Raw genomic sequence first — 104,095 nt, forward strand, 5'->3', positions numbered from 1 at the left:
CAAGTTATCTAGCTAGCTAACAACACGTAGTCCTAAATGTAATGTCAATTAATCATTTCTGGCATCCATGGCGTAAAGCCAAGTGATAGTTATTAATGGCTTCAAACGACGAACAAATTGATAATTTTGTGAGCCTCATCACACGCTCGAAGACCATCTCCGACACCGTCGATTACCGAAATCTAAAATTTGCAAATGTCATGTGATGTGGCATGAACTGTTATTCCCAGAGTGCATAGCGATATTTTGAAGTGCCCATGTGCGCATGTGGGCCTTGTTTTCATCTCTAGTTGGTCTTCCGAAACTATCAATTATATCTTCAAATACATTTTCATATCTAAGAAAATCAGCTTTTTGATGTAGAAATAACTGCAATTACATAGCTTTTATCGATAGTTTCTGACTTATATACACGTGTTGTTACATTGCAGAGATACAAGAACGGAGGTATAAGAACGGACACAAGGCTCGGATTGGACCACAAGATTTTCCAACGTTGCGTTTACAGAAGTAGCTCCTCCCATCTTTAGTAGGACAACGAAATTACAGTTTGTGTGTCAACAAGTTATTATTAATAAATACATGTAAAGAACATAGCTAGCAACAACATATTTTCTACATATGTATGTTGCAATATTCAACAAGTCAGTCTGAAAGTAACGTGTTCTATTGATAACCATCGAGCTTGCCACAGGAAACTAACGTTTGCTGCGTTAATAGCTAGTTAGCTACTTACAATAGCTAGCAGTAACGTTAGCAGCTAACGCGTTAGCTAGCTAGCTTGTTTAGATGTTTAGCCCAGTTGGATGGAACGTAAACAACAGTTGAAGGGTGTGCTGGAATAGCAAGTTTCCCCATATATTCCATCTGCTTCTGTGGGGAAACAGATCACCATGAACTGCCGTTCGGAGGCTCTGGAAGTGTCGGTGGAGGGAAGACAGGTCGACGAGGCCATGTTGGCTCTGTTACACACTATCTTACTGCATCGCAGCACTGGGAAATTTCATTACAAGAAAGAGGGCACCTACTCCATTGGCACTGTTGGCACACAGGACATTGACTGCGACTTCATTGATTTCAGTTTTGTTCGTGTTTCTTCAGATGAGCTTGACAGGGTCATCAGGAAAGCAGTAGGAGAATTCAAGGTAGGCTTATCTGATGACTGATTGTTGAAATTGATAGATATAATACACTAAAACATATAGCTAGATAACATATGAGTTATGTTCTGTATAACAATAATTGTTATTTATTGGCATCCATTGACCTCTGGATCTATATTGTGCTTTACAGGATGCCATGGGAAATGGGACAGATGGAATGGGACAAATCTCACTGGAGTTCTACCAGAAAAAAAAGTCCCGGTGGCCTTTCTCCGATGAGTGTATTCCCTGGGAGGTCTGGAGCATTAAGGTCAATGTCGTCAACCTGGCCAACGAGCAGGAGAGACAGATCTGCCGGGAGAAAGTGGGCGAGAAGCTGGGTGAGAAGGTGATCAACATCGTGGAGGTGATCAACCGGCACGAGTACCTACCCAAGATGCCCACCCAGTCGGAAGTGGACAATGTGTTCGACACCAGCCTCAAAGACGTCCAGCCTTACCTGTACAAAATCACTTTTCAGATCACTGATACGCTGGGCACCTCAGTGAGCACCACCATGAGAAGGCTAATAAAAGACACCTTAGCACTGTGAGGGCACCTCAAGATGATGTGCATCTTAAAACATGGCTGTGGGTAGCCTGGTTCCAAATCGTTTTGTGCTGTCTTGTCAACTCTTATGGTTGTGACCATTGGATGACTATAGAAGTTGGCAAGACAACACAAACAGATCTGAGACCAGGCTAAATTGTGGGCTTTATTGACTAGGGGATGTAATTGCTTAATTGACATGGGCATTTGCAGGCCTGTGGGTGTCTTAACTATTAGTTAGAAGCACTGATAGTACGCTAGAAGTACAACCACCCAATGTCTAATCAGAAAGTAAAATCAGTTTTATTCACATTTGTAAGCAGTCATTTTAGGATCCTAGTTATCTCTATTCTTTCTCCAAATGCCTTTGTCAACACTGAAACATGACCTTTCACATCCGATAGTACAGAGTATAACATTGTCAAGTATCATTTTTGCTTTTATGTTTTTTGTATGAACAAAGTGCTGCAAGGAGCATGTCTGTCTGAAACAGGTTTTCATTTAATAACTGCTTTATGGAAGTTTTATATTTTCAAGTAATTGTAAAGTCATTTTCTTATTTATGTTTGACATTTGCTTTAAGAAAATGATGTGCAGAAAGATGTTTCACTTTTGAAAATAAAATGATCACCTGAATTAATTTCACATCCCAAATTGTTATTTTAGCAAACCACCTGCTACTGTGCTTACTGATGTTAAGTACAAGACAGACCAACACGAACGTTGGTCGTGCGCGGTGGGGTTGCCGTCCTATTGCCTCTGACCACAGTACATTAAAAAAAAAACATTTTAGTCATTTAGCAGACGCTCTAATCCAGAGCGATTTACAGTTAGTGAGTGCATACATTATTTTTTATACTGGCCCCCCCCCGTGGGAATCAAACCCACAACCCTGGCGTTGCAAACGCCATGCTCTACCAACTGAGCTACATTCCTGCCGGCCATTCCCTCCCCTACCCTGGACGACGCTGGGCCAATTGTGCGCCGCCCCATGGGTCTCCCGGTCGACTACGACAGAGCCTGGATTCGAACCAGGATCTCTAGTGGCACAGCTAGCACTGCGATGCAGTGCCTCAGACCACTGCGCCACTCGTTAATCATTTCACAGAACATCGTTAATCATTTTATGTTAATTTCCTGACTACACATTGAATCGCCACACTTTGTCGACACCCAGCAGGTGATTTACTGCAGACGCCCAACGTTCTTGTTGGCCTGTCTTGTCCTTTACAGGTTCAGATTTGTGCAGTATACTGCATACCAAACATGCATCATCAGACAGGTCAACTTGCAAAGATGTGGAGGAAATCTTCAAATAAAGAATTAGTAACTAAACAGTTAGGGGATTTTTTAGGTTGAGAGGCCAGATGCTTTATTCAAAAGCATTCTTTGCCATTCAGCTGTATGGATGTTTTTCATAATCTGTTGCAAAGGTTTCCTCTCCAATCATATCTTTTTCATTCAGAGGATGACCTTGTACTATAATGACTCCATATCCTCAATGTCCACATCAGTGCAGACCACAAATTCACTTCCTGATTCACAGCCAAAAAATGTGTCACCACTGTCCAAGTGGCTATATAGCTTGAAAAACATCTCTGTGACCCATGGCAGTGACCATCTGTCCAAGGAATAACATTGCCACCTTTTCTCTTTATCACATTAGTTAGCGGTTTTCCATCTGTAACAGCTATTTTATCTGTAACAGCTCTGGACATGCCTTAATAATGTTGCAACTAGCGCAAACATGTTAAAAAAATATGTTTTCAACCAGATTGCAGTTTCAACAGTTCCATAGTGGAAGCCAAAGCCAGGTACAGAGGCACTACTCATTTAAACACATACCAACTTCTCCTGAAAACCATAACATGATTCAAGGGTGTTAGTTTCTTATTAATGCAATCCAAACAGTATACACACTCAATACCAAGGCAGCTACCGCAATATCACTCTTTATTACAGAAATAATTCACGCACAAAAACTGTAGAAAAAACACAAAACAGCTGCCGTTCATGTAAAGCAACAATAATGCAACCCATACAAATACGCATGATTGCAGAAATAGCAGAGTAATACTAAAGATATGTATTTTCATAAACAAACTAATTATAGGTACAAAATTAAAAGTTATACAAACGCTGCCATTTACACAAAATTATATTCAATTTCTTTTAACTCAAATTTTTTTTTTTGAGCTTCCACACAAATTCAGAGCACAAATTTAAATACATATTTTGTTAGAACCTAACCACAGAATTTAAACATCAAAAAGTTACATCTTTCAAATCTGAATATCAATATCTGTGGTTACTGCGGTCTCAATAAATGTACAAATGTAATCTGAGGTTACAGTTATCATAAAACGAACAAATCATTGATAAAAAAATGTAATCTTATTTTCAATCCTCTTTTCCAGATGTACTGTAATTAACAAGCCATCACAACCACAGCAACCCCAAATCATCTGACTGTTGTATAGGAACTATTTTCCAAATCCGACTTTTCCCCCTAGGGCAACAGTCTTGCTTTCACATGTTCTTAATTTTTGTAACCCTTTATTGGATCTTGGTTGTAAATCCTTCAAAATATCCAAGTAAAAAAAGTAGTTACTCTGCAACGATTTATTGTGCTTCATTTTAACAGAACATTTGTCAAATTGTCTCAGGATGCATATGCTAAGACCATGCTATCAATTCATACGATTACTTGTGTAAATTATCATACAAACTATTTCAGACACAGAGCAGTGATACAATACTCATGTCTTTGGCCATTCAAATTCATTCCTGTGTATGTATTACTATACAAGTTGCTTGTGTGCTTTTGTACCAAATTAATCATTTTAAAAAACTACAACTAAATCTACCCAGTAGGCAGAAGGTAAACAAAACTCATTTCCCAATAAAGTACATATTTTACTTATTCTTTACACAATAATCCACTCATGATGATCTGTAATTTAATGTGAAATATCTAAAATTAAACAAGAAATGAAGATTATTTATTTTCTCAGAATCTACAAAAAGTGTCAGTTAAAATACTGCATGTGTTTCCAGTTCTTATCCCCTTGCTAATCTAACTCCTCTTTGGTTTTGTTTACTTGTATAATCTACATGAACTATCACTAAGGCAATGACAAAATCTGAATTATGAAGAATTAATATGAATAGTCAATATGAAAACCATAATGTTATGGTACAAAACAGATTACAGCTGAAATGTTAATGGGACGCAGAGGATCCAAAATAAAGATTAATATAACAGCAATTAATCAATGTAATTTGACCAATATACGCAATGTTAATAGCGAACAGAATTGCAAAGTGCATATCAATAAACATGATGCCGGAGGCCACTAATATCATATTCATAATCGTCACGCATCAATCAAAAAAATTCACAATTTAAGCAAAAGCATTTAACTGATCTTGAATTGTACAGTACAGCAATTCCTAAATAAAGCACTTTCTTGAATCAAAAGAGTTTTATAGGTAAAGACGAGTCAAAGGGGGTTATCTGAAATAGATTTATGCAGTACTAACAATGTCAAAGGCAAAGTAACCATTGTAAGGAGCTGATGATGAGGCAAACAGCAATTAATTGCACTAATTTGTTTTCACACCAACACACATGGCCACTGGAAAATATAACATGAAGGAAAGCCAACTACCAACAGCAATAGATACATTCAAAATCTTTCTTGTGTAGACAGAGTTGTATTTTATATTTTACCATGCTGTGAGCATAAAGTATCATATCAGGCTCAAAAACAGAGCACAGGTGTTCGAGTGAGACATTTAATTGTGGCTCTGCTCATGGCTCCAAAGACTAAAGGCAGTCTTGAATGTCCTGTGGCAGAGCTTACACATGTACTGCCTCTTAAACGTGAGGGCAGAGAGAGTGGGGGCATGGTAAAAAAAGGTTTCTGATTCCTGAGGGGTGAGAGGATTATCCACACTATCCGTCTTGGGTAGGGGGCTACTGTATGATCTGTCCATCTCTGGCCTCTTGGTCCTGGGCATTGATGACGAGCTTCCAGGCTTCTCCTCCTCCTTCGCTACCACAGATTTAGCTACCACTGGCTCTGCCTCCATTGGTTTAGGTGGAGAAACTTGTGGGGCAGGACGTCCAGTTGCTTGTGTGACCGGCGGTGGTGGTGAGGGGGAGGGAGACGAAGGGCGCCTGTCATCGATCTCTCTCACTCCATGTTCGTCGGAGGTGGACATGTGGGACTGGAAGTGGCTCCAAAGGCGGAAGTTGGTCCTGAAGGCCTTATTGCAGATGTGACAGATGAAGGGTTTGATGTGGCACAGCAGCTCCTGGTGGCGCTCCAGATCTTTGTGGCCACCGAAGAGCTTGCCACATTTTTCGCATGGCCAAACACCTGGCTCCTCGGGCTCGATGGAGGCCCCAGACGTCATATCCTCCCTCTCGCTCACGGCCTCCTCAATGGGCTCCTCCTTGACTGTCAGCTCGCCGTGATGGTCGTTCTTATGCTGGCTAACACTCAAGTCCTCGGGCACGAATGATGAAGAATCCTCTGAGTCGAACATAGGCGGACCTGAGGAGTCACTGTAGATGATGTCCTCTCTGGAGCTCAGCGCTCCCACAGATTCCTGGGTATGGAGCGGCCTTCCGAGGTGGTCAAATGCTTCTCCATTGATGTCCTGATGGCTCAGCTGCTCCTTAACAGTCATAATGTTGTGGTTGTGAACCTCCACCTGGTGTCTCCATATGCTAAAGGAGGACTTGAAGGTCCGCATGCACTCCAGGCAGGTCAGTTTCTTGTACTTGCAGTGTGCTTCGTGCTCTTTTTTAACCGCTGGGCTGGAGAATCGGAGGCCACAGTACGGGCACACGGTTGCGTGTCGACAGCCCCTCTCGTGGTCTCCCTGCTCAAAGTGAGAGGACAGCTTCTCATTGCAGAGCCTGCAGGAGTAAACCTCTGTGTCTGTGTTCTCTCTTTGATCGGGCTGGTCCTGGTCCTTTTGGCAGAGACTGCCCTCTCTCTCAGTCTCTTGGTTGGCTCTCTCCATAGGGTGTGTCTTCAAATGCTGCTTGAACTGAGACAGAAACAAAAACGTTTTCCCACAGTAAGGGCATATCAAATTTGACCTTGATCTCAGGCCACCTTTTTTGGCAAACACCTGAGACTGCGAACCCTGCTTATTCCTCCTCAGCTTCATGAGCAAAGCTTTCTTTATTTCTCTCTCTCGCACAATATCAATCAGCTTCCTCTGAAACTTTTCATCCAGCTGGAACGAACTGGAGGATGAAGCAGGGTTTTGTACCACTCCGTGCTGGGTTTGGCAGTGGGTCCAGACTTTGAAGTTGGTGTGGAAGCGTTTGTGGCAGATGTCACAAGCATATGGCTTATCTGGGTTGTGATACATGTTAACATGGCGGTGCAGTCCAGCTTTGGATCTGAACACTTTCAAACAGTTCCAGCATTTAAACATCTTGCTCTGCCTGGGCTCATCAGTCCAGTCTCCATCATTGTCGTCCATGTTGGAGTTGTGAGGTACAGATTCTGACATGTCGTCGTCATCATCTTCACGTGGTAAATCATGTTTGTTCACCCCTTTGGACTTTTTGAATGGGTACCTTCTGTTCTCTTTTCTCACCTTTCTCTTTCCAGGGAGATTATAAAATGGCTTAGTAGGGCCTTGGTCGAAATTCATTTCAATGTCTTTTAGGTTGACTGGTAGAGAATCCCCCACTGTGATTCTAATGATCTCTGAGGGGTCAGACAGTGGGCTGCTAGGCTCTGTCTTCACATTGAACTCCTCTCCCTGAGTTTCTTCTTCATCATCATACCTACTGTGGTGCCTTGACCTGAGAAGAAGTGGCGGAACCACTTTCACACTGTGTTTGTGCTCTGTCTCAGTCCCTTCCTCTGTCTTTGCCACCATCTTAACAACCGACTGTACTCGGCCTTGCAGCTTATTGAGCTCCAGTGTGGGGGAGAAGACTGGGACGGGACTGTCCATGGATAATGATCTGCGCAGCAGGCTTTTTATGAGTGGGCCACTCCTGTCAATGGTCTGGCTAGGCTCCCCTGCCTGGCCCTGAAATGTTGGTTTGGGTCTGTAGAGCCTCTGCTCCTCCTCCTCTTCTTTAGTGCTTAGATCAGACTCAGTCTGTAACATGACTGTTGGAGATTCACTGAAGGAGACTGAGGAGGTGAGCTGTGGCCTTACTGATGACCCTGTGCGTGATAATGTCTTCCCCTTTAAGATGGAGGCATATGAACAGATGGGCTTGCTATCAGAACCCTCACCAATTGCTTCAGCTGATTTTCTGGGATTGGATGCAGTGTTCCTGGCTGATTCGTTTGGTTTCCTGTGTCCTGAGGGCTCTCCTTGATAATTTGAACCGTAGCGACTGGGGCCGGGAGCATCACCACCTCGGTTCTGGCGCATAATGACACTCCTCGGCTGGCTGTCATTGTCAACTTCCTCTGAGAAGGACAAAATTTTTCTGGAAACGCAGTAGGACACATGCGGCCTTGTTGACATGATGTTGGTTAGAAAGGGGATCCCTAGACTGTAGCCCATCTCCTGGATGGCTGCCAGGCTGCCTCTGTCCACGAAGAGGGAGGATGAGTATATGTAATTCAGCACTACCTCAAAGGCGTCAGGCTCACAGAAGTCCAACTGTATCACTTTGTGGGTCTCAGACAGCCTCCGTGTGAACAGGGATTGGAAATACTCACTGCTGGCGGCAAGCACACTCCTGTGGGCCTGGTACCTCTGATCCCCCACAACCAAGACTGTGTCACAGAGCTGCCCCCTCAGGCGCTGCTCGTTGAGCACCCCCAGCACAGAGAGGCCGTGGGAGGGATTACTATAGTGCACCAGACTCTCCATTCTGACTGAAAGGCAAGAACAAAAAGGAGAGGATTTTAATTTCAAGACACCTATTTTGACTAAATTTTTCAATAAAATAAAGTAAGGAAAGAGTTACCTAAACATTTAGGAAACACATAAAATCAAACAAACTATGTGTCAAATAAATCTACCTAAATAAATAAATAACAGCAAAACTATAAGAATCTAATAACATTATGTCAAATTCATATATGACATACAGGTGTGACAATGTTTCAACTTCCCCAAGTTTGTGGTAAATTTGCTGCAAACTAAATAGTGTGCCACAAAATGTTGCCAGAAGTTTGCAAATGTTTGCCACTATTGGTGAATCTGCAGCATACCTTTGGCAGCAATAATATTTATTGCCACTAGTGGCAAAGAGTGCGCCAGAGATTTTTTTCTGGCAGACAATTCTCTCAAGATTCAATTTGAATCCATGGCAAACCTGTGGCAAAAAGTTCCAAGACCAGTAACTGTTGATTACCAATCAGGGGGATTAGAAACATCTGTTGGAAAATGGAAACCAAGCTATCTAGCTAGCTACCAAAGTTGTCCGGTGATTGTCTAACTTATTAATTAAACGTCCTAGCTAATAAACTTTAACATTTTATTTGCTAAATTATGTCTAGTTAGCATAGTAATGTTTTATGGGATAGAGTGAAACACATTTTGTTGATACCAGTTTCAATCTGTCAGTGCCACTGACTGGCTTGTGCTTAGCTAGCTAACGTTGGCTATCATATTTTTGCACATTAATGTGATAGGTAGCTAAGCTAGCTAACTAATGATTTTCCTAAACATTTATATTTTTGGGTGAATACGTTGCTGTCTTAATACCATGTCAATATGCTAGTGTCACAGTTCAGTAGCATGTTAGCTAGCACAACAGCTAAGGTAGCAACAATATGAGTTGATTTGACATTAATGCAACATTTTATTTTGCAGATGGATACCCTTCCCCTACCCGTGGTGTTGGAACAGGCAGAGAGGATGCATCAACACCCTGGAAATATGTTTGTGGTGCAATCCCTCATAACACTCTTTTTGAGTGATAAATGAGTGTATTGTCTTCAAGATTGATAAGGTATGCAAATGCATGTTTTTCAAATGTAGCCCATACATTGATTATTTGTAACAATTAGATCTTTCATTGCTTTAAACTAGTAGTAACTAACTCATCTTGATCATGTTGTTCCTTCTCTTGTTCTAGAAACAATCAGTTACAAGGCAAAAATACAGATTGAGGCCTTCAATCAAACTGAGGACAGGGAAATGTGTGTGGACCAGACAGGCCAAGGCTTCTTGCATGCATGGCTTTGAGATGTAAGTTACACTTTACAAAACGTTGGGTTGTTTGGATGACCCAATTGCTGGGTTGCAGGCATTGGGTCAATAGTTGGGTTGTTTTCTGTAAAAACAGCAAGGTTGGGTCGTTTGTGCTGGGTTATTAAGGTTCGGTTACGGACGATTTTAGCATGTCAATCTTGGTGGGGCAAACAAAAAAATGTTTTAGATGCATGGATATTTGACCCAGCCAGTGGGATAAGTCCACCTTAACGTGAGCAAGTGTCAAGACGTGGAATCCAGGCTCTGTCGTAGCCGGCCGCGACCGGGAGACCCATGGGGCGGCGCGCACAATTGGCCCAGCGTCGTCCAGGGCTGGGGAGGGATTTGGCCGGCAGGGGATGTAGCTCATTTGGTAGAGCATGGCGTTTGCAACGCCAGGGTTGTGTGTTCGATAAAATAATGTAAGCACTAACTGTAAGTTGCTCTGGATAAGAGCGTCTGCTAAATGACTAAAATGTAAATGTAAAATGTGGAAACTTACAAGTCTTCTATTGCGACTTAGTGACTGACTGGAAAACGGCTAACACCATTTTGACAAACTAAGAGTGTTTTGGCAGACTGAAAACCATGAAAACAGTAAGTAACAAATGTTACAAATTATGAATTTGATGGTCATTCAGGTTAAATAGGTTGTCCTATCATAATTAGGTAGCTAGCTAACGTTAGCTTGAGTGTTAGCTAACGACCGTTAGCTAGCTAGCCATTTTCTGTGCTAATATCTCTGGCTGTGGTAACGTTTACTAGCTAGCTAATGTTAGCCTCGCGACCATGCTCGCGACGCTAACTTACTGGAGCGTTGTCGCGGAATATAGCTAAATGTACGTTCATTGAATCAGATTGCTCATTCATCAAAAAAACCTCTGAAAATGCCAACTACTTTAATGATTCATGATTATGTTTGTTTTGTGTTTTCTGATTGTTTCAGTGCATGCATTCAACAAGCTTTGGACAAAGGACTCTCCGCCATCTCCAAAGTTCACTCAAAAAGGCAATAGTTCTGAACTGGGTTTGATTTAGTTTAGTTTGAATTATTTACATTTTGTTATTTATCTTTTAAACTTCCATTGGTTGAAATCTATTGCTCAGTTATCACTTGGCTCATGTAAATAATTCTGTAGTTGCCCCTTTAAACATCCTAAGGTCAACATCCCCACCCATAGTGTTCACATTTCTCTCATGTAAATGTTGTAGCTACATAAAAATATTAAATAAACAATTTATTTGGGAAATATCTAGTCTTTGCTCTTTTTACCATGCTGATTATTTCAAGTTGTATTGGATTTATTTTTATATGTTAAGACATTTAATACATGTTTAGTATATTTACTACATTTAATGTTTTAGTTTTTTTCTCTGAGAAGTATGTAAGTTAACACAGTGACCAAAAACCTGATTTAATTTGCATATTCATACTGAGTTTGCAGCAAACAGAATGTTTTGCCACAAGTTTCCCAGAATTGTTTGCCAGAAGTTCAGTCTGCTACAAAACGAATATGCATGTGAAAATATGATATTACCCAAATTTGCGACAAATTGGCCAAAGGTTTGCCAGAAGCCTGTTTTTTCGGTAAGGGGTATTTTGCTATGCAGTCTGTGCCAACAATTTATTACTGAAAATGTGCATGATTATTAAATCCTTCATTTTCAATTTTAGAATATCAAAACACATTCTGTAAACCATGAAGAGTACTGCATTAGACTATACAACATTTTTTAGATCAGCAACTAGTAGGATGCTACTGTATCTATCTGTGCTATGAGCGCAAATAACGACGCATGCGCATTTATAGGTTCTATTTCGATTACATCATGTCTTTAATCAGAAGACATGGCGAGGGGGCATATTTAGTAGGGACGCAGACAGCGTTCATTCCGTTACACACATAACTGTGGACACGGCTATCAATTCCACATGATTACACAAACATGTCTAGTACATTCCATTTCAGAAAAGTTTTGAACGCTGCGCCCATTGAATGTGTCTGAGGAGAAGTCAGGAGAACAAGTATTAGATAATCCGCGAGACGTGGCTAAAATTCCTGAAGACACAAATTCAGCAGAAACTGGTTTTAGAAGTCTGGCAAGTATTCTCCCCGTTATGGACTAAATAGGTTAATTAAATTTGAAACAATGACGCGGTGCATGGTCTGTTTGTTACCGTTGCTGGCGGTGAAATCACGTAATCACCTTGTGTTAATGTTTCCGAAAGAGAAATGTCAAAGAAACAGAATAAAAACACAGTGCTCGAGAAACTAGTGTGTGGTCACTGCGTGTGCGCACACACCCACTACTGTATTTTCTCCCTGGTTAGTTAAAGCGCAGACGCAGCATCTACAGGAGCAGACACAGAGCAGTTGCTCGTGGGGTTTAGAAAAGACGAAGAAACCACCTCCGAGTTACGTCAGGAAAAAAAGAAGCTTTTCTCCAAACAAGAGTCCAATGTAAAGCACTAGCGCCAGATAATCTCAACCAAAGTAGTTTTGTGGCTTTCTAAACTTACCCCTATGCATTCGTTCTGTTTCCACGGAGCACACTAAAGACTTTATATCAGAATTCTGGTGAGTGTGTGGTAGTCGTGATTCCATCCATCTTGAATTTGACGTCATCCCACTCCAGGGATGAGGTCATCACATAGAACGCTCGTCACGTGCGCTGTGAGCTGATAGGCTGCTTTATACCATGTAGGCGGGAGGGTAGGATATGACAGGCAGATTAAACCATCTTAAAGTGACAGGTCATATTTTCGTTCTTTGATATGTAAACATACCCTTGGGAAACAATACCAATTCACATTCAATAAAAAAGCAATCATATTGCTGTCAGGTCAACATTGCTGTCTCAGTTGCAAAGTATCAATATTCTGTTCTTTAAAACCATAGATGGATACTGCTAAATTATGTGGAATTACAGAATTAAATGCAGAATGTATTTTGCTATTATTATTGTTAATGTTATTTTTGTTGTTGTATCTAATGACGACAATCAAAGCACGGGGTAAGATCTGCATTTGACATTGGTGGATGAATGCGTTTCTCTGTAACCAGATCCACTGTCCCACTGAAACTAATTAAAGAGATGTGATTAAAAATTTCATTATGGCACCTCTGCTCTCTCTCATTACAGATACCCAGAGGACGCCTGTTGCTCTGTTTATCCGGCCACATCCTGGAAAGTCTTCATGTAGTACCGTACCTCACAAGCGGATGATCCAAGGAAGATGCGGCACTGCTATTGCCTCATTACATTTTACATTTTAGTCATTTAGCAGACGCTCTTATCCAGAGCGACTTACAGTTAGTGCATACATTATTTTATCGAACCCACAACCCTGGCGTTGCAAACGCCATGCTCTACCAACTGAGCTACATCCCCTGCCGGCCATTCCCTCCCCTACCCTGGACGACGCTGGGCCAATTGTGCGCGCTGCCCCATGGGTCTCCCTCTTACATGTATGTACAATCTGTGTGTATATGCGAAGACTTCATGGTATTTAAATAAACTGGATACAACAAGCTGAAACTGAGGGTGGGACACTGTGATTGTGGTTCTGCATTTAGGGCCAATCCTATAATCTGTGGAACTAAGTGATGTGATGACACCTGTTAATGGTTGTTGTGTCACTCAGGTTGAGCCACCCCTCTTCTCTGAGAGCACCCCCCTCCCTCCATCCCTCCAGAACAGCCTGCATGAAAAGCAGAGTTTCTGGGTGAAATTGGATCTGCTATATTCCTGTGAAATTTGAGTTGCATGGTTGTGGGTGGGAATTTCCCAATACTAGTGTGCAAACTACTGTAGACATCCGCGCATCCCAGAATACTTGCGTGATACAGGAATTTCTGGGATAGTATTTCCCAATTATGCATTAGTACGTTTCTGGAAATATAACTTTATATATAAGTCACTGAGAACAAGATGGCGTCTCAGATGATTTTTTTATGTCTGTTGGAACGTTTGTACAAATGAACAACACTAATGACGTATGTTAGAAGTTTATTTTGTATGAAATTTGTATCTAACGGTTGCATGCTAACCACTAACATTAGCTAGCTCAGCGCTAGGCTAGCTACATTTAATACACAGGCCTCTTCTATAGCTCAATTGGTAGAGCATGGCACTTGTAACGCCAGGGTAGTGGGTTCGATCCCCGGGACCACCCATACGTAAAAATGTATGCACACATGACTGTAAGTCGCTTTGGATAAAAGTGTCTGCTAAATGGCATATTATATTATTATATTATATAATTTGTTTGTACTGTTCTACAAACTGTTGTTGTCCATACAATGCATGGGTACAGTGGGGGAAAAAAGTATTTAGTCAGCCACCAATTGTGCAAGTTCTCCCACTTAAAAAGATGAGAGAGGCCTGTAATTTTCATCACAGGTACACGTCAACTATGACAGACAAAATGAGAAAAAAATATCCAGAAAATCCCATTGTAGGATTTTTAATGAATTTATTTGCAAATTATGGTGGAAAATAAGTATTTGGTCAATTACAAAAGTTTCTGAATACTTTGTTATATACCTTTTGTTGGCAATGACACAGGTCAAACGTTTTCTGTAAGTCTTCACAAGGTTTTCACACACTGTTGCTGGTATTTTGGCCCATTCCTCCATGCAGATCTCCTCTAGAGCAGTGATGTTTTGGGGCTGTCGCTGGGCAACACGGACTTTCAACTCCCTCCAAAGATTTTCTATGGGGTTGAGATCTGGAGACTGGCTAGGCCACTCCAGGACCTTGAAATGCTTCTTACGAAGCCACTCCTTCGTTGCCCGGGCGGTGTGTTTGGGATCATTGTCATGCTGAAAGACCCAGCCACGTTTCATCTTCAATGCCTTTGCTGATGGAAGGAGGTTTTCACTCAAAATTTCACGATATATGGCCCCATTCATTCTTTCCTTTACACGGATCAGTCGTCCTGGTCCCTTTGCAGAAAAACAGCCCCAAAGCATGATGTTTCCACCCCCATGCTTCACAGTAGGTATGGTGTTCTTTGGATGCAACTCAGCATTCTTTGTCCTCCAAACACGACGAGTTGAGTTTTTACCAAAAAGTTCTATTTTGGTTTCATCTGACCATATGACATTCTCCCAATCCTCTTCTGGATCATCCAAATGCACTCTAGCAAACTTCAGACGGGCCTGGACATGTACTGGCTTAAGCAGGGGGACACGTCTGGCGCTGCAAGATTTGAGTCCCTGGCGGCGTAGTGTGTTACTGATGGTAGGCTTTGTTACTTTGGTCCCAGCTCTCTGCAGGTCATTCACTAGGTCCCCCCGTGTGGTTCTGGGATTTTTGCTCACCGTTCTTGTGATCATTTTGACCCCACGGGGTGAGATCTTGCGTGGAGCCCCAGATCGAGGGAGATTATCAGTGGTCTTGTATGTCTTCCATTTCCTAATAATTGCTCCAAACCAAGCTGCTTACCTATTGCAGATTCAGTCTTCCCAGCCTGGTGCAGGTCTACAATTTTGTTTCTGGTGTCCTTTGACAGCTCTTTGGTCTTGGCCATAGTGGAGTTTGGAGTGTGACTGTTTGAGGTTTTGGACAGGTGTCTTTTATACTGATAACAAGTTCAAACAGGTGCCATTAATACAGGTAACGAGTGGAGGACAGAGGAGCCTCTTAAAGAAGAAGTTACAGGTCTGTGAGAGCCAGAAATCTTGCTTGTTTGTAGGTGACCAAATACTTATTTTCCACCATAATTTGCAAATAAATTCATTAAAAATTCTACAATGTGATTTTCTGGAATTTTTTCTCTCAATTGGTCTGTCATAGTTGACGTGTACCTATGATGAAAATTACAGGCCTCTCTCATCTTTTTAAGTGGGAGAACTTGCACAATTGGTGGCTGACTAAATACTTTTTTTCCCCACTGTATATATTTAGTGATTTTGCACACCACCATCTTTAGTGATAAACTAGCTAACACTAGCTAGGTAACTAGCTAGCTAAATAACCAGGTTCAACCCTGGTGTGTCATACATGCACACCTAGTAAGACATACATTTTTGCAAAGGCAATTAGCTAGTGAAGTAGATTATTCTAGAGATTGTTGAGTTGAGTTGTAACATTTACACAAATGTAACACGTTTGCATTCTCTCTGACACAGATTTACTTCCCAGTACAACGTGTCTGTGCGATGTCAAAGAGCACAAACACGTCCCTGGATGTTAAGGTTGCACTCAATTTTCTTTGTTAATTCAAACACTGAAAAAGAGTGATACTTTAAAAGGTATGCTTAATGCTCTTTTTACAAACAATAGCAAGGCTCTGCAGCGGTGAGCTGGCCACCAAAACAACATCAAATTAACCTTGTGCTTATATCCATTTCAGGTTCTTGTGCCACCTATATTACGAGACTGTGAGGCAGGCGTATCTCTCAGGTTTACCTGAGAACATAGGGGACACAATCTTGGAGAACCATGCAAATAAGTAGTTTTTGCAAAAGTAGTTTCTGTGTAACACTAGGTTTATTACTATTGTATTACTCCTGGTCCTTGGAATACAAAGTGCATATATGGTCCTATTACATGTTTCAAGTTATATAGTTGAGTCTAGAAAAGTAGAATGAAAACAGACATTGAATTCCACCCACGTGGTCTAGAGTGGCTGCTATAGCTCCCGTAGTACCATTCATCACCGATTTATGTACTTTGTTGGAACACTAATTGCCTCTGTATCAGAACTGTATTGACTGTTTTACTGAAAATAACAGTAATCATGAGCTTGGTACATGTTTTGGCAAAGATTCTGTTTCTACTCTAGTCCACATGCCAGTAGCTCTGTGCACTGACAGTATCACATGCAAAACTTATATCTTGTTTGATTATAATTACCTTTGGGTAGGTGTTTGTGGGTGATACATTGAGTGCATGTAGCCAAAGGCATGTGGAGCCCCTTTCAACCAAGTGGATGAAATTCAATTATTGTTATCACAATAGTCCAATAATACCAATAATCTCAGTTAAATTCAAAAGATATCAAAAACTGTGTGAGGGAACTACAATGAAGCTAAGTGATATATGTCAAAGGTTGGAATTCCCCTTCACTAACTCTCAATTTGGGGTTGGTGGGGTAAAATTTAGATTTTATATGAATTATATGAATATGCATGACTTGAGACTGATGCATTTGTTTACTGTGTTCTATTGGTTCTAGATGCATGGTCGAGAGTGCTTGTAGAGGATGAGAGAGACATTTGGAGAAGAGTTAATGTGAACCTGATGAGGAGGATGGCCTGCAAAACAGAAAACCAGTGTGGTTCGTCAAGCCCCCCCTACTTGCGGAGTGAGGTGCTCACTGCCCTTAATCAAGAACTACAGAGCCGCTTGGAGAGGGACCAGAGCTACTTGACGAGCTACAGCACACGGATCATGTCTGGGGAGTTTTCATCAAGGCAACCTACAGTGCATTCGGAAAGTATTCAGACCTCTTCCCTTTTTCCACATTTTGTTACGTTACAGCCTTACTCTAAAATGGATTGAATTAAATGTTTTCCTCATCAATCTACACAAAATACCCCATAATGACAAAGCGAAAACAGGTTTTTAGACATTTTTGCAAATTTCTTACAAATAAAAAAGAGAAATACCTTATTTACATAATTATTCAGACGCTTTGCTATGAGACTCGAAATTGAGCTCAGGTGCATCCTGTTTCCATTGATCATCCTTGAGATGTTTCTACAACTTGACCTGTGGTAAATTCAATTGATTGGACATGATTTGTAAAGGCACACACCTGTCTATATAAGGTCCTACAGTTGACAGTGCATGTCAGAGCAAAAACCAAGCCATGAGGTCGAAGGAATTGTCCGTAGAGCTTCGAGACAGGATTGTGTCAAGGCACAGATCTGGGGAAGGGTACCAAAACATTTCTGCAGCATTGAAGGTCCCCAAGAACACAGTGGCCTCCATCATTCTTAAGTGGAAGAAGTTTGGAACCACCAAGACTCTTCCTAGAGCTGGCCGCCTGGCCAAACTGAGCAATCGGGGGAGAAGGGCCTTGGTCAGGGAGGTGACCAAGAACCCAATGGTCACTATGACAGAGCTCCAGAGTTCCTCTGTGGAGATGGGATTACCTTCCAGAAGGATAACCATCTCTGCAGCACTCCACCAATCAGGCCTTTATGTTAGAGTGGCCAGACTGAAGCCACTCCTCAGTAAAAGGCACATGACAGCCCACTTGGAGTTTGCCAAAAGGAACCTAAAGGACTCTGACCATGAGAAACAAGATTCTCTGGTCTGATGAAACCATGATTGAACTCTTTGGCTTGAATGCCAAGCGTCACATCTGGAGGAAACCTGGCACCATCCCTATTGTGAAGCATGGTGGTGGCAGCATCATGCTATGAGGATATTCTTCAGCGGCAGGTACTGGGAGATTAGTCAGGGTCGAGGGAAAGATGACCGGAGCAAGTACAGAGAGATCCTTGATGAAAACCTGCTCCAGAGCGCTCAGGATCTCAGACTGGGGTGAAGGTTCACCTTCCAACCGGACAATGACCCTAAGCACACAGTCAAGACAACACAGGAGTGGCTTCAGGACAAGTCTCTTAATGTCCTTGAGTGGCCCAGCCAGAGCCCGGACTTGAACTCAATCTAACATCTCTGGAGAGACCTGAAAATAGCTGTAAAGCGACACTCCCCATCCAACCTGACAGAGCTTGAGAGGCTCTGCAGAGAAGAATGGGAGAAACTCCCCAAATACAGGTGTGCCAAGCTAGTAGCGTCATACCCAAGAAGACTCGAGGCTGTAATTGCTGACAAAGGTGCTTCAACAAAGTACTGAGTAAAGTGTCTGAAAACTTATGTATATGTGATATTTCATTTTTTATAAATGTGCAAAAAAATCTAAAAAAAACGTTTTTGTTTTGTCATTTGGGGGTATTGTGTGTAGATTGATTAGGGGGAAAAACAATTTAATCCATTTTAGAATAAGGCTGTAATGTAAGAAAATGTGAAAAAAGTCAAGGGGTCTGAATACTTTCCCGAAATGCAGATGCTATTACCCACTTTCTCCTGCTCTAATGCAATTAATTGTCATCCTTCAAGAAGTGTATTTGTGAGTTTTATTCAAGGAACTAAGAGTTGTTTTAGTATAGCGATGTCGTGAGGTGCTGGAAAAACCTTGATAGTGGTGCTTGAATATTTATTTCTGAAAAGGTGTAGAAACCTTGATTTGTGATATTAATAATAATACAAATAATTCAGTCATTTATTCATTAATTCATTCCTAATTCACTAAGTCATTCATTTAATAATGTTTTTATTATACCAGTGACAGCCACTAAGGCAAGCTATCAATGACTAGCATTAGCATTCAGTGGGGCGAATAAGTATGTGCAACCTTGAGCAAGTGCACAACCATTTACTGACATTTATGGGAGAGACGTGGGCGGACGTGGAAGGAGATGTATTGCAACTGACGTCAAAGGCGTGCACTGGAATTTCAAGATGTATCCTGGTAAGTGGGTGGACGTGTGTGGTAGTTTCTGGGGCTTTACTGAACCATTTCCGGACATACTGTATACACGTCCGTGCATGTCTGCGCACAAAAGTGGTCCGTTATCTGAGATTTACAGGACGTGTGCAGGGCCAAACACTGCTGGACATGTGCCCCGCAAATTTCCAGAAACTCGACCTTTTCGGACTTGTGCACTGGAGTGTTCGACCTATAAATGTGCCTTTTCATGTAGTGATGTGCCTCAGAATATCATCATTGATTCAGTCCTATTACTGATGCTAGGTTTAATTGCTTCATATGTTTAATAGTTCATTTTCACAACACATTAGAATTACAAGATGTATAACATCCCCAAGCCTTGTGTGGAAGGACGGTAATGAATGTGTTGTGATGATTGAACCTTTTAAATTCCAGAGAATATAGAGATCTTTTTATGAATAGGTGGAAAATATATTTTTTATTACGGTCTTTGGGGGAAAAGTGACACAATTTCTAGAAAAGTAACTAATTTTCCTAGAGAGCTTAGTTAGCATTACAACCAGCAGAAGATATTCATATTTCATGAATAGTCTGTTGCCATAGGCAAGACTAGTGAAATGCTAGGTAGCACACAGTGGTGTAAAGTACTTAAGTAAAAATACTTTAAAGTACTACTTAAGTCGTTTTTTTGGGGTATCTGGACTTTACTTTACTATTTATATTTTTGCCAACTTTTACTTCACTACATTCCTAAAGAAAATAATGTACTTTTTACTCCATACATTTTCCCTGACACCCAAAAGTACTCGTTACATTTTGACAGGAAAATGGTCAAATTCACACACTTATCAAGAGAACACCCCTGGTCATCCCTACAGCCTCTGATCTGGCGGACTCACTAAACACAAATGCTTAGTTTGTAAATTATGTCTGAATGTTGGAGTGTGCACCTGGCTATCCGTCAATTTTTTTTTTTTTTAATGGTGCCGTCTGGTTTGCTTAATATATGGAATTTGAAATGATTTATACTTTTACTTTTGATACTTAAGTACATTTTAGCAATTCCATTTACGTTTGATACTTAAGTATATTTAAAACCAAATACTTTTAGACTTTTACTCAAGTAGTATTTTACTGGGTGACTTTCACTTTTACTTGAGTCATTTTCTATTCAGGTATCTTTACTTTTACTCAAGTATGACAATTGAGTACATTTCCACCACTGGTAGCACAGTATTTTAGTGACTGCATTTTTATATCACCTCTCCTGATTCTCCTGCCTGCCTGCTGGAGGCTGTGGGTGAGGAGATGAGAGCAAACACTGCCATGGTTACTTGAGTGGAAACCAAGTCACCTGGGACAGTCACTGCTGCTCTCTTCTCAAAGCCACCATCTCTTCCCCTCTAGCATCACAAACATGTTGTTTGCTTGCATTGACAGTGCCATGGCAGGTCATAACATACACTATATATAGAAAAGTATGTGGACACCCCTTCAAATGAGTAGATTCGGCTATTTCAGCCACACGTGTTGCTGACAGGTGTATAAAATTGAGCACACAGCCATGCAATCTCCTTAGACAAACATTGGCAGTAAAATGGCCTTACTGAGGAGTTCAGTAACTTTCAACATGGCACCGTCGTAGGATGCCACCTTTCCAACAAGTCAGTTCGTCAAATTTCTGCCCTACTAGAGCTGCCCCGGTCAACTGTAAGTGCTGTTATTGTGAAGCGGAATTGTCTAGGAGCAACAACGGCTCAGCCGCAAAGTCGATAGGCCTCACAAGCTCACAGAATGGACTGCCGAGTGCTGAAGTGTGTAGCGCGTAAACATAGTCTGTCCTCGGTTGCAACACTCACTGTCAAGTTCCAAGCTGCCTCTGGAAGCTACGTCAGCACATGAACTGTTCGTCAGGAGCTTCATAAAATGGGTTTCCGTGGCCGAGCAGCCGCACACAAGCCTAAGATCACCATGCGCAATGCCAAGCGTCGGCTGGAGTGGTGTAAAGCTCGCCACCACTGGACTCTGGAGCAGTGGAAACACATTATCTGGAGTGATGAATCACGCTTCACCATCTGGCAGTCCGATGTACGAATTTGGGGTTGGCGGATGCCAGGAGAACGCTTCCTGCCCGAATGCATAGTGCCAACTGTAAAGTTTGGTGGAGGAGGAATAATGGTCTGGGGCTGTTTTTCATGGTTCGGGCTAGGCCCCTTACTTCCAGTGGAGGGAAATCTTAACGCTACAGCATACTAGATTATTCTGTGCTTCCAACTTTGTGGCAACAGTTTGGGGAAGGCCTTTTGCTGTTTCAGCATGACAATGCCAACGTGCACAAAGCGAGGTCCATACAGAAATGGTTTGTCGAGATCAGTGTGGAAGAACTTGACTGGCCTGCACAGGTCCCTGACGTCAAACCCATCGAACACCTTTGGGATGAATTGGAACGCCAACTTTGAGCCAGGCCTAATCGCCCAACATCAGTGCCCGACCTCACTAATGCTCTTGTGGCTGAATGGAAGCAAGTCCCTGCAGCAATGTTCCAACATCTAGTGGAAAGCCTTCCCAGAAGAGTGGAGGCTGTTATAGCAGCAAAGGGGGGACCAACTCCATATTAATGCCCATGATTTTGGAATGAGATGTTCGACAAGCAGGTGTCCACATACTTTTGGTGATGTAGTGTATGTTTAAAGCCTTATGGTTTTCCTGGCCACACATTGAAGGCTCTTATTATAACTGCTTGGGATGATAAGCACACACTCAACAGTTAGGAATGAACAGTAATTTTAAATACAGGAAACATACAGGAACATAGGAATATACAAAGGGATCAATTTGATTGCAGAAATGTCACTTCAACCAAATGTGAATGAATACACCCTCTCCATGTGGCTGAATTCACTCTCCATCTAGATATTGCCATGCAGTATGTTACACTGGGGACTGTGGGAGCAAGGGAGGAGGATATCAGGGGGTGTGGATGATGAGGGAAAAGAAACACAGAACAGTTACCAAAAGCTCAGCTCTGAAGATGGTAGTGCAGCATGGTCCTTGAATACGTGTCGTATTTCATTTGTTCAAGATGAGTTGGATGTTCTCTCTCAGTCTGGCCGTGGCTCTTCTGGAACTCTGTAGGGGACACAACACTTTGTTTAAAGGTAGGACAATAAGTTATGACACAATCAATAATATGATAATGTGTATGCATTACTGTTTATTACCGTGTTCCATGATATCTTTGTTAATATGTTTTCTTTGTACTGGTTGAGACAGGTGGCCTATATCTGCTAATCAGTTTTGATTCCGTTTTTAAAACCAGGTGCCTTATGCAAATGTTAAAATGTCTTATACTGTAAGTGTGTTGATATTGTGGGCACTCCTTGGTCCTATATGAATGCTGGCTGTTGTGGAAATTAAAACCTTTAGTTATGTGTTCGTGTTCATATTTCCTGTTATTTATGCTACATTGATCTGCAAATACTTATTTTCCAATATTATGTATTCGTAACTGTTGTTTGGAATTCCCTGCCCATTTGTCTTACATTCTGCAAACATAAAAAACAGCATTGTCTCCATTAGATATATAACGTAACTATTTCTTTATTTCAGGATATGTCCTGTCTATGTCCAGCTACCACCTGTGTACTGGACATGAGAGCAGGGTGGTGAGTAAAGTGTGGTTCTATAAGACCTCCTACAAGGACAGGAGGTCCTGTGGCAGCTGGCTACCCTGGAAGACGTGTGCGGTCACTCTTTACAAAACGGCCTATCGAACAGAGTACATGAATGTCACCGAGGAGGTTATGAGGTGCTGTGAGGGCTATGAACAAGTGGGCAGCTACTGTGCTTTACGTGAGTATTCTAGCTTATATTTTAGGACTTGTTCATCATGAAAACAAAGTATATTTAGGAGCACACAGAAGTATCTATGTGTAAAGAACATATTTAACAGTTTTCTCATTTTCACAATTTACATCAGCACCCAAGCCCCTACAACAATCAGGACCTGTAGTCACGGAGACCCCTTTTTATGAAGTATCTAACAAAGATCACTAGATGGGGCTGTCAACCAAGAATACAGTTTGTAGTTTCCTATTTACTTTGTAAACATTTAATATGATGCTCTCTCTCTATTTCTCTCTCTCTCATTGATTAAGCTATGAACAGAAGTGGAGAGTTCACTGCCAAACCAGGCTCCTGCCCTGAGGGTGTAGTGGAGGCCCCCAGGAATACAGGGTGTGAATGGGACTCAGACTGCCCAGGGTGGCAAAAGTGCTGCCAGAGAGAGGGCCTATCTTTTTGCACTGACCCTCAACATACAGGTGAGTACAGACCCCAGATAAACTTTATTGTTAAAGTGATTCAAGATATATGTTTAAGTTGCATAATAACTACCATTGTGTAAACATCACGACACAGAAAATCATATTGCAAACCGTTATACATTATTATTTCACTCAGGCAATAGAGGCTGTTGCTTCAACGTCACTGTGACCGTGAAGACAGATTACCAGCAGCTGATATCCATGGACGGGGGAATCCTGAACCACACAAGGCTGTTGCACTCTGTGGTAGGCTACTGTATCTCTCCCTACGTTCTTCTCAATGATGGTCCGTTATATACAGTGCCTTGCAAAAGTATTCATCCTCCTTGGCATTTTTCCTATTTTGTTGCATTACAATCTGTAATTTCAATGGATCTTTATTTGGATTTCATGTAATGGACATACACAAAATAGTCCAAATTGGTGAAGTGAAATGAAAAACATAACTTGTTTCAAAAAATTCAAAAAAATAAATAACGGAAAAGTGGTGCGTGCATATGTATTCACCCCCTTTGCTATGAAGCCCCTAAATAAGATCTGGTGCAACCAATTACCTTCAGAAGTCACATAATTAGTTAAATAAAGTCCACCTGTGTGCAATCTAAGTGTCACATGATCTCAGTATATATCCACCTGTTCTGAAAGGCACCAGAGTCTGCAACATCACTAAGCAAGGGGCACCACCAAGCAAGACCAAGGAGCTCTCCAAACAGGTCAGGGACAAAGTTGTGGAGAAGTACAGATCAGGGTTGGGTTATAAAAAAATATCAGAAACTTTGAACATCCCACGGAGCACCATTAAATCCATTATAAAAAAATTGAAAGAATATGGCACCACAACAAACCTGCCAAGAGAGGTCCGCCCACCAAAACTCACGGACCAGGCAAGGAGGGCATTAATCAGAGCGGCAACAAAGAGACAAAAGATAACCCTGAAGGAGCTGCAAAGCTCCACAGCGGAAATTGGAGTATCTGTCCATAGGACCACTTTAAGCCGTACACTCCACAGAGCTGGGCTTTACAGAAGAGTGGCCAGAAAAAAAGCAAACACGTTTGGTGTTCGCCAAAAGGCATGTGGGAGACTCCCCAAACAAATGGAAGAAGGTACTCTGGTCAGATGAGACGAAAATTGATCTTTTTGGCCATCAAGGAAAACGCTATGTCTGGCGCAAACCCAACACCTCTCATCACCCCGAGAACACCACCCCCACAGTGAAGCATGGTGGTGGCAGCATCATGCTGTGGGGATGTTTTTCATCGGCAGGGACTGGGAAACTGATCAGAATTGAAGGAATGATGGATGGCGCTAAATACAGGGAAATTCTTGAGGGAAACCTGTTTCAGTCTTCCAGAGATTTGAGACTGGGACGGAGGTTCAACTTCCAGCAGGACAATGACCCTAAGCATACTGCTAAAGCAACACTCGAGTGGTTTAAGGGGAAACATTTAATGTCTTGGAATGGCCTAGTCAAAGCCCAGACCTAAATCCAATTGAGAATCTGTGGTATGACTTAAAGATTGCTGTACACCAGCGGAACCCATCCAACTTGAAGGAGCTGGAGCAGTTTTGCTTTGAAGAATGGGCAAAAATCCCAGTGGCTACACGTGCCAAGCTTATAAAGACATACCCCAAGAGACTTGCAGCTGCGATTGCTGCAAAAGGTGTCTCTACAAAGTATTGACTTTGGGGGGGTGAATAGTTATGCACACTCAAGTTTTCCGTTTTCCGTTTATTTTGCATCTTCAAAGTGTTGTGTAAATCAAATAATACAAACCTCCAAAAAATCCATTTTAATTCCAGGTTATAAGGCAACAAAATAGGTCAAATGTCAAGGGGGGTGAATACTTTCGCAAGCCACTGTATATTTCTCACTGTGTGTACCTAGTACAGGCCTTGCCCATTCTGTATTGGCTTACAGGTGACTGGAGCCCTGGACTCCTCTGACGTCTCTGTATACTACATCAGCTCCTGGCCTATAGGGCCATTCAGAACCGCTTCATCTATGCTGATTGGTTCCCTTGAAACTCTGTCCTTGTCCAACACTACCGCAAAGCTGCAACTTCTTCTCAAACACATTGAAGAAGTCACCTCGGTGTCTGTTGAAGGTAAGAGGATACTGTACTTCACTGTGGGGTGTAAATACACAGGCTTTTGTGGGGGTGTAACACCCAGGGCCAAATACATCTCTAGATACTGTAAGTGAGCGCCATATACACTACCAGTCAAAAGTTTGGACACATACTCATTCAAGGGTTTTTCTTTATTTTTACTATTTTTGACATTGTAGAATAATAGTGAAGACATCAAAACTATGAAACAACACATATGGAATCATGTAGTAACCAAAGAAGTGTGAAACAAATCAAAATATATACAGAAGGTAGCCCTATTCGGTAAAAAACCAAGTCCATATCATGGCAAGAACAGCTCAAATAAGCAAAGAGAAATGACAGTCCCATCATTACTTTAAGATATGAAGGTCAGTCAAAATTTCAAGAACTTTGAAAGTTTCTTCAAGTGCAGTCGCAAAAACCATCAAACGCTATGATGAAACTGGCTCTCATGAGGACCACCACAGGAATGGAAGACCCAGAGTTACCTCTGCTGCAGAGGATAAGTTCATTAGAGGTACCAGCCTCAGAAATTGCAGCCCAAATAAATTATTCACAGAGTTCAAGTCACAAACACATCAACATCAACTGTTCAGAGGGGACTGTGTGAATCAGGCCTTCATGGTCGAATTGCTGCAAAGAAACCACTACTAAAGGGCACCAATAAGAAGAAGAGACCTGCTTGGGCCAAGAAACATGAGCAATGAACATTAGACTGGTGGAAATTTGTCCTTTGATCTGGGGTCCAAATTTGAGATTTTTGGTACTAACTGCTGTGTCTTTGTGAGACGCAGTGTGGGTGAACGGATGATCTCAGCATGTGTAGTTGCCGCTGTAAAGCATGGAGGAGGAGGTGTTATGGTGTGGGGGTGCTTTGCTGGTGACACTGTCTGTAATTTAACCAGCATGGCTACCACAGCATTCTGCAGCGATACACCATCCCATCTGGTTTGGGCTTAGTGGGACTATCATGGAATTTCCAACAGGACAATGACCCAACACACCTATAGGCTGTGTAAGGGCTATTTTACCAAGAAGGAGAGTGATGGAGTGCTGCATCAGATGACCTGGCCTCCACAATCCCCTGACATCCATTCAACTGAGATGGTTTGGGATGAGTCGGACAGCAGAGTGAAGGAAAAGCAGCCAACAAGTGCTCAGCATATGTGGGAACTCCTTCAAGACTGTTGGAAAAGCATTCCAGGTGAAGCTGGTTGAGAGAATGCAAAGCGTGTGCAAAGCTGTCATCAAGGCAAAGGGTGGCTAGTTGAAGAATCTCAAATATAAAATATATTTTGATTTGTTTAACACTTTTTTGGTTACTACATGATTCCATATGTGTTATTTCATAGTTTTGATGTCTTCACTATTATTCTACAATGTGGTAAATAAAGAAAAACCCTTGAATGAGTAGGTGTGTCCAAACTTTTGACTGGTACTGTACATTATCTCTGGTAACATCTATCTGTCAACTTTGTTGGGTTTTATGGTGGCTATGATGTTGCTGAGAACACTGTGCTGACTCAGTAACACCACGTTGTCCCACTCTGCTTCCATTTCCTCTTCACACTCATCTGTCACGTTTCCTCTGGATTTTTTTTTTTTTAGTAATTGACACACTCACAAAAACACACACCACACCAGTGCAAACACACAATCATACACTCACAATAATACACACAGATGTGCTCACAAGCATGCATACTCACACACATGAACACACACATGCATGCATGCAATCATGCACACACACACACACACACACACACACACACACACACACACACACACACACACACACACATTCATTCAAGGGCATATATTATATATCCTGTAGGTATATATAGTGTCTACATATAAAACACATTATGTTGCTGTCCTTTCAGATATAGATGAGTGTACCCATGCCACTCTCAGCAGCTGCTCACGTCAGGCAGACTGTGCCAACACAGAGGGCTCCTACAGCTGCACCTGCCATCCTGGATTCACTGATCTGAACTCCAACAACACAGGGGAACACTGCCAAGGTAAGAACAGGGAGGGGTGTACACTAACTCTGGGTTATATTAAATTAATGTCAAAATTAAAATGTTTGTAACTCACACTCTCAACCTATTTGTTCTCCTTACAGCTGCTGACCTTGTGACCTCAGCCATGCCCAGTAATGCCACTCATATGTTCTGGTGGGCCAATGCAACAGAGCTGCCACCCAACAGCAGCTATCAGTCCTGGGTCTCCAGCTTTACTGATAACCCAACAGCTGTAGCTACAACCACAGACAGGGGCATGATGCTGAGCTCCACCCAAATACCTGCTACCACACATGACCTAGCTACAGCCAGTTCCAACAGGTCTGAGACCAGTACAGGTCTCACATCCTGGAGTAGTCCCATTTCATTGCAGCATACCACTAACACCAACACTCTTACCCTGCCCCTCTCCACCTCTATGCCCCAAACCAGCGTGGGACCTACTGTGGAGGACATGTACCTAAGTGTGTCCTCACTATCACCATCCACATGCCGTATGTAAATTAATAACTCTCTGCTTATACAGTGTATAACAGTGCCAATTTTAAGCATGTGGACTTATTTTTTCTTCAATATCAGTTTCCCCCAATGACTCCCCTGCTGTTTCTAGGAGCCCTGAGGCTGTTTGGATAATATTTTCCTAAGTGCTCCACTTTAATCTAATTGTTTTAAGAAATGGAACACTTAACAAAATCACTAATTTCAAAACAGCTCAGATGCTGTGATATTTCATAGAAGGTGAGATTGACTACTGATTCCCTTCTCCCTTCTCCCCTCTCCCCCAGACCCAACCCCCACCACCAACTTGCAGGCCTCCAACATTAATGGCTTCTCTTTCTGCCTGTCCTGGACTGGCCAATCCCAGAGCGGGCTCAGCTTCCTGGTGGTGTTGAGGGAGGGGTCAGAGGTCAAGGGACGCTGGGAGACAGAGCTGTCAGTCTTGGAGGTGACAGGGCTGCAGCCTGGGGTTCTCTACAACGTCACTGTCACTCCCTGTGCCTGTGGGAGCCAGGGGGCCAGCCTGCTGCTGCTGGTTAAGACTGGTTAGTACCATGTGCAGGATTTTCGATAGATCAACTTTCTGCAATGTGTGCATACTTTAATTGTTATGAGGGTTGTGTTCTCCTAACTGATGCAGTGTACTTTATTCATTACACACTGACACAGCTATATGACTTGGTTGTACTTACCACAACACTTTCATGTTATGCTGACTCCTATAGCAGATATTAAAGTTTTCTACAGTGGTGGAAAAAGTACCTAATTGTCATACTTGAGTAAAAGTAAAGATACCTTAATAGAAAATGACTCAAGTAAATGTGAAAGTCCCCCAGTAAAATACTACTTGAGTAAGAGTCTAAAAGTATTTGGTTTTAAATATACTTAAGTTTCAAAAGTACATGTAATTGCTAAAATATACTTAAGTATCAAAAGTAAAAGTATAAATTATTTCAAATTCCTTATAATAAGCAAGACGGCAGCATATTTTATTTTTATTTTTTTACGGATAGCCAGGGGCACACTCCAACACTCAGACATCCTTTACAAATGAAGCATTTGTGTTTAGTGAGTCCGCCATGTTCTCTTGATAAGTGTGTGAATTGGACCATTTTCCTGTCCTGCTAAGCATTCAAAATGTAACGAGTACTTTTGGGTGTCAGTAAGAAGTACTATTATTTTATTATTTTCTTTAGGAATGTAGTGAAGTAAAAGTAAAAGTAAAAATGGTAATAGTAAAGTAAAGGACAGATACCCCCAAAAACTACTTATGTAGTACTTTAAAGTATTTTTACTTAAGTACTTTACACCACTGCTTTTCTAATTACTGCATTGCATTGACTGGATGAGTGTATCCCATTCACAGCTGCACAGACACTTCGAGCAACAGTTCGCCTGACCAACGTGCAGTTCACTGATGCCCTGCTGTACCCCACTAGCCAGGAGTATCAGAATCTCAGTCGTGGTATTGTGGAAGAGGTACAAGGCTAAATTATAAATGTTTTTTGAATGTTTGAATGTTGTCATTGTCCTCACTTATAGTGAAAACATGGAATAAATTAATGATGTAAAAGAAAAGCCTAATAAAGACACCTACACATGTTTTGTAGTTCCTACATGTTGTAGTTATAGTTCATACATGTTGTAATGTTGTAGTTTCTATCAAACAACACTGTCCCACAGATCCTCCAGTCTCTCCCTCCTGATATCCTGGCCCTGGTGAACTCAGGAGATGTGAGGGTTCAGATCACAGGCCTGACCCCTGGTAGTGTAGTAGTGAACTTCACCATCATCTTCACACCCAGTCAGTCCCAGGACATCTTGAAGGTGTCCTCTGCTCTGGTACAGGCCCTACAGAACAGCTCCAGATACACTGTTGACAGCAACAACACCAGTATAGATGGTAATGCTGTCTTAACCTTTTACAGTTGTAAGAATACTTTGATTTTGATAAAAGGAATGTGCACAAGATAATGTGCCAGGTCTCCAATTGGCCTTCTTGAAAACTATTATTTGTATCAATGGGACTTCCTGATTAAATATACTGTAGGTTAAATATGAAAGAAGATAACTCTCTGTGAGCATTAGATAGAGGGCACATTTTGTGATACCAATCTGCACAAACTGTTAACCTGATTTTCAATGCCAGATTTATTTTCGTTTTTGTCTCGAACAGATGTTGATGAGTGCAGTACAGGGGACATGGACTGCTCCCCATGGGCCCAGTGCAGTAACAACTGGGGCTCCTACAGCTGTCTCTGTCTGGACGGATTCACTGACTCCAACCCCTCCAGGCCGGGACGGGCCTGTTCAGGTAGACAATAGAGAATCCTTTCTTTCACTTTAGTTTGATAGTCTTAATTCATATGTATTTGGAGATACTAGAGTACTTCAGGCTTCATTGCCTAATCAGTTCACTACAGTTCAACCTGTAATTTTCATGTTTTTGCATTGCAGCACATTTGACCACAACCACACCTACAATGCCCATCACAACACCTGTCCAGACGACCACAGCTCCAGCTCCAGCTACAACCACAACCACAACCAACTCTCTGGTTACAACCGACAATACAGTTTCAACCACTACAACCTACAATACAACCTCAATCACATCCAACAATAAAACTACAACTACAATCAACACACCAGTTACAACCAACAATGCCGTTAGAATCAACAACACTGTTTCAACCGCTACTCCAATCCCACTGACAACCATGACCCCAGTTCCAACCACAACCACCACTGATGTTCCTACAACAATGACCACCAATGTGACCAGCGGTCTCATCACAACGAGTCTGCAGCCTATGACTCCTACATCTCCGGCTATTCTGGTTTCTGATACGAGGGGCATCTCTGTGGAGTGCAGGGCCAGCTATATCACAGTGACAGTTGTAAGGGACTTCCTGGGGGCGAGGCACATTGGGGACTCTTCCCTCTACCTGGGGAGACAGGAGTGTGGCATGAACGGAGGGAACAGCAGCCATGTCCAGCTGACAGTGGCTTGGGACCAGTGTAACACACAGCTCTTATATGTGAGTCAGTAAACTTGTGAGTCAGTGGCTAGAGGATGCTACCTACTGCCCCCTTGTGTCACAATAAGCATAGTCTCTGGTGTGTTTTGGGTAAATAAAAGGTTATTCTATAATGTACAGTTCATAACAGACCTGGATTTTACAGGTTAAAATGTCCTTATTTAGTAAAAACATGTAACAACAAAAAAATATACTAAAAAACATGCAGCCTGTGAACATTGTTTCTTGTAGGTTCAGGTGTTGGATGACCAAACTAGATTGAACTGTCCTCATGGTCTGTTAGAAAGTAAAATAACTTTCCCATACCCCTGTTAACTTTTGTATTTCAGAATAGCACTCATTTCACTGCTCAGACGACTCTGTTCAATTCCATGGGTCCCCAGAGCCTGCCCGACAGCGAAACGAGGGTGCCTACAGTACGGCTGGAGGTCCCCATCATGTGTACCTTTGGGAAAAGCATCCTCATCTCTGCGGGTTATGACCCCACAGGGTATGCTCTGCCAGGCACCATGGTTACCTTATCTACCGTCACTATGGTCACATCCCCCTCCACACTTTTACTCCCACAAATCACTGCTCAGCTAGACTGAAACTGAATACACATAACTTTACTCAATAAAGGCTTGACATTTCTCTCTAATTGACAAACAGTATATTTTAATGCAGTATCTATGAACTAGACATATTCAGCATGTTGTTACAAAATATCTTATTCAGGCATATTTTGTTGACAGGTATGACATGATCAAAGATGTCGTCATGGGCTCAGGGACTTTCCATGTGACGGTTCAGCTCCTGAATGGAATGTCCCTTCTCCCTCAGAACTACAGCCTGTCTCCCGAGGAGGACGTTGTGGTCGAGGTCAGCGTCAACTCCACAGTTGACCAGATCAAAGTGGTCATCAACAAGTGCTGGGCCACCCAGAGCAGCAACCCCTTGGAACCAACAATTTACTTGTTCCTAGAAAACAGGTATGTTCTACAATTTATTTTGATGTTGCCCTGTCATAGTTAGCTTAAATGCTAGGTTTTCATTCAGTGGCATGGAATATAATATAATATAATTTAAATGTATTGTCCATTTTCCTGAAGGTTCAGATGTGATTAGGTACTTTCTAAGCTTTTTGCCAGTAATCTGTCTCTCTCTGTCTCTCTTTTCTCATCAGCTGTCCCCTCCCAAACACATACACCACAGTCTTGGAGAACGGCAACTCCAGCAATTCTCGCCTGTCCCTTCGCATCTTCTCCTACGTCAACCTCAATGTCATCTACTTGCACTGCCAGATTCATATCTGTATCAAGAGTGGCTCGACCACCTGCCAGCCTGTGAGTATTTGTCCATCTTTATTCATACTGTACTACTCAAGTAAACAGTATGTACTTTGATGTCTAGATTTACTGTTCAACCAGAGGTTAAATTGGGAATTCGGAGGTGGGGAAGTCCTGGCGGGTTGAATATAAGGCTAGGGTTATGACAAATTTGTTATAATTAGGTTTAGGGTTACTACTGTGAGTACAATGTATTACTATTCTAGGGTTAGGGGTTTGGGTTAGGATGAATACTTTATCCTACTTTTTATCCTACTATTTTTTGGACCCGTAAGGTGCTGGAGCTCGGCTCTGCCTTGCTCTCCCTTTACCTCAAGGTGCTGGAGCTTGGCTCTGCCTGGCTCCCCCTTTAACTCAAGGTGCTGGAGCTTGGCTCTGCCTGGCTCTCCCTTTAACCCAAGGTGCTGTAGCTTGGCTCTGCCTTGCTCTCCCTTTAACCCAAGGTGCTGGAGCTCGGCTCTGCCTTGCTCTCCCTTTAACCCAAGGTGCTGGAGCTTGGCTCTGCCTGGCTCTCCCTTTAACCCAAGGTGCTGGAGCTTGGCTCTGCCTGGCTCTCCCTTTAACTCAAGGTGCTGGAGCTTGGCTCTGCCTGGCTCTCCCTTTAACCCAAGGTGCTGGAGCTTGGCTCTGCCTGGCTCTCCCTTTAACCCAAGGTGCTGGAGCTTGGCTCTGCCTGGCTCTCCCTTTAACCCAAGGTGCAGGGGCTCTGGGTATTTCCGGTTTAATTTAGCCACTGTGTTCAACCATTTTGATATGACTACCATAGAGGCTTTTGAAAACTTCTCTACTAGGAGAAGAAGTTTAACTAGTTCAATGCTGTTCTCTTTCCATAATATTTTATTTTGTTAGGATTGTATTGAGCGGACAGAAAGATTGTCCAATCTAATCGGAACGGCAAAAGCATCCTGTGGACCATTCTTTCGATCACACGAAGGTAAATGCTCTTCAAAGTGTTACTGCATCAAAATAAGCTATACTGTGACAACATGATGACTAGGCTACTGATAATATCCAAAATATCCAGAATGTCCTACTTATATATATATAGCCCATGATATACAGTATATGATGATGATCAGCTGTACATATTGGGGAGTTAATGTATTCTGACATGTTTTCTGTCAGTGTCCGTCAAAGAGAGCTCTGTTACTCTTCGTCCAGTGGACTACAGCTTACTGGGAATAGGACTGTTCCTCCTTTTCATCGGGAGTCTCTCTTCCTTGTTCTTCTACCACAGGAAGCGAATTGGAACCTACAGCTTCAGTCTCAAACCCAAGCAAGAGAACTTTACCTATCATGTTTTTGATGCTTAGCAGTGGAACGCTTTTAGGCTAGTCTTAGGGAACTCAAAGAGATATTAAAGTTGGGATTTAAGTTTTTCAAGCTGCAATGCCTGTTGCCTAGTAGTCAGTGTAATGAAAAGGTCAATAGAGATAGTTTAATTGAAATGAAGGCATATTATTAGAAAAGTGTATCAAAGTCCACAACTCATTATTCATTCGAATAACATCAAGGTCTCTTCAATTATTTCAACATTGATACATTTAAATACGTACATACTGTATACAAGGCACCATTTGCCAGTTTTGTAACAGTCTAGTTAAGATCAGATTTGCATAGGGAATTGTATTTATAAAATATCATTATACAGTACTAGTCAAAGGTTTGGACACACCTACTCATTCCAGGGTTTTTCTTTATTTTTACTATTTTCTACGTTGTAGAATAATAGTGAAGACATCAAAACTATGAAATAACAGACATGGAATCATATAGTAACCAAAAAAGTGTTAAACAAATCAGAATATATGTTATATCTGAGATTCTTAAAAGTAGCCACCCTTTGCCTTGATGACAGCTTTGCACACTCTTGGCATTCTCTCAACCAAAGGTAGGAGTGGTATACAGAAGATAACCCTATTTGGTAAAAGACCAAGTCCATATTATGGCAAGAACAGCTCAAATAAGCAAAGAGAAACGACAGTCCATCATTACTTTAAGACATTAAGGTCAGTCAATCCGTAAAATTTCAAGAACTTTGAAAGTTTCTTCAAGTTCAGTCGCAAAAACCATCAAGCGCTATGAAGAAACTGTCTCTCATGAGGACCGCCACAGGAAAGGAAGACCCAGAGTTACCTTAGAGATACCAGCCTCAGAAATTGCAGCCCAAATAAATGCTTCATAGAGTTCAAGTAACAGACACATCTCAACATCAACTGTTCAGAGACTGTGAATCAGGCCTTCATGGTAGAATTGCTGCAAAGACACCACTACTAAAGGACACCAATAAGAAGAAGAGACTTGCTTGGGCCAAAAACACGAGCAATGGACATTAGACCGGTGGAAATCCAAATTTGAGATTTATGGTTCCAACCGCTGTGTCTTTGTGAGACACAGAGTAGGTGAACGGATGATCTCCGCATGTGTGGTTCCCACCGTGAAGCATGGAGGAGGAGGTGTGATGGTGCTTTGCTGGTGACACTGTCAGTGATTTATTTAGAATTCAAGGCACACTTAACCAGCACGGCTACCACATCATTCTGCAACGATACGCCATCCCATCTGGTTTATGCTTAGTGGGACTATCATTTGTTTTTCAACAGGACAATGACCCAAAACACACCTCCAGTCGGTGTAAGGGCTATTTTTACCAAGAAGGAGAGTGATGGAGTGCTGCATCAGGTGACCTGGCCTCCACAATCACCCAACATCAACCCAATTGAGATGGTTTGGGATGAGTTGGACTGCAGAGTGAAGGAAAGGCAGCCAACAAGTGCTCAGCATATGTGGGAACTCCTTCAAGACTGTTGGAAAAGCATTCCAGGTGAAATTGGTTGAGAGAATGCCAAGAGTGGGCAAAGCTGTCATCAAGGCAAAGGGTGTCTACTTTGAAGAATCTAAAATCAAAAATATATTTTTATTTATTTAACACTTTTTTGGTTACTACATGATTCCATATGTGTTATTTCATAGTTTTGATGTCTTCACGGTTATTCTACAATGTAGAAAATAGTAAAAATAAAGAAAAACCATTGAATGAGTATGTGTGTCCAAACTTTTGACTGGTACAGTATATACTGCAATCACTTTATTTCATTTTAAACATGTTTTTCTATAACCGTTTTTAATTATGGAAATTGCATTTATTTTATCAGCATATCCTGAAGTCTTCTTAAGTCAATAGCTAACGCGTCCTGAAATATTGACCTGCTGATATGTGAAATATGTTAATAAAAACCATAGAAATAAAAAGGAATGTTTTGTATATTGGATTGATTGTAGCAGAGGAAGAGAATATGCCCCCATAGTCTCTATTAATGAGGTGAAATACAGTACGCACCTATGTTGAATTTGTGATCCAATCTTAGAAGTACTGTAATGATCCATACACAAGAGGACACTGTTGGCTCATTGCATGAAACCACTGTAAAAAAACAACAACAAAAAACATGGCCTCTTCACATGTAGGTAGGACAACAGATGTGATTTCACAGTATTATGATAACATTAATTACATATGGTTACATTCATAAACCTTTTGGGTGATTTACATTAAGCTATAGCACATTTATCAAATGTATCAAAGACTTGGTGGTCTATATGTCTGCGTTGCGTGCAAGTGTAAATGTGCAGGCCGGGCCCATCGTGTATGATGACTTCACACCACCACTTCACAGTATCAAATCCCTTCCAGTTCAGTTCAAACCGCAGAGCCTTCTGCTAATGAGGGCTGATAATCCTGGTAGGTGAGTCCTTTGTGACACACATCTTCCTCTCTCTGAGAGGCGAGCCCTGGATACCTGGGGGGTGGGTGGGGGGTTAACATCTGTGTTGAGGTGGGCTCATATAAACCCCACCCCCAATTAACCCTTACAGCCCCCCGCCTGCCCTTACTGGCAACCCGTTTCCATGGAAACAATTGTGGCGCAGCCTCAGTGTGCACTGGGGGGTTGTTACAGTTATACCCACATTGTAAGCTGAGTGAACTGTAGATTCAGTACCCACCAGAATAACATCCTCCTTCAATCAAATTCATTGAATGATTTTAAGCTCCATAGGTTTGATTCCCAATGATCCACCTCTGCAATTTTGTTGTATGCATTCTTCCCCCCGATCTAATGACCTAATTAGAGATTCATTTAGCAATTAATCTGGCTTTAAACACATTCAATTACCTTGTTAGGGATATCAGGACTTTCATGGATCCCCCCGGTACTGCTGCTCATTCCGTTCACCAGCTCCGGAGGTCTACGTCACCGGCCTTCTAGGCGTCACTGACCTGGTTCATTACCACCAACCCCGGACTGTCTTGTCTCATTACGCACACCTGGTTCCCATTCCCCCTGATTAGTATGTGTATATTTGTGCCCTCTGTTCCCCATTGTCCTTGTCGATTATTGTCCCATGTCCGTTGGTCTCGTGAGTACCGTGTATTGTGTTCTTGTTATTACGGGTTTCGTCCCGTGTATTGTTTAGAGGTTACACTTCGCTCTTTTGTTTGGGTTACATCCTTTTGTTATATATATATATATATATATATATATATATATATATATATATACGTGTTTGTTTTGGGCTTCGTCCCCGTCGTTTTTCAAAAAACCCTAATACGTATTCCTGCGCCTGTCTTCAAATCATTATATCATGGTGGGCAGATGTGTTGGTTCATCCATAACATTCACAGAGTGAATAAGAAGACCCAGCAAGCTGCACTGAATTTCCAAAGAACCCCCATTGTTAAGTACCACTATGAGTGTCTGTGGTGTCCTTTCCATAAATATGACATGGACCTTGGGGATTAGGCGGGCCGCGGAAGAGTAATGTATTTATTTTTAACATCCAATAAACAGCATTCTAGGAGGCAGCTGAGCCACACATCCATGGAAAGGCTGCAATTTGATCCTTCTGTCCCCCCCCCCCCCCCTTCCATCCCCAGTCCATTTATCTGAGTCTGTCTGTCTCTGTGACAGATAGGACAGGCACAGACAACATTTATTGCCCTAACAGTCGGTCTGTCTGTGTTCAGTCATCTCCCTGGGCTTTCAGACCAGTCCCTTCTCAGTGCTCAGAATTCACACAGGTCATTACTAATTAATCTTCTTTCTTCCTCTTACTTTTAGCCCATTGTCCATTTATGTACCATTATCAGCCAGGGCTTGGTCTAAGCACCTCATCTACATAATTACCGCTGAAGGTGAGGACATTCACTACTTTAAGAGGTCTTATTACTGCATGGTCCTGTATGGCTCAGTTGGTCGAGCAAAGCGCTTGCACTGCCAGGGTTGTGGGATTGATTCCTGGGGCCACCCATATGTAAAATGCATGCACGCATGACTGTGTCGCTTTGGATAGAAGGGTCTGCTAAATGGCATATACAGTATATACTGAGTGTACAAAACATCCTAATGTTGAGTTGCACCCCCCTCTTTTGCCCTCAGAACAGCCTCAATTCGTCGGGGCGTGGACTCTACAAGGTGTAATTTGTAAGTCGCTCTGGATAAGAGCGTCTGCTAAATGATGTAAATGTGTCAAAAGCGTTCCACAGGGATGCTGGCCCATGTTGACTCCAATGCTTCCCACAGTTGTGTCAAGTTGACTTAATGTCCTTTGGGTGGTGGACCATTCTTGATACACACAGGAAACTATTGGGCATGAACAACCCAGCAGCATTGCAGTTCTTTGACACACTCAACCTTGTGCGCCTGGCACTTACTACCATGCCCTGTTCAAAGGCACTTACATCTTTTGTCTTGCCCATTCACCCTCTGAATGGCACACATACACAATCCATGTCTCAATTGTCTCAAGGCTTATAAATCCTTCTTTAACCTGTCTCCTCCCCTTCATTTACACTGATTGAAGTGGATTTAACAAGTGACATCAATAAGGGATCATAGCTTTCACCTGGATTCACCTGGTCAGTCTATGTCATGGAAAGAGCAAGTGTTCTTAATGTTTTGTACAGTCAGTGCCTTCAGAAAGTATTCACACCCTTTTACTTTTTCCATATTTTGTTGTGTTGTGCCTGAATTTAAAATTGATTGAATTTAGATGTTTTTGTCACTGGCCTACACACAATACCCCATAATGTCAAAGTGGAATTATGTTTTTCCGAATTGTTATATACAAATTATTGACTCAGGGGTGTGAATAGTATTGGAGATATTTTTTATTTTTTTTTGCGAACATTTCTAAAAACATGTTTTCACTTTGTCATTGTGGGTTATTGTGTGTAGGTGGGTGAGAAAAAAAATCTCTGTCCCTGTCATAGACAACAGCTTTATATAGACAATTACTGAAATATCTTCTAATCATTATAACTGACAATAACTGTACAAAAAGATTCTAGTTGGACGGTTTGTTGGCTATGATTTCCTATTCATTGCTTTTGAACATTGTATTAACTAGATGTTTACTGGTAGTAGGAGGAGACTTGTGTGTGATGAGATACGAGTCCTCCAATCCTGATGAGCAACTCAAGTCCTTGTGGCATCATGTGAAGATGTGAAGGCTTCACATCAAAGTCTTGTGTGCATGCGTGTGTTTACTCCTCTGGGGTAGGCACATTGAGGAGGAGGCTGCAGAGCACATCTGTACAGGCAGATGTCTCGGTGTCTACACTGACTATCCTTATTATTTAATACTAACTCTTTCCTCATCTTTTACTGCCCAATCAAATAAACGAGAGAGGGGTATTTAATGAAGAGTAATATGAGGAGTGACAGAGAAACAGCTGCTCCAGCCAAGACCTCAAACCTCCTTCACACTGCTGCTCCAGCCAAGCACTCGCACATAAATATTCACTTGACTAGAATGGAACTCATTTAGTAAATGAAAAATGAATGTGTCCTAAAGCATTTCTGCTTTACAAAAGGGTGGCCTGAGAACCTTGATATTGTTATGTGAGTGTGTTTCACATGTTGAATTGTGTTTATTGTAAGCTTCACACACCAATAACAATACAATACAGATTAGTAAATCCATTAGTTATCTATATTTATTTGCATTTGAATGTATCAATATACAGTACAGTACCGTTTAATTTTTTCAATAAGCACTTTATGATTTGGCATTTCTAACATCATTACCAATAAAACACATTATTTTCAAACAAGAGCATGTAACGGAAATTCTATTTATAGCACCTTTTGCATTTGCAATTGCTCAAACAGCTATGACCGCACTGCCATTAAGCTGTTTCAAACCCGCTACGTGCATCCTATATGGGTTTAACTTCACTCAGAGGAGTTCTTAATGGGGTATTTCTCTTTTTTAATAGAACTCAGTTGAAAATACTAGATATTTACAGTACAGAACAGATCAGGACATTAGTCCATCTCTGTATTCAATAGGCCTACAGTACAATATGTCCCTACAGTGCAGATCAAGTGGATCTACTTCTACTTTACATCCGGGGAAAAGCGCACGACTCCGCCGCTCCTCCGTGGTTCGGGTCTTTCCAGCAGTGGTTCTGGTTCTCCTCCAACGGCACCCTGGGAATGATGATCACTGGGTCGGAGAACCTCACCATTAGGCTCTCTAGGAGGTGAGGCAGCACATAGTTAAAATATAAAGAAAAAGACAAAAACAAAGAGACACAAGATGAGGTGTTTCTTAGAGGACAATCACAAATGGTTCTGCTGAGTTGAGCACCCTGTGACTGCTCATATCAGTGGACAACATCAGACTGATACTGTGGGGTCATGAAGCTCAGTCTCAGACAAAGCTACTCTCTTGGTTTCTTGTCACTAAACCTAAAGATGCTCAAAAAGACTGTGTTGGTGGACTTAAACAATGAATATTTTTTTCCATAATCATCATTCTGGAACAGAATGTTGCCATTTACAAAGAAGACACATACAGTACCTTCCTCAAATCCGAACAAAAGTTGGCATTGTTCTTCAATCAGTGAGGATTTGATTATTTTTCTGTCGAGGGATTTTGTGTAACTATGTTCAGATCAATAAATAGCCACTGCTCCTCGAGTTTGAATCGAATCTCTCAGCTTAAACCTTCTCAGACTAAAAGCTAAAGCACACTAATTGCAATAATGAGAGTCTAATGAGAGGCTCAGGGTGTTCAAGGATAAACAGCCATAGGACATTCAGGAATAATCTAACCTAAAATGAGCTAGAAACTTAAGGAGATTAAAACATGCACTTACAATCTTCTCTAGTAGCAGAATTGTCTCTCTTTCCAGCTAGAGTTTCAGTACACCCACCCTATTCAAACCCACCCCAATACACATTGAATAAACATTTAAGAAAATAAATTATGTTATATTTAGTATCACATTTGGTACTACGATATAACATTTGGATTACCGGTCTCACTCAAACAACATAACATCATTACATCAAATTATCAACAATGATACAACAAAAAAGTTAAGATGGATAACTATGTGTTAATATAAACATCTATCTGTAGGTGTGTTATCCAACATGTTTATTAATCATTTCTATATAATCATACTGGTAACATGCAGGTAATTACAATATCACTTTGCTATAATATAAAATAATGTTATATCAAATAATACAGTGATTGCATGGTATGGCTAATCCAGTTGCTCTAAAAATAGAAAAGGATAGGCGATCTCTAGTCATCTGTGTGAATAATTTAACAGTCACATTTTACTACACAGCCATGCAATTTGTTTAGCCTTGACCTATTTTTTATCTAACCACGAGCAATGAATGCATCTAGCATCTTCCAGTAGCTCATAGAGGGCTCCAAAGTTGGTTGATTGATTGCAATTTGATTGATAGGATGTGACAGCCAACTTGCAAGCACTCACTCACACAGCCAGCCAGACAGACCCACTCACTCACACACACACACACACACACACACACACACACACACACACACACACACACACACACACACACACACACACACACACACACACACACACACACACACACACAGACACACAGACACACAGACAGACAGACAAAAAAGACAGACAGACATAACCACTCACTCACTCACTCACTCACTCACTCACTCACTCACTCACTCACTCACTCACTCACTCACTCACTCACTCACTCACTCCCCTACTCTAGTTTCCATATGGAAGAGAAATAAAGGAGAGATCTGGCCTGGTGGGAACTGTATCCTAGTACAGAGAGATTCATGGTGGGTCACAAAACAAAACTGTGCCACTATCAAATATCGAAGAAATCATGACTTTGAATTACATTTTATGAGCACATACAGTGAGGGAAAAAAGTATTTGATCCCCTGCTGATTTTGTACGTTAGCCCACTGACAAAGAAATTATCAGTTTATAATTTTAATGGTAGGTTTCTTTGAACAGTGAGAGACAGAATAACAACAACAAAATCCAGAAAAACGCATGTCAGAAATGTTATAAATTGATTTGCATTTTAATGAGGGAAATAAGTATTTGACCCCCTCTCAATCAAAAAGATTTCTGGCTCCCAGGTGTCTTTTATACAGGTAACGAGCTGAGATTAGGAGCACACTCTTAAAGGGAGTGCTCCTAATCTCAGTTTGTTACCTGTATAAAAGACACCTGTCCACAGAAGCAATCAATCAATCAGATTCCAAACTCTGGCCAAGACCAAAGAGCTCTCCAAAGATGTCAGGGACAAGATTGTAGACCTACACAAGGCTGGAATGGGCTACAAGACCATCGCCAAGCAGCTTGGTGAGAAGGTGACAACAGTTGGTGCGATTATTCGCAAATGGAAGAAACACAAAATAACTGTCAATCTCCCTCGGCCTGGGGCTCCATGCAAGATCTCACCTCGTGGAGTTGCAATGATCATGAGAACGGTGAGGAATCAGCCCAGAACTACACGGGAGGATCTTGTCAATGATCTCAAGGCAGCTGGGACCATAGTCACCAAGAAAACAATTGGTAACACACTACGCCGTGAAGGACTGAAATCCTGCAGCGCCCGCAAGGTCCCCCTGCTCAAGAAAGCACATATACAGGCCCGTCTGAAGTTTACCAATGAACATCTGAATGATTCAGAGGAGAACTGGGTGAAAGTGTTGTGGTCAGATGAGACCAAAATTGAGCTCTTTGGCATCAACTCAATTCGCCGTGTTTGGAGGAGGAGGAATGCTGCCTATGACCCCAAGAACACCATCCCCACCATCAACCATGGAGGTGGAAACATTATGCTTTGGGGGTGTTTTTCTGCTAAGGGGACAGGACAACTTCACCGCATCAAAGGGACGATGGACGGGGCCATGTACCGTCAAATCTTGGGTGAGAACCTCCTTCCCTCAGCCAGGCATTGAAAATGGGTCGTGGATGGGTATTCCAGCATGACAATGACCCAAAACACACGGCCAAGGCAACAAAGGAGTGGCTCAAGAAGAAGCACATTAAGGTCCTGGAGTGGTCTAGCCAGTCTCCAGACCTTAATCCCATAGAAAATCTGTGGAGGGAGCTGAAGGTTCGAGTTGCCAAACGTCAGGCTCGAAACCTTAATGACTTGGAGAAGATCTGCAAAGAGGAATGGGACAAAATCCCTCCTGAGATGTGTGTAAACCTGGTGGCCAACTACAAGAAACGTCTGACCTCTGTGATTGCCAACAAGGGTTTTGCCACCAAGTACTAAGTCATGTTTTGCAGAGGGGTCAAATACTTATTTCCCTCATTAAAATGCAAATCAATTTATAACATTTTTGACATGCATTTTTTTCCGGATTTTTTTGTTGTTATTCTGTCTCTCACTGTTCAAATAGACCTACCATTAAAATTTTAGACTGATCATGTCTTTGTCAGTGGGCAAACATACAAAATCAGCAGGGGATCAAATACTTTTTTTCCTCACTGTACAAATGATAATGACAGATTTGTGGCTTGTGGCGGCTGGATGTGTTTTTAGGTTACCTTGGAATGGGTAGTGCACAGCCCCACAGGTGTTGCTTTAGCGTCTGCACCCAGCCTGTATCACGGATTGGCTGACAGAGCTGTATGTAGTGGTACTGTTTTAGCACAACCCTTCAAATGAATCAGAATGTCACTCATTAGGTTTTCTAGATGTAGGATTTCACATCCTCAAAAAGCTAATCACGATACCAGATAAAGCTGAAAAATATAGTAATTACATGATTCAAATGGTTTCAGAAAATATATCCAAATGTCTCACATTCTCACAGCCAAAAAATGACATTTCATAAATCATTACATTGTGTACATTTGTACAGTTTGTTGGCCCAGTGTATTTACATGACATCTAATTCTGTAATAATGTTCTACCCATCCTTGACTTGCACATTGCTGTATAATTTAGGCGAGGTCTTGGAATATATTGGGACACATGATGCAAAATAATATATTCCTCAGCTCTAACATACTGTAGCAGCAATATTCAAGCTCTTGAAAGGATGTCAGAACTCACGCCAGAATGTCTTTGATGAGCTTTGATAAGCGCTAAAGAAAATCTGAAGGCAAAATTCTCTTCCATGTGGATTCACGCTCTAAAAGTCATCTCATGTCTCACAAAGACAAAGACACAAAAACATTTAAACAAATACCTGCAACCACTGTTTTTTCCCCCTACTCCATACGTTTCAACACAAAGAACCAAGAGGACACTGCTTTTTCCGCTTTTGCATTTATTCATATTTCAGTAAATAGGAGCAAGCAGAGAGAAACACAAGCACGTCACAGTATATTTTTTTGGCCCAATACATAACTTCTTTGTACCATTATTACTTTATATTTTTTGTTTGTTTCTAATGCTTGGATTCAAAATCGATGTGTTGTGTGTCAGCACTTTACATGTACGACCCCGACCCCCCGACCCCCCCTTCATGTGTTACGAGAGAAAGCATCCCCTCTTCCCCAACCAAAGGCTGCAAAATGCTAATAAGATGGCCCTCGCCCTCCGCTCCCTGGGCGCATGCTCAGTCTGAGTGGAATACGGTGTGGTGATTCATTGTGATTTACTAACCAAGACACCACCATGGCAAATGGAGAGACAAGACACTCCAGTACTCAAAACTGAGGGGAGGGAGGGAGTCAGGGGACACTGACTAGCACAACAGATGACAACAGCACAAGAAAGAGACTGGGGAGTGTGGGGAGTGTGGGGAGGTGGGGGTTGGCCCATGACAAGACAAGTCCTGCACAATGCACTGCTCTATTGAGGCCTATCCCATCCCAGGAGTTTGAGATGCTGTTCTGGTCTTTACTACTGTCTGCTAAGACATACTATTACTTACAGCAAATATAGCACTACTGGCACTATACAGCCAATACAAAGGGGACTAGTCTAACTTGATTATTTTTGACATAATTAGGTTTTCGTTTGTAATACAGATAATTTTCCTTGCTCACTCATTATATCCCATTCAAGAAACTGCAAACATTTGCAGAAGTATGATACAAATGTAAACCAAATATAGAATTGAGTTTCGCTGCTTGTCCTAATTCAATGAAATCACAGGGGACAAATATCAAGTTGTTCTACATTGTTATGCCTACAATATTTAGATTGCCATGGAAGGCAGCAGAGAGAGATTGATTTGAAGTTGAATGCGTTGAATATAATCTTGACATCTACACATAAACTTGCCAACCTAATCAAATCCACACACTTAAACACACACCTGGTTCAGGGAAGAGGCCAGTTGTCTGAGGCCTGTGTTAGACAGACACATACAGATAATAATTTGAGAAAAATAAGCATTCCAAACTACCAGAATTAAACTTATCATCACATCACAGACTCATTATTATTCAATAAAGAGAGGTATTAGCAGAGGTGGTATTCAGTGTTTTATACCCAAATAAATAGATGAATAAATAAAACATAATATATGACGTATAATTATAAAACCATGAATCTGCTCCTACTAGTGTGGACTAATATCACATCCAGCCAGACACCTCTTTAGACCTCTGGGATGTGAATAGCGTTGCTGGGATCCCATCTGCTAGTTCCATGGGGGCCTAATCACGTTGGTTACAGTCAACCATGACTGTGTGTGTGTGTGTGTGTGCGTGTGTTTGTGTGTGTGTGTGTGTGTGTGTGTGTGTGTGTGTGTGTGTGTGTGTGTGTGTGTGTGTGTCTGAGAGGCAGGGAGGGGCTGTAGGCGGGGGCATGTGAGGTTATAGGTTAGGCTGCTCTATGTAGGATTAAAAAGCGATCCTGCCACTCCACTGAGCTATATCTACATAGAGTCTGCATGGCCTGGGTGAAAGCATAGCTAAAGACCACAGAGCCACAATATCAATTTCCTATCGTGACTCAGTGACATGTAATGTAGTTATTCAAATGGCTAATGTAATTATAATTGCATAATAGTAACATTTAATTCAGTGGAAATTCTCATCTGCTGTGCAAATGACTGCTCTAGTAATGCATAATCATGTTACAGTAACCCAGATGGCTCCTAGTTTGGCAACAAGGTTGATGAAACAAGCCTTGTCTGACCTTTAAAATAACTTGATGAACAAATTTTCCTGCGAATAGAGAGAACAATTTGAATGAGACGGTATGAGGTTTTAAAAGTTATCCTGACAATTCTTTGTTGAAAACCATTCTCACATCATCCACAATCAACAGTTATTAGGTTTAAAAAATAAGATTGCATTCAAGAATGATGGCAAAGTTTAACAAAGCATCTTAGTAATGGCAATCTGATTACAGACAGACTTGGAGGCCGTGTGCACAGGAAGACAGCATTCAGGACCTACAGAACAGGCACAAACTCAGCCATGGATCGATACACTCTAGAAAACCCAAGCTGCACATTTATCAAAGATTTTCAGACCATTTTTCTAGATGAGTGTCTATCTTTGGATAAATTTAGCAAGTTACTGCTATAAATATCAAGTCCATTCAGTGAGCCAATTTACATGGTATTCTCTTTCCCAAAAATCCTTGATAAACTCAACAAAGCAATCTGTTCAGTTGGAAGATGGAAGCCAACCACACAGGATTGCTAGTCGGTGAGCTCATGCAACAATAGCACACGCCGTTCATTGGTAGCCATGGCAACCTTGAGATGGAGACGGAGAGAGGGGGGTGGTCAGTGGCATCGGGAAGTAGAGGAAGCGGATGCACACATCCCCTCATTACTACGGTGATCTAATGTAATGTGAGGCAAGGAAGAAACGTCATGTCATGTCCCAACCCTGACATTTACTGTAAATGTCAGGGTATGGACATGCCAAGAGGCAGAGAGAAGAGAGTGAAAGAGAGAGAGAGCAGAGAAAGGATATATATATATATATATATATATATATATATAAAGAGAGAGAGAGAGAGAGAGAGAGAGAGAGAGAGAGAGAGAGAGAGAGAGAGAGAGAGAGAGAGAGAGAGAGAAAAGAGAGACAAAACATAAAAGGGGATGAGAACCTCTAATTAATTTTGCAGCCTTCGTGTTCTTTCCCTCAAAGAAGAATACAAGGTAGAAGTAGTGCTAAATTATTTTTACTCTTTTGCCTCAGCCAGTTTGTTGTTCATCTCTTTACTTTTCTCCTTGTCCCCCTCCGCAGGCCTGGAATCAGTGGGCTGGTTCTCCGAGGTCTTCTTCTTTGTGCCCTGCAGTGCTGTGCTGCCCTGCTGCTTCTGCTCTTCAGCCTTCTTCACAGATTTTCCCCCCTGGCTCGCTAACCTGGTGCCCGCCTTTTTGGGTTTGGATCGGGGAGCACTGTTAGACCTCTCAACCTAGGCACAGGTGATGGGGGAAGATGGGGATTCTTTAAATATTCTATCATCCAAGACATTAGCAACAGGAGTAAATTTCTGTGAAAAAAGCTGCAACTGTCCTTGGTCTGATACTGTGTTTGTTTCATTATGACTATTAGATGTGTTTTGCCATCACAACATACACAGTAAACAGAACAGCAAGAGAAAGATTCTGTCATTCACAAGGACTGTGGGTTTGAAAATGAACTCTAGGAGGCTGTGGTTCTGAATAGGAGAAGATCTCCCTAGTCAAAAAATCCTATAGGATTAGTGATTTTTCCAATAGAATCCTAGAGGATTCTCACAATCCTATGGGATTTTGTGTCACCTCTATCAGAATCCTATTGGACTACTTTTTTCCTATTGGAAATAAAAAGTAATCATATTGGATCCAATAAGATTCTCACAGTCCTATAGGATGTTGTGTCACCTGTTTCAGAATCCTATTGGAATTATATTGGACTATTTTTTCCTATTGGACCGTATTTGATTCTCACAATCCTATCAGAATCCTATTGGAATCCTATTGGACTACTTTTTTTCTTATTGGTAAGTAATCAGATTGGATCCTATAGGTTTTTGATAAGCCTTGATGATTTTGTCACCCCAATCCGAATCCTATTAGAACTTTTTTTCTTAATTGAACCCATTAAATTATAGTTTGTTGTCAAACGGACTATCCTACCGATCCTTGACTTCGGCGATGTCATTTACAAAATAGCCTCCAACACTCTACTCAGCAAATTGGATGTAGTCTATCACAGTGCCATCCGTTTTGTCACCAAAGCCCCATATACTACCCACCATTGTGACCTGTACGCTCTCGTTGGCTGGCCCTCACTACATATTCGTCGCCAAACCCACTGGCTCCAGGTCATCTATAAATCACTGCTAGGCAAATCCCCGCCTAATCTTAGCTCATTGGTCACCATAGCAACACCCACCCGTAGTATGCGCTCCGGCAGGTATATCTCACTGGTCATCTCCAAAGCCAACACCTCCTTTGGTCGCCATTCCTTCCAGTTCTCTGCTGCCAATGACTGGAACGAACTGCAAAAATCTCTGAAGCTGGAGACTCTTATCTCCCTCACTAACTTTAAGCATCAGTTGTCAGAGCAGCTTACCAATCACTGCATCTGTACACAGCCCATCTGTAATTAGCCCACCCAACTACCTCATCCCCATATTGTTATTTATTTTGCTCATTTGCACCCCAGTATCTCTATTTGCACATCATCTTCTGCACATCTATCATTCCAGTGTTAATACTAAATTGTAATTATTTTGCACTATGGCCTATTTATTTATTGCCTTACCTCCATAATGTAATACATTTGCACACACTGTATATAGATTTTCTATTGTGTTATTGACTGTACGTTTTGTTTATCCCATATGTAACTCTGTGTTGTTGTTGTTTTTATCGCACTGCTTTGCTTTACCTTGGCCAGGTCGCAGTTGTAAATGAGAACTTGATCTCAACTGGCTTACCTGGTTAAATAAAGGTTAAATAAAAATAAATAAAAAATTAATTCCAGTAGAATACAACAACTTTAATAACAAAACAAAAAATGTTGAACGGAAACAACAGTTCTATATTAATTTCTGTTTTATTCACCTGTAAGAAAGCCTGTCCCTTTAAGACTGACTGATGACAGCACAGCTATAACGAGCTCCCAGTGTTAATTAGCCTAACTCCCAAGTTCAGCTCGCCACCTGTGGCTGTGCAGAGAATCTCTGGTTTTCTAACACTATTATTCTATCTGTTTTATCCTTCACTGTGCGTGAATGCAAGATCTGTGAGTACAGTATTTGTTTCCTTATGTTTCCTGGTGAAGTTGTCAATGTTTTAGTAATATTTTCGTCATTGTATAGTATTTTATGCACTTGTTTCTTGCTAGCTAAGAAACTACTGTTAGCCACATTTTGCCTGTCAACTGACTAGCTAGCTAGATAGCTATGTTGTAGCCATTTGTATGTTGTTTTTGAGTCACTGTATTGTTTTATAGCAGATGAGAAATGTTTTTTCTTGTTTGTTATTGCTAAATATACACTACTGGTCAAAAGTTTTAGAACACCTACTCATTCAAGGGTTTTTCTTTATTTTTACTATTTTCTACATTGTAGAATAATAGTGAAGACCTCAAAACTATGAAATAACACATGAAATCATGTAGTAACCAAAAAAACAAATCAAAATATTTCAAATAGCCACCCTTTGCCTTGATGACAGCTTCGCACACTCTTGGCATTCTCTCAACAACTTCATGAGGTAGTCACCTGGAATGAACAGGTGTGCCTTGTTAAATGTTCATTTGTGGAATTTCTTTCCTTCTTAACGCGTTTCAGCCTATCAGTTGTGTTGTGACAAGGTGGTGGGGTATACAGAAGATAGCCCTACTTGGTAAAATACCAAGTCCATATTATGGCAAGAACAGCTCAAATAAGCAAAGAGAAACGACAGTCCATCATTACTTTAAGGCATGAAGGTCAGTCAATACGGAACATTTCAAGAACTTTGAAAGTTTCTTCAAGTGCAGTCACAAAAACCATCAAGCGCTATGATGAAACTGGCTCTCATGAGGACCGCCACAGGAATGGAAGACCCAGAGTTACCTCTGCTGCAGAGGATAAGTTCATTAGAGTTACCAGCCTCAGAAATTGCAGCCCAAATAAATGCTTCACAGAGTTCAAGTAACAGACACATCTCAACATCAACTGTTCAGAGGAGACTGTGTAAATCAGGCCTTCATGGTCGAATTGCTGCAAAGAAACCACTACTAAAGGACACCAAAAGAAGAAGACTTGCTTGGACCAAGAACATGAGCAATGGACATTAGACTGGTGGAAATTTGTCCTTTGGTCTGGAGTCCAAATTTGAGATTTTTGGTTCCAACTGCCGTGTCTTTGTGAGACGCGGTGTGAGTGAACGGATGATCTCTGCATGTGTATTTCCCACCATAAAGCATGGAGGAGGAGGTGTTATGGTGTGGGGGTGCTTTGCTGGTAACATTGTCTGTGATTTAATTAGAATTAAAGGCACACTTAACCAGCATGGCTACCACAGCATTCTGCAGCGATACGCCATCCCATCTGGTTTGGGCGTAGTGGGACTATCATCTGTTTTTCAACAGGACAATGACCCATCACACCTCCAGGCTGTGTAAGGGCTATTTTACCAAGAAGGAGAGTAATGGAGTGCTGCATCAGATTACCTTTCCTCCACAATCCCCCGACCTCAACCAAATTGAGATGGTTTGGGATGAGTCGGACCGCAGAGTGAAGGAAAAGCAGCCAACAAGTGCTCAGCATATGTGGGAACTCCTTTGACTGTTGGAAAAGCATTCAAGGTGAAGCTGGTTGAGAGAATGCCAAGAGTGTGCAAAGCTGTCATCAAGGCAAATGGTGGCTATTTGAAGAATCTCAAACATATTTTTTATTTGTTTAACACTTTTTTTGGTTACTACATGATTCCATATGTGTTATTTCAAAGCTTTGATGTCTTCACTATTATTCTACAATGTAGAAAATAGTACAAATAAAGAAACCCTTGAATGAGTAGGTGTTCTAAAACGTTTGACCGGTAGTGTATGTGCCTTTTATTATAGGCAAGTCAACTCCGTTTTCATGTTTTCTGGTAGATCATCAAAATATATCAATCCCATCACGTTTTTGGACTCACTCAGTAGTTTTTACCTAATTAAGTAGAATACTATTGAAAATTTATTTTGAAACTTCCATTTATATTCCTAAAACATACGTTGAAAATGATGCTGTTGCTGCTTCCCATTGACAATAACTTTTGATAAATAGCCCAATGTCAAAACACTGTTTTGAAGTGTCCAAATCAATAAACAGTTTGTGATATATTGAAAACCGAAACATAAAATGTACTACCTACACATACATGTGCCAAAATAGTGATCATATTGCTTGTATTTTATTTTACGAGCACCTTATAAACTGCATATGCACCAAAAACCCTGTTTTGACAAGTGGCAATTGATCACTCATATTGATTAGGGGAGAAATCAGGTTGTACAGTGGGGAGAACAAGTATTTGATACACTGCCGATTTTGCAGGTTTTCCTACTTACAAAGCATGTAGAGGTCTGTAATTTTTATCATAGGTACACTTCAACTGTGAGAGACGGAATCTAAAACAAAAATCCAGAAAATCACATTGTATGATGTTTAAGTAATTAATTTGCATTTTATTGCATGACATAAGTATTTGATACATCAGAAAAGCAGAACTTAATATCTGGTACAGAAACCTTTGTTTGCAATTACAGAGATCATATGTTTCATGTAGGTCTTGACCAGGTTTGCACACACTGCAGCAGGGATTTTGGCCCACTCCTCCATACAGACCTTCTCCAGATCCTTCAGGTTTCGGGGCTGTCGCTGGGCAATACGGACTTTCAGCTCCCTCCAAAGATTTTCTATTGGGTTCAGGTCTGGAGACTGGCTAGACCACTCCAGGACCTTGAGATGCTTCTTATGGAGCCACTCCTTAGTTGCCCTGGCTGTGTGTTTCGGGTCATAGTCATGCTGGAAGACCCAGCCACGACCCATCTTCAATGCTCTTACTGAGGGAAGGAGGTTGTTGGCCAAGATCTCGCGATACATGGCCCCATCCATCCTCCCCTCAATACGGTGCAGTCGTCCTGTCCCCTTTGCAGAAAAGCATCCCCAAAGAATGATGTTTCCACCTCCATGCTTCACAGTTGGGATGGTGTTATTGGGGTTGTACTCATCCTTCTTCTTCCTCCAAACACGGCGAGTGGAGTTTAGACCAAAAAGCTATATTTGTCTCATCAGACCACATGACCTTCTCCCATTCCTCCTCTGGATCATCCAGATGGTCATTGGCAAACTTCAGACGGGCCTGGACATGCGCTGGCTTGAGCAGGGGGACCTTGCGTGCGCTGCAGGATTTTAATCCATGACGGCGTTGTGTGTTACTAATGGTTTTCTTTGAGACTGTGGTCCCAGCTCTCTTCAGGTCATTGACCAGGTCCTGCCGTGTAGTTCTGGGCTGATCCCTCACCTTCCTCATGATCATTGATGCCCCACGAGGTGAGATCTTGCATGGAGCCCCAGACCGAGTGTGATTGACCGTCATCTTGAACTTCTTCCATTTTCTAATAATTGCGCCAACAGTTGTTGCCTTCTCACCAAGCTGCTTGCCTATTGTCCTGTAGCCCATCAGAGCCTTGTGCAGGTCTACAATTTTATCCCTGATGTCCTTACACAGCTCTCTGGTCTTGGCCATTGTGGAGAGGTTGGAGTCTGTTTGATTGAGTGTGTGGACAGGTGTCTTTTATACAGGTAACGAGTTCAAACAGGTGCAGTTAATACAGGCAATGAGTGGAGAACAGGAGGGCTTCTTAAAGAAAAATGAATAGGTCTGTGAGAGCCGGAATTCTTACTGGTTGGTAGGTGATCAAATACTTAGGTCATGCAATAAAATGCAAATTAATTACTTAAAAATCATACAATGTGATTTTCTGGATTTTTGTTTTAGATTCCGTCTCTCACAGTTGAAGTGTACCTGTGCTTTGTAAGTAGGAAAACCTGCAAAATCGGCAGTGTATCAAATACTTGTTCTCCCCACTGTATGTGCTGTTGAAACTAACACAACTCAAAAAACCACATGGAAACTGGAAATATTGTTTGCATCACTCGTTAGAGGACCACCTGCTGAAGACAACCAGCTACATTTTGGAGTGATGCATTTCGATTTGGGGGTCGCCAAAACGGAAAGAGAAATGCAACACTTATTTGTCAATCACTCATTGATATCACGTTGAGAGTGGGGAGTCGGGTTACGTGTCCTCTTCAAACTAACCTTACTAAAAAACAACAAGGCACGGGCTCCCGAGTGGCGCAGCAGTCTAAGGCACTGCATTGCAGTGCTTGAGGCGTCACTACAGACCCGGGTTCGATCTCAGGCTGTGTCACAGCCGACCGTGACCAGGAGACCCATGAGGCAGCGCACAGTTGGCCCAGCGTCGTCCGGGTTAGGGGAGGGTTTGGCCGGCCGGGATGTCCTTGTCCCATCGCGCTCTAGCGACTCCTTGTGGCAGGCCGGGCGCCTGCAAGCTGACTGCGGTCACCAGCTGGACAGTGTTTCCTCTGACACATTGGTGCGGCTGGCTTCCGGGTTAAGGGAGCAGTGTGTCAAGAAGCAGTGCGGCTTGGCAGGGTCGTGTTTCGGAGGATGCATGGCTCTCGACTTTCGCATCTCCCGAGTCCGTAGGGGAGTTGCAGCGATGGGACAAGACTGTAACTACCAAATTGGATATCACGAAATTGGGGAGAAAAAAGGGGTAAATGTACAAAAAACTAAAAAACTACATGGAATATGGGAATAATATGTATATCACTCATTAAAGGACAACATGTAGAAGACATCAAGCTACAGTTTGGATTGTTGTATTTTGTTTCAAGTGGGTCACTAATGCGGAAAGGTAAACGCAACACTGCATTGTTAAACACTCATATCAATTTGAAATCAATAGAGTGGGGGAAAATGTTTGGTGTGTATGCACTGTTTAAACTAACACTAGTCAAAGGCCACACTGAATCTGAGAATAATTTTCATATCACTGGTTAGAAGAGAATTTGCTGAAGACTAGTCATCTAAATTCTAGAATGTCGGATGGACGTTTTGGGAGGCTGCCGAAACGGGTAAGGAAACAAATCAGTTGCTTTGTTATTTAACTTCAACGAATCACAACCCGCCATAGGATATCAACAGTGACAATGGTTAGCTCTTATTTGAGTGACAGTTTGACTCTCAAATCCATGTATACATATGAGGCCAGCGACTTTTATACAGAGAGCGCCCCGCCAGCGCGTATGACAAAATCAACAATACAAAACTAATGATATTGATCTATTTTAAACAATTGATTTCGCGTTATTGTGATTACTATGAATGTTTATACTAACATCACTAATGTGAGGTAAAAAATATGTCCAATTACCCTCAATTCGATGTGGTCAAAACGTGAGGTTGTGTAATGTAGTAACTAACACATACTGTCCACGTACAGGAAATTAGCACAATATAAAATAATTGAGTATATAAAAATAAATCAACATTTCAATTTAGGCTGATAGTGTACACATATATTTCTCACTAGTTTAACCATTTACAGAGTAAAAAAATGCTCTTCTGCACGATTTAACCAGCCGCTCTAGAAAGAGCTCCCATAGTGACTGTGCAGCAGCCTGTTCATTCGCACTGCCTAATTATTATAACCTGTCAAGCCATAATATTGATATTATTCTATTCATTGTTTTTTCAAACCACATTATAAGGACACTACAATTAGTAGTAAAGTACAGCTTTATTGGACAATATGGGTGGCAGTAACCGAAAGGTCGCTGGTTCGAATCCCCGAGACGACTAGATGAAAAGAGTGTCTACTAAAATGTAACTCTCACAAATAAATATGGCACAGAAACCTGAACATTTATGTTAACCTGCAATCAAGATTAAAGACCAGTAAACTGAGGAACAGTCTATCTCCCGTGTCTCTGGAGCACAATCTCCATATCTTTGCCTATTCACACCAGTGAAAATTCCCTGAGCTTCTCAACCTCTTCAACACACCATCACAATATGGGAGGGATTCAAGGCTGCAAGTTCATTTGCAGTATGACCGATATGGAAGCACTCCTATTGGACTCCTATTTTTGGGTATCCTATAGGATTATTTTTACTAGGGCTGCATTATGGCTGTACCATTGGTGTAGTGAATAGGACATGTTTTAAAGGAGCTTAAACATTCTCACCTTGGTCTCTTGTAGCCCTTTGTAGGGCTCATTGTACAGGCTGCGTATCCTCCTCCTGTCCACAACCTTGTTGTCGTTGGGCTGCTGCTTGGCCTGCTCTCCCCTGTAGGTGGCGCTATAGCTGGTCTCCAGGCTGGTCTTCTCATCATGGGGAAGGAACTGGGACTTGGCTCGGATCAGCTTCACTGGCTTCACATCCCTGTGGGCCTTGAACTCAGTCCTACGAGAAGAATCAGTATCAAATACAGTCGCGGAAGAAACTGGGATACAGTAGTGTGATGAAAATAGCTCTTCACATTTAATCTACAATCTATTTAGAGACAGTAAAGACGACTAGATCTGTATTGTCCCAAAGGGCAATTTGTGTTGCAGCATGTAGGCATTTAAATATTCATGAAATATGCAGCGGTCACATACCAACAAGTACATTGACAGGCAGTGGTACTCAAGGTAGCCTACTGTTTGGATATAGAAATATATTTAGTGGAATGACTTGGTCTCTCCCCTAGTATGAATGAGTGGGTGGGTGTATTGGAGCAGTGACTACACCAGGTAGCTAGCGGCTCAGGTGTTTCATATAGTCCAAACACAGCAGTTCTTCAGAAGGTCTGCTCCATGGAGTTCACACAGAACAGCCTGACCTCCAGTCTCATAGAGGGGTTCTGTACAGGACAAGCCAACCTCCAGATAAGCATCAAAGTGAGATCTGTTCACTATCAACTCTTTAGCAGGTCTATAAATGAACATGTTGCTAATCATTTGAGTTTTAGATTGAACTGCCCATCATAGATCAAGTTGATTTCAAGAGTTGTAATGGATTTTGAACTCATAAAAGCAGACCTAATTTTCCAGAAATGACTACATGATAGTCTTCTCACTGATGAGCAACTTGAGGCTGGGACATGGCATATTAACTCTAGTATTGGGAGGTCCGGTGGAAACATATTCACTCATTCATTCATTATCCATAACTTCCATATCCCTTTTCACTGCTCCTTCATACTATCTAACCAATTCATTCAACACCTAACTTTTTCTGCCGATTTGAATTTGCTTTTCACAGTGTATTTCCTTCCTTGCAAATTCCATTGTTCATGCGACTAACGTGGCAAACAGCAAATGAAAACAGACAACTCCCTCCCTGGTCCCTGGACAAGAACAAACTACCTGCCAAGGCTCCCCAGTGACCCCACTCTGTGCAGCAGCAGACCTCAACCCCCAACCCCCCACACAACAGCACATTGCACACACCTTCCCTTACAGCCACACTGAAAAACACTGCATAGACCTGACATAGAGGAAAAACTCAATGTTCCCGCTGTGCACTACAGCAGTGAAGGGAAGGAGGGAGGGAGTGTATATTGATTAGCCAACACTATTACTAGCCTGGATAGAGGAGGAAGCAGGCAGGCTCAAGTACTACCGGCCCACTATAACAATTAGGCTGCTGCTGAAGATCACTTAGAAAGACATGACATCAATCACACTATAGCTCAACCCATGGAAACCAATTCAACTACTTTAGCTTGGCCATGGATGGATGATGAGAAGGCTTAAGTAACTGACAGTCATTAGTGGTCCTCTGTAGCTCAGCTGGTAGAGCACGGCGCTTGTAACACCAAGGTAGTGTGTTCGATCCCCGCGACCACCCATACACAAAAAAATGTGTGCACGCATGACTGTAAGTCGCTTTGGATAAAAGCGTCTGCTAAATGGCATATTATTATATTAGGTAATACACTGTCCTATTTGTGGTACAAATGTGGCCTTCATTTGAATGAAATACAAGAGTTGGTAACACTTTTTATTTGGATAGTCCCAAGTAGATGGTTTGTAGATGTTCAGTAGATGTTCAATAACTGTCAACAACATTTCAACTAACTATCCACTAACCCCGGCCCTAACCTTAATCCTTATCCTAACCCTAAACCTAACCCTAGCTCTTATCCTCACCTTAACCCGTATTCTACACATAACCCTAACCTTAACTATAACCTTAGCAAGCAGTTTCTTATCAACATATAATTTGTTGATAGTATGACTATCTGTAGATCATCTACAGGTAACTGCTAAAATAATGGAAACACTTGAGTAAATTAGGGATACAAAGTATATTGAAAGCAGGTGCTTCTACACAGGTGTGATTCCTCAGTTAATTAAGCAATTAACATCCAATCATGCTTAGGGTCATGTACTGTATAAAAATGCTGGGCAGGCCATTATTTTGGCTACCATGGCTATGCCCCCATAGGATGGCAATGCCCCCATCCACAGGGTATGAGTGGTCACTGAATGGTTTGATGAGCATGAAAACGGTATAAACAAAATGCCATGGCCTTCTCATTCACCAGATCTCAACCCAATTGAACACTTATGGGAGATTATGGGGTGGCACCTGATTTAGCGTTTTCCACCACAATCAACAAAACATAAATTGATGGAATTTCATGTAGGAAGAATGGTGTTGTATCCCTCCAATAGAGTTAGACACTTGTAGAATCTATGCCAAGGTGCATGAAGCTGTTCTGGCTCGTGGTGGCCCAACGCCCTATTAAGACACTTTATGTTGGTGTTTCCTTTATTTAGGCAGTTACCTGTATATGGGACTATCCAAATAAAGTGTGGCCCAATAGTTTCAGAATGTCAGACTGAAGATAAATCGGACTGTATCTGTAGCTGGCACTTTTCTAACTCAATCACAGTTTGAAACAGAGCAGGATTTGTATCTCAAAGATCCTCTTGTAATAGGTTGTCATGGGATAGTATGTGGCTGGCGAGAAACATAGAATGTGTGGTGATGAGGAGAATCCCTCAAAGAGAAAATTATCTGCATTCTCTGATTCTCACACCAATGGAACACAATCTGTTGTTAGCTCCAACACAACATCCAAGCTTCTATCCTATACAGTATCTACAGAGTAATGCTACCTTTTGTATGACATGTTTTTATGTCAAGTGTATGATGAAGCTTGCCTTAAACTCATCTAAAAGGCAGAGTGAACCGCTATCTCTGTGAGCCCCCAATCTTATTGATGTAGACTAGCGTAACACACTTCAGAAAACGTTTTTGCTATCAAAGTAGTTAATATATTTAATTTAATCTTTATTGGCATTAAATAATAATATCTTATCAGGTGGCATTTAGAAAATATCTAATGTATTACCACACTGCAGCTATACATCAGTTCACATTTATCAATACAACTTAATTACCTATCAACTGCTAAAGTTTAACCAATTTGTCTGCTACGTAGCAATGTAGCCATGAAATGCTTTGAAAGGCTGGTCATGGCTCACATCAACAACGTCATCCCAGATACCCTGGACCCACTCCAATTTGCATACTTCCCCAACAGATCCACAGATGATGCTATCTCTATTGCACTCCACACTGCCCTCTCCCGGATAAGAGAAACACCTATGTGAGAATGCTGTTCATTGACTACAGCTCAGCGTTCAACACCATAGTGCCCTCCAAGCTCATCACTAAGCTCAGGACCCTGGGACTGAACCTCTCCCTCTGCAACTATGATCCTGGACTTCCTGACGGGCCACCCCCAGGTGGTGAGAGTAGGCAACAACACATCCGCCACGCTGACCCTCAACACGGGGCCCCTCAGGGATGCGTGCTTAGTCCTCTCCTGTACTCTTTGTTCACCCACGACTGCGTGGCCCTCGCACGACTCCAACACCATTAAGTTTACTGATGACACGACAGTGGTAAGCCGGATCACTGACAACGATGAGACACTCTTTAGGGAGGAGGTCAGTGATCTGGTAGTGTGGTGCAAAGACAACAACCTATCCCTCAACGTCAGCATGACAAAAGAGCTGATCGTGGATTACAGGAAACGGAGGACCGACCACGCCCCCATCCACATCAACAGGGCTGTAGTGGAGCGGGTCGAGAGCTTCAAGTTTCTCTGTGTACACATCACTAAGGAATTAACATGGTCCACACACACCAACACAGTCGTGAAAAAGGCACGACAACGCCTCTTCCTCCTCAGGAGGCTGAAAATTTGGCATGGGTCTTCAAATCCTCAAAAGGTTATACAGCTGCACAATTGAGAGCATCTTCACTGGCTGCATCACTGCTTGGTATGGCAACTGCTTGGCATCCGGCCACAAGGCGCTACAGAGGGTGGTGCGGAGGGCCCAGTACATCACTGGGGCCGAGCTCCCTGCCATCCAGGACCTCTATACCAGGTGGTGTCAATGGAAGGCCCAGAAAATTGTCAAAGACCCCAGCCACCTAAGCGATAGACTGTTCATTCTGCTACCACACGGCAAGTGGTACCGGAGCGCCAAGTCTGGGACCAAAAGGCTCCTGAACAGCTTCTACCCCCACGCCATAAGACTGCTGAACAGTTAATCAAATGGCTACACTGACTATTTGCATTTAACTTTTTTTGCACTGACTCGCTTGCACTGACTCTATGCACACTCACTGGACTCTACCCACACACTCACACATACTTACAATGACACTCCAACACACACATTGACACCACACGCACACTTTTTCATACTTTTTCACATATGCTGCTGCTACTCTGTTTATTATCTATCCTGATTGCCTACTCACTTTTACCCCTACCTACATGTACATATTACCTTTGCACACAGTACTCCTTGTATAGCCTCGTTATAGTTATCTATTGTGTTACTATTTTTATTTGCTAATTTTTGTACTTTTTAACTCGTAAGTAAGCATTTTTTTTTACATTTTAGTCATTTAGCAGACGCTCTTATCCAGAGCGACTTACAGTTAGAGTGCATAAATTTTTCATACTGGCCCCCCGTGGGAATCGAACCCACAACCCTGGCGTTGCAAGTGCCATGCTCTACCAACCGAGCTACAGGAGGCCATTTCATGGTAAAGTCTACACCTGTTGTATTTGACACATACATTTTGATTTAAATTGACCCACAGAATTTAATTTTCTCATAAAGTAAACTGTCCATGATCTCTATGACGTGACAGTAGAGTGGTGGTTAAAATAAATACAAAGTAGATTATAGAAAGACACATTATACAATGTCCAAGCCAAGGGCACAGAATGCTACCCGCAACAGGGCACTAGTGACGGAGGGTAGTGGTAGGACTGGCAGAGAGTCAAAAAACAAGTCTATACTGTACATAACTAGCTGGACGACGTCATGCTCATATGACTGGTAACAATCAAGCTAGTGTCTTCCAGGTCAGTGTGCGCTTGGTACCTACTCTCCTTCCAGCTGATCAATGTGACATTTCTTTTAAAACAGGTCTTTGTCAAAGATAAGTATCAAAATGTTTGACGTATGACGGGATTTGGGAAATGTCTTGAACATTCTTGCTCACCTGTTACACACACTTCTAATAACTCTAATAACTAAACATGTCTAATTTCCCTTTACTCCCGCTATTATGTGGTGCTACAAATGAAACTTCCCTCCCCAAAAACAAGCTGTTATTTGATGAGGTCATGTAGAAAAGCAGGTCTAGCCAAGTTAACAGACTGGTCTTCCCTTCTTCCTGGAGCCGACCCTGCTGACCCTGCAGGAGAGATGGGATGTCTTGTGAAAAGCTCTGTCACTATGACGATATGACACTGGCAGGGGGAGGCAGGGAACAACACTGCTGAGATACACACTCCCACACTTCTCTAATATGGCACGTCCGGCAGTGAAGGAACATTCTGGCACTCCTCTCTTAGAGACTTAGAAAGGGCAGCGAACAGGGCAAAAAGGCCATCAACATGACACTTACAGTGCATTCGGAAAGTATACAGACCCCTTGACTTTTTCCACATTTTGTTACGTTACAGCCTTATTCTAAAATTGATTTTGTTTTTTTCCCCTCATTAATCTACAATGACAAAGTAAAAACTGGTTTTTAGACATTTTTGCAAATGTATAAAAAAATTAAATTAAAAGGTGTTTCAAATGTATAAAAAACCGGAAATATCACATTTACATAAGTATTCAGACCCTTTCCTCAGTACTTTGTTGAAGCACTTTTGGCAGCGACTACAGCCTAGAGTCTTCTTGGGTATGACGCTACAAGCTTGGCACACCTGTATTTGGGGAGTTTCTCCCATTCTTCTCTGCAGATCCTTTCAAGCTCTGTCAGGTTGGATGCAGAGCGTCGCTGCACAGCTATTTGCAGGTCTCTCCAGAGATGTTCGACCGGGTTCAATTCCGGACTCTGGCTGGGCCACTCAAGGACATTCAGAGACTTGTCCCGAAGCCACTCCTGCGTTGTCTTGGCTGTGTGCTTAGGGTTGTTGTCCTGTTGGAAGGTGAACCTTCGCCCCAGTCTGAGGTCCTGAGCGCTCTGGAGCAGGTTTTCATCAAGGAGCTCTGTTTATTTTTATTTTATTTTATTTATTTCACCTTTATTTAACCAGGTAAGCCAGTTGAGAACAAGTTCTCATTTACAACTGCGACCTGGCCAAGATAAAGCAAAGCAGTGCGGAAAAAACCAACAACAACACAGTTACATATGGAATAAACAAAACGTACAGTCAATAACACAATAGAAAATCTATATACAGTGTGTGCAAATGTAGTAAGTTATGGAGGTAAGGCAATAAATAGGCTATAGTGCAAAATAATTATAATTTAGTATTAACACTGGAGTGATAGATGTGCAGAAGATGATGTGCAAATAGAAATACTGGGGTGCAAATGAGCAAAATAAATAACAATGTAAATACCAATATGGGGATGAGGTAGATGGGTGGGCTAATTACAGATGGGCTGTGTACAGGTGCAGTGATGCTTAAAGATAGTGAGGGAGATAAGTGTCTCCAGCTTCAGAGATTTTTGCAGTTCGTTCCAGTCATTTGCAGCAGAGAACTGGAAGGAATGGCGACCAAAGGAGGTGTTGGCTTTGGGGATGACCAGTGAGATATACCTGCTGGAACGCATACTACGGGTGGGTGTTGCTATGGTGACCAATGAGCTAAGATAAGGCGGGGATTTGCCTAGAAGGGATTTATAAATGGCCTGGAGCCAGTGGGTTTGGCGACGAATATGTAGTGAGGGCCAGCCAACGAGAGCATACAGGTCACAATTGTGGGTAGTATATGGGGCTTTAGTGACAAAACGGATGGCACTGTGATAGACTACATCCAATTTGCTGAGTAGAGTGTTGGAGGCTATTTTGTAAATGACATCACCGAAGTCAAGGATCGGTAGGATAGTCAGTTTTACGAGGGCATGTTTAGCAGCATGAGTGAAGGAGGCTTTGTTGCGAAATAGGAAGCCAATTCTAGATTTAACTTTGGATTGGAGATGCTTAATGTGAGTCTAGAAGGAGAGTTTACAGTCTAACCAGACACCTAGGTATTTGTAGTTGTCCACATTCTAAGTCAGAGCCGCCGAGAGTAGTGATTCTAGTCGGGCAGGCGGGTGCAAGCAGCGTTCGATTGAAGAGCATGCATTTAGTTTTACTAGTGTTTAAGAGCAGTTGGAGGCCACGGAAGGAGTGTTGTATGGCATTGAAGCTCGTTTGGAGGTTTGATAACACAGTGTCCAATGAAGGGCCAGATGTATACAAAATGGTGTCGTCTGCGTAGAGGTGGATCTGAGAGTCACCAGCAGCAAGAGCGACATCATTGATATACACAGTGAATAGAGTAGGCCCGAGAATTGAACCCTGTGGCACCCCCATAGAGACTGCCAGAGGTCCAGACAACAGGCCCTCCGATTTGACACATTGAACTCTATCTGAGAAGTAGTTGGTGAACCAGGCGAGGCAGTCATTTGAGAAACCAAGGCTATTTAGTCTGCCAATAAGAATGCTGTGATTGACAGAGTCAAAAGCAAGTTGCAGCGGAGGGTGCAGAGCTGGTGGCCGGGGTAGGGGTAGCCAGGTGGAAAGCATGGCCAGCCATCGCAAAATGCTTGTTGACATTTTCGATTATCGTAGATTTATCGGTAGTGATAGTGTTTCCTAGCCTCAGTGCAGTGGGCAGCTGGGAGGAGGTGCTCTTATTCTCCATGGACTTTACAGTGTCCCAAAACGTTTTGGCGTTAGTGCTACAGGATGCAAATTTCTGTTGAAAAAGTTAGCCTTTGCTTTCCTAACTGATTGTGTATATTGGTTCCTGACTTCCCTGAAAAGTTGCATATCGCGGGGCTGTTCGATGCTAATGCCGTACGCCACAGGATGGTTTTGTGCTGGTGAAGGGCAGTCAAGTCTGGGGTGAATCAGGGGCTATATCTGTCCTTAGTTCTGAATTTTTTGGATGGGGCATGCTTATTTAAGATGGAGAGGAAAGCACTTTTAAAGAACAACCAGGCATCCTCTACTGACGGAATGAGGTCAATATCCATCCAGGATACCCGGGCCAGGTCAATTAAAGGCCTGCTCGCTGAAGTGTTTTAGGGAGCGTTTGACAGTGATGAGGGGTGGTCGTTTGACCGCGGACCCATTACGGACGCAGGCAGTGATCGCTGAGATCCTGGTTGAAGACAGCGCAGGTGTATTTAGAGGGTAAATTAGTCAGGATGATTTCTATGAGGGTGCCCATGTTAACGGATTTAGGGTTATACCTGGTAGGTTCCTTGACAATTTGTGTGAGATTGAGGGCATCTAGTTTAGATTGTAGGACGGCCGGGGTGTTAAGCATATCCCAGTTTAGGTCACCAAGCAATACGAACTCTGAGGATAGATGGGGGGGCAATCAATTCACATATGGTGTTCAGGGCACAGTTGGGGGCTGAGGGGGGTCTGTAGCAAGTGGCAACAGTGAGAGACTTATTTCTGGAAAGGTGGATTTTTAGAAGTAGAAGCTCAAACTGTTTGGGCACAGACCTGGATAGTATGATCGAGCACTGCAGGCTATCTCTACAGTAGATTGCAACTCCGCCCCCTTTGGCAGTTCTATCTAGATGGAAAATGTTGTAGTTGGGAATGGAAATGTCAGAATCTTTGGTGGCCTTCCTAATCCAGGATTCAGACACTGCTAGAACATCAGTGTTGGCTCAGTGTGCTAACGCAGTGAATAACTCAAACTTAGGGAGGAGGCTTCTGATGTTAACATGCAAGAAACCAAGGCTTTTGCGATTACAGAAGTTAACAAATGATAGCTCCTGGGGAGCAGGAGTGATACTGGGGGCTACAGGGCCTAGGTTAACCTCTACATCACCAGAGGAACAGAGGAGGAGTAGAATAAGGATACGGCTAAAGGCTTTAAGAACTGGTCTTCTAGTGCGTTGGGTACAAAGAAAAAAAGGGGCCAATTTCCGGGCATTGTAGAATAGATTCAGGGCATTATGTACAGACAAGGATATGGAAGGATATAAGTACAGTGGAGGTAAACCTAAGTGTTGGGTAAAGATGAAAGAGAGAGCATCACTGGAGGCACCAATTGAGCTGGTCTCCGCGTGTGTGGGGGGTGGGACAAAGGATCTATCTGAGACAGGTTGAGCAGGACTGGGGGCTCTACATTAAAAAAGTACAGTTAGAACTAACCGAAACAGCAATAGGCAAGACATATTGACATGGGAGATAGGCATAAAGCAGTCACAGGTGTTATTCGAGAGAGCTAAGACAACAGCTGGTAATGGCGACGAAAGTATGAGCTGAGGCTAAACCGATCAACAGGATGGGGTACCGTATAAAGGAACAGTCCAGCAGGCATCAGCTGTGTAGCTGAGTGATCATAAGGTCCAGTGAACAGCAATAAGTAAGTCCGGGAGCAGTTCAGTGGCTGCTACGCTACAAGCTAGCTGGAGGCAAGGCTGTTGATTGCGTGTGCTAGCGGGCTGGGGCTAGCAGTTGGATCTTCGTGGTCGTCGCAACGGGAAGCCTGTTGAAACCACATCAGACGATTACGTCGGCGGACCAGTCGTGATGGATCGGCGGGGCTCCGTGTCAACACTAGGAGGTCCCGTCCGGTTGACAGAGAGGTAGATAGCCGGGAGATGGGCTTGGCTCGAGGCTAGCTCAAGGCTACTGGGGTTAGCTTCAGGACAGTGGTGATTAGCCAACAATGACAACAGCCATTCGGTTGCAGCTAGCTAGTTGCAATGATCCGGTGTTAAGGTCCAGTGATTCAGTGATTCCGGCAGAAAATCCGATATGCTCTGACTCAATAGCGCGATGTGCAGACTGGCCGATAATTGTCCAGGCTAGAGCTGGCTGGTAGGTAGTGCAGGCCACAGCCACGGACAATGGTGAAGACCACTAACGGTGGCTAATAGCAAGTAGCTAGTTAGCTGGCTAGTTTCAGCCAGAGGTTCTGGATAAAAATGTATGAAGAAATAATAGAATCCGTTCCACATTGGGTGAGGCGGGTTGCAGGAAAGTATATTTAGTTAAAGGATGGAAAGTGAGATTGAGAAATATATACGAAAAAAAAAAAAAAGGCTTTTTACATGAGGACACTACAGAAAACATGACCGCACTGCTATGCCATCTTGGATATGCTACAGGCGAGCTGGAGGCACGGCTGTTGATTGCGTGTGCTAGCGGGCCGGGGCTAGCAGATGGATCTTCATGGTCGCGCAACGGGAAGCCTGTTCAAACCACATTAGACTATGTACTTTGCTCCGTTCATCTTTCCCTCGATCCTGACTAGTCTCCCAGTCCCTGCCGCTGAAAAACGTCCCCACAGTATGATGCTGTCATCAACATGCTTCACCGTAGGGATGGTGCCAGGTTTTGTCAAGATGTGACGCTTGGCATTCAAATCTTGGTTTCATCAGACCACATAATCTTGTTTCTCATGGTCACAGTCCTTTTAGGTACCTTTTGGCAAACGCCAAGCGGCTGACATGTGCCTTTTACTGAGGAGTGGCTTCCGTCTGGCCACTCTACCATAAAGGCCTAATTGGTGGAGTGCTGTAGAGATGGTTGTCCTTCTGGAAGGTTCTCCCATCTCCACAGAGGAACTCTGGAGCTCTGTCGGAGTGACCATCGGGTTCTAATTGCTCCGTTTGGCCGGGCGGCCAGCTTTAGGAAGAGTCTTGGTGGTTCCAAACTTCTTCCAATTAAGAATGATGGAGGCCATTGTATTCTTGGGGACCTTCAATGCTGCAGAAATGTTTTGGTACCCTTCCCCAGATCTGTGTCTCGACACAATCCTGTCTTGGAGCTCTATGGACATTTCCTTCGACCTCATGGCTTGGTTTTTGCTCTGACATGCACTGTCAACTGTGGGACCTTATATAGACAGGTATGTGCCTTTCCAAATCATGTCCAACCAGTTGAATTTACCACAGGTGGACTCCAAGTTGTAGAAACATTTCAAGGATGATCAATGGAAACAGGATACACCTGAGCTCAATTTCGAGTCTCAAAAATCTCAAAACCTGTTTTCGCTTTGTCATTATGGGGTATTGTGTGTAGATTGACGAGGAATTTGTTTTATTTAATCAATTTTAGAATAAGGCTGTAAGGTAACAAAATGTGGAAAAAGTCAAGGGGTCTGAGTACTTTCCTAATGCACTATATAGCTGCAGGGCTAGTCTCACTCTGAACAAATGTATTCCCAAATAAAATCGTGCACTCTCCTTAATTAAAACATCCATGCCATGTCAGTTAGAGAATATGGAAGAAATCCAATTGATTGCAGCTTTTACATTGGACTGTGTTTCATACAGTGTCATTATCATCAGTTTGACTGGACAGACAGTCTATTTGACTATAAGTTCACCTTCCTAAATCAAATCAAATGTTATTGATTGTACACATATTTTGCAGATGTTATCGCAGGTGCAGCGAAATGCTTATGTTCCTATCTCCAACAGTTCAGTAATACCTAACAATACAATTCAATAACAGTCATTTTGATCCGAATGTGCAAATTGTCCAAACAGATCCGCAAGGTAGATGGATGATTTTAAATATGTTATTAGATCATAAACAGATATGGCTCATTAAACTTTACGGACAAAATAATGATGATCCACGCTTCTTTGACAATATATATAATAAATTATCAACCCTGCAAGCAATACAATACTCTATTATTATGGTGGGAGATTATAATACTGTTTTAAATAGCTCAATGGACGTAAAGGAAATCACACTACAAACTATCACTCTCATGCTCTTAAGGAAATCATGAATGTCATGGATACATTAGAACTAGTGGATATATGGAGGCTTATATATCCTGACCTAGTGAGATATACATGGCGGAGACTCAATCAAGCTAGTCATCTTGATTTCTTTCTTATGTCATTCTCGTTGGCACCAAAAGTTTTTAAAAAGTGTTGATGGGGGACAGAATGCGGTCGGACCATCATAATTGGCATATACATTACTCTTAATGAATTTCCACGTGTGCGAGGATATTGGAAATTTAATCAAAGCCTATTGGATGATAACTTGTTTTTAACTAGGACAGAGGAATTTATAACTGATTTATTCCGACATAACATAGTTACAGCAAATCCCCTTATTGTATGGGACACTTTTAAATGTGCCTTTAGAGGCCATGCAATTCAGTACTCATCTCGAAAACAAAAGCAATTTAGGTCAAGAGTCCATACTAACAAAGGAAATAGAAGGTCTAACAGAACAGATAGCAATAAAAACTGTAACATAGAGGCTCAGATTAAATTAGAGGAAAAACAAAAAGAAATGGAGAAACTTATTCAAGAAAGAATCAAGTGTAATATATTATAGAAATAAAGCAAACTGGATGGAATATGGGGAAAAATTCACCAAATTAGTTTTTAATCTTCAACATAGAAATGCTACCAAAAATAATTTACTGAAACTGGTTACAAATGACGGAGTCACCCATGATTCACCAAATGATATTTTGAAGGAGGAAGAAAAGTACTTTAAGCATATGTTTTCATTTTCGGTCGCCTCCATCTCCTCTAAATGAAGCTAATTGTAGGGATTTTTTTTTCTATTGATAATGTAAAATTAACAGCCATACAGAAAGACTAATGTGAAGGTGAAATTAAGAGGAACATTTGGATGCAATTAAAGACTTTAAGTCCAGGAAAACTCCAGGGTTGGATGGAATACCAGTTGACCTTTTTTGATATACTCAGAGGACTGTTATTAGCATGTTTTAACCACTCTTATGTAAATGTTAGATTATCAGACACTCAAGAAGGTCTGATTTCATTATTACTGAAACAGGATACAAGTGGGAAATATAAAGATCCAGTCTATTACAAAAATTGGAGGCCCCTTACACTTCAGTGTTGTGATGCAAAAATTCTAGGAAAATGTATAGAGCATAGAATTAAAAAGGTATTGTCGGACATTATTCATTCTAATCAGACAGGTTTTCATAGCTGACTTTGAAAAGGCATTTGATAAAGTACGACTGAAGTTTGTATATAAATGCCTGGAGCATTTCAATTTTGGAGAATATCTTATAAAATGGGTTAAAATCATGTATAGTAACCCTAGGTGTGTAATAGTCAATAATGGCTATTTCTCCAAAAGTTTTAAACTGTCAAGTGTAAAACAAGGTTGTTGGCATATCTATTTATTATGGCCTTCGAAATGTTAGCTATTAAAATCAGATCCAACAATAATATCAAGGGATTAGAAATCCAGGGCTTAAAAACAAAGGTGTCATTGTACGCTGATGATTCATGTTTTCTTTTAAATCCACAACTTTAATCCCTCCACAGCCTCAGAGGATCTAGATACATTTGCTAACCTCTCTGGATTACAACCAAATTATGATAAATGTACTATATTGCGCATTGGATCACTAAAAAAATACAATTTTTACATTACCGTGTAGTTTACCAATAAAATGGTCTGATGGTGATGTGGATATACTCGGAATACATATCCCAAATTAAATAAATGATCTCACTCCAATACATTTTAATAGAAAGTTAGCAAAAATAGATAAAATCTTGCTACCATGGAAAGGTAAATACCTGTTTATTTGTGGAAAAAACACCCTGATTATGTGATGAGGTGGTGTTGAAGGAGTCAGGCGCAGGAGGGTAAATCACAGAATAACAGGCTTTAATCCGCAAAATACAGGTTTACGTAGAAATGCGTCAAACACACTCCAGGGCACAAAACAGGCGCACTGGAAAATACAAGGCGCACTGGAAAATACAAGGCACACGAGAAATACTCCCATCGATCCAAAATACACGAGCTCTACCGAGCTTTACTAACCTCCACAATAAACAATCACCCACACAGACAAGGAAGCAGAGGGAACACTTATACAATGACTAATGAGGGAATAAGGACCAGGTGTGTGTGATTGAAGACAAATGGAGTGATGATAAATGGATCGGCAGTAGCTAGTAAGCCGGTGACGCCGAAACCTGCCCGAACAAGGAGGGGAGGCAGCCTTGGTGGAAGTCATGACAGTAGCCCCCCCCCCCCCTCCCCCCACCCCCCTTTACGCGCGGATCCAGCAGCGTGCGGACCCCGGCCTCGGGGACGGTTGGTAACCTAGAACACACTGGAAAGGCGTTAGGTTAGTGGAGGAGTGGCGGAGAGAGTTCTGGACATATTCTGCCCATTGCAAGAACACCGACCACTCCCCCGGCCGGTCCTGCAGTAGGACCGCAGGAACCTACCCACGTCCTGATTTATCCGTTCCACCTGCCCATTACTCTCGGGGTGGAACCAGAGGTCAGGCTGACCGAGACCCCCAGACATTCCATGAATGCCTTCCAGACCTTGGACGTGAACTGGGGACCTCGGTCAGACACTATATCCTCTGGTACTCCGTAGTGCCGGAAGACGTGTGTAAACAGGGCCTCCGCAGTTTGCAGAGCCGTGGGGAGACCGGGCAGAGGAAGGAGGCGGCAGGCTTTAGAAGAGCGATCCACAACGACCAGGATGGTGGTGTTACCTTGGGAGAGGGGAAGATCAGTTAGAAAATCAACACTTAGGTGAGACCATGGTCGTTGTGGAACTGGTAAAGGTTGTAACTTACCAGCTGGGAGGTGCCTAGGTGCCTTACTCTGGGCGCACACTGAGCAGGAGGAGACATACACCCTCACTTCCTTAGCCAAGGTAGGCCACCAGTATTTTCCGGTCAGGCAGCGCACTGTACAACCGATACCTGGGTGACCAGAGGAGGGTGACGTGTGTGCCCAGTAGATCAGACGATCACAGATAAGAGCAGGCACGTACTGTAGCCCATCTGGACACTGAGGTGGAGAGGGATCCGTGCATAATGCCTGCTCTATATCCGCGTCCATCACCCATACTACCGGCGCCACAATGCAGGAGGCCGGCAGTATGGGGGTGTTGTCGCTGGGCCTCTCCTCTGTGTCATACAGCCGGGACAGTGCGTCTGCCTTCACGTTCTTCATACCCGGGATGTATGATAGAGTGAAATCAAACCGGGTGAAGAATAAGGCCCACCTGGCCTGGCGAGGATTCAGCCTCCTCGCTGCCCGAATGTACTCCAGGTTACAGTGGTCCGTCCAGATGAGGAAAGGGTGTTTTGCCCCCTCGAGCCAATGCCTCCACACGGTCAAAGCTCGGACAACAGCCAACAACTTCCGATCACCAACGCCGTAGTTCTGCTCCGCAGGGCTGAGCTTCTTCGAGAAGAATGCACAGGGGCGGAGCTTGGGTGGCGTACCCGAGCGTTGAGACAGGACGGCTCCTATCCCAACCTCGGAATCATCCACCTCCACTATGAACGGTAGTGTTGAATCGGGTGGGCCAGTACTGGGGCTGAGGTGAACAGACCCCGCAGTTTGCTGAAGGCCAGGTCAGCCTCAGCAGACTAGCGGAGCCGGGACGGCTCACCCTTCAACAGGGAGGTAATGGGAGCCCCGGATAAACCTCAGATAGTTGTTGGCAAAGCCAAGGAAGTGCTGCACCTCCTTAACAGTGGTTGGAGTTGGCCAATTACGCACGGCTGACATGCGATCTCTAGCCATCTCCACACCTGAGGTGGAAATGCGGTATTCAAGGAAGGAGACGGACTGTTGGAAAAACATACACTTCTCTGCCTTAGCATAAAGGTCATTTTCCAACAGTCGGGCCAGCACCTTGCAAACCAGGGACACATGCTCGGCGCGCGCGTAGCGGAATACACCAGGATGTCATCGATGTAGACCACTACACCGCGACCAAGCATGTCCCGAAACACCTCGTTCACAAAGGACTGGAAAACTGAGGGAGCATTCATCAAACCTTAGGGCATCACCAGGTATTCATAATGCCCCGTGGTTGTGCTGAATGCTGTCTTCCACTCATCTCCTTCTCGGATACGTACCAGGTTGTACGCACTCCTGAGATCTAATTTGGTGAAGAAGCGCGCCCCATGCATTGATTCAATCACTGAAGGAATGAGGGGGAGAGGATAACTAAATCTTATCGTCTCCCTGTTCAGTGGTCGACTAATCAATGCACGGGCGCAAACCTCCGTCCTTCTTCTTCACAAAGAAGAAACTCGACGAGGCGGGTGAAGTGGAGGGACGTATATACCCCTGGCACAGGGACTCGGTGACATATGTCTCCATAGCCACCGTTTCAGCCTGTGACGGGGTATATACAGTGGTGAAAAAAAGTATTTAGTCAGCCACCAATTGTGCATGTTCTCCCACTTAAAAAGATGAGAGAGTCCTGTAATTTTCATCATAGGTACACGTCAACTATGACAGACAAAATGAGAAAAAAAATCCAGAAAATCACATTGTAGGATTTTTAATGAATTGATTTGCAAATTATGGTGGAAAATAAGTATTTGGTCAATAACAAAAGTTTCTCAATACTTTGTTATATACCCTTTGTTGGCAATAACACAGATCGAACGTTTTCTGTAAGTCTTCACAAGGTTTTCACACACTGTTGCTGGTATTTTGGCCCATTCCTCCATGCAGATCTCCTCTAGAGCAGTGATGTTTTGGGGCTGTCGCTGGGCAACACTGACTTTCAACTCCCTCCAAAGATTTTCTATGGGGTTGAGATCTGGAGACTGGCTAGGCCACTCCAGGACCTTGAAATGCTTCTTACGAAGCCACTCCTTCGTTGCCCGGGTGGTGTGTTTGGGATCATTGTCATGCTGAAAGACCCAGCCACGTTTCATCTTCAATGCCCTTGCTGATGGAAGGAGGTTTTCACTCAATCTCACGATACATGGCCCCATTCATTCTTTCCTTTACACGGATCAGTCGTCCTGGTCCCTTTGCAGAAAAACAGCCCCAAAGCATGATGTTTCCACCCCCATGCTTCACAGTAGGTATGGTGTTCTTTGGATGCAACTCAGCATTCTTTGTCCTCCAAACACGACGAGTTGAGTTTTTACCAAAAAGTTCTATTTTGGTTTCATCTGACCATATGACATTCTCCCAATCCTCTTCTGGATCATCCAAATGCACTCTAGCAAACTTCAGACGGGCCTGGACATGTACTGGCTTAAGCAGGGGGACACGTCTGGCACTGCATGATTTGAGTCCCTGGCGGCGTAGTGTGTTACTGATGGTAGGCTTTGTTACTTTGGTCCCAGCTCTCTGCAGGTCATTCACTAGGTCCCCCCGTGTGGTTCTGGGATTTTTGCTCACCGTTCTTGTGATCATTTTGACCCCACGGGGTGAGATCTTGCGTGGAGCCCCAGATCGAGGGAGATTATCAGTGGTCTTGTATGTCTTCCATTTCCTAATAATTGCTCCCACAGTTAATTTCTTCAAACCAAGCTGCTTACCTATTGCAGATTCAGTCTTCCCAGCCTGGTGCAGGTCTACAATTTTGTTTCTGGTGTCCTTTGACAGCTCTTTGGTCTTGGCCATAGTGGAGTTTGGAGTGTGACTGTTTGAGGTTGTGGACAGGTGTCTTTTATACTGATAACAAGTTCAAACAGGTGCCATTAATACAGGTAACGAGTGGAGGACAGAGGAGCCTCTTAAAGAAGAAGTTACAGGTCTGTGAGAGCCAGAAATTTTGCTTGGTTGTAGGTGACCAAATACTTATTTTCCACTATAATTTGCAAATAAATTCATAAAAAATCCTACAATGTGATTTTCTGGATTTTTTTCTCCTCAATTTGTCTGTCATAGTTGACGTGTACCTATGATGAAAATTACAGGCCTCTCTCATCTTTTTAAGTGGGAGAACTTGCACAATTGGTGGTTGACTAAATACTTTTTTCCCCCACTGTATGACTCCTGTGAGGTACAGCGTCTACCCAGAGGTTTATCGGGCAATCCCCCGCCCGATGAGGTGGTAACTTAGTCGCCTGCGTTTTAGAGAACACTTGCGCCAGATCGAGGTATTCAGGGGGAATACGCACGGTGGAGGTACTGTCTGGACTTTCCACCGTGGTTTCACCAACGGAAACACCTAGACACCTACCCTGACACTCTCGCGACCACCCCATGAGAACCCTCTGCAGCCATGAGAAGGTGGGGTTGTGGAGTGCTATACCACAGGGAAAGCAGGAGACTCAATAATGGAAAAGGTAACCTGCTCACAATGAGTCTCCTGGGTAATCATGGTGACTGGTGCAGTAACTTCCTTAACCAACCCGGACCCTAATGGTCGACTATCAAGTGCTCTGATGGGGCGTGGAATGGATAGGGGAATCAATGGAATGCCTATACGGTGTGCGAATGCTCTGTCCATAAAGTTCCCAGCTGCGCCTGAATCGACTAGCGCCTTACACTGGGGAACTACCATGTGCATTTTACAGTGCGCAGCAGAGGGCTCTGAACGAGTGTGGGTGTTCGATACCTGGGGTGATGTGAGAGTGCCCTGCCTGACGCCTCGAAACCCAGAAGAGCGTTGCCGAAAACGTGTGGTGAAATGTCCCTTCGCGCCACCAGCGTGGCACTGGCGCTGTCGTCCTCCGCTCTCTCGGCTAGTGGTTCCACCCATCTCCATCGGTTCTGGATCCGAGTCGGCCGGGATGGAAACGGGAAGACCTCCTCCAGGACGACCTCTGGTTGCCATCAGGTTGTCCAAACGAATGGCCATGTCCACCAGTTGCGAGAAGGACAACATGGTGTCACGGAAGGCTAGCTCCCGTCGGACGTCCTCTTGCAGATGGCACCGGAAATGGTCGATCAGGGCCCGCTCGTTCCACCCGGACCCAGCTGCCAGAGTTCGAAACTCCAATGCGAAGTCCTGCGCAGTCCTCGTCCCCTGCCTCAGGTGGACCAGCCGCTCGCCCGCCTCTCGACCCTCGGGCGGGTGATCGAAGACCGCCCGGAAGAGGCGAGCGAACTCCCCGTAGTTCTCCAACGCGGCTCCTCCTTCGTTCCACACCGCGTTGGCCCACTCCAGGGCTTTCCCCGAGAGGCAGGAGACGAGGGCGGACACCCTCTCCCGCTCCGATGGGATCGGCCGGATGCTGGAGAAGTAGAGCTCCAGTTGGAGAAGGAATCCTTGGCACAGCGCCGCTGTCCCGTTGAACTCCCGTGGTTGGGATATCTGGATCCCTCCGGGTGCTGGGGTGTAGGTGGCAGGATCCGGTTGGCCAGCTGGTCTCGACGGATCGGGCTCTCTCCTCTCCAGGCGTTGGATGACCTGAAGAACCCGATCCATCGCTTCACCCAAGCTGGCTAGCATAGTTAAATGCTCCTGGACCCATTCCACGACTCCAGGCATGCGCGTCTCTCCCGCTGACTCCATAGCGGGTGAGTGATTCTGTGATGAGGTGGTGTTGAAGGAGCCAGGCGCAGGAGGGTAAATCACAGAATAACAGGCTTTAATGCAGAGTTGCAGAGTTTGGTTTTCGACAGGCATTACTGGAACCACGTCGTCCAAAAAGTTATACTTTTGAATCATCTGTCCATAGAACGTTCTTCCAAGAGTCTTGATGATCATCCAGGTGCTTTTTGGCAAACTTGAGTCAACTTTTTGGACGAGATAGGTCCCATTATGCCTGGCGAAAACCACTCTGCATTCCACAGTAAGAACATCATACCAAAGGTCAAGCATGGTGGTGGTGGTGTGATGGTTTGGGGATGCTTTGCTGCCTCAGGACCTGGACGACTTGCCTTAATAGAAGGAACCATGAGTTCTGCTCTGTATCAGATAATTCTACAGGAGAATGTCAGACCATCCGTCTGTGAGCTGAAGCTGAAGCGCAGCTGGGTCATGCAGCAAGACAATGATCCAAAACACACAATCAAGTCTACATGAAAATGGCTAAAAAGCAACAAATTGGAAGTTTTGGAATGGCCTAGTCAAAGTCCAGACCTAATCCCAATTGAGATGTTGTGGCAAGACTTGAAACGAGCAGTTCATGCTTGAAAACCCACACGTCACTGAGTTAAAGCAGTTCTGCATGGAAGAGTGGGCCAAAATTCCTCCACAGCGACGTGAGAGACTGATCAACAACTACAGGAAGCATTTGGTTGGAGTCATTGCAGCTAAAGGTGGCACAACCAGTTATTGAATGTAAGGAGGCAATTACTTTTTCACACAGGGGAATAGGGTGTTGCATAACTAATAAATGAAATAAATATGTAATTCTTGTGTTATTTGTTCACTTATGTTCCCTTTATCTAATATTAGGTTTTGGTTGAAGATCTGATAACATTCAGTATCACAAATATGCAAAAGTAGAGAAAATTAGAAAGGGGGCAAATACTTTTTCATAGCACTGTGTGTGTATATATATATATATACTGCTCAAAAAAATAAAGGGAACACTTAAACAACACAATGTAACTCCAAGTCAATCACACTTCTGTGAAATCAAACTGTCCACTGATTGACAATAAATGTCACATGCTGTTGTGCAAATGGAATAGACAACAGGTGGAAATTATAGGCAATTAGCAAGACACCCCCAATAAAGGACTGGTTTTGCAGGTGGTGACCACAGACCACTTCTCAGTTCCTATGCTTCCTGGCTGATGTTTTGGTCACTTTTGAATGCTGGCGGTGCTTTCACTCTAGTGGTAGCATGAGACGGAGTCTACAACCCACACAAGTGGCTCAGGTAGTGCAGCTCATCCCAGGATGGCACATCAATGCGAGCTGTGGCAAGAAGGTTTGCTGTGTCTGTCAGCGTAGTGTCCAGAGCATGGAGGCGCTACCAGGAGACAGGTCAGTACATCAGGAGACGTGGAGGAGGTCGTAGGAGGGCAACAACCCAGCAGCAGGACTGCTACCTCCGCCTTTGTGCAAGGAGGAGCAGGAGGAGCACTGCCAGAGCCCTGCAAAATGACCTCCAGCAGGCCACAAATGTGCATGTGTCTGCTCAAACGGTCAGAAACAGACTCCATGAGGGTGGTATGAGGGCCCGACGTCCACAGGTGGGGGTTGTGCTTACAGCCCAACACCGTGCAGGACGTTTGGCATTTGCCAGAGAACACCAAGATTGGCAAATTCGCCACTGGCGCCCTGTGCTCTTCACAGATGAAAGCAGGTTCACACTGAGCACATGTGACAGACGTGACAGAGTCTGGAGACGCCGTGGAGAACGTTCTGCTGCCTGCAACATCATCCAGCATGACCGGTTTGGCGGTGGGTCAGTCATGGTGTGGGGTGGCATTTCTTTGGGGGGCCGCACAGCCCTCCATGTGCTCGCCAGAGGTAGCCTGACTGCCATTAGGTACCGAGATGAGATCCTCAGACCCCTTGTGAGACCATATGCTGGTGCGGTTGGCCCTGGGTTCCTCCTAATGCAAGACAATGCTAGACCTCATGTGGCTGGAGTGTGTCAGCAGTTCCTGCAAGAGGAAGGCATTGATGCTATGGACTGGCCCGCCCGTTCCCCAGACCTGAATCCAATTGAGCACATCTGGGACATCATGTCTCGCTCCATCCACCAACGCCACGTTGCACCACAGACTGTCCAGGAGTTGGCGGATGCTTTAGTCCAGGTCTGGGAGGAGATCCATCAGGAGACCATCCGCCACCTCATCAGGAGCATGCCCAGGCGTTGTAGGGAGGTCATACAGGCACGTGGAGGCCACACACACTACTGAGCCTCATTTTGACTTGTTTTAAGGACATTACATCAAAGTTGGATCAGCCTGTAGTGTGGTTTTCCACTTTAATTTTGAGAGTGACTCCAAATCCAGACCTCCATGGGTTGATAAATATGATTTTCCATAGATAATTTTTGTGTGATTTTGTTGTCAGCACATTCAACTATGTAAAGAAAAAAGTATTTAATAAGATTATTTCATTCATTCAGATCTAGGATGTTATTTTAGTGTTCCCTTTATTTTTTTGAGCAGTGTGTGTATATATATATATATAAACAACAAAAAACAATACACACAAATCCTAAAAAAACATCCCACTTTCACAGTTAAAGAGCTCAGCACAGAATTTCTAATCTGAAGCCCATCCGACTGTCCCAGAGTTTCAAATAAGAAACCATACACATCTGAAATGATTGCACGATTTACAACCAGGCAGAATCAATGATAATTCTATAGCACACACAATACATAACAGAGGACGTTCGCTCACATTTGATTCATAGTGAGGTGAATCAATCAATCCCAGTGTACAGTAAAGGCGTCCGCATGCTTCCCATCCTAAACAGTTCGGAACAGTTAGTGCATAGGCCTATATAATGACCACATTTTGTGACGTTTTTGTTCGTTTTGGTCTTTGGCAAGGTTTTTTTCAGCTGCTCGTGCATACAAAAATGTTTCTTGAGGCAAGCTGAAGTTCGGTAGCCGAAGTCTACACCCTTTCGTCGGTGATTGGTCAACAGTAGGGATTCTTTAAGTGTTTGTTGTCATTCAACGAGAGACAAATAGTTTTCATGCAAATATTTTCACTTGAGAAATACTGCACCAAACATCTTAGTTAGATGTAAAATTGCACGGCAAAAACGTCAAAATTAATGACAGATTTCTTGAGTTATCTTTGATTAATTCGGACTATTTTGAGGAAGTGTATGCTGGCTATGGCGTCTCAAGATGGACAAACGGCACTATTGCTGCTTTTTAAGGTAGTATGGGAGCACACTCGTTCGGTTCACCTAGCAGAGTTCGGCTAGGCGCCAGCCGAACCGAAGCATGCGGAAGACTTAACAGTACCTTGATTTTCTTTCTGTGTCAGTCAGCCATTACATGTAGCCAGCGCCTGATGGTTCCTGATCAATACTCTCTCCTCCCTCAGGGATCAGCTTGCCTCTGGCTGTTAGCCTGTCAAGACAGCCCATGCAGTCAGATGGATATTGGCTACAGTGTGACATGCTGTAACTCAGTGAAATCACCACAGAGGGTATTGTACCTTCTGATGCATGGCTAAACCTCGGGTGTATCCACAACTTTAATAAAGTTTGATGTGTCAAGTATTTCAAATAATATGTCATTTAGCAGACACTTTTATTAAGCAACTTACAGTCACGCGTGCATACATTTTACGTATGGGTAGCTCCGTGAATCGAACCCACAATCTTGCCGTTGCAAGCGCCATGCTCAACCGACTGAGCCGTCATGGTTAACACAAGAATTTGATAACAACATTTACATTTTTGACACAAAATAAATTCCTATTGAATTAACATTTTGTGTGACGTGAGAAAGAGCGGTGTAATCACAAAACTGCCTCAGGCCAGTTGTGCTAATGTTTTGGCTTTATATAGTGCATTAGATTTTGCATAGACACACTAACTGAATACTGAAGGACAATTAAGCACCATAATCCAAAGATTTATGTTTAACACTTCAATTAAATAATCCTTTCTTCAGACTATCCTGTAATGCCACACTGCTGATCCTAACCTGCCTGCATCTGAAGGGAGTTACTGGAAGCTAAGCTTTGTGTGAGAAGGAGAGACTGAGCAGCATGTCCTGCCCTCTCGCTCTCTCTCCCTCCATCCCTCTCTCTATCTCTCCTCAGTCAGAGCCTGTGTGGTTAGATTCAGTGATTCAACACGCACTGCCTGCCTGTCGGTGGAAACACCAGGCTTTACAGCCCTTCTAAGAGGATCATTTTTAAATCCACCAAAATCTGTTGGCCTCTTTACAATATTTCAGCCACTACTGCTGCTCTGCTCGTATGGATGGCACACGACCAGTCCAGTGTAACACTCATTCTGTAGGCAGGGCAGGGGTGAATTTAGGATAAAACAAGGCACTCATCTGCAATGATTTGTGAACACCCTGGCCTGGTTGGCAGTGTGCAGAGCAGAGGTCCCTATGGCCAGTGAATGACTAGACAGCTGTCCATCTAACCGTGATGAGAGTAATTTGGGTATCGAATGAGTCAACGGCATTAAAGAAAATGAAATTCCAGTATAAATTAATAAATGACTGAAATACATGAATCAATGTTGGATTTAGCAGCAAAGATCAGATTCCACATTCTGCTGGCATGAAAATGTGCTGTGATGCAACCTGAGACCATCTGAAAAAACATATAATGCCCTCCCTCTCTCGCTCTGGGCTGAAGTAACCAAACTCAACTACCTCTCTTTCTTAAAGCAGTGCAACCTGCTACCTATTCATCATCCACATGGCATGAGCTTATTACACATTATGCAATAGAGGATGAACAAGTAATTGGCTCTGAAATTGAAACGTTTGATTTGTTTTCTAATTTAGATTTCAACAATGGAAAATAAACCTACTTAATGAGATGAAGAGAAGAGCTGTCTGTGCTCTGGCTCATTGTGTTCATCACCTTGGTCTGATTTCACCATCAGGAAACGGCTGGTGGTCGGTGTGGATGATAATGATAGCTTAGTGGAGTAAACAATGCCTAATAACAGCAGGTGAGGCTTGACCCTACGGGTATTCTCATGTTATTCTCATGTGAAAGTGACATTCAAAGCGTAAACATGGCACAAAGCAGGGAGGCAGCTGAGCTGAGGGATCTTAACCTCTGCTCTGCCTGAAGTGGCAGCAGGAACCCTAGTCAGAGAATAGAGCTCAGGGATAGAGCTCTGCTACCCGACCCGAGCCCGACAATACATCAATAACTAGGGTACGGGTAGGGCTCGGGTATCACTAAATTGATCAATAACATTTTGAAGCTGAGCCATTGCTTGTGCTCTGCTGCACAGTACAGTCATATCTGACTAAGATCATAACATGGTGTCGGAAGTGTTTCAACCTTGTCAAATATAAGAAAATAATGCAATAATGTTCCTTGAGTTTTGTCAGAGTTTAGAGTGACGTAAAGTAGCTAACAGTTCACTGCTCTCTCATGTCTAGTCATTGAGCAGAGCAGCCCAAGTCAAGTGGAGCCGTTGTTATGGATACTCACCGAGTGCATGCAGAGCGAACTGCCTGCGCGCAGGGAGTGAGTGACAGATAGATAGGAGCAGCTAATGGATTTACTAATAGAGGAAGTTATTTTCTGATTTCGGGTTTCGGGCACGGCCAGGCTTTAAATTTGTCAGAAGCAATCGGGCCTGGGTAGGGTAGGGCCTGAATGTCGCGGGAATGGGTAGGGCTCGGGCTTAAAATTCATGCCCGTGCAAGGCTCTATTCAGAGACTCTCCATCACACAGCTAATACAAGTCATTGAAGTCTACACAATAGTGGTAGAGGCTTTGATGGAGACAGAGAGGTCCTTGATCACATCTGTCACAGTCCACACCATCCACAGTCCAACATGTCATGCACTCACGTTATTATGAAATCAAAAGAATAAGGTGAGGAATGACTGAAACAAGGCATTCATCATAAATGCTACTTCATGTTTTCCTATTCGATTGATAAAGAAGCTGTGCATCTTTGTGGTGCATTGTTGGGACATGCAGGCTGCACAGAATCATTTCAGATTGCCTAGATTTTAAAAGGACCACTGCAGTCCAGGCATAGCTCTTGGTTCAGCTTCAGTACTTTTGTTTTTGTACTGTGAGGGCAGTTCTACGTACTTTACGGTGCCTTAAACAATCTCCTCTGAGAGACAGTCATTTTCCGCTGTTTTGGAGAAGTGGTCTACTGGCTGAACACAAATAATGATGTGGTCCAGCTATCCAGTCAGGTTCCATCTGTCAAGAAGCTTCATATCCTATTTCTAGGAGAGCTTGGATAAAAATCCAGTTTTTCTGAATAGGCTTCATTTATATATTGCACGTAGGTCCAGGAGGAGAATTGCATTAACTGAAGCTAATTTTTGTTAAATGGCTGAATTGGGAGAACCCACCATACTGCAAATCTCATTCACATCCTTCATTCTTATGAATAACACTTCACTCTCCAACCATGCAGGCATTCAGTGACAAGGTTTCATCATACACAAATTAGAGACAGACCAGAGGCTTTAGCATCACATGAAAGCAGGCTGAATGAAGCCGCTTTGAGCAGTTCACCTTCAGCACAGTCAGATTGGGATGTCTGTCTGTCACTCCTCAGACACCCACATCCAAAGGAGCCTGGTCCCCAACGGCAAGGTCCACAACAGTGTGTGTGTCATAGATGAACCCATAGCTGACCTGCTTCTTTCTATCTCAGGGATCCTGCTTGTCACAGTGCAGCCATTTCATGCCATGTGAGGAGGACTGAGGTCTCTCTCTGCCCTGGGCTGGTCCCCACTGGCTGCAGAACAATACGGACACAGCACCACAGCAGTGGACTGCACCACTATGACCAGCTGCCAGACTTGATGCTCTCCTCTCACACCACCTCCTCCTGTCAGGTGATGTTCAGAGAGTCTATTCTCAGCCCTAAGGATTAGTCATGTATGCTTCGTTAGTAACTTCATTAAGGAAGTATTCTAATATAATTCACAGCTGTGTCTGACAATTTTTTTTGTCATGTCACTGGGTGATTTAAAAAATAATATATTTACCAGACCAGAGGTACTGTGTTTGGCAGTAAGGCTTGGACATAACAAAAATGGAGTATGATCTGTTAGTCATGGGACTGTACTTTTTCTGAATTGTGATGTTGCAGAGAGGACTGAAAACAGACAAGCAATAACAGTGGTACTGATGCATCTGAAACAACAAAGGCAAAACACCCTCAAGTCGTTATTCAAACACTCAAATTCTCTGTGGCACTCACTCCGTGGCAACTACTCCGTAAAGAACTCTAATGGGATGTGGCAAATTACTAAACAATTTACTTTGTTCACAGAGCATAACTATGAATAAACCCCCCCAAAACAGACTGCTGCTGCCCCAAGCTGTGTCTGTGTAAACGGCATGTCTCTGGCACGGACCTCCTTAGTGCTCGGCTCACTGAGCCAGACAGAGACATGGCAGGTCTCCATCATTACTCATGCACAGGGCATAACACTGGGACAGAGAGACATTTAGTTTAACATTCTACATCAGCACACATTTTTTATATTGAACATGTATAAGGGTTACATTATTTCTGTGCTCAATGCTGTTATATCCATGGTACTTTATTGAGGCACATGATTCAAAGTTTTGAATAGAAAACAGTGGTTAGAATTCCTTGGTAAGAATATATTTGATGTCTGATGATACTGAATGATAGCCTATATCAATAATATTTTACTTACTTCTCTCATCAATATACAACTACCTTCTTACTACTCCCTACTCACAGGGCCGGATGAAGAAATCAACGGCACCAGGGCTTTTTTTGTTTTGTTTTTTTGTAAACAAATCCGTGCACAAAGACGCAATTCGGAGTGTGGTAATTCTACTGTTGAAGAAAAAACATTTTATAATAAAGCCATAATAATATTTATGATGTGGTATAGACTACAGTTGAGCAGTGGCGTTTTTAGGATTTTCACACATGGGGAACATTTTTCAGCAGGGTCAGGAAAAAAACATAACTTTTATAAACGCATTTCATGCAATTCTACATCATTTACATGACAGAAGACATTAGCATAATATTTTTTTATACCACAAAAAAGACCAAAAAGAGTGGCTCCTCTGACAAACTGAGATGAATAAAAACGATCTGGTCTTGAATTCAAACAATAGCCCAGGCCAATAAAGCGACACACAGATTGTCCAATATTCTAAGAATGAGTGAGGGAAAAAAGTATTTGATCCCCTGCTGATTTTGTACGTTTGACCACTGACAAATAAATGATCAGTCTATAATTTTAATGGTAGGTTTATTTGAACAGTGAGAGACAGAATAACAACAAAAAAATCCAGAAAAACGCATGTCAAAAATGTTATAAATTGATTTGCATTTTAATGAGGGAAATAAGTATTTGACCCCCTCTCAATCAGAAAGATTTCTGGCTCCCAGGTGTCTTTTATACAGGTAACGAGCTGAGATTAGGAGCACACTCTTAAAGGGAGTGCTCCTAATCTCAGCTTGTTACCTGTATAAAAGACACCTGTCCACAGAAGCAATCAATCAATCAGATTCCAAACTCTCCACCATGGCCAAGACCAAAGAGCTCTCCAAGGATGTCAGGGACAAGATTGTAGACCTACACAAGGCTGGAATGGGCTACAAGACCATCGCCAAGCAGCTTGGTGAGAAGGTGACAACAGTTGGTGCGATTATTCGCAAATGGAAGAAACACAAAATAACTGTCAATCTCCCTCGGCCTGGGGCTCCATGCAAGATCTCACCTCGTGGAGTTGCAATGATCATGAGAACGGTGAGGAATCAGCCCAGAACTACACGGGAGGATCTTGTCAATGATCTCAAGGCAGCTGGGACCATAGTCACCAAAAAAACAATTGGTAACACACTACGCCGTGAAGGACTGAAATCCTGCAGCGCCCGCAAGGTCCCCCTGCTCAAGAAAGCACATATACTTGCCCGTCTGAAGTTTGCCAATGAACATCTGAATGATTCAGAGGAGAACTGCGTGAAAGTGTTGTGGTCAGATGAGACCAAAATGGAGCTCTTTGGCATCAACTCAACTCGCCGTGTTTGGAGGAGGAGGAATGCTGCCTATGACCCCAAAGAACACCATCCCCACCGTCAAACATGGAGGTGGAAACATTATGCTTTGGGGGTGTTTTTCTGCTAACGGGACAGGACAACTTCACCGCATCAAAGAGACGATGGACGGGGCCATGTACCGTCAAATCTTGGGTGAGAACCTCCTTCCCTCAGCCAGGGCATTGAAAATGGGTCGTGGATGGGTATTCCAGCATGACAATGACCCAAAACAGACGGCCAAGGCAACAAAGGAGTGGCTCAAGAAGAAGAACATTAAGGTCCTGGAGTGGCCTAGCTAGTCTCCAGACCTTAATCCCATAGGAAATCTGTGGAGGGAGCTGAAGGTTCGAGTTGCCAAACGTCAGCCTTGAAACCTTAATGACTTGGAGAAGATCTGCAAAGAGGAGTGGGACAAAATCCCTCCTGAGATGTGTGCAAACCTGGTGGCCAACTACAAGAAACGTCTGACCTCTGTGATTGCCAACAAGGGTTTTGCCACCAAGTACTAAGTCGTGTTTTGTAGAGGGGTCAAATACTTATTTCCCTCATTTTAAAATGCAAATCAATTTATAACATTTTTGACATGCATTTTTCAGCATTTTTTTGTTGTTATTCTGTCTCTCACTGTTCAAATAAACCTACCATTAAAAGTATAGACTGATCATTTCTTTGTCAGTGGGCAAACGTACAAAATCAGCAGGGGATCAAATACTTTTTACCCTCACTGTATATACATATATATCAGTGGCGGTCATTGCCGTTTAAAATGAGGGAGGATGATAATTTTTTTAATGAGCATGGCCTTATTTCTATTAGAGCATAGTTCAATGTAACATTGATAGGTTTAGGCTACTACATGATACTCACATTTTCCATAACCCATCATGAGGTTGCTACAACCTAGCCTATGAATGAAAATGTACAATGTAGGTGCTCAGGTAGAGAACATTTTGAGTAATCAAGGTGACTGACAGTGACCAATTCAATACCGCCTTGCACACTCTTGCCTGCATCTAGCTGATCTAGGGTGTAATCATTAGTCCAACATTTGCAAATGAGAGATTCTATTGGACAAATTCAGGTATGTTTATCCCCGTTTTGTTCCTTTTGCTTCCGTTTTAAGAAACGTTTCTCAACAGAATCGGCGGAATGAATACACCCCTGATCACACGCAAACAGTTCACTTACATAGCAGTCACATAAAAACAGCATGATCACTTTGCTAGTTGTATATATAAAGTTGTATATATAATTCCTTCTCGCAACTATCTACGTGCTCTCCTCTCACTTTTTCCCTTCACTTGTGGACTTCAGTGCACAACACATCAGCTATCTGTGACCAGGCGGAAAAACCTTTCCAAGCCAAACCTTCATATCATGACCGCTAACTAATACACACAGCCTACATCGTTGTCATGTCATATATATATATTATAGGCTACTACAATAAATACACTTTCCAGTGGCACACTGACTCACCAAATGATGAAGATGAAGCCATAGGCTACTCACCGGTGATGGCTGATGCGCTCGTCATTGCAATAGCTTATCTCAAGATAAGCTACTTTGAAAAACAGTGCTGCTGCTGTTCACTCAAAATTGGGAGTTCTTGAGAATGTATTTCTCTATTGGTTCTACAGAGAGATTAGTCTTCTGTTTTCAGCAGTAGGCATTTGCTTTCCAAACTGTACGTTTTTCCCACGATTGTATTTTGAAATTTGCAAAAGGCAGACTAACAGCCGCAACCAACTAAATAAATATAATCCATAGATGGCTGTTCCCATTCAAGTCAGGACTGGCAGCCATTGCTAGTGTACCCATTAACAGTCAAATTGACAGGGTAAGAGGTTCCAAAACCCTTCTATGGATTATATGTCTCTGGCCACAACGCATTTGGTGCACATAGGCATACCGGTAACTGCCAAAATAAAGGAAACACTTGAGTAAATGAGGGGTACAAAGTATATGTTATGGTGTGGGGTGAATTTTCCTGGCATGGTTTAGGTCCACTTGTAGAATCTATGACAAGGCACATTGAAGCTGTTCTGGCAGCTTGGTGGCCCAACACCCTTTTAAGACACTTTATGTTGGTGTTTTCTTTATTTTGGCAGTTAGGCCTACCTGTATGTGCTTGTGATAAAACATAATCCACAGTTATTTTTTTAACTATTGATCCTCTGCAGCTAAATTATGCTCTCTGGTGTACTTTGAACATTGAGAGTGGAACCTAGTGCCGCCTCATCTTAAAGTTGATCTCACTAAGTGTGTACACGCATCAAACCTCCACAGTGACATGATACCAGTGGTGTAAAGTACTTAAGTAAAAATACTTTAAAGTACTACTTAAGTAGTTTTTTGGAGTATCTGTACTTTACTATTTATATTGTGCCATCTGGTTTGCTTAATATAAGGAATGTGAAATGGTTTATACTTTCACTTTTGATACTAAGTATATTTTAGCAATAACATTTACTTTAGATAATTAAGTATATTTAAAACCAAATTCTTTTAGACTTTTATTCAAGTAGTATTTTACTGGGTGACTTTCTCTTTTACTTGAGTCATTTTCAATTAAGGTATCTTTACTTTTACTCAAGTATGACAATTGGGTACTTTTTCCACCACTGCATGGTACAATGTGTGGTTCTGTGTCAAGACAATTTAGAACTTACTTGTATGAGCTGCCAATTGTAACTTCCTGTTTTAACTGCCTGTTTAGCGCATCTAGCGCCGCCCTGCCTCTGGCCCCTGCCGCGTCTTCTCGCTCCACTTTGACGCTAACTTTCTTTTCACCATCCTTCTCTACATTTTGCTTATTTTTACTCCCTCCCATCATTTCTTTCTCTTGCACTTTGTCAGCAATTTCGCTTTTCTCCACCCCACTGTCAACCTCCGCGTGTGCATGGTAGTGTTTGGACCTATCCTGGACACAGTCATCGCCGATGGAGGGATTGGGCCTGTCAATCCAAGGATGGTCGTCCCTTTTCGGAATGGGCCATGGCTTGAAATCCTTCTGATATTGTGTCTTGTTGTTAAAAGGGGTCTCGGGAGTGTGATATTCATTCTTAGGTTTACAGCTTGGCTCAGGGCGCACTTTCCAGTGCTTAAAGTCTTGGCGCATTACAGAACCACACGCGCGCTCCTCAGACAGAGCGGTGCCCGTTGCAGGGTTCCCACAAGCCGCTACCGCCTTGTCCCCGTGAGCGGGTTGAGTTTCTATGGTGACCGCGCTCGCCCGTGCCTGGTGATGCGGCTGTTTTTGTTGGTGCTGCAGCTGAAGATGCTGCATCTCCGATACATCATACCTGGTGAAAACCAATGGCACCGAAATGTCCCCCTTGTCCAGCTGGTTCCAGAAGCGGGCCATACAGCACGCCCTGGTGATGCAGGGCCACGCCATGATGTCGGCTTTAGCTCAGTTCCTGCGCGCGATACAATGGCTCTCTGTCTCTCCTAGGCTCTTGATGGGCACCAGTGTTCTGCTATAGGAACAAAATGAGGAACAAAATGTCCGAGTTGTTGAATGGTGCAAGATACGATATTTAGCGAAAATAGAGGAATGATACATCCATGATGCAAATATTACGATTACAGAGATTGGATGGTTAATTAGCGTTATTACAACCTCCTCTTTCTCGGATGTTTTCCTTTTGCGCTGCTCTCAGCTCCTGCTCGTTCTGTCCCATCATGCACATTACACTATGATAGGGCACTGCAAGGAAGATCCGCCCCGCCTGCGTGCTCAGCATCCCCCAATGAGATGATGTTCAGAATTGGCGCAGAGAAATATCACCTGGCATCGTCATCATCATGCAATGTCTGCAGTGGGAGGAGAGAGGTTTTGACGCTTCAAACCTTTCCATTGTAGTTTTATGTCGCCATACTTCTACACCATCCCGTGTTTATGTATTGCTAGTAATTAATTAAACATGATAGGTTGATGGTTTGCTTTATAGCATATCAAAGCGGGAATAAACTGAACAGTGGCCCATACTGCAATTGGATGGAGAAAACTTTAGAGCAGAAATGCAGAAATATTTCATTTGTGTATGTGTCATTGTATGGAGGCTTTGGAGTAAGAGATAGGAGATAAGTTGGCTTTGTGATCAGGGGTCTTACCTCTGTTTAACAACAGAGGACAGATAGTGATTTCTGCTCTGAAGTAGACAATGCCTACTCATTATACACAATCAAGAGTAGCGCCACGCTGAGCATCTGAAAACATTTGCATGTGAATGATGGGAAACACTAATGACTAATTCTGTATTATTTGTCACTGTTATTACTGAAATTATAGATGCATAAAACATGTTATTTTTAAGGTAAAGCTACAAGATCATTCATTCATTGCCTAGCAACAATCCTGGAATCAATGATTAATACTCTGCTTAGATCCCTTTTAACTGCTACATATTTTCTGAATGTAAAACAGTCAGGGTTCAGACCAGGTCATAGTACCATCTCTGCTACTTCTATGGTTTTAAATGTCATAAATTGTTTAGATACGAAGAAACACTGTACTGCCCTCTTTATTGACCTGTCCAAGGCATTCGATACTGTGGATCACACGTTACTTGTTCAGAAACTCTCTATGATTGGCTTAGATCAGGCTGCTTGTAGCTGGTTTGAGAATTATTTAAAAGACCGAACACAGTGTGTACTTACTGTTGGCGTCAAATCAGGATTTCTAGACATAACAAAAGGTGTCCCACAGGGTTCGATTCTTGGTCCAGTTCTTTTCACTATTTATATTAACAGCATTGGTCTATCTGTACAAAACTGTAACTTTCATCTGTACGCAGATGACACTGTTGTATACGCTACTGCCCCTACGACAGCTCAGGCTCTGTTGACTCTTCAATCTGCTTTTACTAAGAATGGCGCCGGAGAATATGGCTGCCGTTTTGCAGTCCTCTAACCAATTGTACTATTATGGGTGTTTTTCCGCGTTATTTGTAATTTATTTAGTACATAATGTTTCTGCCATCGTCTCTTATAACCAAAAAGAGCTTCTGGATATCAGGACAGCGAATACTCACCTCGTATTGGACAAAGATTTTTTCTTCAACGAAGCGGCCGTGAAGGATATCCTACAGACACCCGACAAGGCCCAAATCCCCGTCATTCGCATGAGAAAGAGACTGAGATATCGTGGACGTAGGTCGGGGTGCCTTGTAAGGATCCGACGGCGAGCGAGTAAACTGCCTCTCCCATCAATCCTATTAGCCAATCTTCAATCATTTGAGAATAAATTGGATGACCTAAGATTACGGTTATCCTACCAACGGGACATTAAAAACTGTAATATCTTATGTTTCATCGAGTCGTGGCTGAACGACGACATGGACAACATACAGCTAGCGGGCTATACGCTACATCGGCAGGATAGAACGGCTGACTCCGGTAAGACAAGGGGTGGCGGTCTGTGTATATTTGTAAACAACAGCTGGTGCACAAAATCAAATACTAAGAAAGTCTCGAGGTTTTGCTCGCCTGAGGTAGAGTATCTTATGATAAACTGTAGACCACACTATTTACTAAGAGAGTTTTCATCTATATTTTTCATAGCTGTCTATTTACCACCACAAACCAATGCTGGCATTAAGATTGCACTGAATGAGCTGTATAAGGCCATAAGTGAACAGGAAAACGCTCATCCAGAGGCAGCGCTCCTAGTGGCCAGGGACTTTAATGCAGGGAAACTTAAATCCGTTCTACCTAATTTCTACCAGCATGTTAAATGTGCAACCAGAGGAAAAAAAACTCTACACCACCTTTACTCCACACACAGAGACTCATACAAAGCTCTCCCTCGCCCTCCATTTGGCAAATCTGACCGTAATTCTATCCTCCTGATTCCTGCTTATAAGCAAAAACTAAAGCAGGAAGTACCAGTGACTTGGTTAATAAAAAAGTGGTCAGATGACGCAGATGCTAAGCTACAGGACTGTTTTGCTAGCACTGACTGGAACATGTTCCGGGATTCTTCAGATAGCATTGAGGAGTACACCACATCAGTCACTGGCTTCATCAATAAGTGCATCGATGATGTCGTCCCCACAGTGACCGTACGTACATACCCCAACCAGAAGCCATGGATTACAGGAAACATCCGCACTGAGCTAAAGGGTAGAGCTGCCGCTTTCAAGGAGCGGGACTCTAACCCGCTATGCCCTCCGACGAACCATCAAACAGGCAAAGAGTCAATACAGGACTAAGATTGAATCGTACTACACCGGCTCTGACGCTCGTCGGATGTGGCAGGGCTTGAAAACTATTATAATAATAATATGCCATTTAGCAGACATTTTTATCCAAAGCGACTTACAGTCATGTGTGCATAAATTTTTACGTATGGGTGGTCCCGGGGATCGAACCCACTACCCTGGCGTTACAAGCGCCATGCTCTACCAATTGAGCTACAGAGGACCACAAAGGGAAGCACAGCCACAAGCTGCCCAATGACACAAGACTTCCAGACGAGCTAAACCACTTCTATGCTCGCTTCGAGGCAAGCAACACTGAAGCATGCATGAGAGCACCAGCTGTTCCGGATGACTATGTGATCACGCTCTCCGTAGCCGATGTGAGTAAGACTTTTAAGCAGGTCAACATTCACAAGGCCGCAGGGCCAGACGGATTACCAGGACGTGTACTCCGAGCATGTGCTGACCAACTGGCAAGTGTCTTCACTGACATTTTCAACATGTCCCTGACTGAGTCTGTAATACCAACATGTTTCAAGCAGACCACCATAGTCCCCGTGCCCAAAGACACTAAGATAACCTTCCTAAATGACTACCGACCCGTAGCACTCACGTCTGTAGCCATGAAGTGCTTTGAAAGGCTGGTCATGGCTCACATCAACACCATTATCCCAGAAACCCTAGACCCACTCCAATTTGCATACCGCCGCAACAGATCCACAGATGATGCAATCTCTATTGCACTCCACACTGCCCTTTCCCACCTGGACAAGAGGAACACCTACGTGAGAATGCTATTCATTGACTACAGCTCAGCATTCAACACCATAGTGCCCTTAAAGCTCATCACTAAGCTAAGGATCCTGGGACTAAACACCTCCCTCTGCAACTGGATCCTGGACTTCCTGACGGGCCACCCCCAGGTGGTAAGGGTAGGTAACAACACATCTGCCACACTGATCCTCAACATGAGGGCCCCTCAGGGGTGCGTCCTGTACTCCCTGTTCACCCATGACTGCATGGCCAGGCACGACTCCAACACCATCATTAATTTTGCCGATGACACAACAGTGGTAGGCCTGATCACCGACAATGATGAGACAGCCTATAGAGAGGAGGTCAGAGACCTGGCCGTGTGGTGCCAGGATAACAACCTCTCCCTCAACGTGACCAAGACAAAGGAGATGATTGTGGACTACAGGGAAAAAAAGAGGACTGAGCACACCCCCATTCTCACTCTTCATTGACGGTGCTGTAGTGGAACAGGTTGAGAGCTTCAAGTTCCTTGGTGTCCACATCACCAATGAACTATCATGGTCCAAACACACCAAGACAGTCGTGAAGAGGGCACGACAAAGCCTATTCCCCCTCAGGAGACTGAAAAGATTTGGCATGGGTCCTCAGATCCTCAAAGAATTCTACAGCTGCACCATCGAGAGCATTCTGACTGGTTGCATCACCGCCTGGTATGGCAACTGCTTGGCCTCCGACCGCAAGGCACTACAGAGGGTAGTGCGTATGGCCCAGTACATCACTGGGGCCAAGCTTCCTGCCATCCAGGACCTCTATACCAGGCGGTGTCAGAGGAAGGCCCTCAAAATTGTCAAAGACTCCAGCCACCCTAGTCATAGACTGTTCTCTCTGCTACCGCACAGCAAGCGGTACCGGAGTGCCAAGTCTAGGTCCAAAAGACTTCTCAACAGCTTCTACCCCCAAGCCATAAGACTCCTGAACAGCTAATCATGGCTACCCGGACTATTTGCACTACCCCCCACCCCCACTCCATCTTTTTACGCTGCTGCTACTCTGTTAATTATTTATGCATAGTCACTTTAACTCTACCCACATGTACATATTACTTCAACTACCTCAATTAGCCGGTGCCCCCGCACATTGACTCTGCACCGGTACCCCCCTGTATATATAGCCTCCCTACTGATATTTTATTTGACTTCTGCTCTTTTTTTCTCAACACTTTTTTGTTGTTGTTTTATTTTACTTTTTTATTAAAAATAAATGCACTGTTGGTTAAGGGCTGTAAGTAAGCATTTCACTGTAATGTCTGCACCTGTTGTATTCGGCGCATGTGGCCAATAAAATGTGATTTGATTTGATTTACTACCTTGCAGAAAGCCTTGGTTGACCTGAAGTTGGTACTAAATGCTGGTAAAACCAAGTACATGTAATAATGTAACTGATGATTTATGCATAAGTACGTAAGATGGTGCCCCATTGATCGTGTCCCCGCTTATAAATATCTGGGCATCTGGATTGACGAAAAGCTATCTTTTAAAAAGCATGTTGACGAGTTAGTCAAGAAATTAAGAATTAAGTTGGGCTTGCCTTTCATAGGAATAGGGCTTGCCTTTCATTAAATAGTAGAAAACAGATAATTCAGTCTACATTTAGTCCTGTTATAGATTATGGCGGTATTATATACATGAATGCAGCTACCAGTGTTTTGAAGCCCTTGGACACAATTTATCATAGCACACTTCATTTTATAACATCTGACAATTTTGACACTCACCACTGCATCCTTTATCATAAAGTTGGTTGGACCTCGCTAAAAACACATAGATCACTTAATTAATCTGTTTTTGTTTATAAAGCCTTACTCAATAAACTACCAATTTACTTAACATCATTGTTGAAATATAGAAACTCTGATTACAACACTAGGTCACAGGGTTGGTTAATACTGGAGACTCCACGTGTTTTCACAGAGTTGGGTAAATCTGCCTTTTCCTACCAGGCCCCTATCATGTGAAATAATCTCCAAGTAATGTTTAATTTGGATGTGTTGTCTCTGAGTCAGTTTAGGAGAAAGGCTAGGGATTTTTATATTTATAAATGTGTTTGTTTTGTTTGTTTATTGTGTATATAATATTTGCTATTTATTTAATTTTGTGTTTTAAATTGAGTATAATTTTATTTTCTGTATTGTTCCCAGGGCACATTTGCAAATGAGACCTAGGTCTCAATGTGTTTTTTCTGTGGTTAAATAAAAGTAAATAAATTATTGTCCAATGCTTCAATTTTCACTTTCAGGAATTCAGATTGCATTCAATTATTAAAATTTCTTGTGAGAACATACAACTAAAGAATGGTATTTACAGGATAAGTTATCAATCACTTTAAATAAAACTGCGTTAGCACACTCCGCCAACCCTGATGTTCTAGCAGTGTCTGAATCCTGGCTTAGGAAGGCCACCAAAAATTCTGTAATTTCAATCCCCAACTACAACATTTCCCGTCTAGATAGAACTGCCAAAGGGGGCGGAGTTGCAATCTACTGTAGAGAGAGCCTGCAGAGCTCTATCATATCAAATCAAATCAAATCAAATCAAATTGTATTGGTCACATGCGCCGAATACAACAGGTGCAGACATTACAGTGAAATGCTTACTTACAGCCCTTAACCAACAGTGCATTTATTTTAAACAAAAAAAAAGTAAGAATAAAACAACAACAAAAAAAGTGTTGAGAAAAAAAAGAGCAGAAGTAAAATAAAGTGACAGTAGGGACGCTATATATACAGGGGGGTACCGTTGCAGAGTCAATGTGCGGGGGCACTGGCTAGTTGAGGTAGTTGAGGTAATATGTACATGTGGGTAGAGTTAAAGTGACTATGCATAAATACTTAACAGAGTAGCAGCAGCGTAAAAAGGATGGGGTGGGGGGGCAGTGCAAATAGTCCGGGTAGCCATGATTAGCTGTTCAGGAGTCTTATGGCTTGGGGGTAGAAGCTGTTGAGAAGTCTTTTGGACCTAGACTTGGCACTCCGGTACCGCTTGCCGTGCGGTAGCAGAGAGAACAGTCTATGACTAGGGTGGCTGGAGTCTTTGACAATTTTGAGGGCCTTCCTCTGACACCGCCTGGTATAGAGGTCCTGGATGGTAGGAAGCTTTGCCCCAGTGATGTACTGGGCCGTACGCACTACCCTCTGTAGTGCCTTGCGGTCGGAGGCCAAGCAGTTGCCATACCAGGCGGTGATGCAACCAGTCAGGATGCTCTCGATGGTGCAGCTGTATAATTTTTTGAGGATCTGAGGACCCATGCCAAATCTTTTTAGTCTCCTGAGGGGGAATAGGCTTTGTCGTGCCCTCTTCACGACTGTCTTGGTGTGTTTGGACCATGATAGTTCGTTGGTGATGTGGACACCAAGGAACTTGAAGCTCTCAACCTGTTCCACTACAGCCCCGTCGATGAGAATGGGGGCGTGCTCAGTCCTATTTTTCTTCCTGTAGTCCACAATCAACTCCTTTGTCTTGGTCACGTTGAGGGAGAGGTTGTTGTCCTGGCACCACACGGCCAGATCTCTGACCTCCTCCCTATAGGCTGTCTCATCGTTGTCGGTGATCAGGCCTACCACTGTTGTGTCGTCGGCAAACTTAATGATGGTGTTGGAGTCGTGCCTGGCCATGCAGTCATGGGTGAACAGAGAGTACAGGAGGGGACTGAGCACGCACCCCTGAGGGGCCCCCGTGTTGAGGATCAGTGTGGCAGCTGGGCATACTATCCAAGTCTGTGCCCAAACAGTTTGAGCTTCTACTTCTAAAAATCCACCTTTCCAGAAATAAGTCTCTCACTGTTGCCGCTTGCTACAGACCCACCTCAGCCCCACAGCTGTGCCCTGGACACCATATGTGAATTGATTGCCCCCCATTTATCCTCAGAGTTTGTACTGCTTGGTGACCTAAATTGGGATATGCTTAACACCCCGGCCATCCTACAATCCAAACTAGATGCCCTCAATCTCACACAAATTATCAACGAACCTACCAGGTACAACCCTAAATCCGTAAACATGGGTACCCTCATAGATATCATCCTGACTAACTTACCCTCTAAATACATCTCCGCTGTCTTCAACCAGGATCTCAGCGATCACTGCCTTATTGCCTGCGTCCGTAACGGGTCCGCGGTCAAACGACCACCCCTCATCACTGTCAAACGCTCCCTAAAACACTTTAGCGAGCAGGCCTTTCTAATTGACATGGCCCAGGTATCCTGGATGGATATCGATCTCATTCCGTCAGTAGAGGATGCCTGGGTGTTCTTTTAAAAGTAATTTCCTCTCAATCTTAACTAAATTAAATAAACATGCCCCATTCAAAAAATACAGAACTAAGAACAGATATAGCCCCTGGTTCTCCTCAGACTTGACTGCTCTTGACCAGCACAAAAACATCCTGTGGCGTACTGCATTAGCATCAAATAGCCCCGCGATATGCAACTTTTCAGGGAAGTTAGGAACCAATATACACAAGCAGTTAGGAAAGCAAAGGCTAACTTTTTCAAACAGAAATGTGCATCCTGTAGCACTAACTCCAAAAAGTTTTGGGACACTGTAAAGTCCATGGAGAATAAGAGCACCTCCTCCCAGCTGCCCACTGCACTGAGGCTAGGAAACACTATCACCACCGTTAAATCTACAATAATCGAGCATTTCAACAAGCATTTTGCTACGGCTGGCCATGCTTTCCACCTGGCTACCACTACCCCGGCCACCAGCTCTGCACCCTCCGCTGCAACTTGCCCATGCCCCCCCCGCTTCTCCTTCACACAAATTCAGACAGCTGATGTTCTGAAAGAGCTGCAAAATCTGGACCCCTACAAATCAACTGGGCTAGACAATCTGGATCCTTTCTTTCTAAAACTAGCCACCGAAATTGTCGCAACCCCTATTACTAGCCTGTTCAACCTCTCTTTCGTATTGTCTGAGATCCCCAGAGATTGGAAAGCTGCCGCGGTCATCCCCCTCTTCAAAGGGGGTGACACTCTTGATCCAAACTGTTACAGACCTATATCCATCCTGCCCTGCCTTTCGAACGTTTTTGAAAGCCAAGTTAACAAACAGATCACCGACCATTTCGAATCCCACCGTACCTTCTCTGCTATGCAATCCGGTTTCCGAGCTGGTCATGGGTGCACCTCAGCCACGCTCAAGGTCCTAAACGATATTATAACCGCGATCGATAATAGACAGTACTGTGCAGCCGTCTTCATCGACCTGGCCAAGGCTTTTGACTCTGTCAACCACCGCATTTTTATTGGCAGACTAAATAGCCTTGGTTTCTCAAATGACTGCCTCGCCTGGTTCACCAACTACTTTTCAGATAGAGTTCAATGTGTCAAATCGGACGGCCTGTTGTCTGGACCTATGGCAGTCTCTATGGGAGTGCCACAGGGTTTAATTCTTGGGCCGACTCTTTTCTCTGTGTATATCAATGATGTCGCTCTTGCTGCTGGTGACTCTCAGATCCACCTCTACGCAGACGACACCATTTTGTATACATCTGGCCCTTCATTGGACACTGTGTTAACGAACCTCCAAACAAGCTTCAATGCCATACAACACTCCTTCAGTAGCCTCCAACTGCTCTTAAACACTAGTAAAACTAAATGCATGCTCTTCAATCGAACGCTGCTGGCACCCGCCCACCCGACTAGAATCACTACTCTCGACGGGTCTGACCTAGAGTATGTGGACAACTACAAATACCTAGGTGTCTGGTTAGACTGTAAACTCTCCTTCCAGACTCACATTAAGAATCTCCAATCCAAAGTTAAATCTAGAATCGGCTTCCTATTTCGCAACAAAGCCTCCTTCACTCATGCGGCCAAACATGCCCTCGTAAAACTGACTATCCTACTGATCCTTGACTTCGGCGATGTCATTTACAAAATAGCCTCCAACACTCTACTCAGCAAATTGGATGTAGTCTATCACAGTGCCATCCGTTTTGTCACCTAAGCCCCATATACTACCCACCACTGTGACCTGTACGCTCTTGTTGGCTGGTCCTCACTACATATTCGTCGCCAAACCCACTGGCTCCAGGCCATCTATAAATCACTGCTAGGCAAATCCCTGCCTTATCTTAGCTCATTGGTCACCGTAGCAACACCCACCCGTAGTATGCGCTCCAGCAGGTATATCACACTGGTCATCTCCAAAGCGAACACCTCCTTTGGCCGCCATTCCTTCCAGTTCTCTGCTGCCAATGACTGAAACGAATTGCAAAAAATTCATGAAGCTGGAGACTCTCATCTCCCTCACTAACTTTAAGCATCAGTTGTCAGAGCACCTTACCGATCACTGCACCTGTACACAGCCCATCTGAAATTAGCCCACCCAACTACCTCATCCCCATATTGTTATTTATTTTGCTCATTTGCACCCCAGTATCTCTATTTGCACGTCATCTCTTGCACATCTATCATTCCAGTGTTAATACTAATTGTAATTATTTTGCACTATAGCCTATTTATTGCCTTACCTCCATAACTTGCTACATTTGCACACACTGTATACAGTGAGGGAATAAAGTATTTGATCCCCTGCTGATTTTGTACGTTTGCTCACTGACAAAGAAATTATCAGTCTATAATTTTAATGGTAGGTTTATTTGAACAGTGAGAGACAGAATAACAACAAAAAAATCCAGAAAAACGCATGTCAAAAATGTTATAAATTGATTTGCATTTTAATGAAGGAAATAAGTATTTGACCCCCTCTCAATCAGAAAGATTTCTGGCTCCCAGGTGTCTTTTATACAGGTAACGAGCTGAGATTAGGAGCACACTTAAAGGGAGTGCTCCCAATCTCAGCTTGTTACCTGTATAAAACACACCTGTCCACAGAAGCAATCAATCAATCAGATTCCAAACTCTCCACCATGGCCAAGACCAAAGAGCTTTCCAAGGATGTCAGGGACAAGATTGTAGACCTACACAAGGCTGGAATGGGCTACAAGACCATCGCCAAGCAGCTTGGTGAAAAGGTGACAACAGTTGGTGCGATTATTCGCAAATGGAAGAAACACAAAAGACCTGTCAATCTTCCTCGGCCTGGGGCTCCATACAAGATCTCACCTCGTGGAGTTGCAATGATCATGAGAACAGTGAGGAATCAGCCTAGAACTACACGGGAGGATCTTGTCAATGATCTCAAGGCAGCTGGGACCATAGTCCCCAAGAAAACAATTGGTAACACACTACGCCGTGCAGGACTGAAATCCTGCAGCGCCCGCAAGGTCCCCCTGCTCAAGAAAGCACATATACAGGCCCATCTGAAGTTTGCCAATGAACATCTGAATGATTCAGAGGAGAACTGGGTGAAAGTGTTGTGGTCAGATGAGACCAAAATGGAGCTCTTTGGCATCAACTCAACTCGCCGTGTTTGGAGGAGGAGGAATGCTGCCTATGACCCCAAGAACACCATCCCCACCGTCAAACATGGAGGTGGAAACATTATGCTTTGGGGGTGTTTTTCTGCTAAGGGGACAGGACAACATCACCGTATCAAAGGGACGATGGACGGGCCATGTACCGTCAAATCTTGGGTGAGCACCTCCTTCCCTCAGCCAGGGCGTTGAAAATGGGCCGTGGATGGGTATTCCAGCATGACAATGACCCAAAACACACGACCAAGGCAACAAAGGAGTGGTTCAAGAAGAAGCACATTAAGGTCCTGGAGTGGCCTAGCTAGTCTCCAGACCTTAATCCCATAGAAAATCTGTGGAGGGAGCTGAAGGTTCGAGTTGCCAAACGTCAGCCTCGAAACCTTAATGACTTGGAGAAGATCTGCAAAGAGGAGTGGGACAAAATCCCTCCTGAGATGTGTGCAAACCTGGTAGCCAACTACAAGAAACATCTGACCTCTGTGATTGCCAACAAGGGTTTTGCCACCAAGTACTAAGTCATGTTTTGCAGAGGGGTCAAATACTTATTTCCCTCATTAAAATACAAATAAATTCATAACATTTTTGACAGCGTTTTTCTGGATTATTTTGTTGTTATTCTGTCTCTCACTGTTCAAATAAACCTACCATTAAAATTATAGACTGATCAGTTCTTTGTCAGTGGGCAAATGTACAAAATCAGCAGGGGATAAAATACTTTTTTCCCTCACAGTATATATTTTCTGTTGTATTTCTGACTTTATGTTTTGTTTTACCCCATATGTATCTCTGTGTTGTTGTTTTTATCGCACTGCTTTGCTTTATCTTGGCCAGGTCGCAGTTGTAAATGAGAACTTGTTCTCAACTGGCTTACCTGGTTAAATAAAGGTGAAATAAATAAAGAATATAAATACAAATAAAATAGATTCCCTCAAGGTTATGATAGATGCCACATTTCCATTTGTTTATGGCCTAATTAGATAGCCCCAAATAATCAATATGATGTGAAAGGGAAAAGTCACAATCAATAATAAACAATCTAAACCAGTTAATTAACACACAAATATATTGATAACACCAGGGGCTTATCAATCAGTGTGTGTTTTGTGTGTTCAGCTATACATCACCATTATTAACTTTTTAGATCACATCTCATGTGAATCAACACATGATCAAAACCCTTCTATAAGCACCTGGATAAAACCTATTGAGGATGAGCACTGATTGGTGAACAGCAGAATATAAAAAGATCAAGAGGTCCACCCGAAAGAAAAAATTAGAAAACTGATAAGAATATGGATATTGATTGGCAACAGGCTATCACAAGTACTTTATCTTTAAAATGCATTGAATATGCAGTAAACATGCCCAAAAACCGTTTATATTGTTGTTTAAACCTCAAATATAGCCGTTGTTTTACCCTTGGGACTGACACCTCCTCTGTTGTCTCCCTCAACTCCTATGAAAAGGACACGCCATCATGAGGCCTCTGATAGTGACCCGAGTTACTGTCCTAATGACAACAACAGGTAATGTTACTGCCCCATCAACAACAACAGGTAACGTGTGTTATGTGTAATGTGAAAAGTTGTATAAAAAAATACCCAGCTTGATAAAGTAGTAGTCTAATTCCCCAGCCAAGCAGATAGAACTAGTAGAGTAATTTTGGTTGTGAAGTGCATTAGCAAAAAGCGTTATACTTTCTTTAGAACAAAATGCAATTTACGACTTGGCTGTCTATTCTATTCTATAAAATAAAATTGTATTTGTCACATGGCCGAATACAACCGTGAAATGCTTACTTACAAGCCCTTAAACAACAATTCAGCTTTAAGAAAATAGAGTTAAGAAAATATTTACTAAATAAACTAAAGTAAAAAAAAAAGAAAAGAAAATGTAACACAATAACATAACAATAATGAGGCTATATACAGGGGGTACCGGTACTGAGTCAATGTGCGGGGGTACAGGTAGTTGAGGTAATTTGTACATGTCGGTAGGGGTAAAGTGACTATGCATAGATAATAAACAGCGAGTAGCAGCAGTGTAAAATCAAATGGGGGGTGTCAATGCAAATAGTCTGGGTGGCCATTTGACTAATTGTTTAGCAGTCTTATTGCTTGGGGGTAGAAGCTGTTAAGGAGCCTTTTGGACCTAGACTTGGCGCGCCGGTACCGCTTGCTGTGCAGTAGCAGAGAGAACAGTCTATGACTTGGGTGACTGGAGTCATTGACAATTTTTTTTAGGCCTTCCTCTGACACCGCCTAGTATATACAGTAGGTCTTGGATGGCAGGAAGCTTGGCCCCAGTGATGTACTGGGCCGTACACACTACCTTCTGTAGTGCCTTACGGTCAGATGGCGAGCAGTTGCCATACCAGGTGGTGATGCAACCGGTCAGGATGCTCTCGATGGTGCAGCAGTATAACCTTTTGAGGATCTGGGGACCCATGCCAAATCTTTTCAGTCTCCTGAGGGGGAAAAGGCATAGTCGTGCCCTCTTCATGACTTTCTTGGTATGTTTGGACCATGATAGTTTGTTGGTGATGTGGACACCAAGGAACTTGAAACTCTCAACCCGCTCCACTACAGCCCTGTCGATGTGAATGGGGGCGTGTTTGGCCCTCCTTTTCCTGTAATCCATGATCATCTCCTTTGTCTTGCTCACGTTGAGGGAGAGATTGTTGTCCTGGCATCACACTGCCAGGTCCCTGACCTCCTCCCTATAGGCTGTCTCATCGTTGTCGGTGATCAGGCCTACCACCAAATGTAATGATGATGTTGGAGTCGTGCTTAGCCACGCAGTTGTGGGTGAACAGGGAGTACAGGAGGGGACTAAGCATGTACCCCTGAGGGGCCCCTTCTCCATGGACGGTGAGTCCTGCTGCTGTGAATCTAGACACTTGCTAGTTGGTCCACGCATGCTCTGAATGACCTTGTGAATGTTGACTTGTTTAAAGGTCTTGCTCACATCGGCTACGGAGAGCGTGACCACACAGTCGTCCGGAACAACTGGTGCCCTCATGCATGCTTCAGTGTTGCCAGCCTCAAAGCGATCATAAAAGGCATTTAGCCCAGGACATCCCGAGTGGTGCAGCGGTCTAAGGCACTGCATCGCAGTGCTAGAGGCGTCACTACAGACCCGGGTTCGATCCCGGGCTGTATCACAACCGGCCGTGATCGGGAGTCCCATAGGGCGGCACACAATTGGCCCAGCGTCGTCCAGGTTAGCTAGCGACTTCTTGTGGTGGGCAGGGCACCTGCAGGCTGACCTCGGTGAACAGTGTTTCCTCTGACACATTGGTGCGTCTGGCTTCTGGGTTAAGCAGGCAGGTGTTAAGGAGCGTGGCTTGGCGGGTCATGTTTTGGAGGACGCATGACTCGACCTTCGTCTCCTGAGCCCGTTGGGGAGTTGCAGTGATGTGACTAGATTGAAAAGGGGGGGGGGTGGCATTTAGCCTGTCTGGTAGGCTCATGTCACTGGGCAGCTCGTGGCTGGGTTTCCCTTTGTAGTCCTTAATAGTTTGCAAGCCCTGCCACATCCGACGAGCGACAGAGCTGGTGTAGTAGGATTAAATCTTATTCCTGTATTGACGCTTTTCCTGTTTGATGGTTCGTCTTAGGGCACAGCGGGATTTCTTATAAGCGTCCGGATTAGTGTCCCGCTCCTTGAAAGCGGCAGCTCTAGCCTTTAGCTCGGTGCGGATGTTGCCTGTAATCCATGGCTTCTGGTTGGGATATGTACGTATGGTCACTGTGGGGTCGACGTCGTCGATGCAGTTATTGATGAAGCCGGTGACTGAGGTGGTATACTCCTCAATGCCATTGGATGAATGCCTGTACATATGTGTGTTTGTGTATTTCATATGGGACACCATACAGGAAGGTATGATGACAGACATGTTTGGCAAAGTAGCCCCAGCACCACTACACAAAATGTTGATAGGTACAGTATCTGTATCGGCTGTGAACGAAAATAAAAGATGAAATACAAGTGTAATATGGTATTTGCACATTGTTATATTAGCAGAACACTGCTTCTACAATATTATGTGAAGGATGGTTTATTCTAACTGTTACGCTTGAAAGTTATCAACACTTTGTTTGGGAGAATATCTACATAAGTTCTGCAATACATTCTTCTCATATTACTCTGTAGGCTACTCAGTATGAGAAGAGTGCCATCCTCCTGCAGCTCACACCTGCCTGTAGTTATTGATCTCTGCCTGCTGGACCCATGAAGCAAACTCTGTCATATCCAGGAGGGAGTGTCAGGCATTCCACCCCTCCTGCCACCTGACTGCACCTGTCCATAACCTGTAATACATTACATAGATGGAAGGGACTTCATCACCCACTGGAGACTTGAAGACAGAACCTCGCCCAGAGAGCAGTGCATGTTAGTGTGATAGACAGCCAAATCCTTAGATTTGGGCAAATAGACCTTAGAAATAGAAATGCCATTCTAGTTCTGTTAGACAACTGAAGTTGTACTCTACACACAACTGATTCTGATTTGTTAGGTAAAGTGTAGGCATACTATCTTTATAAGCACATCAATATGATATTTACAGCAGAAAATGTTTTGTCTTTGTAACACAAACACATCCATCAATTTTTTGTTGTTGTATGTACACTCAACCCACTAGGCCTTGATTTGACCCCAAAAAAGACATCTATGATTGGTTCAGATTTGGTCTGGTCCGGACTGGCCTTGATTTAGCCCAAATATAGACGTCTATAATTGGTCCAGTAGGGTGTTTGCCTTTTAACGCCACGACCCGGGTTTATTGTTTGCTACATGGGTGTCAGAAATGGGATGGCAGCCATGACCGTGAAACATCATGACTGGTAGCCGAAGCATTATAGTGCAATCTCCTTCTAGTAGCCAGAATTCCATCCTGCGTTTAGATTTGTGGGAAGTACTTTAGTGAATGAGTATAAGCCTACTAAGCATTTACCGACGGCAACGTCTTTTTTTGTCCTGTCCTGACCAGACGTCTTTTCTTGGTCCAAGGACGTTGATTCTTGGTCCGATCTGGACCGGACTAAATCTGAACCAATCATAAACATCTATGCTTCACAAGTTTGGACAGCACAGTACAGTACAGTAGAGCACAGCAGAGTACAGTACATTACAGTACAGTAAAGTAGAATATAGTGCATTACAATACAGTACAGTAGAGTACAATAAAGTAGAGCACAGTAAAGTATACTGTATTGTACCCTACTTTACTGTACTGTACTTAGTGGCTCTCAAACCCAGGCCACCAGCACCAATAACAAACTCCATAACCACTGTCCCGATAAGGGATCTCTCAAGGGAATGTGCTCATTGGGCCAGTAAAGTTAGGCCCTGTCCAGAAAAAACCCTAACCCCTCTTCCCTAGGCACTTGAGTAGATCTGAAACATTGATAGGTGTAAGCAATAGGGCGAATGCACTTCAAAGTAAATGTCAGCTCTGTTCAAAGTACACTTAAGAAAATATTTTATTGATCATATTGATTCAGGAGTATCATTAAAACTGGTTAACATTCCCCACCAACATTAGACAACTATATTGAAAGCCCTTAAATTTCTGAAATATGATGAATAAAATCAATGACGAGAGAATAATCAGATTAACTGGTACCTGACACGGACATGTTGGTTTAGCAGGAAGATAGGAGTACTGTAAATCAGGAGGTTGTGAGTTCAAATCCTATGTGAGGAAATGTTGAATAATAATTTCTGTATACATGCACAATATAATCATGCATGTCAAAATGTGTCAAATGTGTAAGTTGAAAACACTGTATGCTAGAAGTACTGTGTGTGAGTATCCCTAACCT

At 43.0% G+C, this 104,095-nt stretch overlaps 4 protein-coding genes across 4 annotated transcripts; 2 read left to right on the plus strand and 2 right to left on the minus strand.

Annotated features, from left to right (window-relative positions):
* The first annotated feature begins 235 nt into the window (after positions 1 to 235).
* On the plus strand, positions 236 to 2,335 carry atg101 (autophagy related 101). The gene is made up of 2 exons (XM_084177622.1): positions 236 to 1,145; positions 1,294 to 2,335. The coding sequence occupies exons 1-2, from the start codon at positions 894 to 896 to the stop codon at positions 1,693 to 1,695; spliced, it is 654 nt and encodes a 217-aa protein (XP_084033748.1). The 5' UTR covers positions 236 to 893; the 3' UTR covers positions 1,696 to 2,335.
* A 1,292-nt stretch (positions 2,336 to 3,627) lies between these two features.
* LOC311142375 (zinc finger and BTB domain-containing protein 21-like) lies at positions 3,628 to 12,517 on the minus strand (the record flags this gene model as incomplete). Its single annotated transcript, XM_084178022.1, has 2 exons — positions 3,628 to 8,566; positions 12,412 to 12,517. 2 exons carry the CDS (start codon positions 12,515 to 12,517, stop codon positions 5,490 to 5,492), a joined length of 3,183 nt encoding a protein of 1,060 aa, XP_084034148.1. The 3' UTR covers positions 3,628 to 5,489.
* Positions 12,518 to 19,373: 6,856 nt separating this feature from the next.
* Positions 19,374 to 34,009, plus strand: umodl1 (uromodulin-like 1; the record flags this gene model as incomplete). Its single annotated transcript, XM_084178894.1, has 16 exons — positions 19,374 to 19,383; positions 22,972 to 23,214; positions 23,520 to 23,684; positions 23,824 to 23,933; positions 25,607 to 25,793; positions 27,686 to 27,826; positions 27,931 to 28,161; positions 28,615 to 28,872; positions 29,694 to 29,806; positions 30,011 to 30,230; positions 30,504 to 30,641; positions 31,058 to 31,368; positions 31,698 to 31,858; positions 32,103 to 32,339; positions 32,534 to 32,697; positions 33,822 to 34,009. 16 exons carry the CDS (start codon positions 19,374 to 19,376, stop codon positions 34,007 to 34,009), a joined length of 2,877 nt encoding a protein of 958 aa, XP_084035020.1.
* Positions 34,010 to 40,096: 6,087 nt separating this feature from the next.
* On the minus strand, positions 40,097 to 87,269 carry LOC311143089 (microtubule-associated protein 6 homolog; the record flags this gene model as incomplete). Its single annotated transcript, XM_084178895.1, has 5 exons — positions 40,097 to 40,235; positions 43,579 to 43,689; positions 47,136 to 47,368; positions 55,199 to 55,418; positions 86,542 to 87,269. The coding sequence occupies 5 exons, from the start codon at positions 87,267 to 87,269 to the stop codon at positions 40,097 to 40,099; spliced, it is 1,431 nt and encodes a 476-aa protein (XP_084035021.1).
* Between the last annotated feature and the right edge of the window lie 16,826 nt (positions 87,270 to 104,095).

Source organism: Coregonus lavaretus, assembly GCF_964263955.1.
Source record: "Coregonus lavaretus genome assembly, chromosome: 15".
NCBI lineage: Eukaryota > Metazoa > Chordata > Actinopteri > Salmoniformes > Salmonidae > Coregonus > Coregonus lavaretus.

Bases quoted from the DNA above. Each gene is read 5' to 3' on its own strand.
- atg101 (XM_084177622.1), top strand. From the start codon at position 894: ATGAACTGCCGTTCGGAGGCTCTGGAAGTGTCGGTGGAGGGAAGACAG. The intron at 1,146-1,293 runs GTAGGCTTATCT...TGTGCTTTACAG, and splicing joins AAGCAGTAGGAGAATTCAAG to GATGCCATGGGAAATGGGAC.